The sequence below is a fragment of the Brachycentrus maculatus genome, unplaced genomic scaffold, assembly GCF_059751285.1.
Source record: "Brachycentrus maculatus isolate JH-2025_06_01 unplaced genomic scaffold, ASM5975128v1 h1tg000653l, whole genome shotgun sequence".
Taxonomy (NCBI): domain Eukaryota; kingdom Metazoa; phylum Arthropoda; class Insecta; order Trichoptera; family Brachycentridae; genus Brachycentrus; species Brachycentrus maculatus.
In genome coordinates this window covers 392,216-536,394 of record NW_028281389.1, presented here as the reverse complement: position 1 = coordinate 536,394, position 144,179 = coordinate 392,216, and the positions used below count along the sequence as shown (strand labels likewise).

General features: G+C 35.0%; 9 protein-coding genes, 2 long non-coding RNA genes and 1 other non-coding gene across 18 annotated transcripts; 8 read left to right on the top strand and 4 right to left on the bottom strand.

Annotated features, from left to right (window-relative positions):
* The first annotated feature begins 3,399 nt into the window (after positions 1-3,399).
* On the top strand, positions 3,400-17,402 carry TORIP (Torsin interacting protein). 2 transcript variants are annotated; one of them, XM_088274272.1, is made up of 8 exons: positions 3,400-4,459; positions 4,544-4,659; positions 9,005-9,082; positions 11,547-11,618; positions 14,213-14,263; positions 15,281-15,675; positions 16,013-16,279; positions 16,926-17,402. In XM_088274272.1, exons 1-8 carry the CDS (start codon positions 4,442-4,444, stop codon positions 17,060-17,062), a joined length of 1,134 nt encoding a protein of 377 aa, XP_088130398.1. In that variant the 5' UTR covers positions 3,400-4,441; the 3' UTR covers positions 17,063-17,402. The 2 variants fall into 2 exon arrangements, with proteins under 2 accessions (XP_088130398.1, XP_088130399.1); XM_088274273.1 differs by lacking the exon at positions 14,213-14,263 and having other exon boundaries at positions 4,307-4,459; positions 16,926-17,197.
* Positions 17,403-25,436: 8,034 nt separating this feature from the next.
* On the bottom strand, positions 25,437-36,537 carry trc (Serine/threonine-protein kinase tricornered). 4 transcript variants are annotated; one of them, XR_015838891.1, is made up of 3 exons: positions 36,140-36,537; positions 32,761-34,628; positions 25,437-26,025 (listed from the first exon to the last, which is right to left on the bottom strand). XR_015838891.1 is itself a non-coding variant. In XM_088274302.1 (2 exons), the coding sequence occupies exon 2, from the start codon at positions 34,541-34,543 to the stop codon at positions 33,164-33,166; it is 1,380 nt and encodes a 459-aa protein (XP_088130428.1). In that variant the 5' UTR covers positions 34,544-34,628; positions 36,140-36,537; the 3' UTR covers positions 30,516-33,163. The 4 variants fall into 4 exon arrangements, 2 of the variants coding, with proteins under 2 accessions (XP_088130428.1, XP_088130427.1); XR_015838890.1 differs by having other exon boundaries at positions 32,761-34,592; XM_088274302.1 differs by lacking the exon at positions 25,437-26,025 and having other exon boundaries at positions 30,516-34,628.
* A 2,415-nt stretch (positions 36,538-38,952) lies between these two features.
* On the bottom strand, positions 38,953-46,095 carry LOC148300807 (box C/D snoRNA protein 1). Its single transcript, XM_088274303.1, has 6 exons — positions 45,877-46,095; positions 45,491-45,767; positions 43,899-44,062; positions 42,253-42,377; positions 40,846-40,998; positions 38,953-40,005 (listed from the first exon to the last, which is right to left on the bottom strand). The coding sequence occupies exons 1-6, from the start codon at positions 45,927-45,929 to the stop codon at positions 39,713-39,715; spliced, it is 1,065 nt and encodes a 354-aa protein (XP_088130429.1). The 5' UTR covers positions 45,930-46,095; the 3' UTR covers positions 38,953-39,712.
* Positions 46,096-46,839: 744 nt separating this feature from the next.
* Positions 46,840-51,841, top strand: LOC148300806 (putative ribosome production factor 1). Its single transcript, XM_088274239.1, has 6 exons — positions 46,840-46,955; positions 47,064-47,415; positions 48,141-48,304; positions 49,678-49,882; positions 50,891-51,036; positions 51,607-51,841. The coding sequence occupies exons 1-6, from the start codon at positions 46,936-46,938 to the stop codon at positions 51,782-51,784; spliced, it is 1,065 nt and encodes a 354-aa protein (XP_088130365.1). The 5' UTR covers positions 46,840-46,935; the 3' UTR covers positions 51,785-51,841.
* A 2,279-nt stretch (positions 51,842-54,120) lies between these two features.
* Positions 54,121-54,193, top strand: TRNAV-AAC (transfer RNA valine (anticodon AAC)). Its single transcript has one exon. It is a non-coding gene; the product is annotated as a tRNA-Val (tRNA).
* Positions 54,194-69,134: 14,941 nt separating this feature from the next.
* Positions 69,135-94,709, top strand: Sclp (leucine rich repeat containing protein 20 sclp). 2 transcript variants are annotated; one of them, XM_088274274.1, is made up of 4 exons: positions 69,135-69,708; positions 90,966-91,109; positions 91,693-91,860; positions 92,577-94,709. In XM_088274274.1, the coding sequence occupies exons 1-4, from the start codon at positions 69,546-69,548 to the stop codon at positions 92,738-92,740; spliced, it is 639 nt and encodes a 212-aa protein (XP_088130400.1). In that variant the 5' UTR covers positions 69,135-69,545; the 3' UTR covers positions 92,741-94,709. The 2 variants fall into 2 exon arrangements, with proteins under 2 accessions (XP_088130400.1, XP_088130401.1); XM_088274275.1 differs by lacking the exon at positions 69,135-69,708 and adding an exon at positions 89,505-89,568 and having other exon boundaries at positions 92,577-92,881.
* A 4,082-nt stretch (positions 94,710-98,791) lies between these two features.
* On the bottom strand, positions 98,792-99,154 carry LOC148300803 (uncharacterized). Its single transcript, XM_088274268.1, has one exon. It carries the CDS (start codon positions 99,152-99,154, stop codon positions 98,792-98,794), a length of 363 nt encoding a protein of 120 aa, XP_088130394.1.
* A 545-nt stretch (positions 99,155-99,699) lies between these two features.
* On the top strand, positions 99,700-110,041 carry LOC148300802 (putative RNA-binding protein CG14230). 2 transcript variants are annotated; one of them, XM_088274264.1, is made up of 10 exons: positions 99,700-99,761; positions 99,883-100,123; positions 101,053-101,177; positions 102,156-102,503; positions 103,344-103,508; positions 104,265-104,519; positions 106,180-106,421; positions 107,401-107,684; positions 108,862-109,113; positions 109,815-110,041. In XM_088274264.1, exons 2-10 carry the CDS (start codon positions 99,931-99,933, stop codon positions 109,982-109,984), a joined length of 2,034 nt encoding a protein of 677 aa, XP_088130390.1. In that variant the 5' UTR covers positions 99,700-99,761; positions 99,883-99,930; the 3' UTR covers positions 109,985-110,041. The 2 variants fall into 2 exon arrangements, with proteins under 2 accessions (XP_088130390.1, XP_088130391.1); XM_088274265.1 differs by having other exon boundaries at positions 99,867-100,123.
* Positions 110,042-110,476: 435 nt separating this feature from the next.
* On the top strand, positions 110,477-111,935 carry LOC148300801 (uncharacterized). Its single transcript, XR_015838884.1, has 3 exons — positions 110,477-110,926; positions 111,056-111,291; positions 111,614-111,935. It is a non-coding gene; the product is annotated as an uncharacterized LOC148300801 (long non-coding RNA).
* A 6,719-nt stretch (positions 111,936-118,654) lies between these two features.
* LOC148300800 (uncharacterized) lies at positions 118,655-119,954 on the bottom strand. Its single transcript, XR_015838889.1, has 3 exons — positions 119,650-119,954; positions 119,285-119,520; positions 118,655-118,962 (listed from the first exon to the last, which is right to left on the bottom strand). It is a non-coding gene; the product is annotated as an uncharacterized LOC148300800 (long non-coding RNA).
* Positions 119,955-120,185: 231 nt separating this feature from the next.
* Positions 120,186-126,169, top strand: LOC148300799 (uncharacterized). Its single transcript, XM_088274267.1, has 4 exons — positions 120,186-120,480; positions 121,757-121,969; positions 124,969-125,152; positions 125,936-126,169. The coding sequence occupies exons 1-4, from the start codon at positions 120,317-120,319 to the stop codon at positions 126,167-126,169; spliced, it is 795 nt and encodes a 264-aa protein (XP_088130393.1). The 5' UTR covers positions 120,186-120,316.
* Positions 126,170-128,194: 2,025 nt separating this feature from the next.
* On the top strand, positions 128,195-134,934 carry LOC148300798 (uncharacterized). The gene is made up of 6 exons (XM_088274293.1): positions 128,195-128,335; positions 129,071-129,229; positions 130,864-131,041; positions 131,727-131,917; positions 133,191-133,356; positions 134,776-134,934. Exons 1-6 carry the CDS (start codon positions 128,199-128,201, stop codon positions 134,902-134,904), a joined length of 960 nt encoding a protein of 319 aa, XP_088130419.1. The 5' UTR covers positions 128,195-128,198; the 3' UTR covers positions 134,905-134,934.
* The last annotated feature ends 9,245 nt before the right edge of the window (positions 134,935-144,179 follow it).

Genomic DNA, 144,179 nt, shown 5'->3' with positions numbered 1-144,179 from the left:
TCAGAGACTGTTCTACACTGCGTATATCCGCAGCCATCTCGACTATGCGTCAGTCATTCTGGAACCCTGTTCGAAAAAAAATCTTCAGAGACTTGACCGGATACAGTCACAGAGCCTGAGATTGATTGTCAGAGCGATGAAGTCCTCTCCAATTAACGCCTTGCAAGTGGAGGCCTCTGATCCCCCCCTCGGAATGAGAAGACAGTACTTGGCAGATAAATTTCTCTTAAAATGTTCAATTAAAAAAGATAATCTCCTCTTAAAAAAAATAGAAAATCTCTCCTAATATGTGAATCTCTCCTCTTTTTGGAGAAACAAAAACCCTCCATCATTAGTTAACAGTTTTAAAATCTACACTACCTTTAAAAATAATATAAACACTAAAGACCTTTTTCCCCTTTATCGCTATCCTTTCAGTGCCCATATATTTTCCCCAAGTGTTTTACCCTCGTTCGTAGTTCAGAGCCACCTCCAACCCAATAGAAATTTCCACCAAATCCGGGCTTCCAAGTGGACAGGTTGGAAAATCATCTTCACTGATGAATCTCGGTCGGACTCGTCGGCCCACACGGAAGCGGCCTTTTATTGCAAATACAATAAATTTCAAAAATTGTTTAAGCTTCACCGGGAAGCATCGATATTTACTGCAGAAAATATCGCTATTAGAGAGGCTGTAAAATATGCATTAAATTCTCAAGAGAACAAGTTCCTAATTCTGTCGGATTCTCTGAGTGTCCTACAGAAATTGAAGTCTCCTCCTTTCCTATACCCCGAAGATGAATGCTGCATCGAGACTCGATTCCTCTTACTACGGGCGGCCTTGTTTAATAAAAAAATTACTATTGCCTGGATTCCGAGCCACTGCGGCATAGAGGGAAATGAGAAGGTGGATACCCTGGCAAAGGAGGCCGTCCTTAACGGGGGCCCAGAATATGTGAATGAGCTCAGCATCGATGACCTCCTCGTTATTGTAAAGAAAAGACTTTTTCACTCATGGCAGGAATATTGGGATACCTCTGCCCAAATAAAGAGTAAAAATTTGTATCATATATGTCCTTTAGTAACGGAGAAACCCTGGTTCTCCCGGATAACTCTAAACAAGTTCGAGACAACATCTTTATGCAGAATGCGACTAAGCCACTGCTGTTGCAGTGCTCACTTGTTTAGAATACATGTCCGGGATACTGCCATGTGTGAATGCCATCTTGAAGAGGAGGATCTAGATCACATGTTCTTTGGGTGCCTGTTGAATGACGGCTACACGAGCTTCCTTTCAGACCTCTCCAGCATAAACGTTCCATTTCCCACCAACATCTTAACCTTACTAACCTCCCCTAACAAACTTGTTTATAAAATAATTTGTAAATATCTTAAAATTAATTGTATAAATTTGTAAAGGTGTATGATAACTAGTAAGTTTTAGTTTTAGTAAAAATAACTCACTAAACAAACTAACAATACTAATAAAACTAACCCCACTAACAGGAATACTAACACTTATAAGTCAAATGTAAAAAGTGTAAATAAAGAATAACTCGACACTGGCTATAACACCCAAGATGGGTGAAAAGCCATCAAAAAGAAGAAGAAGAAACTTAGATTCACTGAAATGTAAAAACTCATGCCTTTAGCGAGATAGTGTTTTTGCCTAGAATTTTCACTCATGAATTGCATGAAATTATAGTAATTTTAAATATAAAGAATAAATCCACTCATGAGTAGGCACAGGCTATGAAATTATGAATCTAATCTTGTCCACTTTTTAAAACATCGCCCCGATGAAGACGAATTTTTAAAAGGGAATCAAATTGACTACTACTATATATTACCATCACGCTGTTTCTCCGCAGGAGAAGTCTTTTTCGGCCATCCTCATTCTGTTCTTCCGCTCACATTCGCCACATATATTTTTTTTGTCATTCTCTTGCCATCCATTCGCTCCACTTGTCCATACCACCTCAAAGACCTGTTCTTAATCTCAATCAAATCATGGATCAAATTGAGTAAGCGGAAAATCCAAAATTCCAAGGAAATTTCCTTTTTTTAGGACTTCTTTCCAATAGTTTTGTTCCATTTTTAATTTAATTTTAACTTGGTAAATAGGAACCACTATTTCTTAAAATCTATGTGACATGTGGTTTGATGCATCATTTTTGAACAATGAAAATGTATTTGAAAATGATTTGAAAAAATATCCATGGGCCAAACTCATAGAGAAAGAAACTTATAGGGGATAACTCGAAAAATATTTGATGTTTTTAAATAAAAATTACGGATAGGTACTGAATTCTAATTTTCATTTTACAACACCTGTTAAGAAATATAACCCAATAAAGGCGAAACTCTGCAAAAACACAGGGGACAATGCAAATACTTTTGCCTGACATCTATGTGCAGTAGGAATTACTATCGTCACAGCCATCTTTGTTTAAGGGTGGTGACTGACCGGAGCATTTCGTCGTAACGTAACATCGCAAAACGAGCATCAACAAGCATCCGAAACTATGGATGGAGCGCTCGGCTCGCTGTACTGACTATACGAATGCTCGCATGGCTCCGGTCAGTCACCACCCTAACACGTTCTGTGCGTCAAACACGGTTCCCGTGTCAATACAAATATTATAGCCACGCGTTGAACACGGCAGTCGTGTTGGACAAAGATAAGGATTCGTAGCCAGCTTTGTGTGTTTTGAAAACACAAAGGAATACACTTATTTATTATGTTTAAATATCGAGTAGAATTTGAACAAAGTTATGCCGTGCTGGGGGTAACGAGTTTGATTCTTAGGGGGGGTCAAAATTTTTTTTTTTTCATATTTAACAATATAAATATTATTACACAATGATCACATTACCTTCATTTAATTAACGATCAAAGTAACACTGGTTCGATACGACGCCGTGCCCTATGCACCATTGGGTGCGGATAAGGGTAAGAAGCAGAAGATGTTCTTATTACTCTAACCTGGAATTAGTTTCCGTATAAAAAAATATAAATATAATCCCTTTTTTCCAAAATTTTCTTCGATTATTTTTCGAGATCCATTAAGGTACGGACTGACCGGAGCATTTCGTCGTAACGTAATGTCCGAAACTATGGATGGAGCGCTCGGCTCGCCGTACTGACTATACGAATGCTCGCATCGTAATACGTTACGTTACGACGAAATGTGGAGGCCAGTCCCTACCATTATCTAATCTATCGATATTTAGAATCTATAGATGTTATTTTTTTAGTAAAGATCTTCTTTCATAATCGCGAACTTTGCGTGACAGCTCCAGATGCAATAAATGTTTTTTGTGGCGGAACGAGACCCGAGATCTAGTTATTTTAACGACCCAGTTCAGTCTTGGAATCCGGATATACCGTTATAAAAACCAAATCGCTGTATATTTTTTATTCCCCAAAAAAATTTGCGCTGACCACACGTCCGATCTGCGATCGACCCAGTCGACCGCTGAATGAAATTTAATTATAGACTGTGTTTTTATATACAGATAGTTGACTCCTCCAAAAAATCTTAATACAAAAAGTATGCACATCCGTAAGCTAATTCCTCTCATTTGTAATGTTACAAAGGAAGGACACTCTAAAAGATACTTAAAATTAAGTTATAGAATTAAGTTGGACCCCATTTGGGTTATTATGCCGTGTGTCGACAGTATGTCTTTTTGAAGTTGGCCAAAACATCGGAAAGAAGTATGATCGCTTTATGGCATTAATAAGCCAGAAATATAACGTAAAAAAATGACAGGGGTCGTGGTATAATTAGTTGGAATTTCAACTACAAAACTGACGTCTCGAGTTCAATTTCAATCGATTGGAAAATAAATGGAAAGATTTTTTATTTTTGGTCGGTTCATCTTCTAGGTGTTGGGATGTATATTAAATTTTCGACTTTTCCATCTTTTCTCCCTGCAGATAGTAATTTAAAATAGAGAATTATTCATTTCATGCTTAAAAGCTAACGAACTAATTTAAATAAAATTAACGATCCGGCTCGTTCGTTCACCCTGGTGACCGGGTTTAGTGAGTTAGTCCCGTATTATATGTTGTTTGCCGCAAGTTTGATCGCAACACTTTTGACATTTGTATAATAAATCTGCGCTTTTGACTACATAAATTACTAATCTGTGCATCTGTGGTGTATCTAATATATAATTTTTGCTGTGGTTCGTATTGAGGTTACGAGTATCAATAAAAGTATATCAATTATTAGTTTGTAGAGCAATTTGTTGATAGTTCAAAGCAGTAGTCTGATAGGAGGTATGTAATTTTTGTGCGGAAAGTTGGAATTGAAACGTGTATTGAAATAATCTATCAATCTTTTATCAAGTTAGATTAAGGATCTGTCTGAGTAACTCAGTGTTGTGATAAAATTTAATATAACGTTGTGTTTATATTAAAATTCAATGTTATACTACCAAGTTTGGTCGCGTAATGAATAAGACAGAAGTGGTTCGTACAAAATTTACTTATCATTTGTGATATCATAATTAATTATGAAAAATTGGTTTTGTCTTATCGCAAATATATTTTTAGGATACTAATTTTCCGAGAATTAAAGCAAGACGGAGTATCCATAGTGCTTCCAGTTTTTCGGACATAGAACGAACAGTTGATATGGGGAGTAAAAAGAAGAACTCACTAGAAAACAAGTAAGAAAAAGTTAATTTTTCTTTTGATTATTCCAGATATTTTTAATGCGATGAAATCTCGGGTTACAACTGTGGCTCTACCGCGATTGGGTTGGACAAATATGTAATAGTGTATATAATGCAAATATGTAATAATAAACTCAAAAAGTGCCATTTTTTAAATAATATTTCCTAAAATAAATGTTGAGACAGTTGTTTAAAAATTTACGTGATTAAACAAAGGTACAAATGCAGTTTTTTTATTGTTGTTCTTTTTTGCAATTAGCATCTTTCAAGTAGAGATAACTATTTTTATTATCTAGGTAAGAACCAATGTTTATAAATAGCGAAACTACCCAGAAAAAAGTTAAATAACACATCGCTCACTCCTTTCAAGAACGTCATAAATAAAAAATCGTCAATTTTCAGTTGTGCATGTCTTCGGAATGCCCAGAAAATGTACTATATCCCAGCAAAAGAGCCATATTTTAAACTTAATATTTACCTGTACAGGGCAGAAAGTGTTGTTTTTGCATTTTGAAGAAAAGGTATTGTTTAATTATTTTTTTAAATATACTAAATATTTTTCAAATGGAGAAAAAACCTTCAGGTTTTACCTAAAAAGATCTATTGCAAAGTTAAAAGTTCAGTAGTGGCTTGATATTTATTTTTAATACATTGTATTATATTTTTAAAGTTAAAAAACGTTCTCGTGAAAAGTCAAGTATTTTGATTTATGACGTTCTTGAAAGGAGTGAGCGACATGGGCTACATAAATATCTCATAGCTACATATAAAATTAAGACACATTTTTTGTGTAAGTACACTCAAGTCCGCGTTTGTCATGACAAACTCTCATTAGAGAGGTCTCGGGTTCCAATCCCAATACAATTATTTAGTTATCTTTAAATACCATGATAACATATGAAATCCTCTTGTTACTGTCAATTCTTTTGTTTACTATTTTGATACATATACATTTTTAGATACTGTCATTGTAAATTACCAATTGTCTCTTGAAATTAATCTTTTCCTTATCGTATGAAGAAAAATTTTTTTATATGAAAGTAATTAAGAATTTATCAGTAAGGATTATCAATGTAGATATATTTACTTGATAAACTACGATGAATTGTGCCATGCAATCAAACATACAGTGGAACCTCTTAAAACGAGCATAATTCGTTCCAGTATCTTACTCATTAAGGGAAACACTCATTAAATGAAGAATACTTAATTATATATATATATATATATATATATATATATATATATATATATATATATATATATATATATATATATATATATATATATATATATATATATATATATATATATATTTTTTTTTTTTATTTTTTTTTTATTTATTTTTTTTTTTCCTCTTTTCTTTTTTCTGCAGAGTGTATTTGTGTAACTATATTATATGTATTATCTTGCATTTACAAAATTTTGGTTAGTCCAAATCCTTGTTCACAAATCTGAGTTTTTTTCCAGAGTGGTCTCAAAATGTTACATGCGTATAAAGGGAGCACTTAACCAGCCTATAACAGGTCATAAGCCCTGCAAATATTCTTCTTCCTTATCTATGTTGAGATGTCAAAATACAACTACATCAGTACATTGTTTGCGGGAAACGTGTAGAAGCGTCTTTTACATACTGTTGGTAGCGAATGGGAGGCGCTTATAAGCGTTCTATTTGCTTACTTTAGGTAGAGGGCGAGAGACACTAAAAAACATTGTAACTAACTAACTAACTAAACTAACTAACTATCACGCCGCTTCCCCGCAGGGCAGAGAGAATAGAGCGCCACAGCACTCTGTCCTTGCAAACATTCTTCGCCTCTTCCACGTTCATGCATCTCCTCATACATACCCGCCGATTGTTACGACTCCTAACCTGACCACTTTCAAGTATTTGGCATACCTGATCGTGCCATGTTTTTCTCGGTCTTCTCCTAACCTGACCACTTTCAAGTATTTGGCATACCTGATCGTGCCATGTTTTTCTCGGTCTTCCTCTGCTTCTTTTCCCACTAACATTCGCCTCATAAATCCGTTTTATCGTTCTTTCATCACTCATTCGTTCCACATGTCCAAACTATCTCAACACACCTTTCTTAATACATATTTATAAAAACATTGTACAGATCAAAATTGGGTTTGCGGTTACTTGTGATTAGTATGGGACCCTAATTTGTGTATTAATAAGGGTCGAGGTTGATGGAAAAATCACCCGATAAAAATGTGTTAGTAAAATTCAAAATACGTTTCCATTTAAGTCTTATACGTAATTCTTTTAATAAGTATTAATTCCTTATCAAGTGTTTTATCTTTAAATAAATATTGATAACAAAAAAACTCAATAATTATCGTATGCAATGTTGAAATATCGCTCACTCCTTTCAAGAACGTCATAAATCAAAAATTGTCAATTTTCAGTTATGCATGTTTTCGGAATGCCCAAAAAATGTACTATATCCCCAGCAAAAGAGGCATATTTTAAACTTAATATTTACCCGCTACAGGGCAGAAAGTGTTGTTTTTGCATTTTGAAGAAAAGGTATTGTTTAATTATTTTTTTAAAATAAACTAATTATTTTTCAAATGGAGAAAAAACATTCAGGTTTAACCTAAAACGATCTGTAGCACAGTAATAAGTTCAATAAGTGGCTTGATATTTATTTTTAATAAATTGTATTATATTTTTATGCTTTAAAAACGTTCTCCTGAAAAATCACGTTTTTTGATTTATGACGTTCTTGAAAGGAGTGAGCGATATGTAAAGTAATTTATTTGATCGTAATGTGTAATCACAAGTTTGATCTCAGTTTTGTCATTTTAAAGTGAAGGTTAGATATGTATATTTGTTTTGTATATCACAACAATGCGATCCCCCAGACGAATGTGTGGCAAAACGATGTTTGATAGATGTTCGAATGATGAAATAGGGAAAGAATGCAAGGCTGAGATAAGCATTATCAATAAAATTAAGAAATGTGTGTTGAGATGGTTTGCACACGTGGAACATATGAGTGAGGAAAGAACGGTTAAACAAATCAATGAGGCGAATGTAGTTGGAAAAAGAAGCAGAAGAAGACCGAGGAAAACTTGGCACAATCAGGTATGTCAAATACTTGAAAGCGGCCGGGTCAGGAGTCGTAATAATCGTCGGGTATGTATGAGGAGATGCATGAATGTAGAAGAGGCGAAGAATGTTTGCAAAGACAGAGTGGTGTGGCGTTCGATTCTCTCTGCCTACCCCTGCGGAGAAGCGGCGTGATGGTTAGTTAGTTAGTTATATCACACATTCGATAACATGATAAAAGTACAAACATACAAGTCAGCTTTCCTGGGCCTTGGTCCAGGAAATACAAATGCAAATAAATAAAAAAATACAAAACAAGTACAAAACTTGTAGGTCTTGTTTTTTTGGGTTTTTCTTGGGTTAAGACTTGGTTTTTGAAAACACATTCATATTGTGAAAATGACTCTAACCCTTTGACTACCAAAATCTGATATATCCGCTTTCGGTACCTAGCGAGAAATACCGTCAAATCTGACGTCACGATTTATAAAAGTATCATATAAATTTTGGACAGTATGTTAGGGATTCCTTCAGGGTCGTGCATTTTTATTATTATTCATATTATATTATTTTTTGACATCTCATCAAAGATGAAGAAGAATATGGAAGTCTCGGCATTTACGGGGCTTACGACCGTCATAGGCTGGTTTAAGTGATCACTTTACACACGTGTAACATTCACCAATTCTACCCATTATTGACAACCACACTACTCAAATTCTTGGAATTTCTATATATATGAATCAATTTAGAAACCTTGTTCATGAATCACTAGAACTTCACTAGAGACATCTATTGGTGAGATGTAAAGAAGCTTTTTATTAAGCAGAAACTCTTATATTAGTATGTGAGATCCGAATCCTGGATTATAATCCTTAATCAATAATGGGTAGAATTGGTGAATGTTACACGTGTGTAAAGTGATCACTTAAAGCAGCCTATGACGGTCGTAAGCCCCGTAAATGCCCAGACTTCCATATTCTTCTTCATCTTTGATGAAATGTCAAAAAATAATATGAAAATAACTCCTGTAATTGGAGACAATCCAGATTTTGTGAACAAGTATTTGGACACACTCAAAATGTTGTATATATTCATATTATGTTTTTTTTTAAACATTGTAATTTAGAATTATTGATCATTTACTTTTGTATTATTTATGTTTAAACTGTGGTTTTTCTGGCATAGTAACCCCAAAAGTTCCAGTGACCAAAGGGCTAATTTCTTCTCCGTCTTACACCTCATTACAATTAACTACATTAATTTTTTTTCTTACAGATCTAGCAGAAGGAAAAGTAAATCAAAATCGCCTGAGCTGAAAATTATTACAAAGCACGGTGATGTATTTGATCACAGGTATTATTTACATTTATTTATTTTTATTTCATAATATACATAATTACAAAACAGCCCTGGCCATATCGCTCACTCCTTTCAACAACGTCATATGTCAAAAATTGTAAATTTTCAGTTGTGCATGTTTTCGGAATGCCCAGAAAATGTACTATATCCCAGCAAAAACAGCTTATTTTTAATTGAATATTTACCCGCTACAGGGCAGAAAGTGTTGTTTTTGCATTTTGAATAAAAGGTCTTGTTTAATTATTTTTTTTAATAAACTAAATATTTTTCAAATGGAGAAAAAATCTTCAGGTTTTACTTAAAAAGATCTGTTGCACAGTAAAAAAATCAATAAGTGGCTTGATATTTATTTTTAATACACTTTATTATATTCGTAAACTTTAAAAACAATCTCCTGTAAAATCAATTTTTTTTTATATATGACGTTGTTGAAAGGAGTGAACGATATGTATAACGCACCCCCTACAGAATTGGTTTACGTCTTTAAATACTGCGATTCTTGGAATTCTTTCAATCTTTTCAAATTGTAACATTTTGAGTGTGTCCAAATACTTGTTCACAAAATCTAGATTATCTCCAATTACAGGAGTTATTTTCATATTATTTTTTGACATCTCATCAAAGATGAAGAAGAATATGGAAGTCTGGGCATTTATTTATTTAGGTTTTTAAATTGGTTCATATATATAGAACTTCCAAGAATTTGAGTAGTGTGGTTGTCAATAATGGGTAGAATTGGTGAATGTAAAGTGTAAAGTGATCACTTAAACCACCCTTTGACGGTCGTCAGCCCCGTAAATGCCCAGACTTCCATATTCTTCTTCATCTTTGATGAGATGTCAAAAAATAATATTTTCAAATTGTACTGTATTTCCCGACCCCGACCTATGACAATTAGGGGCGTGGTTTATTTAAAACACTCTGTTTACTAATTTGAATAGTTAGTTTTACATTATGTATTAATTTTAAATCAAACACAGATTTTTTGAGTCTACTAAGTTGTATTTTATTAACAAAAAACGTATAAAAAATTATATTGTGACAATTGTTTCGCCTTGTTAGGATATTCGTTTGATAATGCCCTAACAAGGCGAAACAATTGTCACAATATAATTTTTTATGTGTTTTTTGTTAGTAAAATACAACTTAGTAGACTCAAAAAATCTGTGTTTGATTTAAAATTAAAACATAAATTAAAATGGAGTTCTACAAATTAAACGCCAAGTCAATAAATAGTTAGTTTTACATTTGAAACGTTACTCTCCAGTTATTTTAATCAGTAAATAAATGCGATTTTTTTTAATACTTTTCATTGAAGCCTTCATTATTTAATATTAAAATGCCAAGAGTGAAACTGAGCGGTCTCAAATAATTTTATTGAATTCAGAAGGGCTAACCCAGGTTCAAATAGCTAAAAGAATTATATGCTCCCGGTGTGCAGTCCAAACAATAATTAAATATTTTTAGAATCTGGTTCTTATTAAAACCGCCCAAAAACTGGCTGAAAAAGGATCACTTCATGTCGCAAAGACCGAATTTTGGTTAATACATCATTAAAAAATCGTCTTCGTACGTCTTCAAAGCTATCTGCTGAACTGGAAAGTGAATTCAACAAAAAAAATCGACAGGGGCACCTTAAACGTCTTCGGAAATCTGTATTACGAGATTGTTGTATGTTACCTAATTTTAAACAAAATCAGGTTACATACAACAATTTTCTTATTCTTCACTTCATCAAACCCTCATCCGCACCCGACGGTGCATAGGGCACTGCATCATATTAACGCAGTGTTATCTTAATCGTTAACACATGAAGGAAAGTTGATCAGCCCTCTGCTTCAGGTACCAGTCCAGGGTAATATTGAATAAATATTAGGATAATAAATATTTTAAAAATCGCTTTTATTTATTTGATCCCTGGGAATCAAACCCGGACCTCCAGTAGGGTAGCCGAGCGTGTTGACCATGACACTACTGAAGGGAACAATAATTTTATGTAATAATAAATGTGTTCTTCAGACTTTGTGCGTTTTTTAAATGTTTTTCTTCAAAATCCTGTTTGGATTTTCCAGGATTTTGGATTTCTGGGGTTCCTCCGTAGTTGTTTGACTGTCGTATGTTGAAATTTGCTGAATATTTCCGCTGTGGGAGTCATATTATAATAAAATTTTGTCCGCCTCGTAGTGTAATGGTCAGCACGCTCGGCTACCGTTCTGGAGGTCCCGGGTTCGATTCCCAAGGGGGGTAAAATAAATATAAGTGATTTTTTCACTGTAATATTTATTCAATACTACCATGGACTGGTACCTGAAGCGGAGGGCTGATCACCTTTCCTTCATGTGTAAACGATCAAGATAACACTGCGTTAATATGACACAGTGCCCTATGCACCATTGGGGTGCGGATAAGGGTTTTATTATTATTTATACTCTTTTCTTAACTTTGATTTTTCTTACAGAACTATAAGGACCAAATCAAAATCGCCCGTCCCGAATGTTACTACAAAAAGCGGTGATGTGGTTGATTTCAGGTATTATTTACATTTATTTACATATTGTAATTTTTAATGCTCATTCTACTTTTTTATTACCTATCTTTTCTCTCTACTGAACATTAATTTATCAATGAAATATAAAAAAAACACAGCATGGTGCAAAATAAAACTTCATAAAAATATACTTTTATTAAAAAAAAAATCTTTCAACTCCTCATCATTCCATGGTACATGCGTTAATTTATACAGTAATATCTCGCTTAATGCCTCGCTTAGCAAAGGAGTATGGGAATATATGAACAGCCACACTTATAACTAAAACCCGGTGATATTTATTTATAAAATGGCACTTGCACTATCATCTGTGGTTGTATTTAAACACAAAAACCACACATCAGATTATTTTTCCATTTTACCCACAACATTTTGCTTAAAACAAAGTTTGTTTGACGTCATCGTAATGACTCTGTCAAAGAAAACCCATGAAGTAAAATATAGATTATTTTGATATAAATCATGTTGGCCATTTGGCATTTGCCAACATTTTTAAAACTCTGGCCCCGCTTATTCCCTCCCTACAGATATCCATCTCATCCTGGCGAGCAGGAACCCAATTATCTACAAACTTTTAGTTATTTTTTAAAAATTGAACGGAATAAATTTATAACTAACTAACTAACCATCACGCCGCCTCTGCGCAGGGGTAGGCAGAGAGAATAGAGCGCCACAGCACTCTGTCCTTGCAAACATTCTTCGCCTCTTCCACGTTCATGCATCTCCTCATACATACCCGCCGATTGTTACGACTCCTAACCTGACCACTTTCAAGTATTTGGCATACCTGATCGTGCCATGTTTTTCTCGGTCTTCCTCTGCTTCTTTCCCCACTAACATTCGCCTCATAAATTTGTTTTACCGTTCTTTCCTCACTCATTCGTTCTACATGTCCAAACCATCTCAACACACCTTTCTCAATTTTATCGATAATGCTTATTTTAAATTCTTAATTTTATCGATAATTAATTTATAGTTTAATAATAAGTCTATCATATTTTATAATTAAGTACTATTATTTAATTAACTTGACATTGGCAAAAACAATTTTTTTTATATGCAACGCCATTTAGTATTTTTAAATAAAAATCACGTTGACTAGAGAATTATCCTTATCTTGGGCAGCTCTAAACAGCGCCTTGACGGTCCAATCTCGTATATTCCGGAGCCAGGAGATCTGCCTTCTGCCCACACCTCGTGGACCCTCTATTAGGTGCAATAGCTCGGACTTGTCTCCTTTTAGCACATGCCTCAGATAGGATAGACCTTAACCTTTTAACTGCGTCAACTTTGTTCCTGAGAGACGCCCGTACGCGGCGGTATTTAGCCGTTTTTAAAATGATTACTTTTATCATGTATTTAGTTAAGAAACGATTTATTTTCCTAAACAAAAACGTTCAATGGGATTCATTGTGCCTTTTTGGTACTCTATAATACACTTGTGTCACATTATTCTTGAAATATATCGTAATATAAACAAATAAGATCGTAACATAAATAAATCAAAGCACGCATCGTGTGTCACTCTTACCCACTGGCGATGCGTAGCGTCGAGAGTGAGACAGATATGGGGCATGATTATGGCGCGGACTAATTACCGACCGCAAGAAAAATCAGGGATCTGTTATTTTATTTATCCTTACGATGTTACAAATTATTAGTCAGATATTTCAACAGATGTCATAAGGCCAAGGATTGACGTATTATTTTATCCAAAGTTCCACACCATGAAAAAATCCCTCCAAGTTGAACTGAGGTTCGAAACTTGGACCTAAGTGAAAACACAAACGGTTATGTCAGCCGCGTGTGGGGAATGTTTTGTAAAAACACAAACGGTTATGCGAGCCGCGTGGATAGAGTTAATATCAGTCACGAACTGTCTCCCTGCTCATGCTCTTTGGAGCACATTTGCGTTGCTGACCATATCAAACCATTGAATGCGTAGCATTCTGACTATGTAACTGATTTTAATTACAACATTTTGAGTGTGTCCAAATACTTGTTCACAAAATCTGGATTATCTCCATTTATCCAAGTATTTGGACACACTCAAAATGTTGTAAATAAATTATCTGGTCAAATTATAAGCTTAATAATAAAAATGAAAATGGTATTTTCTGGCGTTTCTCATGTGTGTGATTATAATCCAGCATTCGGACCTCACATACTAATATAAGAGTTTCTGCTTAGTAAAAAGCTTCTTTACATCGCACCAATAGATGTCTCTATTGAAGTTCTAGTGAATCTAGAACAAGGTTTCTAAATTGGCTCATATATATAGAACTTCCAAGAATTTAAATAGTGTGGTTGTCAATAATGGGTAGAATTGGTGAATGTTACACATGTGTAAAGTGATCACTTAAACCAGCATATGACGGTCGTCAGCCCCGTAAATGCCCAAACTTCCATTTTCTTCTTCATCTTTGATGAGATGTCAAAAATAATAAGCTTTTAATTACACACTTATTAATATTTGCAGTGACAATGTAGTGTCACTTTCGCAAAAATATGTCACCAAATATCCATAGATATAATTCTTACATTTTTAAACAGGTATAGATTTTTTTCCCTTTCAGAAATGAAAATTTACACAATTCAGAACCAGACTCATTGGAAACTAACAACAGGTATTTAATAAAATAAAATAAGGGTACCTACTTTTTATCTTGAATATGGAGGGTGAGAATATTTTTTTCAACGGCAACATTATGATGCAATGTTTTTTATTGATTTGACATTAACTTTGTGGAATAGCATGATGATTTAAATATAAAAATAAAACACATCTGTAGTTCTCAAAACTGACCATGTTTATATTCATAAACTCAAAAAGTGGTCTTGTCCTCAAAAAGTGTTTTATTTTTATATTTAAAGTAAAACGCACAACAGTATGCACTTTTACATAAAAAAATAATAATAATAGCTTATAGTTGGACACCCAAAACATACCATTTTTATAAAACACATGGTGTGATTCCTCAAATTTTCTTTATCCTGGATCCATGGATTCAAATTAAATTTCTCACAGTATTCGCAAATGAGAACTCATTTTGATAAAACAATTGCTAATTTATGAACGTTGTTCAAGTGTGTATCTTTCCACGATTAAATGGCATAATCTATTTAACACAAATTACATAAGAAACTTAAAAAAACAGTAAACAGTATTATTTTATTAGATTAAAACCAATATTTTTAGCTTTTCCACTTTATTTTTATTTGATCAGCGACCGGGTTTCGTCGTTACCGACATCAGACTGGTGATGACACAGATGACCAGTCTGATGATGTCGGTATCGACGAAACCCGGTCGTTGGTCAAATAAAAATAAAGTGGAAAAGCTAAAAATAATAAATAAATAAAACCCTTATCCGCACCCCAATGGTGCATAGGGCACTGCGTCATAAAAACGCAGTGTTATCTTGATGGTTTACACATGAAGGAAAGGTGATCAGCCCTCCGCTTCAAGTACCAGTCCAGGGTAATATTGAATAAATATTACAGTGAAAAAATCACTCATATTTATTCTTACCCCCCCTGGGAATCGAACCCGAGTCCTCCAAAACGGTAGCCGAGCGTGCTGACCATTGCACTACGGAGGCGGACATTTTAATTATACTTGATGTTATTTATTTTATTTATAGTAAAAATCATGTCAAGAAGAAAGAAAATGAAAATAAGCAAGAAAACTACACTACAGTGGTTGTAGATCGATTGTCAAGCCATGGCAATGGGGTCAGGGGTCAACTGAAATTGTTAGGAGTGGTGATGATCTTCTTTGCGGTGGGGTACAAGGCCATCACGGGCCAACCTTCTCTGGCCGACTTCAAGGCGTACAACATAACCCTGAGTATCAAGGAGATGGCCGACAAGTATTCTGGGCAGCCGGAGTCCAATTGGATCAGGTTTGAGAGGGGACTCCTGGACGTGACCACGTTTTCAAAGCCCACCGTATTTACTCTAATTCACGCGGGAAATAATGAACTTTCTTCAAGGATCGCCGAAGACATGGCAATAATCGCGACCAGATACCTAGAAAGTAAGTTTTTTTATTTTATTTTTTTGTAATATATTGTGAAATGTATTTTTTTTTTAATAAAGCTTATAATTTTTTAAAAATTCAAATCAGTGAAGCGCCCTTGAGGTGGTATTTTACGAAAATGGCGCAATATAAGTTATCACAGATTATTATAGTGTAAAAGCCGTCGTGATTGGCAGTAAAAACACTTAACCTGTCCGAGAGTATGGCCGTACATGTACGGACGCACCAAACTTTCCACAAAGGAGTATGGCCGTACATGTACGCCCAATACAAAACATGATTGATATCAAAACACGTTTAAAATATGATTTATTATTATTATAATGTTTTTCAGATGATTCTGGCTATGAACCGTTGATATTGGATTCCAAAACTTTAAGTACTCTGACAGACCACGGACAAATCTTGATCAAATATAGAAAAAAGTTAGAAGATAGTCACTCTATGGTGATCAATAATCTAGAAAGCGTTCCGGGAATGATCGCTCAAGGATTGCGATATTTGTGCGACGAATACAACCCGGTGGTCTCAGATGCGGCCATATTTCTGACCGTCAACTTGAAGAACTGCGGTGACGATAACTTGGAAACATTCTACGATGGTAATATTTATGTTTTAACCTAACCGGCTCAAACAGGGGGATCGAAATCCCCTATAAATGAATTTTAATTCATATATTCTAACCCTTATCCACACCCCAATGGTGCATAGGGCACTGCATCATATAAACGCAGTGTTATCTCGATCGTTAAATACACGAAGGAAAAGTGATCACCCTTGCGCTTCAGATACCATTTGACCTGATTATGGAGTGATTATTCCAAAACCGGTAGTCATGAAATAGTATTTTTAAGTGGTATTACACAAAGTGGACGATGAATGATAAGGAATGTTATATTACCATCAACAAACCCCTCTTCTGCACCGGATAAATGCATAGGGCACTGCATCATATAAGCGCTGTGTTATCTTGATCGTTAACACATGAAGGAAGGGTGATCAGCCCTCTGCTTCAGGTACCAGTCCAGGGTCATATTAAAGAAATGTTAAAAACAAGAAAAATTGTGGAAAATCACTAATATTTATTTTAACCCTCTTGGGAATCGAACCCGGGACCTCCAGCATGGTAGCCTAGCGCGCTAACCACTACACTATGGAGGCGGACAAAAATATAATACTCAAGTAGTAAAAAACAAGTGTATTAATTTACAATCTTTCAAATTACTAATGCAGTGTATTTATTCTAGGCTCGGATTTATCGACCATCAAATTGGCTGAAAAATGTCTCACGAAAAAATGGAGTAAGGACCTTCACAGCAATGTACTACAGCCGCTGCTAGCCCGGGTGCTGGGAGTAGTGCTAAAGATAGTTCCTGAAAAATAATTGTTTTATTCCCTTTATTAGCCTCTCCCTTACGGTGCTACAAACTCCGCGTGCAACGGTGATATCGCTCACTCCTTTCAACAACGTCATAAATCAAAAATCGACAATTTTCAGTTGTGCATATTTTCCGAATGCCCAGAAAATGTACTATATCCCAGCAAAAGCGGCATATTTTTAAATTAATATTTACCCGCTACAGGGCAGAAAATGTTGTTTTTGCATTTTGAAGAAAAGGTGTTGTTTAATTATTTTTTAAAATAAACAAAATATTTTTCAAATGGAAAAAAAAACCTTCAGGTTTCACCTAAAAGTATCTATTGCACAATAAAAAGTTTAATAAGAGGCTTGATATTTATTTTTAATACATTGTGTTATATTTTTAAACTTTAAAAACGTTCTCCTGAGAGATCAAGTTTTTTTATTTATGACGTTCTTGAAAGGAGTGAGCGATATGTATTTTGTACACCATATGAAAATATGATTTAATAATTTTATTAAAAATTAAACGCTTGAATAATCCACTTAATTGAGTTTTATTTTATTTACGACTAGTTTCGAAAACAACAATTGTTTTCATCTTCTGGTACAAATTAAAACTTAAATTTAAAATTTAAACTAAATGAAACTAGTTTTAATTTGTACCAGAAGAAACTAGTCGTAAATAAAATAAAACTCAATTAAGTGGATTATTCAAGTGTTTAATTTTTAATAAAATAATCATGTCATTCCACAAAGTTAATGCCGAATCAATAAATAATATGATTTAATAACGCGAAAAATGTGAATATTCCTGAATGTCGCTTTTATTGACCATAATTGAAGTTGAAGTGTAACAATTTTGTAATGTTAGCTCTGGTAAGTATCTGAAAATGAGAAAAAAATTCATCGCAAGTAGCCGCAACAGCTAGTGTAGCGACACGACCGCTGCGTATGACGATCCGCGCTCTACTAAACTTGCTACGACATGCGTGTACACGCAGAGCACGGCACGTCTATTTCCGTCACTGCAAATGAATAACTTTATAATGCTTTATGTAATACGTAATTATATTACGGAGGAATACAAACATAAATTCTGGGCACGTATCTATTATATTTTATATTGATGTTCTCATTTTTAAATTTGAGTTGTAAGTAAATACATATCAACGGGAGGGAAAGGTTTGCAGGCGATATTTTCATTAACCCTGACCTTAATTAGTATAATGACGAATGTGTGGCAAAACAATGTATGATAGATGTTCGAGTGATGGAATGAGGAAAGAATGCAAGGCTAAGATAAGCATTATCGATTAAATATTTTGTATATTAAAAGCATTGTTAACTTTGTGGTATCTCTTTCAAAATTTTATTTTTGTACAAATGTCTGACCGTATCTTGACAGTATAATTTTAATGACCTGATGATGGAATGATTATTCCAAAACCAGTAGTCACAAATTTGTGTTTTTAATTTTTATTTTTTAATTCGGTATCACACAAAGTGAATAATGAATGATAAGGAGATTGTTATTATCAATAAAATTAATAAAGGTGTGTTGAGATGGTTCGGACATTTGGAACGAATGAGTGAGGAAAGCACGAAAAAAACAAATTTATGAAGGGAATTAAGTTGGAAAAAGGAGCAAAGGGAGACTGAGAAAAACTTGGTAAATCAGATATGTCAAATACTTTAAAGTTTTCAGGTTAGGTGTTGAAATAATCGGCGGGTATGTATGAAAGTTTGCAAAGACAGAGAGTGGTGTGACGTTCTATTCTCTCTGCCTATTCTTACGGGGAAGCGGCGTGATTGCTACTTAGTTAGTTCTAATTAGGGTCGCATACTAATCACAAATAACCGTAAACCCAATCTCCATCTGTACAATGGGGGTCTCGCGCTCTACCAAAAGTAAGCAAGTAGATTGCTTTAAGCGTCTCCCGCTCTCTACTAACAGTATGCTAAAATGCTTTTAAGCATTTCCTGCAAACAATGTGTTATAATGTTCCTGCCAACCATCTTTATACTATCTTACTTTAGCCAGAAAAATTAATACATACATTGTTTACGGCTTGCACATGTTTGTGCGTTTCAGAAACCTTGTGTTGCAGTGGTGTGCACATTTTTGTGCATTTCCTAACGGAACTAAAATTCAACTTCATATACAAAAAAACACATTGCTTACTCCTTTCCAGAACGTCATAAATCAAAAATCGTAAATTTTTAGTTGTGCGTTTTTTCGGAATGCCCAGAAAATTTACTACATCCCAGCAAAAGAGGCATATTTTTAACTTAATATTTACCCGCTACAGGGCAGAAAATGTTGTTTTTTCATTTGGAAGAAAAGGTATTGTTTTTTGATTTATGACTTCTTATGACTTCTTAAAAGGAGTGACCGACATCTTAAATGTCTAATTTCTTGCCATGTTTGTGTTGGTATGCAGCGGATAGGTATTGCTATATTACAAAAATATCATCGATTCTCTTCTGTAATCATACGCGCGATCTATATCGCCCGCTTAAAATTACATATCTTTTAAAAAACTTCACCGTAACCAATACGCTTTTGCCAATCATCTTGAAACTGCGTTAGTTTAGCTGGAAAAATTAAAGCCCAGTATTCGATAAATCGCAACTTAATTTTCTTGAAACATTTGACGTAATTGGATTTTTTTCTTAAAACAATGTTTTTGTATTGAAAAAATTATTTTTTCTTTCCACGTTTTTGGAGGTCTGCCTGGGGGTCTGCGTCCTTCAGGGTTACCTTGAAGGACGATACGTGGAAGTCTGTCTTCTGACATTCTGTTTACATACTCATTCCAGTATCGCCTTCGTTGTCGTCCCCATCTGACGATATCCTCCGTCTTACACATACTCCGGATAGCAACCTAATTTTCTTTAAACCCAGGTAACATTTGATGTGATTGTTTTTATATTACGAACCTAGTTTTAGACAATTATATTTTAATTATAAAATGAAAAAATCCCAAAATTATCGCTTCAAATATAAACTATATGACAAAATATAATACTTGAACTTTGATGTGTTACTTGAGCCCAGTACAAAAAACATATTTAGATCTGTATTTGTTTTACAATAATGAACGTATTGTGACAATAAGTGTCACCTGTCAGGGAAATCATGTCGATACGTTCATTATTGTAGACCAAATACAGATTTTTTTTGTACTGGGCTCAAGTAACACATCAAAGTTCAAGTAGCCCCGTTCTACGGTACTTGACTGATTTGAATTATAGAATATTTAATATGTTATAGAACAGTTAAGCCTTCTAAAGACATTTGACTATTTTTCTACTTTTATATTTAAGTACTTAATGCTGGGGTAGGTACTTTAATGTTTTATAAGATATTAAAATAAAAAATTTAGGGTAGATAGTTGCAAAATTAGAATTTTCTAGTAAATTAATTATATTTGATTGGATTCGAGAAATCGGCACAGAGTTCACAAAAATACAGATAAAGCACAACATAAAAAGGTAAAATATTTTTTTATTAAAAAATAGGTGTAATTCTTTAAATATTAGTTTTTTTTTTTGGCAAAACATTAAAAATTTAGTGAGACATAATGATAAATTTGTAAAAATTATATAACACCATTTTCGTGAAATACTACCTCAAGGGTGCTTCAGCTAAAAATATCAACCATTTTGTAAAAATAATTAAATGTTGTTCAAAATCACATTCCTGGAAAAACTAATGGCAGAAAAACGTCTCCTAGTTAAATGACACAATAACACAATCAAATCATTTACAGAACCACAAGATCATCTAAGAAGAAACAAATCAAACACATAACACAGTTGGTAAAAGGAACTCTAAATATTTAACTTATGTGTGTGTGCGTGCGTGTGTGTGTAAAATATTATTTTAAAAGTTTATATAAATCAACACTCGGGTGCTATAAAAAATCTGCATGGCAGTGCCAGTAAATAATAGCGGGATATAGACTTGCCTTCACTACTCTATAACCTGCTTCCATTATCCATAAAGTCATTAATAATCAAACTATGCATGAAAGAGCCTTCAATAAGTGGATAATGGAGATTCAATTAACTATGAAGTATTATATGTAATGTATGGGCTACGAAAAGATTTTGCAGTATCCGATACTTAAATTAAATATATTTTGGTCACTTCTTGGTAAAGACTATTTGTTATATCAGAAATTTAATGTTATGTAAAATTGGTACGTCCGCCCCCATAGTGTAATGGTCAGCATACTGGGCTACCGTACTGGAGGTCCCGGGTTCGATTCCCAGGGTGGGTCAAATAAATATAAGTGATGTTTTCACTCTAATATTTATTCAATATTACCCGGGACTGGTACCTGAAGCGGAGGGCTGATCACCTTTCCTTCATGTGTTAACAATCAAGGTAACACTGCGTTCATATGATGCAGTGCCCTATACACCATCGGGTGCGGATAAGGGTTTAAAAAAAATTGACATTGATTATAAATTTAGATTTGTTGTCACATTCTACGTTTGTGTTGTCCGTTATCAGTATTGTGGCATTTTTATGTATGTATTAAAACCTTGAGAGTCTACGTAAACTGTTGATATGTCTAGATAGAATTTTGTTGTTTGAGATGTAAAAGCAAAAATGCCAATATGCAATACTATATAATATAATATCAATATATATATATATAATATCAATTAAAACTTATATGTCACACACGGATAAAATTAAAAACATCTTCTATGGTTAGTAGTAAACTGACTAGAATTGTCTATGATGTTCTAAAGTTTACACCATAGACACATAGAAGGCGCTACAAGATGCTTCTATGCAACTTGATTTTAGCTTAGTTTATTGAATAAGTAAGTAAAAGCATAAATATTTTGAAATATTCAAGCAAAAGATAAAAATTACTTTTATTTGCTGCAAAATACTAGTTATCGCTGATGGCAGTTTTGCTTTATATACCTCATTTATAATAATATCTCATTACTGTAATTTTAAGATTAATTTTGTCATTATTAATTTGTAATTTTTTTATTAAATAAATACACCAAATAAAAATATTTTTAAAAATTCCTCTTTTTGTTTATTTTTTTTGTTTACTATATATATTTTTTAAATGTATCTCTATCAAGGGTATGTGTGTGGTGACCATTTCAAGAAAGAATATGCTGTATTTCGCTTGAGAGATGGAAATAAAGTAAATATTTAAAACTCAACAGGCCTCATAGTTGGGTAGACGCTCGACTGTGAAACTGGCGTCACGGGTTCGATTCCCGCTAATTGCAAAATGAATTCAAGAAAGATTTATTTTCAATTGGTCTGGGTGTTTGTGATGTATTTGTCACATTTACCTTCCCTATCCTATCTGCAAATTTATGAGGCGAATGTAAGTGGAAAAAGGAGCAGAGGAAGACCGAGAAAAAGATGGCACGATCAGGCATGCCAAGTACTTCAAAGTAGTCAGGTTAGGAGTCGTAACAATCGGCGGGTATGTATGAGGAGATGCATGAACGTGGAAGAGGCGAAGAATGTTTGCAAAAACAGAGTGGTGTGGCGTTCTATTCTCTCTGCCTACCCCTGCGGTAAGCGGCGTTAATTAGTTAGTTAGTTTATCCTTTTATTATTTTCTTTTATTATACGCGTTATTCTTTTAAATAAAAAATAAATAGTTATAAAAACACAGCGGTGTTAATGCTACCTCAATATTTATAACCACAAACAAACATTTTGTCATCCTTTGATAAGCCATTTTGGGCTTTATAAACGGTGTAATTTTATTTGTTCGCCTCCGTAGTGTAATGGTCAGCACGCTCGACTTCCAAACTGAAGGTCCTGGGATGAATTCCCAGGGGAGGTCAAATAAATATAAGTGGTTTTTTCACTCTAATATGTATTCAATATTACCCTGGATCCCAACACAGATAGTAAAATCTTTTTTAGTTCCATAACACCTTGTACATACATAATACAAGTGTAATACAAATGTACACAATAAGCAAGGTAAATAATAAATGCAATTCCCATCTAAGAAAAAATATTCCCTGGAGTGGTACCCAAAGTGGAGGGCTGATAACCTTTCCTTCGTGTGTTAACGATCAAGATAACACTGCGTTCGTATGACGCAGTGTCCTATGCACCATTGGGTTTGAAGGAAGGAATTTTAATAATTATTAGATTAAAATCAATATTTTTAGCTTTTCCACTTTATTTTTATTTGACCAGCGACCGGGTTTCGTCGTTACCGACATCATCAGACTGGTGATGATGTCGGTAACGTCTGATGATGTCGGTAACGACGAAACCCGGTCGCTGGTCAAATAAAAATAAAGTGGAAAAGCTAAAAATATTGATTTTAATATAATAATATATTAAAAATGCAATTCCATCACGAAGTGTCAGTGGATAATATAAATCTATTAAGAAGGAATTTTATTTAACAAAGTTGTTGCAACATGGATGCATTTTCAAAAATCGCATCTTTAGAGATGCGATTATTGAAAAGATATAGCTATAACACGTAAAATGCACGCTCAGGAAAGGTCATTTTTGTACAAGGCTCGGATTCGATTCTAATAGCAGTATCCGTCTGACTGCTAGAGCTGTATCAATGAAATTTAATATGCAGGTCAATGCTCAATAAACAACTGGGCTGATAACAGAAATAGGCATAACTTGTCCATACAAAAATCTCAAGGGATACAAAGTATTCACAGCACATGTTATGGGCGGAACGCCCCTGGTATCTATTTATTTCAACAATATTAATATTATTTTCTCTGTCTCTATGGTGTAATGGTCAGCGTGTTTAGATACCGCGCTGGAGGTCTCGGGTTCGATTCCCAAGGGGGGGTCAAATAAATATAAGTGATTTTACACTCCAATATATATTTTATATTTCCGTGGACAGGTCCCTGAAGAGCAAGAGTGATCACCTTGTCTCCATGTAAGAAACAATGTCAATACAATGCAGTGCCCTATGCACCATTGGGTATGGATAAGGGTTAGAGAAGAAGAATATTATTATATCGGATACTGGATTATTAACCCTACGGATGAGATGTAAAATTTAAAGGTGTCTCAACTTATATGAAACATACATCTTTCTTTTCTTTTTTTGTGAAATAAGATGTTTAATAATGGGTAGATTGGTGTACGTTACACAAGTGTATAAAGTGATCCCTCATTCTTAGCTTAGCCAGCCAAATGCCAGGTCGTAAGCCCTGGGATAATCAGAATTCCATTTTCTTTCATGAAAAAACAGACGAATGATACATGTTTCATATCAAGTGGGGACACCTTTACCCCTTCCCTTATGGTGCTAAATATTTCCGCGTGCACCGGTGATGTATTTTGTACACCATATGAAAATGTGATTTAAAAACGGGAAAAATGGAAATATTATTGGGCATAGTTAAAATTGAAATGTATCAATTTTGTCATTACAAAATTGATATGAATGCGTGCTTGTGTGCCGTACTTTACGTACATGCGCACGCAGTTTCATACAATCTCGTTTTATTGCACAAGTCGTCGTTCAGGGTGGTCAGGTATTAACCAGAGCTAAAATGTTAGCTCTGGTTAATACCTAAAAAAAGAGAAAAAAAATACATCGCAATTGCCGCAACACGACCACCCTGAACGACAACTTGTGCGCAGCTAAAACGAGATCGTCTGAAACAGTATGAAACCGCGTGCGCATGTACGTAAAGTACGGCACACACGCATGCATATTCTGAGAAATTTTGTGTATTGGTGATTTTATACCTGATTTTTTTCACAAATTATTCATTTCTGTCGCTGCAAATGAATAACTTTATATTATGATACTTTCATGTAAAACGTAATTATACTAAGGAGGAATATAAAAATTGTGAGCCCGTATCTATTATATTTTATATTAATATTCTCATTTTAAAAGTCGAGTTGTAGTAAATACATCGCTCACTCCTTTCAAGAACGTCATAAATCCAAAAACTTGATTTTTCAGGAGAACGTTTTTAAAGTTTAAAAAAATAATACAATTTATTCAAAATAAATATCAAGCCACTTATTGAACTTTTTACTGTGCATCAGATCTTTTTAGGTTGAATCTGAAGGTTTTTTTCTCCATTTGAAAAATAACTAGTTTATTTAAAATAAAATTAAACAAAACATTTTCTTCAAAATGCAAAAACAACACTTTATGCACTGTAGCGGGTAAATATTAAGTTAAAAATATGCCTCTATTGCTGGGATATAGTACACTTTCTGGGCATTCCGAAAACATGCACAACTGAAAATTTGACAATTTTTGATTTATGACGTTCTTGAAATGAGTGAGCGACATATCACCGGGAGGGGAAGGTTAAAAATGTAATATTTTATATAAAGGGATATCAAATAAAATAAAATAGAGTAAAACAAGGTGCCTCAGGCTGAATTTCAAGTTTATTTAAAATCAATTTACAACAACATATTGTGGGGGCGTGCTTTTTATCAATAACACTTATCTTCCAATTATAAAACTAAAGATGTTTACGCACATATACTTTTCCAGCTATCTAAATTATGATTAAATCAACAGAACGTGTCATATTTCATCTCTTTACCGACTTATTTTTTATTACCTATAATAAATAGATTCATTTTAACAATAATAATTACACAAGCTTAAAATAACTAATATTACGGCAAAATAATCAGCTATCTAAAATGCACGAATGAGATTTCAAAGGGGTAGTGTAGCGGGTGTTTATTAAACATAAGAATGAACGATTTATAATGGTTTTCTGGCCAAGATCCAATTACTTAGAAGCAGATAAAGCCAACAGCGGGGAGTACAGTCATGAACGATTCGTTTGATGACAACAATATTAACAAGGTGACTGCCACGGCAATTTTAAGAATTCTGGTCTAAAAAGCCAATGTCATTTTAATCATATTATATAATTAAAAACTCTTATTAAAGTGCATAATTATATTTTCTGTTCATTTATTAATAAATGCGCAGCACGCTCGGCTAACGTTCTGAAGGTCCCGGGTTCAATTCCCAGGGGGGGTCAAATAAATATAAGTGATTTTTTCACTGTAATATTTATTCAATATTAGCCTGGACTGGTACCTGAAGCGGAGGGCTGATCACCTTTCTTTCATGAGTAAACGACCAAGATAACACTGCGTTTATATGAAGCAGTGCCCTATGCACCATTGGGGTGCGGATAAGGGTTTTATTATTATTAATAAATTTTCTGTCCATGTAAGCCAGCATTCATTTTTTTTTCTTCCCATGCGTTATCTTACCATATTAGCACTGATATACTGGGAATTTCATCGTAGCTGCAGGAATATGGCAAGTAAATACAGTACGAGATAACTCGTAGTCGGCGTCCTAGCAAATAACGCGATTTACGAGTTATCTTGTAGTTGGCAGTCAACGTGTTAAAAGATATGCAATACCACAGGAAGTATGGGCGTGCCTTATCGTCTAAACAAAATTAGTCCCAAAAGAGTACGGGTGGCACGTAGTATCGCGTATATGATTCATTTAAAAATAGTCTTGTAGTGATATCTCTCCGCCTACGTACTGTGTTTGGCCACCGTGCTGGAGGTCCCTATCAAGATAACACTACGTCAATATAATATAGTTCACTATGCACCATTGGGTGTGGATAAGGATGAGCAGAAGAAAAAATGATATGTGTAGACTTTTTCGCATAGTTTTTAAAAAGTATTTGAACAATTAATTGTAATATAAACTTCACAATTTAAATTTAATAAAATATCTATTTGTTTCAGCGGAATCGATAACATGAGATTATTAAACCCACTATCAGTATTATCAGCTGCGTTTGCGGTTACATTTTTATGCAAAATACTAGTTAATTTTTCCTTTAATTTAATTATCAAAAATAAATTAAATGTTTGCAAAAGAACATACTAAAAAAACCGGCTGGCTTCATGGTGAATGGACAGAAATTAAATTAAATTATTTTGAGAAATAAAAAGACTTTGTGTTTTGATCCACTCACATTTTTACTAACCAACTAGTTTCGGCAACAACCTGCTGCCCTCTTCAGGGTTTAATTTATGACTAGTCATAAATTAAACCCTGAAGAGGGCAAAAAAAAGTGGGCAGGTTTCTGCCCACTTTTTATTAACCAACTAGTTTTAGTTGGTTAATAAAAATGTGAGTGGATCAAAACACAAAGTCTTTTTATTTCTCAAAATAATTTATCAATATGATCCACAAAGTTAATGCTTTCAATATTCAAAACAGAAATTAAATTGTTATATTTTATTTGAAAAGTGGATGAACATTGAATATTTTTTTTTTTAAAAACCTAATGTTTTTAACACTTTTTATAAAAATAACCCTAGCATTAAGTGGTTAAAAGAAATCCCAATAATTCATCAAACGAATCGCATACAGATACACCCGCCGCTTTTAGGAAATTGGACCTTTCACATTACTAGATAATGCACCCTGCAATGCGCTCAAAACTTCGGCAAGACATGCATACGACATACGGCATAACTAAGAAAATACTGCCAATAAAAAGACTGATTTACACAGATCAAATTACTTGTTAAATGTGGGATGGATCCAAATATCTGGCATTAAAAGTTTATCTAAAATTTTCACATGTTTCAATTTGTTAAAAATTTCAAGTTTACATTAACAAATATTTGTGATTCAATTTCGAAACATAATGCTTGAATCACTAGAATTTCACTAGAGACATCTATTGGTGAGAGATGAAAGAAGCTTTTTATTGAGCAGAAATGCCCAGACTTCTTCATCTTTGATGAGATATCAAAAAATAATTAGAAAAATAACTCCTATAATTGGAGATAATCCAGATTTGTGAACAAGTATCTGGACACTCAAAATGTTGTAAATAAATTATCTGATCAAATTATAAGCTAAAATAATAAAATTAAAAAGATATTTTGTAGCGTTTCTCATGTATGTGATTATGATCCAGGAATTGGACCTCACATACAAATGAAATAGTTTCTGCTCAATAAAAAGGTTCTTTCATCTCACCAATTTTTGTCTCAATATTTAAATTAACAAAATAAATTAAATATGGTAGACATTGCAATATATACAGAAAGAAAAACTTACAAATTAGTTGAGAAGGACTATTTTCCTTTTTGATCTTCCGATAATCTATTTTTTTTACATTGTTCAGACTACCAGTGAAAGAGAAGTTCAGTAGAATGACTTCTCACCTTACGGGGTTAATAGAATCCAATTTACTTTAATTGGAAAAGTGTTTTATTTTTTTATCTAAAGATACGTTTTTTGCAGAAAAAATACATATTTAAATTTCACATTCCGATTCAAACCAATCAATCGATCTTGGAAAATATATTTTATTTTTCACAAATTTTGTTTTAAAAAAATAAGATGAATTTTGTGTCACAAATCAATGGCTTCTTATTGCAGAAATGTATTGAATATAAAATCACCAATAATTCTTTATATAATAATAATAAAAATAGGCAACTTATAAAGTGTACTCGACGCATTTTAATACAATTTAAATTACAAAACAATAATAAAAAGCGTAACAGAATGAGGACAGCCAAGAAAGACTTGCCACAATCAATTCCAGCCTAAAATCTGGTCACGTCAAAAGTCTACACAATGGAGGGCATGTATGACTAGACGTACGGATGTAGAGGAAGCTAGGAGGGACAGACAAGTGTGACGTTCTATCTTCTGCCTACCCCTGCAGGGAGCTGGCATGATGGCAGTAGTAGTAATAATATGTAACTAAATTTTGAAAGCAGACATAAAGGTTAGTTATTTTTCCTGTGCTCAATTTTCAACAGAAATAAAAAAAATAACAAACTTTATATAAAACCGGACTTTATATAAATAACAATTAACACATTAAGAACAGGAAAATTATTTCTACCCGTTGATTCGATTGATGCTTAAGGACGGGAAGGGTATTTTTACCTTCTGCGCCGGCCTCATTTCAAAGTCAGAAAAGAAGGAATTATTTAATGTTTTTATATTTATATTTTGTACCAATCTCTTTGTTAAGGTCTTAACTATATGTACACAATTATCAAATCCCGTTCCAGCGCCCTACAGACTTAAAAGAAACCCGTCCTTAGTGTGTTAAGCTAACACTGGATCTAACCGATGCACCAAAATACACCAAAAGTAGTGATAAGAAGAATTATTCAATAAAAAATGATATTTTTTAAATTCGCTTGGAGAGAAAGGTTGATCACCTTGCGTTTGTGTATGTAAGTTTGTAGGCATGTGAGATTATATATATATATATATATATATATATATATATATAATATTTGTATCATATTGGTATCCCTGTCAAAACACCCCCTCTCATAGCATATAAGACAAGTTGATCACAATTTAGCTTTCCTGAGACTTTAGCTCTTCTGCTTGTGATAATATTAAATTGAAGTCTCACCACACACAGTATGACAAGTATTGGGAAAAAGATAAATTTGGTTTTGTCTATGGTAAGCATCCTAAGCAAATACTCAAAAATCTGACATAAAGTGAAATTTGCTCCGTATATGAGATTTTCCATCACTTTTCACAGCCTGTTTATATTCACTTCGCTCTCAACCCTGCACCGCCATTTAATTCAATAAAATCTCTACTATTACATGAAAAAAAATACATTTTTTTGTTGGTAATACTAACTTTTATCATTCTCAAGGCATTGCTTTAAAATGATACCATAGAAAACGCATTATGAAAAGATTGGTTCCTTATATTATATGTAGGGTGATCAGCCTTGCGTTCCAGATTCATATAGAAGCGGAATAGTTTGATGGGATTACACTTGAAGCGTATGAATGTATCCACTAGAAGAAATCACTTACGCACAAAGTAGTAGATACATGGTCTAATATGTAAGGCCTGAAACATACTGTCTATCCTTTGAGCCTTAAGGGCAACTGTCCACTACCCGGAATTTGACCGTCCGGCAGTCCGGTTTTGAAAAATGGAAGCGATTACGACAGTTTAGCGTGCTTGAATTTACGCGCAACGTGTTCACGCATCGATCCCAAAAAAGATGGACAAAAGCACAAGCCAATCATCGTTTTAAAACACTAACTGAAGTGCCGGACGGTAAAATTCTGTGTAATTTCGTGTACATAGTGGACAAACACCCTGACTGGTCACATCATATCATCCCTACTTTTGTTCCATTTATCTCACCCCCTCAACTCCTTACCATATCCTACTCCCTTGTCTTCCTTATTTAGATCAATTTTACAGTCAAACAGATACAGAACATTGTAATTACTTGAACATTCATACCGCTACTCATAATTGTTTTTGTTTTTACTTACCAACAAGAACTATCTACCCCCTAATTTCAAACAGACGTATAAGGTACAAACCTTGACCTGTATCAATTAATCTGTTTTTGATTAGTTGAAGATATTGCAATAAGCCCGCCAATGCGCATTTATTCTGTACAAAAGTTTATTAAATAAATAAAATTATAGTTGGTTTAATATAATTCGTAATTATTGGTGATTATATATATTAAATTATACATTTTTCTAAAAAGTATTTGATTTTACAGTTGACATGCATAAATTATTAATGTCTAACCTGCAAAACATTGACGAGTGACACAAAGGATGGTTTAAAATTCTTAAAATGTTTTTTACAAAACTATTCCTAATATGCATTTTGATCTTTATACAAATGGATGATTTAAAAAAATAATTACAACAACAAGGACAAGCGTTCCTTATTACACTTCACAAACTTATCTGTAGAATGATTTTTATCAGAGTTAAAAGAAAGTCATTAAATATTGGAATTTTTTACATGATCAAAATCAGTTTTGTGCCAAAAATGCGACAGATTCTTCAGATAAATTTGCCAAAGAGTAAAGTACATGTTTATTGTCTGTTGTCTGTTTAAAAGACAAACGATGGCTGTTAAAATTTTAAATACTCGTTGAACATAGATTATTTAAGAAATGTCAGTTTGGAACAGATCATCAATTCTAAATGGAACGCGCCCTCGAGTAGTGTGGAAATGCAGTGCCTTATATATCAAACGCAAGTCGCGACCTAGACTTGACAACATCACATCAGCCGCCATCCGTAAACCAAAGAGGTGAAGATCATTTGGATTTAAGTGGGTTCAAAAAATGAGTTAGGTATCATTAGTCTTAAAACCACGAGTGAATGACAAATGAACAAAACTATATTTTTAAGAAAAAACACCATTGTTAGCTGAACATCTATGGCAGCCTTTTTAAATTTTGTAAAGACTTGAGAAGTTTTCACAATTTATTAGTTAAGTTTAAGCTTTATAATTTTGATCAACGGCACAATTTGAAGACAAACACAAGATTCAACAAAAAAAAAACAAAAAAATGCGGTGTTGCCATATTCACGGTTGCTTTAGTGGCGGATCATGTGCAGGGTTGCCAAATCTATTTTCACAGCACTGTATTTGAGGCGCTGAAAATTCCACAATTCACAAAAAGGTTCAATACTTTTTAAATGTTAAGTTACGATGCCTATATTATCAACTGTCTATATTATCAACCATTAAGGCCACTATGTATCTATGAATATACAAATTTATTATCGTTCGAATGACAAGCTAGGTGATTATAAAGTGAGCAGGTTTCAATTAGAAAAAAACTTCTATCAGTGGGTAAAATACAATTAGGACTTCAAACCATTTTCTTGAGTAAAATCCGTAAGTCAAAATGCTTACTGATATCTCAACAGAGACAGAGAAGTTACAAAAATGAGAATATGGAACTCGGGGCACTCACAGACCTTACAGTTTGAATAGTCACATAGTACACTGTGTAACTTCCACCGTTCTATCAGTGACTGACAACCACATTATTTAAATTTTGAAAGTTGTACACGGTAAACCCCTCTATAACGTACACTCGTATAAGGTTTTCCCCTATAACATTTGTAGCACTTTATTCCTATAGTGGTAGTCACCCGTATAACGCAGTAGGTCCGTATACTTGGTCAAGTCATTCCCGTTGTAAGTAAAGTGTAAAAATATGATTTAAAATCATTAGTCCCCTAATTAATGACAAATAAATTAACTGTTCTCTTACCCCTGTCCGCTCCCGAATGGTGCAAAGGGCATCATCGTTAACAGAATCGTAAGTATATGAAAGCAGGATGATTCTGAACTCTAGATTCATGGATATGTAGGAGCGGAATATATATTTATTAGGATATAGATGACGTAAGTTAAGAAGCTCGGGGTGAAAGGCATTACTGCTATATGAAGGAGGAAAAATAGATATTATAGAAGAAAAGGAGAATAGCGGGAGTTGTATACCCGTTCTTGTACTATCTTGTACTAACTTGTGTAAGATCACACTCCTAATATGGTTGAATATTGAGGAAAAAGTTAGCCCAATTTTATTCATGGCTAAAACGCCACAAGTCAATTAGAATAAAAACAAAACCCAATGCATTGGGAAAAATAAGCAATGCGATCCGTATAAATAACTAATTTTTCGGCCAAGTATCGCTTCGTGCATTTTCCCTTCACATCTTCAATTCACACATATTTAAACTGTCGAATTATAAAATTCACTGTTTACAGAAATGGGCAAAATAATCAAAGACTTAAATTTTCAAGTCTATGGACCATTTGGTAAACGATAAAAGTGACAAAAAAAGACATGGGTATTCTAGTTTCAAGCTACAAGGAGCTTTCATATTGCTTACATATTGCTTGAGATATTACTCATTTTTTAATACTTATTAATAATTTTTTAGACAAAAAGTTTTTTTTTAAACTGTCGTTTTGCACTCTCATCGTTTATCAAATTTACAATAGTTTTCAATTTAAAATAGCCCAAATGAAATAGCCTCATTAGTCGTCAGATCCATGTAACCGTTTACAGCTTAAATACAAAAATATTATACAATTATTGTGCTCGGATACCACCATCAGTGTTTTCATCGATTCAACTTCCGTTCAAGCGGTATTGTGTACGAGATCAAAAACAGATTCGCTAAGCGGAGCATGAAGAAGTCGTAGGAAGTATGGCAGACACAAAACTCTAAAAACGTGAATGGGTAATTAAACATTACGCGGCATCCGCACACGGCATCGGTAGAAAGACGTACATTATATCACAAGAGGTTTACTTCTTAGTGGGCGTACCGCGTTGCGTGAGGCCCTCGAAGCGCTTGAACGTGTAGTTGATGAAGACCCAGTCTTTGTAGGTGACCTCTTCATCTTGGGGCGTCGGAGCGGCCGGGATCTCCAGCTTGACGTCCGGGAAGTCGTCGAAGTTGGACGTGTCGTCGATGCTCTTGACCTGGACGGGAATGGCGGCGGGGCGCTCGCGGACGTGGCCCCAGTCTACTCCGCGGAAGAATGGGGTCGAGCGCACCTCCGTGAGGCCGCGGGCCGCTCCCAGCCGCCGCTCCGGCTCGCAGCAGAACCGGAGTACCGTGTCCCGAGCTTCTTCCGATATCGGCACCTCGGGGGGGAAGCTCAGCGTGTCGCGCCACGACATCACCTTGCGGTACGTCTCCTGCGGATTTTCGGAGCAGAACGGAGGGTACCCAATGAGCATCTCGTACATTATGACACCCAAACTCCACCAGTCGGCCTGCGGGCCGTACCCCGTTTGCAGGAAAACTTCGGGAGCGATATAATCGGGCGTGCCGACCGTACTGTAAGCCAGAGCGCGTCGGTTCTTCTTCCACGACTCCGCCCGCCTCTTGGAGTCCATCGGCCCCCCGCTCGTCACGATGAAGTCCGAGGGATTAGCGCGGGAGAGGTCCCGATAGAAATCGGTCCGGTGGCTCTTCTTCAACCCGGTGCAGAGTCCGAAGTCGCTCAGCTTGATGTGTCCGCGCGCGTCGAGCAGCAGGTTGTCCGGTTTGATGTCGCGGTGGATGAATCCCAGTTTGTGGATGCTGTCGATGGCGAGGGCAGTCTCGGCGACATAGAACTGCGCGCACTCTTCACTGAGCGTGTCTTTCTTCATGAGGAGTGTCATCATGTCTCCGCCGGGGAGGAACTCCATGACGAGATAGAGGTTCATAGGGTCTTGGAAGCTGTAGTACATCTTAACGACCCACTGGTGGTCTGCTTCGACGAGCATGTCTCTCTCGGCCCTGACGTGAGCGACTTGTTCCTTCTCGAGCATGTCGGCTTTGCGGAGGATTTTCATGGCGTATACATGACCGGTGTCCTTCTTTTGCACGAGGCGGACTTCCCCGAAGGCGCCGCGCCCGATGACCTTGAGCGGCTCGAAGTCCTCTACTCCGAGGCGGGACCTCTTGAGGCGGAGGAACTCGGTCTCCTTCTGAGCGTGCGCCTGCAGCTTCTCGGCCTTCTGGGCCTCGCTGAGCCCCTCGTCCTTGAGCGACTCTTCGAGCCGGGCGAGGCGCTGCTTGCGCTCCACGTGCTGCGCGATGAGGTTGCTGTAGTAGTTCTCCAGGGTGACCTTGGCCTTGGTGACCTTGTCCAGGGTGTGGCCGCTGAAGTGCATGGGCGTGTCGGTGGCCATGGCGGCGGGAGACTGGCGCCCCTCACAGACTGGCGCTCATCACTCCTACCTGCAACCGAGCCGGGCAAATCATTATACTTACTACCTTTCAAAAATATTTTAAATAAGATTAATCACAATATCAGAATGAAGTGTTCTTGATAATTTTTTCAGTAGCTTATATTGTTTTTGATATATATTTTAAAATTTCATTAAATTTAATGGTTTACTTTTAACTTATTTCAAATAAGATCACAATATCAGAATGATAAGTGTTCTTGATATTTTTTTCAGTAATATTTATTTCCTATATGTTCTTTTTATTTTATTATTTTTTTATTTTTTTTTAAAGGAATAACCCACAAAGCCTCTATTAGAGGCTTGTCTGCAGGTAGGATAGTAAGGATAGGGAAGGTAAATGTGAAAAATACATCACAAATACCCAAACCAATTGAAATGAATTTAATTTGATGGTTTACTTTTCATGAAGCGGTTATCACACTCTTTTTTTTTGTTGATCTACATATTTGAGGTCTTTATAGTCTCAAACGTTTTTCATATTTAACTTTTTAAATTTCTTCATGTAAACACTCTATGGGAATGTATGTTAAATGGAAAAATACATTTTTCTTTTTTGTTAAAATGCATTACTCATAGTATTATTTATTAGTCATAAATGACTCATTGGAAAATTATAAATATAATTTGATAAAAAAAAAATACTTAGTGTGTATTTGGAAATACATTTATCTATATCAACAGAGACATTGAGAGGGAAATGTAAAAAGTCTGGGCAAAATTAAATTCATACATAGGAAAGTATGAAACATCACTGTCATATGGAATATATACACAACTTTCCAAACTTAAATAAAATTGTCAATCATGGGTAGAATAATAAATGTTACAGTATATAAAGTGATTACTTAAACCAGCCAATGACAGGTCGTACGCTAGACATGTAGACATTCATGTTTTCATAGTCTCACTTCAATAACTTCCTTTGTCTCTGTTAAAAATCTTTAAAAAATACTTTGTAGGGTCAAATTCAGTAGTTGCAATGAATGAAAACTCTAATTATTTGTAAAAAAAATATTTTTGTATTATTTTGTTATTTATTTAATATTGTTAATTTTCGAGCCATGGGTATTTTTTAAATACCATTTTTTTACTATTTTAAATATTTTTATCAACTGTCTAATTTTATCATCAATGTTTGTTTACATAAAATCGTGTAGGATGAAAAAAAAATACATTTAAAAATATATTTTGTTGTTTTAATCAGGAATGGAACCCAGGATTTTAAGAAAGGCTAAACGTACTGATCAATTTCACACAAAGTCGATATCTTTTTGTTCGTACTGGAGAAAGGGACTAAGTTCGTTCTATTTAAAACACCTTGAGGCGATCGCAATATGTGACCAATATAAAATCGACGATATACACAAGCAGTATACTGTACAAATATGTCGATAACGTAAAGACTATAGGTAAACATTACATCACAGTTATTTGTGATTGTCCAAGTTAAATATAAACAGTCGTGAAAATTAGTAGACAATAAGACTCCAGCAAACAAAAAATGGTATGGGAAAGTATTTATAGGTGAATGAATACCTTGATATCTAAGTCCTTTCGACACACTTTATGGCAGACCCTTTCTCGCGCGATCGAGGCTATCCAGAGGCACAACCCATAATGTTCACTCTGGAGAATTTTCCAAAAACGTAACACGTAAAACCGCAGGAATCGAATGACACAATTTGATATAAAAACACGTTATACAAAGGTATCGAGTTTTGACAATACAAGTGTCAAAACGACTCTATTTATAACTATTTTATTATTGCACTTTTCGGAAGATCCGGACCGACAGTCATGGTGATAGAGCTCGGCGATGACGGATCCTCTAGCTAATTTGGACAAATATCTAGTCCAAAAAAACGTAAATGAAGGAAAATACCGTAATAATCACACAGAGACCTCTCATCACGCACACAAAGACAAATTGAAATAATGCTGCCAGTAGAAAAATTATTTGTGTTATTTTATTTTATTCAAGTAGGTAGATACCGTTCCAAATGTCATTCATACAAGTACGCACTAAATACGGAAATATAAAAATAAAACTGTTGCAGATTTATTTGATGATACCGTTTTTATTATTATTCAAGTGGTTTTTTCACTTTATTTCTTGTCGAAGTTTTGATATTACCACTAAAGGTGCGGTAACCATCACCATATAATGAATACATTTGTCATTTTCAATATATCTTTAAATTTATTAAGGATAATTTCAAATCACTGAAATTTAATGATGGAAGCTCCCGTTATTCAATGACCTTCATAAAACAATGCTTCCCTACGGAGCAAATATGACAATCTGTCATTATTTTTACAATGCATAATCATTTCCTATTCTACATATCCATGTTTTAATAAAATTTACAAGATTATATCATTCAAGTAAATCATAGAAAACATTTTTTTCTCTCCTTATTTTATAAATTATTTTCAATAAAATATGTACCATAGAGCCATAACAAAATTAAAAAATACTTTTAATCCATATTTATCAGGTTTTTAGGACATGCATACTTTGAAAATAGTATACTTACTATTTCCAGAATTCCTTGAAAATACTTTGAAATTAGGTTTTACTTTCTGATGGCTTTTTTTTTATTTTAATTTTTTCGCATTTCATATCCACATGGGAAAAAGAGAGAAGTTATAGAAACTCTAAAGAAAAGGAAGCAGAATATGTATTTTTGGCAATTTTATAAGGGAAGATAAAATATTATTAAAGAAAACACTTGTTTTTTACCACTTGAGTTTTATTATGGACTACATGTTTCAGAAGTTAAACTTCCAAAAGTTTAACTTCTGAAACATGTAGTCCATAATAAAACTCAAGTGGTAAAAAACAAGTGTTTTCTTTAATAATTGTAACATGTCTTACCACAAAGTTAATGCCGAAACAATAAATAAAATAAAAGATAAAATATGTAATAATAATACTATACAAGAGAAAGTTGAAGGTTGATGCAGCATAGGAAGATGTATATCCTGGCTCAAGAACTTGAGAGAGTGGTTTCACTGTAGAATTTGTAGACAAAATAAAAAGTAGCATGACTCCCAACCTTCATACTGGGTGGACAGCGAGAATAACCTCCATTATTATTATGATATGCCCTCGTCTGTGCAGCTTTTATACATCCATTCCCCTTTCTTGGGCCAGTTCTTAAACCTCTTGTTACAACATGATGTATTCAATTTTTGGGTAAGTGAAATAAAACATAATTTAAAATAAACTCTTTATTTTTTTAAACAAACAGTATTTTAGAGGAGACTGTTAAAATAAATAAAGATGTTTTATAAATCATAAGGATTTTTTCTAAGATTATGAAAAGGAATCATTCTTTAGAATTTAGGCAGTCTCCCACTGAAACATGGTAAAATACTCCAATCAATTGAAGGATAAACAACTAAATTAGAATATATATATATATATATATATATATATATATATATATATATATATATATATATATATATATATATATATATATATATATATATATATATATATATATATATATATATACATACATACATATATATATATATATATATATATATATACATACATACATATATATATATATATATATATATATATATATATATATATATATATATATATATATATATATATATACATACATACATACATACATATATATATATATATATATATATATATATATATATATATATATATATATATATATATATATATATGTCCGCCTCCGTAGTGTAATGGTCAGCACGCTCGGCTACCATTCTGGAGGTCCCAGGTTCGATTCCCAAGGGGGGTAAAATAAATATAAGTGATTTTTTTCACTGTCATATTTATTCAATATTACCCTGGACTGGTACCTGAAGCGGAGGGCTGATCACCTTTCCTTCATGTGTAAACGATCAAGATAACACTGTGTTTATATGACGCAGTGCCCTATGCACCATTGGGGTGCGGATAAGGGTTTAAAAAAAAAAAAAAAATATATATATATATATATATATATATATATATATATATATATATATATATATATATATATATATATATAACACAATCACAAGGTAGAATGGTGAATGTTATAAAGTGAATAAAGTATGTTTATAAAATGATTACTTAAACCAGCCTGAGACAGGTTGAAAGCTCTTAAAATACACACACTACCATATTCTCCTTCATATATGTTGAGATTTCAATGTAGATAAAATATATTATTTAAATGTTAAATTTATTTTGATTTACGGAGCCATTTATATCAAGATAATGGTCCGAGATGATGATGATGACTCATGATGTATTTATTTAATAGAATGTATGTATATATCGTATTTTACGTAATATAAGATGCACGTTTTTCTTCAAAAAATTGTCTCCAAAATTCAAGTATGTTTTACACAAAATTAATATAAAAATATTCAGTGATTGATTTAAATCCCTGCTAGTCTTAAAATGACTATATACTCAATGCCGAGGGAGACCTATATATATTATAGTGACGGAAATCGTACAATAAAAAATGTAGCCCACCACACATGCATTTTTAGTACACAAAAACACACTATAATTGTGTAATGCGATGTTTTCAGAGGCAAACATCCCTGGTAGCTCTGGTAAGTATCTGAAAACGAGAAATAAAAACATCGCATGTAGCTGCAACAGCTAGTGTAGCGACACGACTGCCGCATATGACGATCCGCGCACTACTCAACTCGCTATCACATGCGCGTATATGCAAAGCACGCCACGCACGCACACACTGAGAAACGTTTGTGTATTGATGGTTTTATCCCCGATTTTTTCACAAATTATTTATTTCTGTCGCTGCAAATGAATAACTTTATATTAAACTTTATATAATACATAATTATATTACAGAGGAATACAAAAATTCTGAGCCCATATCTATTATTTTTAAAAAGATATCCTCATTGTTAACGTAGAGTTGTAGTAAATACATAGATAATACTAGATACAAGAAGTAAGTAAGTATGTAAAATACGTGTAAAATACTGTGCAAGTTTTGGGAAAAGACCCTAATATTCCAAAATAATACAATAAAATAACAATGGAATAGTTTTTTTAAAACCAAAAGAATATGTCCTTCTCCCCATTCACTGATCCTCATCGCTGACTTCATCGGAAGAGTATCCCGTGACGAAGAGCAAGTTCCTCGGCTTCTGCTTCATCTCCTTGTCCAGCTCCTCCTGGGCGCGGTGCCTGTGCTCGCGGGCGGCGCGCTGCGAGGCCAGCTCCCGCGGCGGGCGATGCACTGGATCCGGCATCGGCAGCCCCGCCACTGAGGAGTCGCGCTTGCCAGACGCCAAGGGTAGAGAGACATCCGCAGCCTTAGTGTTGCCAGCGGATTGATTGCAGATCATGTCTTCTTTGGTATCCATTTCGTCATCTAGGAAGAAAATAAAGTAAATAAAACCTAAATATAACAGACTAATTGGGAGGAGGGGGTGTCCGTTAAAGCCGAAAGTCCTTCATATAAAAATTGGTTTAAAATAATTCAAAAAACCTTTTTTTTGAAAATATGAACACTTTATGGGCGTTTGTGCACTACACTAGGAATTTACGGTCCGGAAACTATAGTTAGCGTGATAAAACGATGATTGGCTTGTGCTTTTGTCCATCTTTCTTCGGATCGGTGCTCTTGATTGGTGCATGAACACGTGGCGCGTAAATTCGATCATGCTAAACTGTCGTAGTCGCTTTTACTTTTCAAAACTGGACTGCCGGACGGTGAAATTCCGTGTAGAGCACAAGCGCTCTATTTAACTATAAAAAACCAAATAAAATTGTATTTATTGTCTTCGGACACTCATTGTGAAGTGATGTTGCTATTTGATATGGACGCGCTTGCTTTCGGTAATCCCACTTTGAAAAATAGAATCATGTTTCGATTGCATTATTGAAGTTTTGAGACGTAATTTGTAATTATCATAACCGCTAAAAATTGTTGACATGCGGCGACGCTTAAATTCTGCATGTATAATATTAACAGGACGTTTTTAATCTTTTTTAATTGACTGAATTTTTTTCCATTATATCCGAAGTTTGTTAAATAGAGGTCCGTTTACTGTCCGGCTTTACTGCTTTGTTTTTTTTTTAATATTCCAAATGAATATTGTGAATAAAATGATGCGTATTTCGTGACGCGCCACTATAGTACTTGAATGGGTTGAATTATAATTCAGCAACTTTTCTAATTCACAATCCCCATACATTTGATGCCTCTCACCAGAATTGATGATCTCCAGGCCGTAGGAGTGATCCTTGAGTAGGGCATGCACGGTGGGGTGCTCCACCACGCACTTGCCCACCAGGTTCTGGGCGATGCTGAGCTCCACGTCCAGCTCGTACATCTTGCCGGAGCACCCTTTCATTCTCTCCGCTGAAATTCAAACGCATCAAATCACATCAAAGACCAAGTTGATAATGCTTAGTACCGGAGTCTAGGATAACATGTAGTTGGTGATAAAAAATAATTTCAAAAGCAGACAATTCGCTCACTCCTTTCAACGTCATTTAACAAAAAAACTTGATTTTTCAGGAGATTGTTTTTGAAGTTTAAGAATATAATAAAATGCATTAAAAATAAATATCAAGCCACTCATTGAACTATTTACTGTTCAATATATCTTTTTAGGTAAAACCTGAAGGTTTTTTCTCCATTTGAAAAATATTTAGTGTATTTAAAAAAATAATTAAACAATACCTTTTCTTCAAAATGCAAAAACTACACTTTCTGCCCTGCAGCGGGTAAATATTAAGTTTAAAATGTGCCGCTTTTGCTGGGATATAGTACATTTTCTGGGCATTCTGAAAACATGCACAGCTGAAAATTGACGAATTTTGATATATGACGTTGAAAGGAGCGAGCGAAATGTGTAATTGGAAAATTAAAAAAAGATAATGGTTTGAATTCTCTGCCGAAATGTCTGCCTCCATGGTGTAATTAGCGTTTTTAGCTACCGTGCAGGAGGTTCGGGACTCGATGGGGAATGAAAATAATTATTAGTGATTTTACAATATTTATTTCATATTACCCCAGACTGGTCCCTGAAGGCCAGGTGATCACAAAGTAACAATCAAGACAAAATTGCGTAAATACGATGCAGTGGCCTGTGCACCATCGGGTGCAGATAAGAAGACTAGTGATGTAGACAAATAGTAAAATAAATACATTCTGCTAAATGAATACCGGGATCGAGTAATTCAAAAAGCTTGCATAAATGATTTTTCAGATTTTTCCATGTTGGCACAAATGTACTCTATATTAACAATAAGTTTGAACGCAATTTATGTATTTAGTTTGCTGACATAAAAAAAAAATTGATGTTACTCGAGTATGTGTGTCAATTTTCACTATGAAGAAAAAAATTGAGCAAAGAATTGATAATTTAAAAAGCCTTTAATTTTGTGTTGCAAACAAAATTTTGTATTGAGACTATATTTTCAACATAGCAGAAAGCCTATGGTGACTCTATTATACTGCGAACAATAGCATTTGAGTGGTACAAAGTGTTTAAAAAGGGTCATGAAGCGGTTAAAGACTCATAAAAAATGACACATTACCAACTAGATACATATTATGCAAGATCAGATGATCAAGTCTCAATTTGAGTACTGGGAGAACAAAGCAAACCTTTGAGGAAGAGTCTAATGTTGGGCACCCCCGCAGCGCGGTAGCAGTCCAGTCGGGGGTCCCCCTGATCCAGGCGCTGCTGCAGCAGCTGCCCGAGGCGAGTGTCCTCCGGAACGGGGGGCCCGCTGAAGGGAATAAGACCTAGTTGACACTTTGGGCGGGAAAGTTCGGTCGATTGATCCTTAACTGCGTGAAGGGTATGTTTACCCTCTGCTCCAGCCTCATTTCAAAGGCAGAAAAGAAGGAATTATCCAATGTTTACAAATGAATATTATATACCCGTCCGCCTCCGTAGTGTAATGGTCAGCACCGATTATGCCGACTTTTGACACCACCAGATTTTAGGTTCTGATTGATTTGACCATGGCAAGTCTTTTTCGGCTTAAAGAAATCTTAAAGAAATCCTATTAATCTTAATTAACCCTGGTTCAGCCTCAAGTTTCTTTTTATATCTTCATTTATAATCTGTCATACAATGATTTTCCACACATTCGTCTGAGGGAGCGCATTTTGACAGCGTTAAATGTGTTAACTCTTGTCATAAACTGGCACATTGGTGTATTCGGGTAGAAGCTGACTGCTAAGTCTGTCTCGCAGGGTCAATTCCCCTAATTGTAAACATTCCCATTGTGGAAATGAAATTTGCATTTGTCCGCCTGTGTAGTGTGATGGTTAGTCCGTTTAGCTATCGTGCTGGAGGCCCCGGTTAAAAATAGATATTTTATTCTTAGCCTCGACTCGAGAAATAATAAAATATCTATTTTTAATTTAAGTTTTACTTATTATTTTTTGATATCTCATCAAAGATGAAGAAGAATATGGAAGTCTGGGCATTAACGGGGCTTACGACCGTCATAGGCTGGTTTAAGTGATCACTTTACACACGTGTAATATTCACCAATTCTACCCATTATTGACAACCACACTACTCAAATTCTTGGAAGTTCTATATATATGAACCAATTTAGAAACCTTGTTCATGAATCACTAGAACTTCACTAGAGACATCTATTGGTGAGATGTAAAGATGGATTCGGATCTCACATACTAATATAAGAGTTTCTGCTTAATAAAAAGCTTCTTTACATCTCACCAATAGATGTCTCTAGTGAAGTTCTAGTGATTCATGAACAAGGTTTCTAAATTGGTTCATATATATAGAACTTCCAAGAATTTGAGTAGTGTGGTTGTCAATAATGGGTAGAATTGGTGAATGTTACACGTGTGTAAAGTGATCACTTAAACCAGCCTATGACGGTCGTAAGCCCCGTAAATGCCCAGACTTCCATATTCTTCTTCATCTTTGATGAGATATCAAAAAATAATATGAAAATAACTCCTGAAATCGGAGATAATCCACATTTTGTGAACAAGCATTTGGACACACTCAAAATGTTGTAATTTTTACTTAGTAAATACCACTATTTTTTTAAATATATTTTGACACGTATTTTGATGCATTCCGCATCATTTTCAAACACCCAAATGATGCGGAATAGACCGAAATATGTGTTACAATAGATTTTAAGAAATAGTGGTATTTACCAAGTAAAACTTACATTAAAAATGGATAGATTTTACTACAAAGGGACTGCCAAATCAATTAATGAGATAATAGATCCAACTAAGGGAAGGGAAACACTCACGCATCGGGAACACGATAGTCGCCAAAAAGCCAGTCCACTTTCCACAGAATCTTCTGTCCCTTTCCCACACGAGTTGTGTTGTTCTTTCTGCATACAAAGTGTTCCGGCAGAAAGAGAAGGACAGTGCCACGCTCACGCGCCAGGCGTTTCAGCCTGTTTAGGTACTAAAAAATTAAAAATTAATGTTTTGAGTGTATCTAACCCTTACTGACAAATCTAGTATCAATGATATAGGTATCAATGGTAATAATTATAAATTTGGATAATTTATATAGCGCCATTTCTGTAAAATACTACCTCAAGGGAGCTTATGGGTATTTTTTTTTCTCATTAAAAAAAATATATTAATAATAAACTTAGAAAAAACAGGTTACATTTCTGTTTTGATGATTTTTTTATATTTTTTTTTATTATTTTAAATTATTTTGTAACATAAATCAGAATACAACAAAACTTTGAGGTAAACTTACATAGTATTTGAGTAACAAGCTACCCCTTTTATAGGACATTAACAAAACAAACTATTTTGCAGACGTAATTTAATACAATAAAATCATTAGGTAAATCAATGCATAAACTTAAATAATTCATTCAAATCCTTATCCGCATCCGATGGCGCATAGCCCACTGCATCATATAAACGCAGTGTTATCGTGATCATTAACACACGGTGAATGGTGATCAGCCAACCGCTTCAGGTTCCAGTCCAGGGTAATATTGAATAAATATTAAAGTGAAAAATCACCTATATTTATTTGATCCCTCCTAGGAATCGAACCCGGGACCTCAACTACGTTAGCCCATTACACCATGGTAGCGGACAAATGAGTTTATTTACTGAATTTAATTACTCCCGCTAAAGTACTCATTTTTCATAGCTTCCAAATATTTAAAATTTCATTAGGATATGTATTTAATAATAATAATTGGGTTAATTTTTTTTAATAGAATTGTTTTAATTTAGATTTTTGTCGAATTTACGGATAATCAATGTAATTCTCATCTTTCATCTTTACATTTATAAACTCAAAAGTATTCTTAATCTTACCACTCTGTAGGCCAGACATACTCTACTCCTATTTGCTAGATGACGAAGAATATGGGAGTCTGGGTATTATTTATATGGCTTATGACACTTTAACTCTTACCACTCTGTAGGCCAGACATTCTGTCCCGTATGATTCTAGTAGGCAGCTCCGTGGGCCGCAATGTCTGGCCCGGCACAGGTATAACTTTAATCATTGATTTCTCTATCACCCAAGTATGTATATTCTACCAAAAAATATTTCAGATAAATACAGTTAATCTTAATTAACATGGTCATACAAATTGCCAGACAGTGTCCCTAAATTAGGGAACCAAATATTTATTTTAATGGTAGAAAAACGTCGCATTTTTTGATCAGAGTAGCTGACCAGTTATGAGAAAAAATGGTCAGAGTGGAAAGGGTTAAAATAAATTACGCCGCAGTGCTCATCGGGCCAACGCTCAAGAAAACAAACACTGCGATATGATACAGTGCCCTATGCACCATCGGGTGCGGATAAGGGTTTGAAGATTTAAAGAAATGAAGTCGTATGAAGGTCACTTACATGAGGAAGCGGTTTATCAATTTGCGTATATCGTTTGGCCACATTCCTCTGCTTTCCGTAGACAAATCTTGAACACTCTTCCAAAAAAACGAAATCGCTGTAAAAATCGGAACTCGTGAAGTCCTTGACGCTGACAAACTTAGTTCTGTCGCGTATCCCATCGCATTCGAGTTCCTTTTTGTGGATATTCAAACAGTCCAAACAACACGTTTTCACCTCGCATTTAGGACACGTATATATGGCATCTTCCTTGTTGCAGACCTCGCAAGACTTTAATCTGCAATAACGAGAGAAACATACGGTCAATTTGGCTCCCAACAAGTGTCCAGCGAATTAAAATTCAATAACTACAGCATTCTCAGAAGTTGGGAACTGTGCAGTCTTACCTCGATTGTAAAACTTCAGCGCATTCGTCAGATGAAACAACTGTTTGCTCCATTATCAGACAATACGCTACTCGAATGGATGTTATTTATATAAAATGATAAAATTTATCCTTTCAAAAACATTTTCAAATTATTGTTTTCTAGCGAAACTTGACACAAACGCGAGGCAAAACAAAACTTTTTCTATTTTTCCCTAGCGGAACCGGAACGAAGTAGAATGACAGAAAAACAAAAAAAATGTTACCAGTTGCACAAAAAGTGGCAAAAAAAATATTTACTACTTATTTCGTTATTCATGAGACAAAAAAAAATTACTGCCTCCGTAATAGCTCATTTTGCTACCGTGCATGGGATCTAGGGTTCGATTTTGTTTTCACTTCCATAGACAGCTAACAATGTTTTAATCTGACAATTTCAGTTAACAAAATTAACTCTAATCTGGAGCAAACTGTTGTACGGAAGCGAAACGTGGACAATCAGACAGGCAGAACGGGAGCGGTTAGAGGCGTATGAGACGTGATGCTACAGGTGTATATTGGGGATTCATTGGTCAAAACATGAAGGGAATAACCAGGCATTAAATAGGGCTGGGGGAGTCTAGATGCTTATTGAATAAAATAACATAACGGCTAACCAAATAATATAAGACACCCCGGCCTGCTTCTTATAATTGCAGAAGGCATGTGCGAAGGCACAAACTATAGAAGACGACCCCACTTTGTTTACGTAAACCAAATCATCTCCGACATGCGTTGTAAGAGAATACACCGAGTTGAAAAGACGAGTGGAGGATAGTGACGGGTAAAGACTGGCCATGAAAGAAGCAAATCAATCATCGCACAGATACATAAAACACAACGGTGGGCACTTTTCTTGATATAAGTTCCTACTTACAAAACAGCACAAGATAAAATGTCCGTATAGACATTAAAAATACACCATGGACGAATAATCTCATTTGACATTTTTGACAAGAAATACTCGTGTCTTTGACGTATTATCGCAATTTGTTGTCATTATTATTTATATTTAATAAAAAGAACGCATTAATTGAACAAAATGCCACCTCTACGCAGCGGGTAAGCTAATATTCAATCCATTTTATTTATTTATCTGAAATGTTATCGCCAATAATTTGTTTAAAAATATGTTTCAATGTTTATAACCTCACTTATTATTCGTCACAGTATGGTCGTCGAAGACGTTGACGAGGGCGAAGAGAATTTGGAAGAAGTTCTTGATGCGAAGGAAGACACTCTCGTCAAGATGGAAGACAGTGATCTGGAAATGGATCCCGAAGAAGAGCCGTATGTGGAGCCGAGGATGCCGACCGACACGAATTTCAATCACATCAAGAATAAACACGTCAGGAGCGCCAAGGGCATGAAGCTCATGAAGGAGAAACGGAAGGAAAAGAAGCAGGCTAGGATGCAGAGGAGGAAAGAAGGGATAGAACCGGCCAAACCTCACACTATTGAAAGTTTGAGGGAAAAAGACGAGACGACCATAGACAACATCGAGGCTGATGAACACGAAGAGGTTAGATTTTAAATTGGAATAATTTCCATAATTTTTTTTATTTTTAAAAAGAGAAATATTTGTGTTTTTATTATTTACACTAATAATTCAATTTCTCACTATTTCAGTGAGCCTAAGCGGCTCATCATTAGAAATAGGTATCAAATGTGGTAGAGTGGGTTCGAACCGAGAAACTCTGACTCAAGAGTTCGCGACACTAACCACGGGACCACAACCCGACACTAGATAATCTCTCCACCCCCGTGGAGTAGTAGTTTTGTAGTAGTACATTCGGCTTCCATCCTAGAAATCTCAGGTTCGATCCCCAGGGGAGTCAAAATAAATTGTGTGTTACACTGGGTATCGCATCTGTTTGATTGGCTGTTAAATTAAACACCGATTATATGAGGGAATTGTCCGTCGCCTCCGTAGTGTAATGGTCAACACGCTCGGCTACCATTCTGGAGGTCCCGGGTTCGATTCCCGGGGGGGGGGTCAAATAAATATAAGTGATTTTTTCACTTGAATTTATTCAATTATTACCCTGGACTGGCACCTGAAGCGGAGGACTGATCACCTTTCCTTCATGCGGTAATGACCAAGATAACATTTCGTTTATGTGATGCAGTGCTCTATGCACCGTCTGGTGCGGATGAGGGTTTGAAGAAGAAGAATATGAAGGGAAGGTGATTAGCCCTCCGCTCCAAATTCTTTTATCTAGAAGTAAAATATATTTATGTTCACAGGCAAAGAAAGACATGGAAGTGGATGAAATGGCTTCATATTACGAGAATTCATATGCACCCAAAGTGCTCATCACATTCTCAGATAACCCACTGAGGAAGACCAGAATATTTGGCAAAGAACTCACCAGAATAATTCCAAATTCGGAATACAGGTTCCGAAGACGGTAAGCCTTCATTTTTTATAATTTTCTTTTCACATTAGTTCTCAGCACTATCTATGGTTGAGTTTTTAATTAGAAAAAATCATCCTAAAAACGTCTTTATCTGTATAATTAAAATGTAACTTTGTTTTAAAATCACCATAAATATTTTATTATAACTTAATTATAATGTCTACCAGTTTCCAAGCTAACCGCTTCTTTATCCAGTCTTGAAAAAGAAGCGGTTAGCTTCGAAACTGGTTGACATTATAATTAAGTTATAATAAAATATTTATAGTGATTTTAAAACAAAGTTACATCTTAATTATAAAATGGAAAATCACAAAGTTGGTGCTTCAAATATAAATTATATTCTTTATCTGTGTTGAGATATAAATAATGTCTAGATAACAATCCCTCTTTGGCTTTAAATTCCATTATTTGTGTTGTCCGCCTCCGTGGTGTAATGGTCAGCGTGTTTAGCTACCGTTCTGGAGGTCCCAGGTTCGATTCCCAGGTGGGGGGGTGAAAATAAATATTAGCGGTTTTACACTGAAATATTTTTATTTAATATACATTGGTTCCTGAAACGCAAGAGTGATCACCTTGCCTTCATGTAATATGTAATGATCTAGATAACACTGCGTCAATTTGATGCAGTGCCCTATGCACCATTGGGTTCGGATAAGGGTTATAATATCTATATTGGCAGTATTTGTACATAATGCAAACTATGCCATGTTCTCTCCGATTCCGCGGCTTCACATGTTAGCCAATGCTTTTGAAAGTATAGATTTATTCAATATATTGTTATCCACCTTGAAGTCTGTACTTTCTCAGCATTTCTTCTCCATGTTTTAATGGATAAATTTAAACGTTGTGTTTCACTCTCTCTCGCTGCTCGCTGATAGTGTGTGAAGGAGACGTGTACTTACCAGTGCTTACTATTTGTTATTTTATTATTATTTTATGTTACAAGACTTTTTGTTTCTCTATTAGTGTATTCATTAGTGTATTTTTATATTAGATACTGTATATATCGTAGTCGTACAGGAGAAAGTGACCAACTACCAAAACGTAAAATGCTCAGGAGGGCCATTTAAGTCACTTTTGCTTGGCAACAAAATAAACACCAATGCAGTTAGTCATTTTTAACGAAGCAATATATTATACTTCCAAGTTTAAAATCATTTGGGATTTTGTTCAGGGCAATATTAAGCTAGTAAGATATCAAATAGTCAATGATCACGTTTTTGTAAAAGAATGCACTTGGTCACTTTCTCCTGTATGACTACGATATGTATTATGTTAAAGGCATTAGCCGTTTAATAAATAAATAAGTAAAGTAATTTGTGCACACTCAGAATATTACTAATGTATCTGTATTATATCTACAGATCTGCTGTAAAAAAGATAGTGAAGGCAGCGGTGGAGAAAGATTACACGGATGTCATTATTGTAAACGAGAATCAAAAGCAGCCGAACGGGTTCTTGTTGATTCACTTACCGAACGGGCCCACAGCGCACTTCAAACTCACCAATTGCAAAATCACCAAGGAAATGAAGAAAAACTACAGAGAAATATCAACCCACAGACCTGAGGTATTTGCAGTAGTAAAAAGTAAAAAATATTTAAAAAAATAGATCTGTCCACCTCCGTAGTGTAGTATCTTCAAAATTGCAGATTTTTCTTATTTCAGAGTTTCTAGCTCCGTGGCGAAGTGTTAGGCCTGCAATGGGTCGTAAAGTCTTCATTTCGGATGTCTCAAGATGGCTTTTTGTTTTCGCGGTGTCGGCTCTTGTTTCCGTGCCGTATGTCAAGATAAATATTTATATATTTTTTTTTCTGTCTGCCTCCTTAGTGTAATGGTCAGCACACTCGGCTACCGTTCTGGAGGTCCCGGGTTCGATTCCCAGGGGGGTGAAATAAATATTAGTGATTTTTTCACTCTGATATTTATTCAATATTACCCTGGACTGGCATCTGAAGCGGAGGGCTGATCACCTTTCCTTCGTGTGTTTACGATCAAGATAATACTGCGTTTATATGATGCAGTGCCCTTTGCACCATTGGGGTGCGGATAAGGGTTAGAGAAAAAATAGTTTGTAAAATCAACCTGGCGTAGTTGGGCGGTCGCTCAACTGAAACGGGCGAAGCGGGGCGTCGAATCCCGCCAATTGTAAAATGAATTCAAGAAAGATATATTTTCAATTGGTCTGGGTGTTTGTGGTGTATTTTTCACATTTACCTTCCTTATCCTTACTATCCTACCTGCAGACAAGCATCTTAAATAGACGCACTGCGGGTTATTCCTTTAAGAAAAGAAAAAAAAATCCTGCCGTGGAGTATGTAACATATGGTAATAATTTTTAAAAATCAATTATAACCTTAACTGTGTCATTCAGATAACAATACTTTTTTACTTAAACCACTTATCTCCAAGCAGTTTTGTATTTGCAATTTAGGATGAATAAAAGCATAGAAAGATTAATATAATAGCCAATTTCATCAAAATTCTTAATTTGTTTTTGATTTGGAAAAAACTTCAAGAACCCTTCACATTTCACATTATATCAATGTTTTCAATTTTAATTTTGTGAATTTCTCAGGTGATTCTAAATAACTTCACGACTCGTCTCGGCCACACAGTTGGACGAATGCTGGGCGCCCTATTCCACTATGAGCCGGAATTCAAAGGACGACGTGTGGTCACCTTTCACAATCAGAGGGACTACATCTTCTTTAGACATCATAGGTACACAAACTTTATTATTTTTTTTAATGTAAACTTTTCTTTGATTATCAAACTTCTGGTACCATAAAACAGGGCTACTTGAACTTTGATGTGTTACTTCAGCCCAGTACAATTTTTTTAATTTAGATCTGTATTTGGTCTACAATAATGAACGTATTGACATGATTCATTGTTTCCCTGACAGGTGACACTTATTTTCACGATACATTCATTCTTGTAGACCAAATACAGAATTTAAATCTCTTTTTTGTACTGGGCTCAAGTAACACATCAAAGTTCAAGTAGCCCCGTTCTACGGTACCTATAAGTACTAAAGGTTCATTTAGAGTTAAGTTAATTTATGTAATAATACACACAAATTTTTATTTTAAACTCCCGAAGGCCATAAATATGAACTTAAATTTTAAAGAATTATCACATATTGTAACCAAAAGAAAAGTTACTCACTTAAAGGAGTTCTCAACACATAGCAGTTCCAACTAAGATACAAAAAAAATATCAAAATAATTATCACAATTGATTTGAAATGTGGTGATCGCGCTAATGATGATTCTTTTATACCCGATGCAGGTATGAATTCACAAAAGATGCGAAAAAGGCGAAACTTCGTGAGTTGGGTCCGCGCTTCACTCTGAAGCTGATCTCGGTGCAGCAGGGGACATTCGACTCTAAGTACGGAGATTACGAGTGGCTGATTCAAGGAAGAAGACATCTCATGGAAACCAGCAGAAGAAAGTTCTTCCTTTAACATGCTTAATTGTAACTAAAGTATTAATAAAAAAAATTGCGATTATTATTATTTGTACCTGCTTGAGTTTTATTTGTTAATCCTTACGATTCGTATGTGGAGTGTGGCTCGATATTGTATTTATTACGGCAACCCTGATGTAATTTATGAGGTGACTGTGGTTGGTAATACAAGCAGAAGACCGAGGAAAACTTGGCATGATCAAGTATTTCAAATACTTGAAAGTGGTCAGGAGACACATTAATCAAGTATGTATGAGAAGGTTCATTAATGTGGAATTGGATTATTTATAAAGGCAGATTGGTGTGGGGTTCTATTCTCTCTGCCTACTCCCGTGAGGAAGCAACGTGATAGTTAGTAAATTAGTTCAAACCCTCATTTGCACCCAATGGTGAATAGGGCACTACATCATATAAACGCAGTGCTATCTTGATCCAGTTAACACATGAAGGAAAGGAGATCAACCCTCTGCTTCAGGAAATGGTAGGCTGCAGGGGGCTCGCACGAGCCCCTTGTTAATTTTGACTTGGGCCAGTGAGCTCCTTATTAAATTAAGAGAAATCAATATACTCTGATTAAATCAGTACATAAATAATTCACATCTATGTTTTGTCATTTGATATGCATATTAAGAGTTTTTATTATTTTTAATTATCATGTATTTTGGACAGTTAAAACAAAATGATACACCTGTCCCCTCCCTTTCACCCGCGAGCCCCTTGTGTAAAAATTGGCAGCCCACCCCGCTTCAGGTACTAGTCCAGGGTAATATTGAATAAATATAAGAGTGAAAAGATCACTTAAATATTTATTTTCCTGGAAATCGAACCTGGGACCTCCAGTATGATAGTTGAGTGTACTGACCTACAGAGGCGGACAGAATAAGTTAGTTAGTTCGACTCTAATGTCAAGTTTGACCATGCATTACGTAGCGTAATTTATAGAACAATTCATTTCATTTGCTCGCATCCGCTCCCTATGCGGAACATATAGTTAGTGTCCACAAACTGCCTCCAGGCTTTTCTGTTCGCTCTCTGCTCCCTTCCATCCTCCCAAGTTAGGTTCACATCTTGAAGTTCAGATGAGAACCAGTGTTGCCATATATACAGATTTATCTGTATTGATACAGATTTTAGGCTGCCATTACAGATGACAGATTTTACTCTTAGGTAGTAATTTTAGTACAGAATTTTGGAATTGGACATAGTATATGATAAAACAGAAGAATGAAAATATGAATAGATTCGAGCATGATTAAAATTGGTAATAAGTACTGAAACGCTGGAAGGATTATTACTATCAATACATCTACAATGATCCATGCTAAAAACTAAAAATAGAAAAGGATTTGATTTCTAAAATTAGTAAAAATGTGTATAAAAATACATTTTATATTTTGGTTTATTGATTCAATACAGATTTCTAGACTGTTTGATTCAGATTTTTTGGTTTAGCATATGGCAATACTGATGAGAACTGCCAACGGATTTGCAGTACTTGACATCCTGGGCAGCAGAAACCTTGACGCCTTGTTAAAGAGGCAAGCTTGATGACGGCTCTCGGGAGACATGCTGACTACTATGTATAATAATCTAAATAAATATAAATTATGAACACTCTACGATGTTCCAATGCTAAATTAATGTAAGACATTGTTTTTTTTTTTATCTATTTTGTAGATCTATTAAGCAATAAATAATAAAAGGAGTACAAATGGTTTAAAGTAGGTATCCATGTAATTTTGATTTAGGCCATTTTTCTTTGATCCCTATTTACACCCAAATAGTGCGTAAGGCACCATGTTGGATTGACACACTGTTACTTAATCGATTTAATTTTTTGGTATACGAGTCGATAGGATGAAGGAATTGATTTAATTGGGTAAATGAAGTAGTTCAGGGTAAAGGACATTCCTGCTAAATGGGAAAGGAGATATTATGTAGAAACAGTAGAAAACATATATTGGCGGTGGTGGCACTCAGGATTGCATCCCCGTATCGATATTAGCTTGTCTGAGTTGTACACTGCTAATATGTACAGGCTCCTACCGAAAGTTTTAAAAATACATTTAATAAATTCTATTGTACTGCCATCTATCGTCAAAAGTAAAAATAAACTTGCAGAAATCTTCTTTACCATTTTAAAGATGGCGCTCTTGGTCCACATGTATGATTTAAAACCTAATTACATACAACTCAAAAAGAAAGTGAATTCATTTGAATCATCAAATGGAAACAATTCTTTAAATTATTGATAAGTCCTCTTTTATAACAAGTTATCGATTTAATTGCTGATTTATGCGTTGAAATACGATATTTTTCTCGATGCTCACACCGGTTTCCGTGGTGTAGTGGTTATCACATCCGCCTAACACGCGGAAGGCCCCCGGTTCGATCCCGGGCGGAAACATTGTATATTTTTTATCCCAATAATTAATTTTTAAAACAATTTTTCAAAAACTTTGTTTTAATTTTGATTTTATTTTCAATAACGATTCTTTAACATACTTAGTGTAATCACGAATCCACGGTCGACCATGGTAAAAAATTCAAACGGATCATATATTCCTACCGCGAACGTTCGCTCATCAATGTTAAACGTATTATTTTTCGACATCTCAAAGAATATGGAAGTCTGGGCATTTACGTGGCTGACGACCGTCATAGGCTGGTTTAAGTGATCACTTTACACACGTGTAACGTTCACCAATTCTACCCACTATTGACAACCACACTACTCAAATTCTTGGAAGTTCTATATATATGAACCAATATAGAAACCTTGTTCTTGAATCACTAGAACTTCACTAGAGACATCTATTGGTGAGATGTAAAGAGGCTTTTTATTAAGCAGAAACTCTTATATTAAATGCCCAGACTTCCATATTCTTCTTCATCTTTGATGAGATATCAAAAAATAATATGAAAATAACTCCTGTATTTGGAGATAATACAGATTTTTTGAACAAGTATTTGGACACACTTAAAATGTTGCAATGTTAAACGTCATCAGCTATGAAGTCAATACAATAATTGAAAATAAAACTGTTAAAACAATTATACATTTTAATTGCAAGAAATACGAACAATTCATGACGTCATTATTTATCTGACCGCAAAATGTCAGCATTTGAAAGCTTGAGAACTCTGTTACTGCGAAGCGTACGTACCGTGTTGATAGATATAAGAAATACCAACACAATCTCGTGTAATGGATTATTCTCATAATGTTTTATTATTGGCTAATAAATTAATATGAAAAATCACAAGACTATCGATAACATTCTTATTTAAATCATTAGAGAAGTAAGGGAGATATGAAGGTTTAAGATATGAAAGGTATTTTAATAAAACGAAAAACGGACACCGCTATACGTCATCAAATTTTACGTCGTCGGGTGCATAATGGGGCGCATCCCTTTATGTATTTTCTTTATAGAGCTGTAATAGTAGTAGTGTGGATTCGTTTCTATGACGTCATTCGTTACCAACTGACGAAAACAACGTTTTCGCAAAGGCGAATTTTGCAAAAGAAAATCTTCTTCTTCTTCTTCTTATTATAGGCCTTGCGGCCTGTTTTTAAGAGGGATTAGCCTCCTGCGACGTCGATTCCCAGCTATCGGCCCATCTCTTTGGTGGTCTGCCCGGGAGTCGTCTACCATGGGGTTGGCCGTACAGTGCGATGTGGGGGAGTCTGGATGGTTCCATTCTCCTCACATGCGCATACCATTGTCTTCTTCGTTGCCTTCCCCACCTAACGACATCTTCGATCTCGCATATTTCCCTGATCTTGGCATTTCTGATTCTATCTCGAAGACTCTTGCCTGTTATGCTTCTCAGAGTCTTCATTTCTGACACTCTAAGCGCGTTTTTTGTGGCAGCGGTGTCTGCTCTACTTTCGATTCCATACGTCATGATGGGTCGGAAGTTTTGTATATCTTGATCTTGCTGCCGATCTTCATCTCAGGGTTTTTCCATATAGCAAAAGAAAATGATGAATGAAAATATTGATTATATCGGCTGCTATAAACATAAAACGAGTCTTACACAATCCTTTATAGGTTGAGTATGTTAAATTTGATATTCCTCCCGAGTGATAATACCCTATTGTAACATATTAAAGCTAGTCTGTTCACAGTTACATACTTTACCTCTAGTTTTTTTTAAACTATTTATTTGGCAGTATAAATCATTTAAAAAAATTAAAAACTAGAGGTAAACATTTTGAGGTAAACATTTTAGAGGTAAACTGAACATTTTTTAAAATTATTTATTTGACAGTATAAATAATTTTTAAAAAATGGAGGTAAAATAACTGTGAACATGCTGTAGGTCTTACTTCGTGCTACTCGTATAATGACATCAAACGTGTCGCGAGATTTCATGTATCAAACCCAAACGATCGTGTTTGGTTTCGGGCAATACCATTACTAGGGTAATACCTCAACAGCGTTAAGCGGGGTCCCTCTGTAGTCTGCACCTGAGTTACATTTAGCACATTTCCAAGTAAAACTCCACCGGGGATTATGAGGTCGTTATTCCGCAGAATTCTAACGCTATAAAAATATATTTGGACACCACATCTTTAAGATTTGAGACGATTTTCAAAGCTCTTGTAGAGTTCACACTGCGCACGGGCATTGCTGTTTGCTGTACTTGGCCATAATCCAAGATGTTTCTGGAAATAGGTTCCTTATGCGACCGGGCCGGGCTCAATAACCCTTCTAATAACCTTTAATTTATCTTTGTTTGGTCTTCAGCACTTGCGCGCGTCAGTAGGCGCGACTTTATCCTTTGTTTTGGGTGGAAAAAATGCTTTCACAACATATTTAAGTGTATATTATTAGATTAAAACCAATATTTTTAGCTTTTCCACTTTATTTTTATTTGACCAGCGACCGAGTTTCGTCGTTACCGACATTATCAGACTGGTGGGAGGCTATACAAATTGTTATGTCATATATAAAACAAGGCAGGAGGTGATTATGAACCTTTTCTCAACAAAATTATATCAAATCATGGTTATCAACTCCTGCCTTGTTTTATATAAAGCATAACAATTTGTATAGCCTCCCACCAGTCTGATGATGTCGGTAACGACGAAACCCGGTCGCTGGTCAAATAAAAATAAAGTGGAAAAGCTAAAAATATTGGTTTTAATCTAATGATATATTAAAATGCAATTCCATCACGAAGTGTCAGTGGATAGTATAAATCTATTAAAAAATATTTAAGTGTGTTCAAATCATTGTTCACAAATCTAGTTTTCCCCACATAGGCTTTATTTATACATTTTGACATCTCAACATGTCGCTCACTGCTTTCAACAACGTCATATATCAAAAAACTTGATTTTTCAGGAGATCGTTTTAGAGTTTAAAAATATATTACAATGTATTAAAAATAAATACCAAGCCACTTATTGATCTTTTTACTGTGCAACAGATCTTTTTAGGTAAAACCTGAATGTTTTTTCAGGTACCAACCTGAAGCGGAGGGCTGACCACCTTTCCTTCAATGTGTTAACGATCAAGATAACACTGCGTTTACATGATTGCGTGTATGAGCGTTTTAAGCGGAGGGCTGACCACCTTTCCTTCATGTGTTAACGATCAAGATAACACTGCGTTTACATGATGCAGTGCCCTATGCACCGTTGGGGTGCGGATAAAGGTTTAAACAAAATAGTTTAGAATCAATATCTTCCAACTAAACGAAATAAATTACTCATCATGAAATAGATTGCCCATCATGATGGTGCACTGAGCATCGCATCAATAAGACTCGAAGTTAACTCGATCGTTGATGACCAGTCCTACAGGATTAAATAAAGGTAAGGTGACCAGTCCTACAGATTTTTGATCTAATCGAATCAAATTCATGGAATAAAGCTAACGATGAGGGGAAAGAAATGGCGTTCTATTCTCTTCGCCTATCCCTGCGGAAAAGCAGCGCGATGGTTAGTTGCAAGACACGTGTTTTTTTCTAGAAAATTTCTCAAACATTGTTTATTATTTTCTTTGTACATCAGTAGCTAATAATTCAAAGAATAAATAAGTAAAGTAAGTTGATTATTATTTTAGAGGGAAAAACGCCGAGCGTTTTCCGGAAAGAGTCTTTATGCCTTACCAAAATACACCGACAGTTCATTCCAATCGAGGCCAAATGTATCGCAGATCGAAAATAAAACTACCACAAGTGAAAATCTTATGATTTTATTTGTAAGTTACAATCATCTTTTTCTGAAGTGAAGCGTAGGTAGGCAAAGTGCGGCTCCGGAGCAGCATGTATGGGCGTTTGTCCACTACACGGGATTTCACCGTCCGGCAGTCCGGTTTTGAAAAATGAAAGCGACTACGACAGTTTAGCGTGATCGAATTTACAACATCCAAATACTTGTTCACAAATCTGGATTATCTCCAATTATATGAGTTATTATCATATTATTTTTGACATCACATCAAAGATGTCAAAAATAATATGAAAATATCACCTCATCTCACCAATAGATGTCTCTAGTGAAGTTCTAGTGATTCAAGAACAATGTTTCGAAATTGGTTCATGTAATATAGAACTTCCAAGAATTTGAGTAGTGTGGTTGTCCGTAATGGGTAGAATTGGTGAATGTTACACGTGTGTAAAGCGATTAAACCAGCCTATGACGGTCGTCAGCCCCGTAAATGCCCAGACTTCAATTTATTCTTCATCTTTGATGATGATGTCAAAAATAATTTGATCGAGTTTACGCGCAACGTGTTCACGCACCGATCAAGAGCACCGATCCGAAGAAATATGGACAAAAGCACAAGTCAATCCAAGCCAATCGTCGTTTTAAAACGCCAACTGACGTGCCGGACGGTAAAATTCCGGTTAATTCCGTGTAGTGGACAAACGCCCTTTGACCTTTTAAGTGCGGCTCCGGCACAAATATCCGCGGGAAAGCTCTTTGACTCCATTTATTATTATTTTTTAGATGGGAATTGCATTTATTATATACCTTACTCATTATGTATATATAATAAAATAATAATAAAACCCTTATCCGCACCCCAATGGTGCATAGGGCACTGTGTCATATTAACGCAGTGTTATCTTAATCGTTTACACATGAAGGAAAGGTGATCAGCCCTCCGCTTCAGGTACCAGTCCATGGTAATATTGAATAAATATTACAGTGAAAAAATCACTTATATTTATTTTACCCCCCTTGGGAATCGAACCCGGGACCTCCAGAACGGTAGCCGAGCGTGCTGACCATTACACTACGAAGGCGGACAAAAGATCATCAATTGGATTTTTGTTGCTTCTAACTGAAAAAAGATGTTTTATTTATTTACAGATTAAAAACTAACTTACTAACTAACCATCACGCAGCTTCACCGCAAGGGTAGGCAGAGAGAATAGAACGCCACACCACTCTGTCTTTGCAAACATTCTTCGCCTCTTCCACGTTCATGCATCTCCTCATACATACCCGCCGCTTTACAGATTAAAATAAATAAAAAAGACTACGTATTCACGCAAAGGATCTTTTTCAAGCATGGACCTTATTGATACCAAACTGAGAATTCGTCTTATTGATGAGAACTTCCAGGTTCGTGGTAAAAATAACGACACGACATACAAACCTGACTTGATCAAACTTTCAAAAGAGATCTTTCTTTCTTCTTCTGGATAAAGGTCTCATCCGTATACTTCCATTTTTTTAGTCTGTTGCTGCTTGCAGCCAATTTCTACCCTCCACAGCGGCTATGTCGTCGGACCATCATTTTTGAGGTCATTTTTCTCTCAAGGTCTCTATCTCACAATTTTATGAATAAAAATGACTGACAAATCTGTAATTGAAAAAATATATGGGTGTAAATCTTCAAAAAGTCCTAAAATTTCCGCGTAAAATCTTGCTAGAAACATTTAATGGGATCTGCGACCATAGATAAATCGTAAAAGCCGGTAGGTACTGTCAAAGGCAAACCGACACTAGGGCATTCTTCTAGTCAATGTGCGATCTCAAAATCCAGAGTTTCGCGGAAACAGACGCGGCGGCAGCTCGCGTACATTATCCCGCAAATCGACTCGCTTTTCACGCACACACTCCGACATTTTGGCATGACTTCAAGGTGGAAAATTTGCGTCTTACTTCGGTCAAATTCCCGAAATAGACCGCCTTTCTTCGGATCGCCCGAGCGCTGGACGCTGAACGCTGAACGCGCACAAAGACTCGAGGTGGAGGGAAAATTTATGGCGCGTTATTTTAAAAATTCGCGTGATTCCAAATGACATACGGTAGAATCTTTAATAACCAGGTAATAAATAATAATAGAGTACTTACGTGATATGTTATTGGGTGATGGTAGTTATAAAAATAAAGAATATTTTTTAAAAATAAATAACGCGATACATTAAAACGCGATATAATAAAATGGATATATTTCAACAATAACATATATATTTTTAAATATTCCACGTAAATTCAAATCTTTGTATTAAAATTTGCCCTTATGAATTCATAAGTGCAAATGTTTGTAAGACATATTTATTTATTTACAGTTTATTAATTGTTAAAAAATCTATTAACTGAATAAATAAATATACCTTGAAAACAATTCATTAGGGCAAATTTGAGTACAAAGATTTGAATTTACCATAAATATTCAAAAAAATATATTTGTTGAAATAAATAAAGTCGAATAATTTTTATAAAAATATATATCCCAATCACTGTTCACAAATAATAATAAAAAAAAACACTCCAATACAAGCTGTGCCTATTTCAAAGAAGTTTATTAAGATGGGGATATGTAAATCTTAGTACAGTACTTATTTATTAAAGAATACATAAGACTTCCTATTCCTAACTAATTCCTAACTATAAAGCAAAAATAATTACAGTATTTCAGGCTAATGCATAATTCCTTGTTTTATATATGTTCATCTTTGTTAAGATAAGTACTTTTCGAATTAATAATATAGGTACTTAAAAAGGGAAGACATATTATTTTGCTATAAAGTATACAACATGTAATATATTATGTACAAATCGTCTACGGCCGTTAATAAAGGAAAAAAAAACGACAAAAAACAGTTTTTTTAATTATTAATGTAAGCTGTAACCCAAGGGACTCTTAAAACTCGTCTAAAAAAATAGAATCCATTTTCCAAATGCTGTAAAGAGTCAGTTACACGTAGTTCCTGAGGGATAGGCAGGTTTATTTACATATGTAGCATCAACATTACATTTCACACGTCTTTTTTCATAGCTTCCATAATCATAATTCATTTTTAAAAATGAGAGCTGATTCCTATTCTATAAACGCTGTCCTCCATTTTATCGTAGGCATTGCCAACCAGGAAATGGTCGCGGTTTGTGTTTATTTTTGAATATTTTTGATAATAAAATTTGTGCAGGAATAATTATTTAGTTTAACCATGTAATTAAGTACTGCGAGAGACCTATTTTAATGGATAAATGGGGAAATACATATTTGCTGACTGGCAACTAATTCAAATCTCCACGGATCTTCCGCAAAAGACATCTAGAGGAAGACCAAAGAATTCACGGATGCTGCAGAAAGGAAACATGATACGAAGGCATGGCCTAGGTGATGTTGTCCATGACAGAAGGACCTACAACCTGAGGACGAGGAGAGCTGACCTCAAATGTCGACAAAGACGATAAGCTGGGATAGAATAATTTAAATCTCTAAAATAATAAAGACAATTAAGTTGCTATTTATCGTGTGTTGGGTCTTAAACGTAGTCAGCTAGACTCGCAACTGGCACGGATTGGTACGTCCGCCTCGAGCAGCGCAAACCGTACACTCTCCATCAGCACACATAATGCAACGCGTGTAATGATGTACTGGATGTGTGCCCATAACACATTCATATCAGCTTCCTAGTTGCGTCATCACCCAGCTTACTGCTAACCCATTCATTAGTTCCTTCATTTAAGATATATTATACGTAGTGGAACCTAGAGTTACACAAGTGTCACTAGTTTCTGATATATTCTTCATTAGATCATTTAACATTGACATCGTGGTGTCTCCTTCGTTTCGTACAATTTGTCTTTGACTTGAGACTTGATCTTTCCCTTTTCCCCTTTTCATCCCTCTCGTCCCTCTTCCACAAATTTACAAATGTGAAATATTAATTGGTACACTACAAGTACTTGTTTTGTAATACATACGAGTATGTGTATAACTTGATGTAACAGATATCGCTCACTCCTTTCAACAACGTCATATTTCAAAAGACTTGATTTTTCAGGAGATCGCTTTTAAAGTTTAAAAATTTAATACAATGTATTGAAAATAAATATCAAGCCACTTATTGAACTTTTTACTGTGCAACACATCTTCTTAGGTAAAACCTGAAGGTTTTTTCTCCATTTGAAACATATTTAGTATATTTAAAAAAATCAAACAATACATTTTCTTCAAAATGCAAAAGCAATACTTTCTGCCCTGTAGCTGGTAAATATTAAGTTTAAAATATGCTCTTTTGCAGGGATATAAATAATACATTTTTTGGGTATTCCGAAAACATGCATAACTGAAAATTGACGATTTTTTATTTATGACGTTCTTGAAAGGAGTGAGCGATATGTTCATCCTTGTTTAGATAAGTACTTTTCGAACTAATAATATTTAAAAAAAAAACAAACTGTTTTATCTTAAAGTATACAACATGTAATATATTATGTACAAATTGTCTTTTATATTATATTATTATCTAAAATATTATGTACAAAAAAAAAAATCAAACAATACCTTTTTTTCAAAATGCAAAAGCAATACTTTCTGCCCTGTAGCTGGTAAATGTTAAGTTTAAAATATGCCACTTTTGCTGGGATATAGTTCATTTTCTGGGCATTCCGAGAACATGTACAACAGAAAATTGTCGATTTTTGATATATGACGTTGTTGAAAGGAGTGAGCGATATATTATATGTAGTGGAGTTAAGAAGGTGTCACTGGTCTCTGGTCTACTCTTCATTAAATCATTTAACATTGTCAGTGGACATTGATATTGTGGTATTTTCCTCATTTCGTACAATTTATCATTGACTTGGGATTTGATCTTTTCCCTTTCCTCTTTTCCTCCCTCCCGTCCCTCTTCCAGGTATTTTCACAATTGCAATTGGAATATTAAATATCACCCTGGTCTGTTACAAGAAGTGTAACAATGGTCTCCTGGCCTTCATGCGATTAGCGTTAATACGATGCAGAGCTCTTTGCACCATTTTTGGTGCAGATAAGGGTAAAAAGAAGAATTAGGAAGAAGATTAAGAAACATTGAAATAAAATCGTTTGTACCATGTATCAGATGTAAAAAATAAACTGGCTACATAATGTCAAAAAATATATTCGGTTTTTACTGTCTCCCTTTAAAAAAATGGTTTTCTGACATATCGCTCACTCCTTTCAAGAACGTCATAAATCAAAAAACTTGATTTTTCAGGAGAACGATTTTAAAGTTTAAAAATATAATACAATGTTTTCAAAATAAATATCAAGCCACTTATTGAACTTTTTAGTGTGCAACAGATCTTTTTAGGTAAAACCTGAAGGTTTTTTCTCAATTTGAAAAATATTTGGTATATTTAAAAAAATATTTGAACAATACCTTTTCTTCAAAATGCTAAAAAAACACTTTCTGCCCTGTAGCGGGTAAATATTATGTTTAAAATATGCCTTTTTGCTGGGATATAGTATGTTTATTATAGTATATTTATGACGTTCTTGAAAGGATTGAGCGATATGTGTTTTTTTTACCCGAAGTATGTGTGTTTTCATTTTTATTCTACGTTTTACTTGGTAAATACCACTTTTTTTTTCATCAAATCTATTGTGACATGTGTTTTGATGCATTCCGCATCAAACACGGTATGTGAAGCTGTCTAAATTCTCGATTGACGTCCCTTCGGACGTTGAAGGATGCAAGACGAAAGAAAGGGAGTAGAAGCTGTTTCTTAAAAACTTAAATTAAAGGGTTAAACTTAAATTTAAAATGGATATATATTACACAAAGTGACTGCCGAATCAATAAATAAAATATTTAATTTTTCACAAAGTCTTTAGCACCTTTTAAAATAGGCCTATCATTATATCTAGTACCTATCCAGTACCTACCGACGAATTTATATCTTGGTACAATGTGATTCTATATTTGAAAATTTATGTCGTGGAATTTCGCGGGATATATTTTCGGCGCCAAAAAAATTGAGGTTAGAGATTCTTTCTGTCTGTTAATGCTTCTAACTCGTGTTATTTGTTGTAGAATTCATTCTCCTTTGTTGAGTTTGCATCGCCGAATAATGGTACAATGGAAAACAGCCTTGGAACGACCTTGGCGCTTACAAAGAGAAAATTTATATCCGATTTTGAATATTATTAAGTGATGTTCCATTTGGAATAGACAATCCTTTCAATAAAATCACATGTGAGGAAAAAATAAAATTGCTTATGGTAAAGTTTGTTGTCTTAATTTTTATTTTTTTAATTTTCTTAAGATTTGGCACAATTTATTGCGAATACCTGATCTTTTAAAATATGTTCGGTTCGGGTTCTGTTAAAATCTAGTAAAAATAAGGGATACATATTTTTTTCACGACTTACGACCCGTCATGGCCTGTTTTTTTTAATTACCTAACGTCCAAGTGACTCTGAAATCTAGCTACAGCTTATGCAACACCGCTTATCATGACCCTACTCAGGCTTCAACTTTATAAGTTTCATAGCCTATGCCTACTCGTGAGTGGATTTACTCTTTATGTTTAAAGTTACTGTAATTCAATGTAGTTCACGAGTGAAGATTCATTCATCATGGCCTGGATTAAGTAATCTCTTTATATACGTGTAACATTCACCATTCTACCTATAATTGACAACCACACTACATAATTTTTTGGAACTCATATATTATATCATACAAATCACACGTCATTTCATGTGTGAGTTTCACTTAAGCTTTTAAAATATATTAAAAATATTAACTTGATCTTTGATTCATACAGATGAAGGCAAGGTGGTCAATCTTGCGCTTCAGGTACCACGGCTGTCCAAACTCAAAACACAGTAAGGAACATATTTTTTTATAGTACCTTTTTTTGCATTTTTGGACTAAGTAGATTCTACAAAAAATGCAAAAAAAACGTACTACAAAAAATGTCCCTTACTGTGTTTTAAGTTTACAGTCCGGGGTATTAAATCTATTTTACCACACTTGCCACTAAACCACGAAGACAGTTATCTTTCGACCATATCGATGCCGAATTCTTCCCGAGAACGGACAAGAAACAGACACCCTCGTCTCGACAAGTCCAGTCAGGAGCAGAATCGCAGTAACAGGAGCGCGCGGGGGCGAGGAGGTCAGTGTAACAACGCATGCCACATGCACACTCACTGCTTCCCGGAATGGCGGCCAAAATAGCGGCATTGTCATGAGAATTTCAATTAAGTTCGCTCACTGTGTCACAAGTCAGGTGCAGCGATTGGCTTTTTATTTATTTATTTTTATAGAATTACATGCTAATGTCTGACGAGGGTTTCGTAACACATTTTCCGGAAAATTTCAACGTAGGTAGGTACTTTTATGATTTGAATATTAAAAGCATTAACTTTGTGGATCATATTGATATATTATTTCGAGAAATAAAAATATTTTGTGTTCTGATCTACTCACATTTTTATTAACCAACTAGTTTCGGCAACAACCTGTTGCCCCTCTTCAGGGTTTAATTTATGACTAAGTCATAAATTAAACCCTGAAGAGGGCAACAGGTTGTTGCCGAAACTAGTTGGTTAATAAAAATGTGAGTGGATCAGAACACAAAGTATTTTTATTTCTCGAAATTATATTACATACTAATGTCTGACGAGGGTTTCGTGTCACATTTTCCGGAAAATTTCTATGTAGGTAGGTACTTTTATTTTTTTATTTTATTTATTTGGTTTAACAACCGCAACATATGTAAAACAAAACATTAAAATGTATCTATTTAACAAGCCAATTATAGTTAACCACAGAAACACACAGATTAGTACAAAAAAATAGTGTGGATATATTTTTTTAATTACCTAGCGTCCAAGTGACTCTGAAATCTAGCTACGGCTTATGCCATTCCGCCTATAATGACCCTACTCAGGGTTCAACTTTTTAAGTTTCATAGTCTATGCCTACTCGGAAGTGGATTTATTTTAATGTTTAAAGTTACTATAATTTTTTGTAGTTCATGAGTGAAAATTCTAGGCAAAAAAGTGTAGATCTTGCAAATCAACACGTATTTATGAGAGAAAATTTGCATGAGTGAAGTGTGTAAGAGGATGTGTGTGTGTGTGTGTGTGTGTGTGTGTGTGTGTGTGTGTGCGTGCGCGCGTGTGTGTGTGTGTGTGTGTGTGTGTGTGTGTGTGTGTGTGTGTGATGTTGATTCCAATAGGGACATACATACAATGCAGAGAAGCATAGTTTTTAAAAATCCTGAGAGATCTGAATTCGACTTTTCAGCACAGATTTTCCGCAATTGAAAATGTCAACTTGGCTTAACATGAGTCTTAATTCCATCATGACCCAGAGATTCTAAGTAACGTTTATAAAACTTCTTCTTACATAGATGCGCATAGGGTACTGCATCGTGTAGACGCAATGTTTTAGACGCAACGTTTCAGCAATATTATTATTATTATTATTATTACTATGTTAGTATTCGGCTCAACACAGGCCATGCCTAAAGAGCCGTAATACGTATATTAAATGTATATATGAAATGAATATGTATATTGAATGTATCTATGTATTATGAAAATAAATAAATAAAATAAAAATGTCGACAAAAAGAGAGAAAGAGACCAAAACAAAAATATAAGATTTAACTTTTGTATAAACATTTCTTGATGGAACTGCAATTTAATTTTTATTATTAAGGAGAAAATGTATCTATCATACATCGTTTTGCCACACATTCGTCTGAGTGATCGCATTTCGACTGCATTCAGATTAAAGTTTCACGATAGCAAAATCACACGAGGAAGTGATGAGATTTGTGATCGAAAATCTCTCCCTCCTCGTTTTATCCGACGAAAGATCCATCGTTCGATAGATTCGGTGTAAGTGATCGGATCGCTTAAGTGATTCGGATCGTTTAATGTGGATCTTTTAAATGCCAGATCCAGAGTGTAGACGCACACAAGACGTGTTTTAAAACGACACATGACAGCATTTGGATTGTCGCCATATTTTAACTTCTAAAATGGTCGTGCACTCATTTTTAAAATTGAAACAGACGAATTATTACCGTCCGAATGAAATAAAATGAATTAAAAAAAAACAGAGCATTTAAAATGTCGCTGGAACCACGTTTTTGAAAGTCCTCTTTGTCCCCATTTTTAGAAAAAAATATTGAACACGATAAAGAAAATATTTCAAAATTATAATTTAATATATCGAAGGGAAAAATTGATGCAAGAATATAAATTATACAATATTATGAATCTGGATATAAGAAAATCCGAGGCACTGGGACATTTTTCTCTTATAAAGAGGTCTGTTTTTTATTAGGGTAGGCAGCAGAGGTAGGAAATAAGGTAAGCTAGGTACTACTTAGTGAGGTAGAGCAGGTACTGGTTGCGTTTTTATATGTCACGCGGTAAGTTAGTTCACATATTTTTTTTTTTAATTGAGCCCGATCACACGACCAGCCCTGAGCGCGGCTGAACGTATTCTGATTTGAGCGCTTGAGACAAGTTTGAGATCTAAGCCTTAAGACACATATCGTAGTCATACAGGAGAAAGTGACCAAGTGCATTTTTTACAAAAACGTGATCTTCGACTATTTGATATCTTACTAGCTTAATATTGCCCTGAAAAAATACCAAAGGATATTAAACTTGGAAGTATAATATATTGACTTGTTAAATGTTTAACTGCATTGATGTTTATTTTCTTGCCGAGTAAAAGTGACTTAAATGCCCCTCCTGAACATTTGAACGTTTTGTTAGTTGGTCACTCTCCTGTACGACTACGAAATACATATTATTGGCAGTATTTAGTTTTAGTGTTACAAGTTTGATCTTACAAAAATTCCACTCAAGATATAAAACTAAATCCTCACCTCCCTATTCTACGGTATTTTATTTCGAATATTTTTTCTGCCTGCAAATCATTTGTCTGTGTGTATGTGGCATTGGAAAAACGCTGATGAAAAATACCACTCATTTTGATGATACTTATCGGCAGTGCAAAAAACGTGATTGTAATAATTAAAGGTGATTTTTGAAAACTTGCTACTTACTTCAAATGGAGGATACAGCGCATGTTTACGTATCGTACCGAGGGCGATTTCAGTTTTTTAAATAATCAAATTAATACCTAGTGAGAACCTATTCAGTTTCATACATAGATTTAGAGAACGATTAGTTTTTTTTATTTTTAAATGAGTACGTATGGGCAGTGAAAAAAACATGATTCTAATAATTCAAAGGCAATTTTTGAACTTAGTGTGCAGGTTTATATGACGATTTTTATTTTTATTTCATTAAAATCAATGCTTCTAATACATTTTTTAAAATTATAATCGGAGCGTTGTTGCGGTATAATCTCTTAAAGTCTCTTTAGGAGCTTAGAATAAGCTCGTTATGTATTATACAACATAGAATACGAACTTTTTGAAACGCAATAAATGTAAAAAAATATCTACTGTAATATTTTAAAATTATAAGCAGAGCGTTGTTGCGGTATAATCTCTTAAAGTCTCCTTAAGAGCTTAGAATAAGCTCTTTATGTATTATACAACATAGAATACTATCTTTTTGAAACGCAATAAATGTAAAAAATATCGTAGTCTACTGTAATATTTTAAAATTATAAGCAGAGCGTTGTTACTGTATAATCTCTTAAAGTCTCCTTAAGAGCTTAGAATAAGCTCGTTATGTATTATACAACATAGAATACTAACTTTTTGAAACGCAATAAATGTAAAAAAATATCGTAGTCTACTGTTATATTTCGTAAGACACTAAAGAAATAAATTCGGTGTAAGTAAATGATAAAATAATGATACATTTCATGTTTCAGTTAATATCATATTACTCGATATAAAACAATTCTTCAGTCTTTATTTCTGAGAGCGGAATTAAAACGCAGACGCACATTTCGCGCGCAAACAGAAAAGCAAAACAAAGCCACGTGCCAAGCTAAAAATACCCGTAGATGTTATTATTGCCGTCTCTCTCTCGCCGGGCTGAGAATCTTTGTCCCGCGAAACGAAATGTATGAACCTCAAGTGCGCGCGCATCGCTCCTTCTCCTTCTTCTGGCGAGCGTATAAGACAGCCCGCATGGCGCAGTTTTCCTACATTTGACGTTTGACAGCTGTTCGAAAAACAGGCGCGGGCTTGCGGGAAACGCGACGGTGAAAGTGGGCACTGCATTGTGTTAAAAACAGAATAAAATATCGAAAAAAAGTCTCTTCCGTGAAAACAGTGCGTGACTGATTGGAGCTGTAAACAATAACTGTGCATTAGTGCGTTTGTGTTATTAAAAAGTATATTTGAATGCCGCTATTTTCTGCATTCACTTGTGCGTGACACCCGAGAAAGCGACAAATCGAACACTTTGAAAAAAGCTGCGTTTTAAAAGTGATGACTTTGTGATTTACGGAACAATTGCAATTTTTCAGAGACAATCGTTTTACGAAAGAACTGTCAAACGTCCCCGGTGATTTCTTGTTTATTTTTCGCGGTCGAAAGGGAACAAAGGAGCAAGATGAAGCCCCCGACGCAATTTGGAAACGACATTACCAGCCAAGCCAACAATACGGAAGTGGACCCTCGCATGGGCGCCATGATGATCTGCACCAGACTGGCGGGAAGGGCGATCATCAGGGTCGTAGGCAGGTGTGAGGACGCCCAAGAAAATAATAACTTGGGTAAGTACCTTCTAGTACCTACGCAGCTATTTTAGCTATTGTTTTTACCACGAGTAGTTTCGGAAGCTATGCTTCCATCTTCAGGTCTAAATATAAACAGGTAGTTTTAATAAAATAAACTAAAGTGGTAAAAAACAAGTGTTTTTCTTTTACAATTTACTAAATTACTAAATGATATAAAAATTATTTTCTACGTGTAATTAATTATTTTTCAAACACCGTATCACAATATATTTTAAGAAATAGTAGTATTTACTAAGTAAAACTTTAAATAAAAATCTAAAATTTATACCTTTGTATTAATATTGTCCAAGACTAGTTTTTGAAACATAAGATAAAAAAATATAATATACGAACAAGATACGCCAGAGATTTTATATTTTTGACATTTTCTGTGTGTTCCTCAAGAAAATAAGGATTTTTTGTAAGACAAATGTTTTAATAAATAGTAAAAAAATGATGGGAAAGTGTTAATTTACATTTTTCTAAAATATTTTACATATTTTTGTGTTTTTTTTTATTGTTGTTTTTGTTTGAGTTTTTCTTATCGTATGTCCCGAATTTGTATTTTATGAGAGTTTATACAATCATCTCTAAAAACAGGTCAATGTTTTCATTTAAAAAGATAAGATAAAAACATAAACAAAGGATTATAAATTCATAAAAGTGTGATTCAGGTGATCGCCTGATTTCGATACATATTTAAAATCTGATATTCGATCTTATCCTTTATTTTCCTCATTGACAGCGGGTACTATTGACGTTTTACTACGCAGCCCATTTCACGCTTAAGGCTGAACTCAAAATTTTAAGGCAAACATCCAAATTCAGAAAGCGACCGGCCGCGCAAGATTATTTTAATAATACATATATCGTAGTCATACAGGAGAAAGTGACCAAGTGCATTTTTTTACAAAAACGTGATCATTGACTATTTGATATTCTTCTAGCTTAATATTGCCCTGAAAAAAATCCCAAAGGATTTTAAACTTGGAAGCATAATATATTGACTTGTTAAAAATGACTAACTAAATTGATTTTTTTTACATCTCACCAATAGATGTCTCTAGTGAAGTTCTAGTGATTCAAGAACAAGGTTTCTAAATTGGTTCATATATATATATATATATATATATATATATATATATATATATATATATATATATATATATATATATATGTGTATATATATATATATATATATATATATATATATATATATATATATATATATATATATATATATATATATATATAGAACTTCCAAGAATTTTAGTAGTGTGGTTATCAATAATGGGTAGAATTGGTGAATGTTACACGTGTGTAAAGTGATCACTTAAACCAGCCTATGACGGTCGTCAGCCCCGTAAATGAACAGACTTCCATATTCTTCATCATCTTTGATGAGATATTAAAAAATAATACGAAAATAACTCCTGTAATTGGAGATAATTCAGATTTTGTGAACAAGTATTTGGACACACTCAAAATGTTGTAACTAAATTGATGTTTATTTTCTTGCCAAGCAAAAGTGACTTAAATGGCCCTCCTGAATATTTTACTTTTTGTTAGTTGGTCACTTTCTTCTGTACGACTACGATATATTAGAATTTGTTTTTTTTTTTAAACATTGTTTATATGTTGAAAAATGTTTTTATAATTTTTATAACTCCTTACCTTTCAATGACGGTTTTTTAAAAAAAAAAACAAATATTTATTTCGAAGAAAAACATATTTTTTCAACACGAAAACGGTGTTTTGAACAAAAAAAATAATTAGGTTAAATGTTACCTGAATTTAAAGATAATTAAGTAGGGGTTTATCGTTTATTGGGCCTTAACGAAAATTTCAATGACAATAAGTAGAAATTTGGAATAAGTCTATATTTATTGCATTTTCTCTATGCTTTCGTTTGTTTGTACGTCACTTCTATAGTTAGGTTTTATAAACAGGGCAAATCTATATTTATTCAACCTTTTTCGATTCATGTCTATCCACAAATTAAACTATCAAATTAATTTAATATAATCTGAAAATATGACATAAAACATTGCGAAAAATATGACTAAAAGACAGACGAGTGATAAAACAAACAATTTTTGATTATTTTTTGTTATTTTTTAAAATCAATCAACAATTATTTCTACAAAATAGACCGATTACCGTCGTTATCTCTGACTAAGAGTCGTATAAGGAAGGATATTCAAATTGTTTTACAAATGTTTTATTTAATATTGAAAATATTACAGATAATTTACGGCTATATAATAATTTAAGCCACTTTCCTTTTATGGATGAATAACAGTAACGTCAATAATATTTACCAAGTCAGCACCAGCATTATCAGGGTTGCCAACAGACAAATCATAATGAAATTGTAATGAAAAAACACAAAATTATCATTATCGCATCCTCACTTCGACTGATGTCAATAGACGTTTTTACTTTTACATTTTTTTACCAAAATGTTAGTAATGTTAGTATATAACCACTCACCGAGATTTCTGTCTGCCGGTTTCAATACGTGCCCATCTCTTCGTCAGGACAATCACTACACCAGCATGCAAACAGCACTACACGTCACTACCATAGCACTTTTCACGATTAATAATAATTTAATAATAATAAATCCCTTACCGCACCCCAATGGTGCATAGGGCACTGCTTCATATAAACGCAGTGTTATCTCGATCGATTACACATGAAGGAAAGGTGATCAGCCCTCCACTTCAGGTACCAGTCCAGTGTAATATTGAATAAATATTAGAGTGAAAAAATCACTTATATTTATTAAAAATAATAATTTAGTAATGTTTTTTTTACGAAATATTGCAGTTTTTTGCACACATAATTTTTTATTGGTAATCTCACTAAACTTTATGTAGGTGGTTGCGTTCGCTTTTGATTTTTCGGTACTTGCGACATGAAATAGGATGGTTTGTAATTTTTACTTTCCCATCGATTCTGTTGAGTTAGTTTTTCAAAATATCCATACTTTCCACAGCTTATCATGTAAAATAACTTGATAGTATTTTTTTTTATGAGAAATATTTGTGTTATTATTATTTACAAAAGTATTTTTGTAGTATTTTGCAGTATATTTGTAGTATTTTTGAAGTATTTCAATTTCATACTATTTCTGTGAGCCTAAGCTGCTCATTATTAAAAATAGGCATCAAATTGTGGTAGAGTAGGTTCGAACCGAGAAACTCTGACTCAAGAGTCCGCGACACTAACCACGGGACCACAACCCGACACAATTTCCATTTCATGGTACATAGAGATTTCAGACGAAAATTTTATGGATATGTTGTTCGTGTGGCTACTTGTTTTCGATTTCGCAAAATATTACATATATTTAATTGGATAATTATTCACAAATTTGAATGGAAATTAATATATGTAGGTACTTTTTGTTTTACATTCAATTAATGATATTATGTCATAATTTTTAACATGCATTTCGACCTAGATATTTAATAGACGCTAACAGCTGGAATTTTTACGCGAAACGGCGTAAATTTATTGGGTTTTATTGCACATTCCATTTTTTAAAGAATTGTTATTAAAACATGAATTAATAACACATACTACGAAACAAAGATGTTTAAGACGAATGGAAATGGACAAATACACAAAATTTAATTTCTGTGTTAAAATATTATTTAGATAAAATTAAAAATTTAAAAAGTTCAGTCGTTATGTATGGGTACGGTGAAAAATTCGCGTATCTAATTAATCCTAGATTTTTAACTATCCTACAAAACATTTGTAAAAAATACGACATAGAAATAAAATGGGAATAAAAAAGACAATCAAAACCTTTTATTTTATAAGTAATACATAGTAATATTCTTTGAGTTTAAGAGGTTATAAACAATTAAAGGTACATTAGGAAGGTAGGTACTGTGAAGCAGATAGCGCAGGAACGAAGCGAACATTTTTTTTCAAGGATTTGCCATTTTTCCGTCGTAATTTTTACGATGGTTTAATATTCTAGGGTTAAAAAAATGATGGTAGGTAAAATTCGGTAAAAAATACAACAGAGTATTCATTTAAGTATTCATTCAGTACTTAAATAAATATATAAAATAAAGAGCATTTAAAAAACTGATTTAACTTTTTTTCTTTAATTTTTCCCTAAAATATTCGGTAATCTGAACGATTCCCTAATCCGAACGACCCACTGCACGATTTACGTTCGGATGACAGAGTTAGCACTATAATTGTATTTAATCTATGGTTATTGCAACCCTAATGGCAATGTCTGCAATCTCTCGGCGTTCAGTTACGTAAAAGGTACTTCAAGGCGACACGTTTGGCATTAGGTCTTTTCCTGATTGGAGATCAGCTTATTATTTTGCCGACAAACTTGAAAATGTACGTAACAGACATGGCGATCAGTTCTGCGTTTCAGGGACTACTCCAAAGTGTTATCAATTGAATTTGAAAGCGAAATATCACTGATTTTCTAACTCCCTAATAGAGCTAATTGTTTTACCTAAATTGGAGTCAGCAACGATTGTACATTGGGACCTTTAAAATAAACAATTTATTAAACATGTTTATATTTATTTTTTCATTTTTCATGAAACACATTATAACAAATTAGAATTTACAATTATCAGCCTGGACTTTCCCGTGTCGAGGGCACATTTTACAATATATACTTATAAAATTAAATGAAAAGTAAATTGTTTTTGACATGCAATCAAATGGCCACATGGCCGAATTATGCGATCTAGTAGAAATTTATCCACCTCAATTATCGATTTATGAATAGCTGTTTGATGCTTAGTTTTGTTATTTAATGACTTTATGGATAGTGGAAGCAGGTTGTAAAACTTTATTTCATATTAATTGAACTTTTTACTGTGCAACAGATCTTTTTAGGTAAAAGCTGAAGTTTTTCTCCATTTGAAAAATATTTAGTACATTTAAAAAAACAATTAAACAATACCTTTTCTTCAAAGTGCAAAAACCACACTTTCTGCTCTGTAGCGGGTAAATATTAAGTTCAAAATATGCCGCTTTTGGTGGGATATAGTACATTTTCTGGGCATTCCGAAAACATGCACGACTGGAAATTGACGATTTCTGATATATGACGTTGTTAAAAGGAGTGAGTGATATGTTGAATTTGGATCTTGTTATGCTATGTACGTTTCCATAATGTTTATTGTGATTTATGTGTTTGCTGGGACTGGGAGGTGCTTTTTTTGTGAAATGTGAGAGTAACTCTTAAATGGATAAGTATCGATTGTTTTGGCGTATAGTTTTTTTACTGTCATAACTTGTAATTTGTTGAATATTTCCTCTGTGAAAGTCCGTCTCGAAATCAGTATTATTTTCACTATTAATTTAACCGGGATATTTTTCCCACTCTTCCAGGCTTCGTTATCTGAAATAAATACAATGTTCGCCTCTGTAGCGTAATGGGTTGCACATTTGGCTTCCGTGCATGACTTCCCTGCTCGTTTTTCAACCGGGTCAACCTTAAAATTAATTCTCACGACTTATTTCTCCGCCGTGTTTTTTCCTGAATAATCACGTCTTCAGTAATGAGTTTATTCTACATATTTTAACCTTTTCATAGCCGCAAATAAATTACGCGGCAGTGCTCAACAGGCCAAGTATTTTTTTGAAAAAAAAAAGTTGTCTAAAGATTTTTTTTTGTTGTTTTTATTGAATTATAATTTACTTACCAAATATTATATCCCGCATCGATTGTTAGAGTTTTATTCTTGAAGTTAAACCAGTTTCAAATTTTCAGGGTTGTCACACTAAGTCGCACACGCAAGTTTTTACTAAATTTAATATTAACACACAACTATTATTTCTCAATGGAATATTTTAAAATAATAAGAAAAACACAAAAAAAATTGAGCAAAATAAAAACCCCTGGCGTTCAAAACAATCGATTAAAATAATCAATATTTCAAGTGGTTTGAGTGGTAGCCCTAATGACATCTGTCAACTGTCAGCTGAAAGTGATACCGATAAATCACTTAAAAGTATTTAAAAACTTTATAAAATATTTTGTGACAACTTCAACTGATGGCAATGTATGTTCCGTTTTTGACAGATTGTCAATATGAGTTAAAACTGCGGAGTAATACGTCATCAAAAGTACTGACGAGATATCTCGTCTCTGGCCATACGGGCACTCCGCCATTTGCCGAGATATCTCGTCTCTGGCAACCATCGGGTTAAGGCGTAGGCGCTCTGAATTGAGCCAAATACGCTCCAAAAGTGTGACGTACAAAATGTCTGGTAAAAACGCATTTACATTTTTCTTTCTAAATATGAATCAACACGAGCAGGAAATGGCGTCTTCATTGAATTCGAAAGAAAATTTATTTATGAATGTTTTTCAATTAATATATCGGTATTATAATAGTATACAATTAACTAATTAACCGTCACGCCGCTTCACCGCAGATGTAGGTAGAAAAATAGAACGCCACACCACTCTGTCTTTGCTAAGATTCTTCGCTTCTTCCACATTCATGCACCTCCTCGTACATAGCCGCCGATTATTCTGACTTCTGACCAGACCACATTCGAGTGTTTGAAATTCTTGATCATAATAAGTTTTCTTCGGTGTTTCTCTATTTCCGACTACATTCGCCTTATAAATTTGTTACTGCTAAAAGCAAAATAAGGAAATGGGTACATAATCAAGAGTTGATATTATAAAAATTGTACATCAGTTTTTTTCTTCTTTTTTGTGTGTTTATAGTGTTAAAATACAGATAAAAGTTATTTTAAAAAAAGTATGTAAAAAGGACTCCTCCGACAAGACACTTCGCTTGGTGGATCTCCACAATTAAAAAAACATATCCGAGTATATTTACAAATTTGTTTACAATATACGTATATTATATGTACGTATATATTTTTTAAGAAATAAATTAAAATGTGGAAGTTAAAAAATATATTAGGAGTATGTTGAATTAGACATTCCTCCCGAATGTAAATTAGTGAAAAACCACGTTGAAAAACCTCTGAATAAAAAAACACACGTGTCACGTTGAAGTAAAAATACGGAAATAAAGTAGTTAAGTAACGATATGACAAAGCCAGACCATATCTGATTCCATATGTATATATGTACATTGAGCTAGAGACTGTAGAGCAGTGTTCCGCAAACTTTTTCTGTTCAAGGTACACCTGCCAAATCAAGAATTTTTAGAGGTACACCAAAGAACAACGTACAAAGAAAGAGGTACAAAGTTTATTTAAAATTGATTTATTACTAATATTAATATAATCTGTAAACATATAAAACATACATTTTATGTGATTTTTTTAAATGCGAATTCTGAGCCTACTTAACTGAGCAGAGTTGATAAAAATGTGAGCAATCGTCGATAAGGCTACTGTCACCTCTACGTTGATCGTCCTCGGGCGTTCTTTTTTTATTATTTAATATTAGTCAAGAGTCGAAAATCCCAATTCGCACGCTATTCGCGCAACAAAGCGCCTCGCTAGTATAGCTTTCAGCTATTTCTAGGTGTGTTATTTTCACAAAACTAGACTTTTTTCCGCGGCACACCAACTAATGACCACGGTACACTAGTGTGCCGCGGCACACAGATTGCGGAACACTGCTGTAGTGTGTAGATTACTCTTATGGTACAGGCATATTTTATACCATATTTGGAAACATACAAAGACCTTGTTCTCGGCTAAGGCCGACCAGTTAGAACTCACATAATAATGTAGTTTCAACGTTACAATATAGTTTTTTAAATAGCTTATTAACTATAGGTTTATTTGTATTCCTCTAGCGTCCAAAGGATTTAATACCTATTTTATTTTTCCGCGCGTAGAGACGTTCGGTTCACGCATTGTTTGAATTAATTTATCGACAGATTTTTAAATATTTCGCCGCAATAATCGATTATGAAAATACAGTTATTTGTTGGCATCTTTTGGGGATGTGAGGATGTCAGAAGCGAGCTTAGAATTATCTAGCAAAAAGCAAATGTTCTATGGAAGGAAAAATTAATTTTGGCAATATAATGAGTACGGGAAGGTGCATACTGCTAGACATTACTGTTATTATCGTATATAGTCGACCTGTGGTCCCGTGGTTAGTGTTGCGGACTCTTGAGTCAGAGTTTTTGGGTTCGAACCCATTTTACCACATTTTGATACCTATTTTTTAATAATGTGCCGCCCAGGCTCACAGAAAAGTATGATATTGAAGTATATTTGTAAAATAATAAAAACACAAATATTTTATTTTAAGATTATCATTTTCCCTACCTGGTATTCATTCTACATTTTTTACCGTATCACAGTAATGTCCTTTACCCTGAGCTCCTTCACTCACTTCTTGTTACCTGTATTCTACAAAATATCTTACATTCCTAAATCCAAAAATCTGGATTGTGTATACTCCATCTGGGTGTGGATAACGATCAATTAGAATGTCAAATCTATATTCCAAAAAACAAATACGGTTAACCCGTTCTGGATAACGTTAAAACGGAGTATACCATAAATCTCAGTAAAGTTAAAAACAATGTGTATTTTACAAAATGGCTGATAGTTTTTTTGGATAAAAACCCTTTATCTAACATCGCTATTTTAAATATTTAATAATATGATTAGTTTTTGAAAATCGCATTGTTTTGTTTGTTTTTTCCTTCGCATTTGTTGTTTTCGAATAATGATAAGCTATCCTAGATACATCGCTCACTCTTTTCAACAACGTCATATATCAAAAATCGTCAATTTTCAGTTGTGCATGTTTTCGGAATACCCAGAAAATGTACTGTATCCCAGCTAAAGCGGCATATTTTTAACTTAATATTTACCCGCTACAGGGCAGAAAGTGTTGTTTTTTGCATTTTGAATAAAAGGTATTGTACAATTATTTTTTTAAATATACTAAATATTTTTCAAATGGAGAAAAAACCTTCAGGTTTTACCTAAAAAGATCTGTTGCACAGTAAAAAGTTCAATAAGTGGCTTGATATTTATTTTTAATACATTTCATTATATTCCTAAACTTTAAAAATGATCTCCTGAAAAATCAAGTCTCTTAATATATGACGTTGTTGAAAGGAGTGAGCGACATGTGATAATAATCTAAATTGATTTTAGTCATACAAATAATTGTAATCGTACAACGGATAATTATATTTTATTAAATCGTATTTATTATCGTTTTCAAGATTAAATTTATAAAATATCTTTAAAAATAGGAATACATCCTCATCTTTAGATAAATATTCGTTAGATAAAGTTTCGTCCGTTAACATCTAATAACATATTTTTTCTTTTAACCTTTATCCGCACCCAATGGTGCATAGGGCACTGCATACTAGCGACGCAGTGTTAACTTGATCGTTAATTGCATGAAGGCAGGGTGATCACAGCCCTCCGCTTCAGGTACCAGTCCAGGGTAATATTGAATAAATATTAGAGTGAAAAAATCACTTATATTTATATTTATATTTATTATTTGACCCCCCCTGGGAACAGAACCCGGGACTTCCAGTACGATAACCGAGGGTGTTGACCATTACACTACGGAGGCGGACACACTAATGACATAGGTACCTACTCAAAATATCAATCTCAAAAGAAGAACAATTAAAATCGGTTAGTCCGCGGTCGATCGATCGAACTTCGTTAAAAATATATTTAGTTCGAACATCCCTAGTACCTACCTAAGTTCCTTAACAACACATTTATTTTAAGTACCATAGACGCCAGAGATTATTTTCGCGCCGAATAATTAGCGTTTTCCGGAAGTGTTTACTTATTTTCAAGATCGCTGAAAAACAACACGTGTTTCTTGTTGATTTTTAATACTGAATAGTAAAAAATAGGTCTTAAAGTCTGCACGAGCGAAAAAGCAGCGCGTAGTTAGTTAAAAAGCATTTAATTGTGAGAAAAATATAATAAAGTTAAAAATATTTCCAGTGCTTGCCAAAGTCGTCATTTTGTATGGAAATTTAGCGCGCATTTCTTGGATTTTCTTACCATCTGCGTATGATTTGGCATACCTGCTCAAAATAAGTTATTCATAGTCCAGAATAGGGTCTTTTGCTTTCTTTTTGCTTTATTTATGTATATAAATCCTTTTTTTATACTTTCATTTGGCAGTCACCCAGTGAAAGGATGTTTCTGCCAGTCTTATTTTTTTACATACAAACAAGAGAAAAGTAAAAAATATTTAAAAATAAGAATTAATAAAAATCTTCTTAATTTAAATTGATTTATTTATTATTTACTTATTTATTTATTGAATGGCTAAAGCCTTTAACATAATACATATTTACGGTATCTTATATACAAAATACACTAATGAATACACTAAAAGATAAACAAAAAGTATTAAACATAAAATAATAATACAACATTTTGAGTGTGTCAATACTTGTTCACAAAATCTGGATTATCTCCAATTACAGGAGTTATTTTCATATTATTTTTTGACATCTCATCAAAGATGAAGAAGAATATGGAAGTCTGGGCATTTACGGGGCTTACAACCGTCATAGGCTGGTTTAAGTGATCACTTTACATACGTGTAACATTCACCAATTCTACCCATTATTGACAACCACACTACTCAAATTCTTGGAAGTTCTATATATATATGAACCAATTTAGAAACCTTGTTCATGAATGGAAGTTCTATATATATGAGATTTTGTGAACAAGTATTTGGACACACTCAAAATGTTGTAAATAAATTATCTGGTCAAATTATAAGCTTAATAATAAAAATGAAAATGGTATTTTCTGGCGTTTCTCATGTGTGTGATTATAATCCAGGATTCGGATCTCACATACTAATATAAGAGTTTCTGCTTAGTAAAAAGCTTCCTTACATCTCACCAATAGATGTCTCTAGTGAAGTTCTAGTGATTCAAGAACAAGGTTTCTAAATTGGTTCATAAATAAAGAACTTCCAAGAATTTGAGTAGTGTGGTTGTCAATAATGGGTAGAATTGGTGAATGTTACACGTGTGTAAAGTGATCACTTAAACCAGCCTATGACGGTCGTCAGCCCCGTAAATGCCCAGACTTCCATATTCTTCTTCATCTTTGATGAGATGTCAAAAAATAATATAAAATAATAATAAAATAACAAATAGTTAGCACTGGTAAATACACGTCTCCTTCACACACTATCAGCGAGAGAGAATGAAACACAACGTTTAAATTTATCCATTATAATAAGGTGAAGAAATGCTGAGAAAGTACAGACTTCAAGGTGGATAACAATATATTAAATAAATCTATATTATCAAATAGTATAGATTTATTAATAATAAGTGCGTTACATCACCATATTGCGAATGTGGACAAGATATACGACTACTACTACTGCTACTATCGCACTGTTTCTCCGCAGGGGTAGGCAGAGGTGATGGAACACCACACTCTTCTGTCCTGACATACACTCTTAGCTTCCTTGACATCCATACGTCTAGTCATACATGCCTTCCGATAACGCAGACTTTTGACACCACTAGATTTTAGGTTCTCAATGATCTAGGGGATACGAACCATACCATTATTCCAATGCCCTCCTACAACAGTGTAGGAGAACTTCCCAAACAGCTTAGTCACAGTGTAGTGGTTATTGCATTTGGCTACGACGCTGAAGATCCCGGGTTCAATTCCCAGAGGATTCAAAATAAGTCAAAGTGTTTTTTCACTCTAATATTTATTTAATATTACCCTTGACTGGTACCCTAAGCACAGGACTGATCACCATGCCTTCATATAATCAACCATCAATTTGATGCTGTGCCCTATGCACCATCGAGTGTGGATAAAGTTAAGACGAATGAAACTCTCTAGTACCTATAGCTATAAAATATGTTACGAAAAATAATACTGTCAGCAAAAAAAATTTCAGAGGTTAGCAAATCATACCAAATTTTCCAACCTAACCTGGAATCAACACGAGTCCAAACTTACCTACAATGAAAAACGTGCAATTGAACATTGCATCAATTCGATACAGTGCCTTATAGTATTTTACAAAAATATATTGCCTATACCCAAATTAACCAGCTGCCTGACATATCGCTCACTCCTTTCAAGAACGTCATAAATCAAAAATCGTCAATTTTCAGTTGTACATGTTTTCAGAATGCCCTGAAAATGTACTATATCCCAGCAAAAGAGGCATATTTTTAACATAATATTTACCCGCTACAGTTTGAAGAAAAGGTATTGTTTATTTTTTTTTAAATATACTAAATATTTTTCAAATGGAGAAAAAACCTTCAGGTTTTACCTAAAAATATCTGTTGCACGGTAAAAAGTTCAATAAGTGGCTTGATAGTTATTCCTAATACATCGTATTATATTTTTAAACTTTAAAAACGTTCTCTTGAAAAATCAAGTTTTTTGATTTATGACGTTCTTGAAAGGAGTGAGCGACATATGAAATAGAACCCATTTGGGGATCCTAAATAAATGATCTGAAAAATTACTTCATGGAAAGATATACATGTATATGTAGTGATTAGTCATATTTTCTTATTTTGTTTTTACCTTATGTTTTTTTTATATTTTCTCATTTGTTATATTTTCTCATTTTTTTTATTTTTCTCATTTGTTTATTTTAAATATCCTTCTTACCTTATGTTTTTCTCATTTATTTATTTTAAATATGCTTCTTATGCCTATTTATTATACCTGTTTATTGTTTTTATATTTTGCCATGTATTAGTTTTGGTTTTTAAACAAAATCTTTTTTGTAACTTTCTTATTTGTGTTCCAGTCTTGTTAACCTTAATCCCATGCCCCAAAATGAGAAATAGAAATTACCCATCGGGAATATTATATATATATGACTTATGTATGTAATATGTTTTGAAAAATAAATAAATAAACTTTGATTGAAAAGAAGTGATATTGAGTTGCTTCAGTATTACGTAATCGACGCTTCAACTTCCCTTTGAAATCAATGCATTCGTCGAATACGTGCATTTGTCGTTTTTTATGATTTTGCATGAAGCAAATGACAAAGAAAGTCGAGTGTGATATAGATAACGAGCGAAGTGGCCTTTTTGTGTGAGACAATAAGTAATTGGCATTAATTATTTAGATCAGTTGAATTGCAAAGCGGAGAATGAAAGAGGAGGTACAACTTTCCCCGTTTTTTTCACAACGCTAATGATGATACAATAATCAAGTTTGCGGAACTGACTCCGCGATGTGTGGACCAGTTTATCAAATGCGTTTTGCATATCTACGCCGTTTTATCTATGGTACAAAATAAAATTTGAATAATATAATGGAATGTAGAGTGTAATTTTTTGACATCTCATCAAAGATGAAGAAGAATAAGGAAGTCTGGGCATTTACGGGGCTGACGACCGTCATAGGCTGGTTTAAGTGACTATACACACGTGTAACTTTCACCAATTCTACCCATCATTGGCAATCACACTACTCAAATTCTTTCATATTCTTCTTCATCTTTGATGAGATGTCAAAAAATAATATGAAAACTACTCCTATAATTGGAGATAATTCAGATTTGTGAACAAGTATTTCGACACACTCAAAATGTTGTGAATGTAGAGTGATTTCTGTAATTGTTTGTTCAGTTAGTTACGAAGTGTGCTTTTTTCCTTTCTTTAACTATGCTAGTAGTATTATTAAAGCTACTAAATGGTGCACAAAGCATCGCAACGATCAATGCGGTGTCATCTTGATCTCTAAGAAGACCTGTGGCCCAAACAGAACCAGGTTATAAAAATTTATCTTCTTCATCTTCAAACCCTTATCTCCTTATCACCGAACGGTGCGTAGGTCACTACATCATATAAATGCAGTGTTATCTTGATCGTTAAATACACGAAGGAAAAGTAATTAATATTAAATAAATATTAGAATGAAAAAATCACGCATATTTATTTCACGCAGATGTCCCGGTTGCGATTCCCCTGGGAATCGCAACCGGGACATCCAGCACGATAGCCGAGCGTGCTGACCATTACACTACGGAGGCGGATTTGACCCTTTTAGTGACTTAATAACTTTAACTTTGTAGGTTTTATAGCCTATTCATTAAGTCTTTGTTTTGATAATTCTTACTTATTCCCTATAAGTTTACGACTACAGCATTAGACGTGACTAACCAGCCGACGACAAGCGGAAACAGCCGAAGTGCAATTCGTAACGATCGAAAACGAACAGCAATCAAACCAGCGATCTGTATCTTAACAGAGCCTCTAGTACTTATGCAATTTACGAAATCAGGTACGCGATTGAAAATCTGGGCCACGTGGAGTTATCCAATATACTTTGGCATTACTTCTCGCAATTACGTAGCGTTATTACATTAATCATTACTATTACTATTACCCGTATTATGCGTCCTCGTAAGAGTAAACTCGGCCATTGTGTGTTCATTTGCGGTCATACTTGGTTAGAAAATATAAAAATGGAGGTAAAACTATTTTCGGTAACACCACGTCTATGGAATGGAACATAAATTCAAATCAAAATCAAAACATAAAAGGGCTATTCAATGTATGCAACCAACTATTGTCCTTTTTAAAGGTTCTTACCTAGAGATAGATAAATAAATAAAATTAAAACATATTTCATATTTTATAAGGCATACACAATATTATCTAACACTAGCCAGAAGGAGTATGGGTATGCAAACCTAAGTGCCTTAGCCATTGCTGCTTTTCTCAATTTTCCATACAAATTCTTCCTCCATTTCTTCTCCCATAAAGCAGCAAAATACTTCCCCTATGCTCCTTCACTTACGTCATCTATATCCCAAAAAATATGTTAAGCTCCTATAACCAAGAATCTGGAGCCCAGGCTCACCTTAAAATAACGATCAAGATAAGACTGCTTTAATGCGATGCGGTGCCCTATGCACCATTTTGGTGCTGATGTGGGTTAAAAAAATATTGTCTTTCCTGTAGGAAACGATTTTATTTTATTCAGTAATATGCATTTTTAAATAAATCTAATAAAAATGTATCGATTTTACCAATCTAATTTAAAAAATCGAGTTATGAAATAGCCAACATTTATTATGCTCCCAATACTGAGCTATGTAACACGCTTCTTGTATAATACACTGTGTGAAACAGAATATGTTTTAAAGAAATCGATTGTCGAATGTCAAAATTAAATTTTGAAATTTTAATATTTATCGCAAAAAATAAAACGGAAAATAAATAGCATCTCTGCAAAAGAAAAAAAAACAAAAATAAATCGAAAAAATTACTTTAAAAAAACGAACAAATGATTGAAATAGAAAAAATATTTATCGAAAAAAAACGGAAAATAAATAGAATCTACGCCAAAGAAAAAACAAAAATAAATTACTTTTAAAAAACGAACTAACGAATAAAATAAATAAAATATATAAGTATCGAAAAAAAAAATAAACGGAAAATAAATCGAATCTCCGTGAGAGAAAAATCGGAAATAAAAATAAAAAAAGATATTTTCAAAAAAGGAACAGACGAGTATTTATTTTAGAGATGTGACTGATGAGTAACTATTACTTTTTCGGTTACCCGATAGTATGATATTCGTTACATTTTCTTAGTTTATATTTCTTTAAAGTTTAAGTTTTTGAAGACAATTTTTCAAATTCATAAGAAGATAGAAATGCATGCGTGAGTAGCTTAGTGATCGATTCCAGAAGTCGAATTGAGTATCGACATCTTTTATAGAATACGTTATTTAATTCGATCACCCATTTCCAGCACGTATGTTACATCGATATAAAATCGACCATTTACGCCATATTAAACATATTTTTGTATTTATTATGGGTTATTTTTAAACGGGAGAAATATCGGGTTGCTAAGGTTCCTTCATATATTTTTTTTTTACGAAATATTAAAAATATCAATAATGCAATTTATAATTTTTATGTGTAAAAGTGACTTATTGAAATAAATCATTTTCGTATGTTGGCAATACATTTTTTTTTTAATTACCTAACGTCCAAGTGACTCTGAAATCTAGCTACAGCTTATGCAACGCCGCTTATCATGACCCTACTCAGGCTTCAACTTTTTAAGTTTTATAGCCTATGCCTACTCGTGAGTGGATTTGCTCTTTATGTTTAAAGTTACTATAATTTCATGTAATTCATGAGTGGAAAATTCTAGGCAAAAATACTCGCTTGTTGGCAATACATGTCATAACGCTGATGCATCATTTCGGAAAGTTGGTAGCAATTCTGTTAAAACGATTGCTTACATGTTCCCGCAGGCGTCATTTTCCAGCTTCCAATACGAAATATATTAACTGGGTACGTAAACTCTACAGTAGCAGTACCTAACGAGATATCGAGTGTTCAGATTTTGATTGTTGCAATTGAAACAACTAATAACGTCGCTAATTGTTTTGTTTAAACAATTAAAATATAGATTGTTTGATTTAAATTGAAAATAACATATGTCTCGAAATGATTTTCTTAAGTCCTCTGTATTTTTTAATCTGTACCCATCTCTAAAAACTTTCCAGTAGCGTCCAAGCATATCCAGAAAGGGGAGATATCGCTCACTCTTTTCAAGAACGTCATATTTAAAACTTCGTCGATTTTCAGTTGTGCATGTTTTCAGAATGCCCAGAAAATGTACTATATCCCAGCAAAAGCTGCATATTTTTAACTTAATATTTACCCGCTACAGGGCAGAAAGTGTTGTTTTTGCATTTTGATGAAAAGGTATTTTTAAAATGAACTTAATATTTTTCAAATGGAGAAAAAACATTCAGGTTTTGCCTGGAAAGATCTGTTCCACAGTTAAAAGTTCAATGAGTGGCTAAAAGTTCAATAAATATATTTTTTTAATACATTGTATTATATTTTTAAACTTTACAAACGATCTCCTGAAAAATCAAGTTTTTTTTTATTAGTAACGTTGTTGAAAGGAGTGAGCGATATGGTATATAGTAAGATGGAAACGAAATTTAGATCGCTGACATTACGAGCATTAGCGGTTTTGTTTATCTTACACGATAATGCGAGTATTGACTAATATTCTTTGCGTTAATGATTCATTAGTTAAAATTTTGAGAAAATCCGATAAGAGTCCATTTATAAATATCCCCAAGTTCATTCATACTTCAAACCAGAGATAAAAAAATGTAAGCACGACACGTGTAAAATAGTGCTGTGCCTACTATCATCATGAACACCTGTAGAAACAAAAGTAGGTACTCATTGATAGGGCAGTGCCCGGAATATCCGTTATTGATATTTTTAATGACTTAATTTAATTGGTGGACAATTAAATAAATTAATATTATAATTACCCATTATTTATTTATTTCTTCATAATAATATTCTATTTTCTCTTCCTACTCCTACGGGGAAGAGGGTGATGGCTAGTTAGTTAGTTTTTTATAAAAAAATATTTATATTCCGTATTTCTTGACTGAATTCAATAGGATTAAAATGAATGGTCCTACGCTTTTTCTATCAATTTATTTTCTAATACAAAAAGTGAAAATAACCCGCGTGGCGTTCTATTTTCTCTTCCTACCCCTACGGGGAAGAGGGTGATGGCTAGTTAGTTAGTTTTTTTTATACACATTTATATTCCGTATTTCTTTACTGAATTCAATAAGATAAATATGAATTGTCTTATTTTTTTCTATTAATTTATTTTCTAATACAAAAAGTGAAAATAACCCACATTCGTTACCTAATAATACCATTCTTAATGTAAATAAAATCATATTATCCGATATATAATAATATTGTATCATATCTCGACATTGATTGATTTAACAAAACCTGATGCGTGCAAATTTTATAATATCCACGATTTATTTTAATTGCATGGATGTGCTACAAAAAAAACTAAAACGGAGTCATTCGTTTAATTTACATCATCACTTGACTTGCTTTGTAAAAATGATAATTACATCCGCACTCCGGTGAAAGGAAGCATTTTCTCAATTACTACATACAATATTTACGCAAGCCCGGGCGGATATTTCAATGGATAAGTTAATCGTTAAGTAAAAATCATTCAGATTAGCGAAATTCGGAAGCAAATGCGCCTTTCATTTTTATAACAGATATAATTGTAATAGAAAATAAATATATTATAACATTCGAATAGGTTATGGCTTAGAGAAATTGGCATACAACTATCACCGTGCCGAATGGTGCCATGGAACTAACGAAAATCACACCACGCTGTTGTATTTCACCTCACTGCGCGATGAATATGTCAGATATCATAAAATATGACATGATGAAAGTTTAAAGAAAATATTGACCATTGGATGCAATTTTCAAAACAAAGTTTATGATATATTTTTGTTGCGTTCATTGCATACAACGGAATACACTCGTAAAAATGATAAAACATGATACTTGACTTTTAAAATACGCAAAATTCTCTAATTTCTCATTGAAAAATACTGTTTTCTCGTTTCATAGTTACATTTAAGGTAACAATAATTTTTATTGTCCTCATTTTAATATGATTTAATTAATGTAGATCGAATAGTTTATATTATATTTTCCTTTATAGTTGTTGTTTTTTGTTTGTTTGCTTCCATCTTTATCTCCTCTTACATCTTTTATTTATTATTATTTTGATGTATTTTGTTAATTAGATCTAAAATCACTCGTAAACGAGTGGAGGCTTAGTATATAAATAAAATAAAATAAAATTAGTACGGTTCGCGATTTCAACAGATTCCCGAAAGTTGCATACAAATAGCGGATGCAATGGTATGCAAAATAATCGTAAAATGACACTCTGTAAATCGCAATAAAAGATACGAAAATAATGTCGGCTTACCAGCAATTATGATGAAAAGTTAATGAACTACACAAACAAAGCACTGAACGATTGCACTTTCTGCCAATATCGTCACAAAATATCCTCGAAGTTTAAAGATATGATAATTGTCATATTTAAGCTATCACTTTATCGAAATTACTGGTAATTATTATCCGTCTTTGTTAGCGCGTTTCGCTACTGTACCGGAAGTACCCATGAGAGTCAAATTTGAGTCAAAATAAATATCAGTGATTTTTCACCGGTACCGAAACGCCGGACTGATCCCTGTGAAATTATCGTCGTGAAATTAACGATCAAGAAAACACTGTATCCATACGACGCAGTGCCCTAAGCCCCATTTGGTGCAGATAAGGATTATAACATTTACCGGTGATTCGGTAATGTAATTTAACTTTAACCGGTAAACCGGTTTTCTAAACCCAATCACGCACGCCCTAGTTTTAATGTCATGACTTATTTTAAGTATTATTAATCCCACTCATGTAATCGTGTGGCTAATGGTGTTTATATTATTTTGTCATCCATCAATTGAACAATTAAATTTATTTTAGAAATTATTACGCGGTAATTGTTTAAATTAGTGTAATAAATTCGCAAGTACGAAAACACGCACTCTCGGTTTTCATACTTCCTTTCTTTTCCGGGTATGCTTGTTGTGACTTTTCACTGATTTTTCTATGGAGTCTAATTTAGATGTTTCCCAACTTTGATTGGTTCCCAACTTTGATTCCAAACACATATATTTCTTGGACTATATTAAACATTAATATCCCTATCTTTGTTCCTCTAATGAAGTTTAATGAGGTAGAAAGAGGTAAAAATGCCATATGTCAGCACCTGTTGAAGGGAGAACTTTTGTTACATTAAAAAGAGATAGAGCGTATTTTGTAGTGCTCCATCTTACTTGCGTGTTTCAACACAATCAGAAAAAGTTTATAAATATCGCGATTCGTATGTTCTGCCTTTGCGATCTATGTAATGGAGATTCTGTGGAAAATGGCGTCAGCTGTCACGAAAGTTATTTTACGCTGTGAAGACGCGACGGAAAATCAACATTTAGGTACTCAATTATTTTCTTTTCTTTATTATTTAGCCTTTTTATTATTCCCTTAACATAACCAAATGATCGCGTATCTGTTATTATCGTGAATTACGCAACTTTAAGTAATAGTTTTAAAAATAGGTTTCCGAATATTTCTTAAAATTTTTATTTAAAAATTAAAAGTAATTTTTTTAAATTCTGTATTTTCTGCAGCTTTCACTTTCACTTCACGTACACAATGATAACCTTAAATAAACCTTAATTAAATCGGAAGACTAAGAATGTATGTCGTGACTCGTGACATATGTGGCGTTCTATTCATTCTTCCTACCATTGCGAAGTAGACAATACATGATAGATTGAAGTGAATATATCTATGTTCCGTTACTTTGAACAGTGAATATATTTCACAAAAAAATCGAATTTAACAATGTTTTATTGAAAGTCGTAATGTTTTTTTTTTTATGGCATCCAAGTTTCCTGATGTTTGTTCCTGCGATCGAAACAACTAATATCGTCGCGAGTTGTTTGTTTTTTGCCAAAAATACTGATTTTTTAAATTTAAATTGATAATAATATTGTATCTCAAAATGATTTTCTTAAAATTTGGTTTGATTTGAACAACGTTTTGAGTCAATTAAAACATTAACACACACAAATACTGGATTGGAGTGCCGGGTTCAGGAGTCGAAATAATTGGCGGGTATGTATGAGAAGATGCATGAATGTGGAAGAGGCAAACAATGTTGTCAAAGACACAGTGGTTTGGCGTTCTATTCTCTCTGCATACCCATGCGGCGAAGCGGCATGATGGTTAGTTAGTTTTAGTTAGTTAAATTCTAACCCTTATCCACACCCAATGGTGCATAGGGCACTGCATCATATAAACGCAGTATTATCTTGATTGTTAACACATGAAGGAAAGGTCATCAGCCCTCCGCTTCAGGTACCAGTCCAGGGTGGAAAAATATTGAATAAATATTGGAGTGAAAAAATCACTTCAATTTATTTGACCCCCCCTGGGAATCGAACCTGTGACCTCTAGCACGGTAGCTAAACACGCTAATCATTCCACCACGGAGGCGGACAAAGTTAGTTAAAGACCTCGCTTTGCGTCGTCTCACTTTGCGTTTTTTCGAAGTTGCGTCGTTGCTGAATTAAGACTCATTTTCGCTTTGATATTTATATGATTTCCAATGGAGAATAGCAATTCAATTTGCGTCGCTATAGTTTGGAACGTATCAACGACGCAAAGTGAGGTCTTAGTGTACTGGATTTAATCTTAAGGATTCACATTACAATATATATACTGTATCTTCTTCTTACCCTTATCGGCCTTATATTACCTAATGGGGTAAAAGGCACCACATCATATACAAACACTGTTATTAATAGATTAATTAATGTTGTTTCAGATCTCTCCGAGTGTCAGCTGATGCAGGTGCCAGACGCCGTGTACCATCTCCTCCGCCACACGGCGCTGCAGACTTGCGATCTCAGCGGCAACGTCATCACCAAGATTCCACCCAAGTTTGCAGATAAATTCAGTCTTATCACAGGTACGCAAAAAAATATATCGTAAAAATGTACACTCTTAGCGAATCAAACGGAATCGAAAGAATAAATCATTATGAGGTCCTCAAACATGGACAAGCAATTGATGTTCAACTTTATTGTGGACTATTCGACCGTTTATCGGTCAAAAAACAATTCTTTTGCGAATCGAAAAAAAAAGTATATTTGCCACATGACAAGGCTTGCTCGCATACAGCAAAATAAAAATTAACAGTCTCAAATGGATTATCTTTAGACATTCATCATATTCTCTGGACCTTGCTCCTTCGGACTACCACTTTTTTTGTTCAATGTAACATTTCTAAGAAGGAAAAAATTACATAAACAATGATGATGTGAAAAAGGAGTGAATAATTCGTGTGAAAGTCCAAGATTTTTTTCGACAAATGCTTTGAAATGTTACTAAGAAGTTGGAAGAAGGTCACAGAGAATAAAGGAAAATATATATGGTCATAAAACTTATTAAACTGGTATATATTTTCCTCATTGAACAAATCTTGGTAAATCATTGAACATAATTCATTCATTATTTGTGTGTGTGTGATTAATTTGTGTCGACCTTTGCAGATCTCAACTTGTCTCACAACCAGATGTCTCGCCTTCCCGACGAGATGGTGGGACTGCGAGCGCTGCAGCGACTGGACATCTCCCACAACTCTTTCATCGCCCTGCCGCGCTCCGTCACACACGCGCCCAGCCTGATCACCCTCAACGCCAGCCACAACCACATCATAGGTAAATAAAACTCAATTTAAATTTCATAGATTTATTTGAGAAAAAATAATAATAATGAAAACTTCGGGTCTATAGTGTATTGGTTACCGCATTTGGCTGATGTGCTGTTGGTCTTGGGTTCGATTCCCAGGGGAGTCAAAATAAATATAAGTGATTTTTAATCCTTACATTTATTTCATGTTACCCTGGGCTGGTACTGGAAGCGTAAGACTGTGATATCCCTCCCTTTGTATAATTAAAAATCAACTTAACATTGCGTCAATTTGATACTGTGCCATGCACCATTGGGTGCGGATAAGGGTAAGAAGAATAAAACTCTCTAGCATAGTTATAAAATATGTTGCAAAAAATAATAACTTAACACTATTTGTAAGAAATATTTAGAGGCTAGTAAATCACATCAAATTTTCCGACCTAACTTGGAATTAACACATTTTTGTTGGGCGATTTTTCATAAGCCCCGACCCTTTACATTCGCATACAAATCAAAAGTTACCAACATTATTCCGATCTGTACAATGTTTTTTAGCATCTCGCGCTCTATCAAAAGTCAGCAAATAGTATGCTTATAAGCGTCTCCCACTCTCTACCAACTGTATGTAAAAGACGCTTTTAAGCGTTTCCTGCAAACAATGTGTTAATATGAGTCCATCCTTTCCTTAAAAAATATACCTATAAAAATGTGCACAATCTTACTTGACCTTAATTATTTCCAGATGTGGATGTTGAGATGGTCAGCAGCGCCCCCTCTCTCCGAAGGCTCGACCTCACAAACAACCCCCTGGGCCCCAACTGCCACTCCCGACTGAAGGCCCTCCCCCGGCCCTCTGTGACTGTGAGCGACCGGGAGGTTGAGGACTGGGAAGATCTGACTATCTGAGAATCCTAAATTATAATGTAATTTAAATCAATTTCTCCAAACGGAGCTGTGCGCTCGCTACGACCCTTTCACTGCGGATTTAAGAGGAACTGCGAAAGAATTGATAAATCTTATATGCAGACTGAACAGTTTTAATGCTGATAATTTTTATATTTATCGAGATTGTGTCTAATTTATAAATTTAATGGAACCCTATATAAAACTATTTAGGAACTTAATTACAGATTAGGTTTCGCAGACTGGCGACAATTTATTCTAATGGATAATGAGGCATTTTCCTCATGGACATAGTGCAACATCTACTTATTGCCTTTTATCTATGGACTTATATTATATAATCTTCCTTAACTTCTATACAAAATTAAAGTTTTTTATGATTGCAATTACCTATATTACCATTGTCAAAATGAAAGATGCCAGTGATTAGGAGTTCTGATCACATTACAAAAATAATTTATTCGTACCGAGAACATTTTAAAAACAGGCATTTGAAAATATGAAACACCTCTTTATTGCATAAGTCTTCCATTCTTTTGAAAATGTCATCAGAATGTAAAATAATGACACAAAAGTATTATATAATATTCTTTTTACCCTTGTCCGCATTCAATGATGCATAAGACACTGTACCACATCGAAGCAGTGTTATCTTTGTTGTTATTTATCTGAAGGAAAGATGGTCAGTCTCGCTAATCTGTTTTTTCTTTATTAATTTGCTGTCAAAATATATTTTTTACGTAATACCCACAAGATTTCAACTCTTTACCCTACGCATTAGATCAGTAATTTGAAAATTGCTCCACAATTTGGTGCTAATACATTTTTTGCAGATAAATCAAGTAAAATTAATCTCAATTTTTCTTAATTCTTGGTGAAGGGTGACTTTATACACGCGTAACTCAATGCAGTATTTTTTATACTCATATTTAGGATTTTAGGTGTTAGAAAATTGCCTTTATGCGAGTGATTCTAAAGGCATAAGTCAACCGATGTTGTTCATTGGCTAATACGTTAATGTCAAATATGGTTGTAACGGATATTAGATATCCGGAAATTATACTCATAAGTCACATGTTATCACATTAGGCGTAAGTGTTACTAACCAAAGTATTTTTATAATTAAAAATCAATTAAGAAATTTTCATTTCTGTATTGAATCCTTGTGATTTATACTATTAATAATATAAGTTTTTGTTACTACAATATCGCTGTGTGAATTTAATACCGACATAAGAAATCTATGAACATGTTTGAGATATGCAAAACGCAGTTGAATTAAATGAACCATTATTGAAATGCAATTATAGTACTTATTGTAAATATGGAATGCATTATCCAAAATCATATACCATAGATTTAATTGAAAATCTAATCTACGGTATTTCAATTTCTATGGTTTCCTTTTGATCTCAAAATGGCGTTCATTCTTTGTTTGTATTATATAAATATTTGATAAAGTTTTAATATATACTTTACTATTTTTTATTATTATTGTACATAGCTTATTTTGTATATCATTCATGATAAAGCACTTATAAACCATAAATTTACAAAAAATGGACATATTGCAATCAAAATATTTAACAGGCACCGCTGGGTGGCGTTCTGGTCTGTCAGTGTTGCCAGTCGCATATGCTCTCAAACAACAGGTCTTAAATATTACATCTCATCTATAAAATGTCATATCAAAATGCAAAGTAATATATTTTTTTTAACTACACTTTTAGGGTGAGAGAATAAATATTTAAAATCAAAATAAACCCTTGGAAATTATAATAGGTACCTTTTATTGGCATCATTACAATTAGTTTTGCTTAGGTAGAAAACTTATATTCAGCTATTGGCCACCTCTAGCATTTGATTCAAATTATCGCAAAACAAATTAAGCATTTCTGCTTGAATTTTTGCCGTGTATTTCTCCATAACAATTTGTATGTGTCTGTACTTACTAAAAAAAAATCAAACAGGACTAAGAAATATCAAGAAATACGAAAATGGTAATTGGTCATTATGACTCACAGTTCATAAATTCAACAGACATGCATTTTTTATTGTCCCCTTTGTATTGCATCGTATGGGATATGAGTTGTTGCTTTATCGTGAGCGTTGTATGAATTATACACTGTTTTTTGCTAAATTTGCTCTCTTTGGGCATTTTGAACTTAAATATTATAGTCAAAACATGTACCTATCTCGCTTTTACCTTTTACGTATGTAATCAATCGTGTTATCATAATATTGTATGTGTACATATTCTCTATGCAGAGAGAGATGGCAGACTGCCAATAGGTTTACGAGAATATATGTTTAAATGCATGTATGTACGCAAAAACTGGCCAAACTAATAAGAAATTTATAATATTGGACTTTTGGAGATTGAAATTTTCTGCTCAATATTTTATCACTGCAGTATAAAACATTGTCTTAAAATATCTGTCATCATCTCAAAATGACTGAAATTTATGGAAAAAAATCACAAATATTTTTTACGTAGGTCATATGGAATCATGTTGGTATTGTAATTTTATGTACTTTTTTATATTTCCGATTTATCTGAAGGGGCATTGTTTTAACTGACCCTCGAAATTAAAACAACAAATTTGATTATGGCAACAAAAAAATATGGTCCCTGTAAGTACTTACAATTATATTGTAACAAGAGACAAAGTTTGTTAAAAGGGCTATTTACGAATATGTAACATTTTCAATCTTGCTCTTTTTAAGTATTTACTATTAGTCAAACAAACATTTTTACAAAATCCATTTCTCATCCCCTGTGAAGTCCCCGGCCTTATTTATAACCTTTTTTATATCTCGTATGTATTATGTGCAATAAAAATTGCTTTTATGATTATTTTAAGTCTAGTTTAGTAGAGCCTAAAAACAAATGTATTTACTCTGAGTAGAATGGTGCTATTTATTAAATGGTGTTTGTTCTTAATATAAAGAACAGATTTTACCTGAAGAAATATAAACAGGTTTTTAATAGATTCTAGTATTTTAAAAAATCTTATATATTTTATATGCATATTTTTTTAGATATGAATTTTTCAAATTTACCTTTACATGCTTACCTTTTCAAAAGTGTAAATTTTGATGGATCATTATTAAAACCAAAGACATTTGAATCCATTTTGGACCATTTGAAATGTTGTTTAGTCATGTTACAATCACACAAAAGTGTTTAATCACATCTATTGTTATTGCAAGGCAATTTTTGAATTTGATCAAGTTATGACATCGCAATTTACTTGTATCCACGCCATTTGAAATGTAGACAGTTGAATTATTTATATCTTTAGATGTTTCAATGAGATAAGTGCATCTATATTTATGTATGTAAATATTTATAATAGGTTAAATTAGCAGAATTGTTTTCTTTCTTATGGATCAGTTGAACTTCTTTTTTAATATAAATTATACATGCTTTCCACATTTATTTGACTGTAGGAGAATTACACCATACAAGCAACAATTGTCAGGGTGTTATAACCAGTTTTTTTTCTCTTTTCAAGGCCACAAAATTTTAGTTTTACTGTATTTTTTTTTACTGTTTTCAGAAATATTTTTAGCAGTATTTTTGTTGTTGTGAAATTTCTAACCAAATGGATTATGTATGTATGGTATGCATTAAGGCATTCTACTTTTTTCTATGTCATTTAATCACCTTAACTCCGCTTCTAGACATTCTCTGAGGTGATTCTAAGTGAAAATATTATATAAACTGTATTGTGATTATACTGGGGAAATGACTAAGTCAAACAATTTTTTTAATGAGTTACAACTATTGTTTTTTCTTCTGAATTGTAAATATATGTCTGGAAAAGTTTAAATTAAAAACCAGAATGTTTTAGCTATATTACAACCGAATTTAAGAAACAAATTCACAACTTCTCTCCAAATGTCAAATTATGTAAATTGATTTGGGTCACTTTTCAAGTATGTCACAATATGTAAAATATTAACTATGTTTGTGTTAAAAATGTGTTATTAAACTTTATATAAAATGTACTTATGACTATAAAGATATTTTTATTAATAAACTTTTGATACATTTAACATTGAGCCTCATTTTCATTATATGTTCCACTAGTATATAAAAAGATCAATCACGCCAGCCGATGATATGTCTTACGCCCTGAAAATACCCAAAGACTTCCATATTCCTTTCCCAAAAAATTGCTTCTTCTCTTGGAGACATCTATGTGATATCATTTCCTTGGGAGATATTGTTAACAAGAATTATTATTTTGGATTTATTTAATGTTTTTTGTTGGTACTAACTTTGAGCCACATTTTACATTTTCAAATTAATAAAACACAAATATCGTTTTATTTGGTACCACATTATTCCTACCAGTTTCGACGAAGACCTCTCTTCTTCAGACCTACTTGTACCAAAAATAAAAGTGGTGAAAAGTAAAGTTTGTGATTTATTAATTTTATAAGGATTCATTTGGAGATTGCTTCCTTATTAGGATGCAACAAAAGAAAACAAAATGGATGAGAATAATAATTTATTACAATACTTTTTTGTGGTTTACGGCACAACGAATACGTACAGTCATCCCACTAACAGTCGAGTTGACATTGCATTGTTTCAATGTGGTGTCCTATCCACCATCTACGGAGAGCGGTCAAAGAAAATGATAAGTAGTTCTTCAACCATCAGTGTTGCCAAATTATAGAAAATTAGACAAAAAAATCAAGAAACTTAAGCAGTCCACAGATGTCACTACAAGCCATTTTTTGGTAGTAAATTGAACGGCCCATGAAAAATTGTTTGAAATTTTTGATAAAATAATTTAAATACTATCAGTATAACAAAATAAAGGAATTTTTTATGGCAATGCTGTGTATTTGAATATTCAAATTTAAATAAATTACATTCTTTTAAAGGATGATTCATTAAGGCCTTAGTCATAATAGTAGAATTCGGAAAGCGTCCAGCTGCACTGAGAGCCGGTCGTAACTTTATGCCCATTTTTTTTTTAGAATAAATATTGGATTATTTTTATTTTTTAGAATTAAAATGGAATTTTTTAAACAATTTTTTTTTACCTTTTAATAAATCTTTTCTTTTCAAAACTATATTTTTATTTAGAAAAAAAAAAAAATTTTCAATACAAAAACAGTGTTTCAAGAAGAAAAAAAAACAATGATGTCAAATTTAATCTGACCTAAATTGAGATTTAAAGTAAATTGAGTTCCTTATGTTTATAGACATACTGATGATTGACACTAACTATTTGAGACCGTTTTTAGGAAATTAACCCCTGAAAAAAAAAGAAAAAAAAAACCCCTGAAACTAGACAAAAATATCGAAATCTTTTAGTACACAACTACGATTTACACACAACGAAGGTTTGATAGTCCCAAGAATTAACAATAAATATGGGAGAACACTGCAATATATCGTTCCGAACATTTTTAATTTGTTGCCGACGGAGGTTAGAGGGCAAAATAAAATAAAGGAATGGGTGAATGATCAAGAGTTAATTTTATGAAAATTGTAAAATGTTTATATTCTTAATTTTTCTCTCTTTTTCGTGTATAAAATCGTGGTAAAAATCGTTAAAAACAATGAAAAATGTATTCAAAAAGAACTCCACCGACAAGATACACAAAGTGGCTTGGTGGATCTGTGCAAAAAAAATGTATTAAATATGTTTATAATTGTGATTTACATAAATGCATACAATTTATGTTAAAACACACTATCTGCTGGCGGATTCGCGCTCATAATAGAGATAAACATCTCTGAAAAGAAGTGATAACATTTAACCATACTGTATACATCGATATGAGATCAAAAGATGCCGCAGAAGTCATGCGTAAAAATAACCTACACGCAATTTACGATGATTCGAGTGAAAAGGTAAAATTACCCTTCCCGCCCAACACCACCAGTCGAGTGAAACGGTAAAATTACCCTTCCCGCAGAAAGTGTGTAAATAAAAAAAAAAAAAAAAAAAAAAAAAAAAAAAAAAAAAAAAAAAAAGAGAAACGACTACCAGTATGAGCCTAACCTATGTGATAGTGATGTGGTAATTATGCTTTTCTCTCTCCGTACATCATGACGTACAGGTCGTTACTCGTTCTAAAACAATTCTCGAGCATTATAGATTTTTTCCCATTGACTCTGTAGAGACAGCCTGCCCACGGGAGAATTTCCAATTTCGACTCGATGACAGCCACAGTCCCCGGCTTGAATGCGTAGTTCTTGTAGGTACCGGGTATAGCACCGGAATAAACTGCGATGAAGTCCTCCGGGCCTTTATACACCCTGAACACGTACCGTTTGGCCGCCAAAAATAGCGCCAGGCCAATAAGGCTAATCAGCCCGACGAGGTACGAAACCTCCTTAAATTCGGACACGTAGACAAATTCAGACACCTTTATCTCTTCATCCATCTTGATGTCTGTAAATAAATAAGTGCACGCCGCAAATCCGGCAATTCCCACGGATAAAACAACTGTGCCAACAGCAAACAGGACATATCTACTCATGGGCGAATTGTAAACCAGTTTGTAATTGGTCGGTATTTTATCCAGGGTAAGCAAACGCAATTCTTTCTTCTGGTATTCCATAATATTTTTCGTAGAATATTTTTTAATGTTTCGTAATGCGGTAAATGCGTTAACCGGCTTGTTTCTGGTGTGGTTCAATATCAGTTCTATTTTCACCGGCGTCCTCAGATTGATCAAATTTCGCCTGCAGCCACAAAGAAATTGATTCAGCAACATTTTAGTTATTTATTTTTAATATAATATTTATATTGCGAGATAACAAGGAGCGAAATGTCAAATGTCAAACAGTTGTCAGACTTTTAGGTTATAAAATTTTAATCTATGTTGCCACATACTGACTACAATGGTACCTACTTTCTTTTCAACTACTTATGGCCACTTTATTTGAAATTATTTGCCACAAATATATTTAAAAAAAATCAATTGTCAATTTCACGTCAAATTTAGTTTGTGTGCACGTGAATAGTGTTTTGATGATTTTTAAAATAAAGTAATTATTTTGAATCTTAATAATTATAAAACATACATATTACTTTGGCGTTTATACAGTAATTTCTTTCAATTCAGTGCATTTGCAGTTTCTTTATTAAAATAGTTTTATTTTATTTTAGGTTATATTGTGAACAGTGATGAGAAGTTGATTTGTTATTATCATCGAGATGCCTGAACCAACGAGACTCTTTGTTGGGAACTTGCCATTCGGCATCAGCGAAAAAGACTTGACTGAGGAGTTCTCATTCTACGGGTCTGTGAAAAATGTAGAGTTGAAACAGAAAAAGGTGGCCGCTGGCGAAGAAAATAGCCTATTTGCCTTCGTAACGCTGGAGTCGGACGTTTTGAGTATCAACAAATGTAAGATTTTAATTTAATTATTAATTAACTAACTAACCTTCACGAGAATACAGGCAGAGAGGATAGAACGCTTCACTAATCTGCCTTTGCAAACAATCTTCGTCTCTTCTACATTCCTGCATCTCCTCATATATACCCACCGATTATTCTGACTCCTGTTTGTTGATTTTGTATACATCTAATAGAATTCTCTCATTATCCATTCGCTCAACATGTCCATACCACCTTATAGCAGTGTTGCCATATGCCAAACCAAAAAATCTGAATCAAACAGTCTAAAAATCTGTATAGAATCAATAACCCAAAATCTGTAAAAAAATAATTTTAGAACCAATAAATTATGATAGTTTATTGAAAAACTTACGTAATTGCGTAGTGTTCCATGACAAGACAAAATAGTACCCTACCCAATAATAAATAACGCACCCCAATATAAAACAGATTCTCACCTACTTATTATCAAATGTTAATCATGCTCCAATCTATACATATTTTCATTCTTCTGTTTTATCATATGCTATGTCCAATTTCAAAAATCTGTATAAAACTAAAAGTACTACCTAAGAGTAAAATCTGTCATCTGTAACGGCTGCCTAAAATCTGTATTAATACAGATAAATCTGTATATATGGCAACACTGCCTTAAAAAACTCTACTTAATCTTTTCAATTATCCCTATAACAGCCTTACATTCCTTTCTAATATCTTCATTATTAATTCTATCATTCAATGATTTTTCAAACATTCGTCTGAGGCAGCGCGTTTCGCAACGGCATTCACTATGCTTTCATACTATTTATTATTTTTATGATTTTAAATAAATAAATAAACAGTTTGTAATTCTACTGATTTTTTAATGGCAGCGGTTGTTTTCGTACTGGGTGAATGTGATCTAAATGTTTTTTATTGATTTCAATTTCTTTTTACAGGTGTTAATGAGTTCAAAGAACAAAAATGGAAAGGATGTTTCTTGAATGTTTCTGTCGCTAGGGAAAGCTTTATGGAGAAACTGAAAAGAGAGAGGGAAGAAGAGGAAAAGAGAAAACAGAACCAGGTTAGTAGTAAATTTTGCTGCCTACTCTAACAAGTCCAGTTTCAATCTTTCAAATCAATATCACTTTATCTCTAAAATCCAGTTTTGTTAGCCCTCAATTTACTTTATGGAGAAATGTCTATGTCTATGTCAATGCCACGGTACCAAGGAGTAGTTGGGAAGATGCTTGACTGCGAAATTGGCATCGCAGGTTTGATTCCCGTGATTGCAAACTAAGTTACTATTATAACCATGTATTACTACTACTACTACTACTACTACCATCACGCCGTTTCTCTGCAGGGGTAGGCAGAGAGGATGGAACGCCACATTCTTCTGTCCTGACATACATTCCTCGCCTCCTTCACATCCATACATCTAGTCATACGTGCCCTCTGATTACGCAGACTTTTGACACCGTCAGATTTTAGGTTCTGATTGATCTGATCGTGCCAAGTCTTTTTCGGTCGTTCTCATTCTGTTTTCCCTCTCACATTGGCCACATATATTTTCAGTCATTCTCTCGTTATCCATTCGCTCCACATGTCCATACCACCGCAAAGAACTCTTCCACACACCGTGTATTAGTTTTGGTTATTAAAAAAAATCTTTTTTGTAACTTTATTATTTGTGTTCCAGTATTGTTAACCTTCATTCCATGTCCCAAAATGAGAAATAGAAATTACTCGTCGGGAATATTATATATATGACTTATGAATGTAATATGTTTTGAAAAAAATTAAAATATATATATAAAGTTAAAAAAATATTTATTCAAATTTAACTTTTGAATTTTCCTTACCGTAATTAATTGAATTCATCTAATTTTCAGTTAAGAATATTTCTACCGTTATAGCTACTTATAATTGTAAAAAGAATCACATCTGTCATTGAAAGGTTATCTGAAAAATAGTGTCTTATTGTTTGGCTTCTTCATCTACCTACCCCGGTTTTCTAAACATTTTTTATCCAATTTCATAATGATATTTTCTATTTCAGGGCCTACCTCCCAGCCATTTACAAAATGGCAAAAAACAGGAGATTTCTGTCGATATTCCTTTCAAACCCAGTTTCAAAATTTTTCCCAAACCGGAACCAGTCAATGGAAATAACACAAATGGTGATGATCCTTATGTTGACCATCGTAAAGCCAAAGGAAGGGAATACAAGGAAAGAATGTACAAGGAATCTGAATACGAGGAACCGGAATATAATGAGCAACAACACAATGAACCTATTATGATGAAATCGTTTGAAAAGGAATCTGATGTACATGTAGAAACTCCAACAGAAAAAGTTAAATTGAAACGCAATAAAGTTATACAGCAAGCACAACCCATCAAAAGAGTAAGTGATTTTTAATTTTTTTTTATTTTAAAAATATTTTAAGTTTGTCCAAATTTTTGTTTACAAATTCTGGGTTGGTCTCCGCTTGGGAGTTATTTATATCAAGATTTTAATTATATCTAAACATAGAAAAAGAAGAATATGTAAATCTGGGCATTACAGGGCTTACAATCTCATAGAGGTCAACGCCGAAACCAGTAGACAAATGATTATTATTTCATTAATTGATTCGGCAGTCACTTTGTGGTAAAATGTATCCATTTTAAATTAATGTTTTACTTAGTGAATACCACTATTTTTTAAAATCTACTGTGACACGTGTTTAGATGCATTCCGCATCATTTGTTTGAACGGTGTTTGAATAGAATGCGCGCACGGGACACGTGTCACAGTGGATTTAAAAAAATAGTGGTATTTACTAAGTAAAACATTAATTAAAATGATTACATTTATACTAACAACATTTTGTTAATTATATAATTAAATGTAACTTTGTTTTAAAATCACTATAAATCACTATAAAATCATTATAAAATCATTATAAAATGGAAAATCACAAAGTAAGTGCTTCAAATATAAATTATATTTTGTTTATTTTAATCAACACTTTGTTTATTTCAAATTTCATTTATTTTTCTTTACGCATTGTGTTGGGTCCTGCCATTAACCTTCTGCTTTTCCTTGTGATAAAATATGGTATATGTCATGTCATATTTCTCTCCCCTCATCGAGTGCCTAAAATAATCTCTACTATTTCTTTTTTTTTACACAGTCGATACTTTCTCTACTTTTTACCAATGAATAGTAATGTTTCTTCAATTTAGTGTTTATTTATTTTAGAAAATCAAAATTGAATCCGTTGTGAAATTGCCTGCGGCAGAAACTGCCAAACAGGTTGTCAAAACATTGACTGCTGCTGATGAGAAGAGATTGAAGTCAATGCAAAACATGAGAACTGCATACAATGAAAAGAAATCACTCATCAAAATTGCACTGTCCAGTGTAGTAAGTATTTGTTATGAAATATTCATATTTTTTACATCACATGAGCGAACTAACCTTGTTATAGGGGAAATTTGAATAATTAGCAATGACTGAATAGTTTAGGTACCTTACTTTCCCTAAGTTCTTAATCATAATTAATTAAGTACTATTTGTCTTTATGACTGGCAACTTTTTTGCAGTTTGATTGTGACTGAATTCATGTTATTATGACAAAGTTCATATTTTTTACATCACACAAGCGAACTTACCTAGTCATACGGGAAATTTAAATAATTAGCAATGACTGAATAGTTTCAGTAACTTACTTTCCCAAAGTTCTTAATCATAATTAATTAAGAACTATTTGTCTTTATTACTGGCAACTTTTTTGCAGTTTGATTGTGACTGAATTCATGTTATAATGACAAGGTTATAAGGTCTTGTAACCATTCACTTACATGAGTTCTCTCTGTTTTTGCCTGAAACCATTATTGCGAATGCTTTCCCCTTATAATATCGATATGTCCATGTGAATTATCCATGATTTTATGTGTAATGTATATCTGCATGAATTCGGATGGGCAATGAATTGATCTAATTGGTCAAATTTTGCAATAAAAGTTTAGTTATATTTATGGGAAAAAACATTTTTTTCCCCATTTTTGGCTGCCCGGTTTGGGCTTGACTTCAGACACTATCTAGCAATGCAAGTTTAAAAAAAGGTCATATCACCATTCCAGAGACAATTATTAAAATAACTTAATCGATTTATTTTAGGATAAAAAAGCAAATAAGATAATTTTTGACGATGACGGTGATGCCATCCCTAATAAAGAACCGGTCAAAGAAACCACTTCAAATGCGAAGAATAAGCGTCGCCATCATGAAGAGGAACCGCGCGTGACGAATGGCCACTCGAGTGTTGCCAAGAAGTCGAAGAAGTCGCTTTTTGACGAGAATGAATCCGGGGATGAAGAGGACAATATCAACTTTGATATCAAAGAACAGTTCCAGGGAGAATCTGGTCAAAAGGTATTTAGTGCAACATTTATAGAACCACAAGATCAAAAATGCAGAGACCCGTAAAACATATACCACAAAGCGAACGATGAATGACAAGAAGAGTTTTATACATATTACATACCATACCAGAAAGTTTTTTTTAATTTTTCAAATTTAATTATTTATTTGGCAGTCACCCAGTTTAAAAATAATACTTGATACTAGCAGTCACTCATGTTTCTGCCAGTATCAAGTATTATTTTTATTTTTCATTTTCATTCAAACCCTTATCCACACCCCAATGGTGCATAGGGCACTGTATCATATAAACGCAGTGTTATCTTGATCATTAACATGAAGGAAAGGTGATCAGCCCTCCGCTTCAGATACCAGTCCAGGGTAGTATTGAATAAATATTTACAAACAAAACAATAATAGAAAGTAATAATAATAACAACTAAAACAAAATTTCATTGTTTGAATGTGTTTAGCTTTATCATTTTAGAAATTATGCCCGAAATTCTAGAATAAGGTTCAAAAAGAAGGGTGGATACTTGGGTGGGGAGTTGGATTCCTGCCTGTGTTAAGCTATTTAGAAAGTTCTCCAGAAACTTAACAATGCTTTTAATATACAAACAAAAAAAAACATTGTTTTGTTTGTATTTTAGAATTTAAATTTTCAACTGACATTTCTTAGTGGAATAACATTTTTTATGATGATAACACAACCAAATAGCTTTTCACACTTGTGTATAAAAGTAGAAGAAGCTATTTAATGTTTTTCAAATAAGTTTTATATGTAAGAATTGTTTTTGTTTTCTTTAAAGTCACCACCGTAGGGATATTGTAGCGGATTGATACGTTAGGTCACTATTTATAGCGTGTTGCTATTGTTTGAATTTTGGCGCCATGTTGGCGTGTTTTGGGCGTACCATAATCGGTCAACGTTCATCCTCAACATTTTTAGAATCAGTTTACAACTTTGAAAAGGTTGAGGATCATTATTATTAAAACCATATCCGCTCCCTAGGTGGAGCATATGGAGTCCACAAACTGTCTCCAGGCTTTTCTGTCGGCTGCCAGCTCCTTTGCATTCTCCCAAGTCAGATCCGCGTCCCGAAGTTCTGACGAGAACTGCCGACGAATTGTCAGCAGTGGTCGTCCTGGGCAGCGCGAACCTGATGACTTGTAAAAGAGGCAAGCTTGATGGCGGCTCTCGGGAGGCCTGCGCAGTACATGGCCATGCCAACTGAATCGCCTTTTCCTGACGACAGTTGTGACCAAGATTTGCTGCGTCCTACGCCTTATCTCTTCACTCCTCACAAAGTCAAACCACCGCACGCCTAAAATAATAATTAATTACTTATTACTTACTTATAACCCTTATCCGCACCTAATGGTACATAAGGCACTGCATCAAATTGACGCAGTGTTATCTTGATCTTTACTTACATGAAGGCAAGGTGATCACTCTTGCGCTTCAGGAACCAGTCCAGGGTAATATTAAATAAATATTACAGTGTTAAATCACTAATATTTATTTTCACCCCCCCCTGGGAATCGAAACCGGGACCTCCAGCATGGTAGCTAAACACGCTGACCATTACACCACGGAGGCGGACAAAATGGAATGGAATCATTAATTATCGCATTAAATTGAGGAAAGTAAATTAACCCCAATATTTTTCAGCTCATGCAGCTACAGTCTCGGTTCCAATCGGACAAGAGGTTCGCGATGGACGAGCGGTTCATGGATGACCCTGGCGACAGCGGAGCGGCGGGGGGGGCGGAGGCCGGCGGGGACATGGTGGACAGCATGGAGGACGACGAGAGGCTGCGGCAGATGGAGATATTGCAGGGCATCCTCGGGACGACCGTCAGGACTTCCAGCAGATTTCCCGTCGCAAAGGACAGCGAACCCAACAAAAAACCGTAAGCGAAATATTTATATATATATATCTTCTTCTTTTTTTAGGACTAAGTCCTGTCATTCTCCGGTCCTCTCCTGGGAGGTGGAAAACCAGCTATCTATCCATCCATTGTTTAGGTGGTCTTCCTGGGGGTCTGCTACCTCTGACGCTGCTGTCCGCTGCTATCCTCACCACTCGATCCGAACTCGCTCTTCCCACATGATTTCTCCAGAAACCTCTTCTTTTTCTTCCCCACGGCTCAACATCTTCAACATTGTAGATTTTTCTTATTTCAGAGTTTCTTGCTCTGTCGCGAAGTGTTAGGCCTGCAATGGGTCGTAAAGTCTTCATTTCGGATGTCCTAAGAAGGCTTTTTGTTCTCGCGGTGTCGGCTCTTGTTTCCGTGCCGTATGTCAAGATAAATATGTAATATATTTTTCTGTCTGCATCCGTAGTGTAATGGTCAGAACGCTCCGCTACCGTTCTGGAGGTCCCGGGTTCGATTCCCAGGGGGGGTCAAATAAATATAAGTGATTTTCTAATATTCAATATTTCCACCCTGGACTGGCACCTGAAGCGGAGGGCTGATCACTTTTCCTTCATGTGTTAAGGATCAAGAAAACACTGCGTTTATATGATGCAGTGCCCTATGCACCATTGGGTGCGGATTAGGGTTAGAAAAAATAGACATTTAAAAAAAAATTATTGTGAGGTCAAGGGATCTTACATCCCTTATGTCACTGCGACATTATTAGGTCTATTGTGACCTCCCTCTGTGTCATAGCTCATAGTATTTTATTGATAAAAACACATAAAAATAAAACTTGATACAATTATTCCACCTTATTATGGCATTTTCAAACTAATGTCTTTGAAACGATTTTCACAAATTTTATTTTTATGTGTTTATAGCAATAAAATACATTTTAGTAGACTCTAAAAATCAGCGATTGATTTTTAAATTTAATAAATTAATTTTAGTTTCTCGTTCTTTCCCGAAGGTTGCCAGTTAAAACGATGTTGCGATACGACCCGACCCGCCCCGATCATGAGAAGTTCATGAGCAAGCCTGTGAGCACCGACGGGCCGACCAAGAAGTCCAAGAAGGAGAGGAAGAAGGAGAGGCTGCTGGCGCAGAGTGTGGCGGAGGAGAAGGCCGAAGAGAACGCCGCGCCGGAAGTGTCTCAGGAACGATACTACAAGGTGACGGAGTCGCTGAAACAGAGCATGGAAGAGCAGAAGCCGTTCAGTTTATTGAGTTTGTTTGGGAATCGGGATCCGGAAGGTAAATATTACGATTTTTTTAAATATTATTCCATGTATCATTCCCCTTCATCTGCAGTTGGCCATCCACAGCGACAAGGGGCTCAGCAAACTGCTCTTCGGCATTTCTCCGTGATTTTGAAGAATGTCATATCAATTAATTTTTGTCTTCTGAACATTTTTCGGTGAGCAAGTGTGTGTGTGATTGACGGAATGCCGGAGCAGGATATTCAAAAGAAATGCTTACTTACAGTTTGTTTATTGAATAAATTCTTACACTTTGATTACGATTTGATATTAACTTATTATAATTTATCTAATTGGTTTTTGAACTTTGAATGAAATATGAAGCTAAAATATACGTTCTTTAACAATCAAGCGATGGCAGGCGATTCTCGCCCCCGCGCTCCGGTTGGGTGCTTTTGTTGAATCCGCTCAGTGTTGTCAACCTGACAGTAGCAGTATAATTCAGTGTTGTCAACCTGACAACACCAAATGGCGTGGCCAGACGGCTACAATTTAATGACTTTGATATTATTCTATGGCAATGTAACTTATTTTATTGTTAAGTACTTTAGAAAATTTTATAAGTTGATAAAATCTAGAACCTAAATCTAGTTCTAGAATCTCATAATACAATATTCCAGGGATTTCTAATGCCAGATTGCCAATATTTAAATGAAACATCATGTAAAAATTTTAATGAACCAAGGGTTACTGTATCATTATTTTTATATATCTGTATCTCATAATATAAATTGTTCATTAAATAAATGAAATGCTTGTCATCGGGAATTGAAAGTAGTCAAATAAAACACCCATTCATAATGTTGCAAAATATATTATTTATATGTAATAATATATAATGCGCGTGTGGCGTGTACAGAGAATTAATTAGGGTAGGCAGTAGGTAATAAGCTAAGCTGGTACAACTTAGTTAGGATAGGCACTACTTTTCTGTCTATATGGAAGGCATGCCTCTGCGTATCCACAGATTATATAATATTTGACGTTAAAGTTTCAAGTACATATTGATGGAGTAGAGTAGATGTAGAGTAGGGCTCATTAAAAAGATAAAAAATCTTTGACACATTCCTCAGTCCCATTGTAAAAGTGTTGTTTGACACACTAAAAGACTTCAAAGCGAGTCATATATTTTAGGTCTCATTATTGGACAACATGTTTTTCATTTGTTTTAGAAAATGAATCATCGAAGGCCGAAACTGAATACTCTACGCAGGCCATCAAGAAATCAAATGACAGATTCCCCAACCCGTTGAACGGAGCAAATCCCTTTAAGTATGACAGTGAATCTGATGATGAAGAAGGTGGTAAGAAGCTACCAGAACAACAGGTTAAAGAAGAGGAGTCACCATATGGAACGGCACAATCGAAACCTCTCTTTGTTACCGAGAATTTCTTCTTTAGCAATACGGACCCTAGATTCCAAGGTAAATAAAAGTATGTAAAATGACAAGCGTGTTCCGGGTAAGAAGTTTAACATTTCCATTCCTGTGGATTGCAATTTTTTTCACTAATTACATTTTCTTCTCCGTCTTATTCCTCATTACTGAGTGGAACTGTGACTAGTCGAATGGATGCAATTACTCTTCTCCAGTTATTGGTGCCTGCGCTGATTGTAGCGCTCCAACCACCGAGGTGCCTGCTGCTGCCTTTATTAGATCGGTCCATCGTGTGGGGATCTTCCTTTCCCTCTCTTCCCCTCCAGGCTACCGATCACAACCAGTCTTTCCAGGCTATCCTCGTTGCCACGCGTAACGTGTCCTAAGAACTGGAGAATCCGTCGGGTACAGACATTGGCCTGAGTCAAGCCATTCAAGGTTTAATTCCTGGCGAATGGACTCATGGGTGTCTAGCTGTCCATGGAATTCGGAGCATGCGCCTCTGATACTACATTTTGAAAATGTAAATTTTTCTCCTTTCTGCTGCTTTTTTTTACTGAGTAATAAATGGCATTTCTTTGCTGTTTGATTTTAGTGTGTTGAGGATAGGATACAGAGGACGGCGATTATTGTAATATCTTTTTTTTGTATAGAATTTTGATACAAGGTCAAATTTTGAGAGAATTTAGGATGTGTTATTTGAAAAATCCCTAATTATTTTTAATATCTATTATTATTCCACTTTTCAGAAGGACTGGACTTCTTTTTGAATTCCAAACCTCGCTCTGAGAAGTCAAGAGAGGAACTTAACAATTTGGTGAAGCGCAGAATTAAAAATCAGATGAGAAATGAGCGATCCTTCTTCAAAAAAGTACTGCAAAGACATCCTGCCAAAACAACCAAATTTAAGAGGAGATGAAACCAGTTACTGTTATTTTTATGGATTAAATATGATATAAAAAGTGTTGTAAACCTATATATTTCTTTAATTTACCTACCTTTCACTATTTTTTTTCCTTTTAATTTAACTACAGCTAAGCACCTTAACCCGATTTGAATCCAATTTCGGTCTAACGGTCCAATTTCGAATCTCATTCACATAGATTTTTTCCTCGTAGGTCCCATGTCGAATGTCATTCGACTTTCTTTTCATTAGTATTATGAAGTTCAAATGTAAGTTCACATTTTTTCACTCGTATCTACGATTAAAACAGTATGTGGAGCAGAAAGCAAACGAAGTTTTGCCCATTTATATCCCTGAATTGAAGCGAATTTTAGTCCAGTTTTGTAAATAATTAAAAAAAAACCATACTAATAGGAATGCTCAAACACTGGTGGGTGTAGAAATATAAACATGTATTTTTACAAAGAAAATTTTCCGATGAAAATAAGAATGAATTTCAGTAAATGTAATGCTGGTCACTCACGACGAGGAAAATAGTAGATTTTGTTACATTTTCTCTGGTTTTGTAACGTTCAAGTACGAAATTTGGAAAGACGAAAGATTTCACTGCCAACCTGGCGATATGACGCGAAATCATTAGTATATAATGTTTGTATATAAGCTTCGTTCGAGTCTGGCCGGGCGGCCGTTATGAATTCATTGCACAAACTAATTTATATAATTCATTGTAAACAATAAATGACAAGCCGGGTGATCTCGTGTTGAAAATAACCATTATATATTGGAAATGTGAGTACTTCATTATTGGTAAGGCGTTTCCTCTCATTCCGCCGTTTGCCAAACAGCTGTCAAACAAATTACGCAAGAAATTTGTCTCGACTGCTGCTCAAATAAGCGCTAATTAGAAGAAATATGTATTCTATAACCTCCGGAATGACCCCATCAACAGCATTGCAGGTAATCAACTGTTTTTGTTGTTGTTTTTCATGCCTGAAAAACTGTGCAATCTTCTTTGTGTGAAATGTCATTTTGACAGTCCGTTGACAGCGAGTCTGTTTTTATTATTGTTTTTATGTTATATTTTAGGTAAAGTACGGACAACCGGCATAGTTACAAGCACATTTATTGTCATATAATGTTATTTATTGCACTATATGCATATAAAATAAGATTCAACAAACACAAAAGATGTCATTCAAAAAATAGCTACAGCACGTGGCGTATAGATTTTGAAATGGTTTTCCAGTTTTACTTATACAGTTACAAATGTCAATTTACTAGTGGGTGCAATGCTTGGCCATGTTTTGTTCACAAAGAAATAGGTATGGATGATAATTAATAAATAATATTGGATATATGATGTAAGAAGACCAGCCCGACGAAGCTTGCAATAGCAAAACCGGACTGGACTCTTTTGCTGACAAATTTCCAGCCCCCATCTGTGCTCCACGAGTAGTTTTATGATGAGGTTGGAACTCTTCATATCAACCCCTCCGAGAAGCCTGCCACTGTATACCTTATAAGACCATCTTAGTGTATACCGGTGTCTGATATCCTCACATCGGAGATCGCTCAGTGGGTCGTAATGCTCGCAATTATTTTTCAAACATAAAAACTAATTCTGTAACTTTGTTACCTTTTCAGACTCTTGCAACTATTGGCAAATGACTTGTCGCGGCAGAAGGGTTCCATTTCCCCCATTGTGTTGGCGCTTTGGACAGTTTCATTTCCTAGCGCTGGATCAGAATATATAAACTACAGAGGACGATTCGGCATTGTTTTATTTGGATGTGTAGCCAGTAATTACTGTTTTAGTGTTTGCAGATATGTATAGGCAGATAGATGATATAACCATGAAACGTGTGTTATTGCACAATTTTCTTGGGAGTTATTCATCGTGACTAATATATGTATACTCTCCCCCCTGAAAATAAACATATTATGCTCTTAAATATGTTTTTATTTTGTTCATTAATGACCGAGATCCTTGAAAAATATCATCCTATCCCGCTCTCTGTGATCTTACAACATTGGCCTTAATTTTTTACAGAAATGCAATCTAAAGTAACTAACTGACCATCACGCCGCTTCCGCAGGGATAGGCAGAGAGAATAGAACACCACACCACGCTACTCTTGTCTTTGTACACATTCTTCTTTACGCATCTCCTCACACATCCTCCTCCCAACCCTTATCCGCACCCCAAAGGTGCATAGGGCACTGCATTATATAGAAGCAGTGTTATCTTGATCGTTAAATACACGAAGGAAAGGTGATCAGCCTTTCGCTTCAGGTACCAGTCCAGGGTCATATTAAATATATATTTGACTGAAAAATCAATAATATTTATTGCGACCCTCTTGGGAATCAAACCCGGGACCTCCAGCATGGTAGCCTAGAGCGCTAACCGCTACAATATGGAGGCGGACCTCATACATACCCGCCGATTATTCGGATTCCTGAATTGACCACTTTCAATTATTTTAAATACTTGATCATGCCAAGTTTTGCCCGGTCATCCTCTGCTCATGTTCCCAACAAGATTCGCCTCATAAATTTCTTTTACAGTCCTTTCTTCGCTGGTTCGTTTAGATCTTTTATAACTAACTAACTAACCATCACGCCGCTTCAGGCAGGGAGAATAGAACGCCACACCACTCTGTCTTTGCAAACATTCTTCGCCTCTTCCACGTTCATGCATCTCCTCATACATACCCGCCGATTACTACGACTCCTAACCTGACCACTTTCAAGTATTTAGCATACCTGATCGTGCCATGTTTTTCTTGGTCTTTCTCGGCATAAATTTGTTTTACCGTTCTTTCCTCACTCATTCGTTCCACGTGTCCAAACCATCTCAACGCACCTTTCTTAATTTTATTGATAATGGTTATCTCCGCTTTGCATTCCTTCCTTATTTCACTATTCGAACATCTATCATACATCGTTTTGTCGCACATTCTTCTGAGAGATTGCATTTCGACTGCACTCAGTCTACTTTCATCCTTCTTTTGCCAACTCCATGTTTTACTTCCATACATTAGAGTTGGAACCAGGACTCCGTTGTGCACTGCCAGTTTAGCTTCCGCTGATAGGCTTTTATTTGCCATAACTGATATTATTAGAGGGTATTTCTTTTTCATCGAGAATTTTAATGACTTCCTTTAATCTGACTCTATCGAATGCTTTAGTAAGACCTACAAAGCAGAGGTAAGCTGTCTTATTGAACTCTATTGCTTTTTTAACTAATTTGTCTAACAACAAATGTGTTGAACTTATTTACGTCCGAGTTCACTCGGTTTCTCAGCGTCACATATTTAGCATATTCTTCTGGTGACGGTGAGCTTCTGTATTTCAGATGGCTTTTCTTCGGCGAGTTCCTTGACTTCATCAGTAAACCATTTTATCAATAATGATTATCTCAGCCTTGCATTCTTTCCTTCTTTCACCATTCGAACATCTATCATACATCTTTTTGCCTCACATACAAATAAAACTAACTAACTAACTAACCATCACGCCGCTTCCCCGCAGGGGTAGGCAGAGAGAATCGAACGCCACACCACTCTGTCTTTGCAAACATTCTTTGCCTCTTCTACATTCATGCATCTCCTCATACATACCCGACGATTATTACGACTCTTGACCCGGCCGCTTTCAAGTATTTGACATACCTGATTGTGCCAAGTTTTCCTCGGTCGTCCTCTGCTTCTTTTTCCAACTACATTCGCTCCATAAATTTGTTTAACCGTTCTTTCTTCACTCATACGCTCCACATGTCCAAACCATCTCAACACACCTTTCTTAATTAATCATGTAATAAATAATATATATAAATAATAAATAATGTATGTAAAAATAAAAATAATAGATCAACCTGGCTGATCGGTGATAATATGCGTGAATAGCCTATAAATAAAAAAAAGACATTCATAATAACAGCAATGGGGGCGCGAGATAGAGACAGGCATGAATATAGAAAGAGGTAGAAAGACATTCGCCGGAGCTAGCGGTTGAGTTCGGCTTCGTCCATAGAACCAAAGATCAATTAACGAACATCTATTTACTTATATTTCTTCTTTTTTATGGCTATTCACCCTTCTAGCCAATGCGAGTTATTTTTTATTTATATATTATTATTTTACACTTTTTACAATTTAAAAAAGATAAATGTTTGAGTTTTTATTATTTACAAAAAAAAACTTCAATTTCATACTATTTCTGTGAGCCTGAGCGGCTCATTATTAGAAAGTGGTATGAAATTGTGGTAAAGTGGTTCGAACCGAAAAACTTTGATTAAAAAATCCGAGACACTAGCCACGGGACCACAACCCGATACGATTTGAATTGAAATCGTTTGTTTTCCTGTAATTGGGGTTAGCTTCATTATTAAGTTGGTTTGTTTAGTTGCTTAACAGCGTAGTAGTTTAACAGCGAATGCTGCGTTAGAATAGATGATGTGTGCAGTGAACCATTTGAGGTCTCTACTGGGGTGAAGCAAGGCTGTGTACTAGCCCCATTTCTCTTCATCATCATGTTTGACTTCATCCTACGAATGTCAATTCCACCGGATCGAGGAATTGCAGTGAGTCCTGCTCAGAAATTATGCGATTTAGAATATGCGGACGATGCAGTTCTAATAGATACATCGATCGGAGCCCTGCAAGATATAATTGACTCCCTCCAAATAAACTCCGCTCGGTTAGGCCTAAGAGTGAACGCCAAAAAGACCAATGTCATGTGCAACTCAGCCTGTCCGGACCGAGATCAACATCTTACTTGTGAGGGACGAGCGCTCGTTCGAGTCGACACCTTCAGATACCTTGGAACACTCATGGTGGAGGATGGTAGTGTCCAGAAGGAACTGAATGTACGGCTCGGAATGGCAGGAGCTATATTCAATAAAATGCGCAATGTCTGGGACTCACTGCTTTATTCGACAAAAACCAAGTGTCGTCTCTTTAACGCCTGCATCCTAACAGTGTTGCTGTACGGATGTGAGTCGTGGCACCTCACCAAAGCTCAAAGCAAGAAACTAGCAAGTTTTGAAAATAGATGCCTGAGGCGAATACTGGGTATAAAGTGGTATGACTTCGTCAGGAATGACGATGTGAGGAGAAGAACTCAACAGCCCCTCATACTGGAAGTCCTGAAGAGAAGAAGGTGGACATGGTTGGGACATGTCCTTAGAATGCCACCTGAGGGCATCAACCCCTCATGTCTCTTCTTCCAACCCCGAGGATTCCGGCGCCCCGGAAGGCCGCTGACGACCATTCACCGACTATACTCAGCGGAACTTCGAGACGCCGGACTGACCTGGGAGGAAGCCAAGGAGATGGCGCGTGACAGAGTGACTTGGAGACGACTCGTGTTGGCCATATGCTCCACCTAGGGAGCGAACATGGAAAAAGAAGAAGTTTAGTTAGTTATTTTATATATTTCATACACATTTACAAATGATTTTCAATTAATTTTGTTTGTTAGGGGAGGTCGATGAGATTGAGATGTTAGTGGAAAATGGAATTGGATTGAGAAGACAATACTTGACATGTAAATTTATCTTAAAATTTTCGACTAAAAAATATAATATTCTGATTTAAAAAAATGATAGTCAATAATTCCGAGGGGGCGTCAGAGGCCTGCACTTGCAGGGCATTAATTGGAGACCTAGATCTTATTTCATTGGGTGCCCGTTTAATGACGGCTTCCTTTCAGACCTCTCCAGCATTAGCATTCCGTTTTCCACTAACCTCTCAACCTTATTAACCTCCCAAACTTGTTTGTAATAATTTTTATTTCTGCTAATAATTTGGATGCAACTGGCTATCCAGAAGCTTTCAGATTCATTGTCGTTGCATGACCTAGTTGTGAAAGTAGAGTGGAGTTCCCTAGATTTTCAATTCTGCGGCGATTGCATCGTGAACGATGCAATCGCCGCAGTTCAAAGTTCTGAAGAACTATCTTCAAAAGCTGTTCCGCACGATCGCGCTTTTGTTGTTTTCGAGTCATCTTGCCCCTATGTGCGGCGCGGCGAATTGCCGGCTTTGTGAGTCAGTGACAAATTGACATTCTGATTCTGGAGAAGGGTGATTGATGCAGGGGACAGAAGACGATTGAAAGCACGCGTGGAGAAGAATCATTAAAGATATCATGAAATACATTTAAAAAATAAAAAATATAAATTATACATTTGTGGGTTACAATAGTACATGTAGGAAGGCTCAATATATAAATACATACAGATAAACTTCACAAAAAACATAATAAGATAATAAAAAAAAACAAATAATTCAAATCGTATCGGGTTGTGGTCCCGTGGCTAGTGTCTCGGATTTTTTAATCAAAGTTTTTCGGTTCGAACCACTTTACCACAATTTCATACCACTTTCTAATAATGAGCCGCTCAGGCTCACAGAAATAGTATGAAATTGAAGTTTTTTTTTTGTAAATAATAAAAACTCAAACATTTATCTTTTTTAAATTGTAAAAAGTGTAAAATAATAATATATAAATAAAAAATAACTCGCATTGGCTAGAAGGGTGAATAGCCATAAAAAAGAAGAAATATAAGTAAATAGATGTTCGTTAATTGATCTTTGGTTCTGTGGACGAAGCCGAACTCAACCGCTAGCTCCGGCGAATGTCTTTCTACCTCTTTCTATATTCATGCCTGTCTCTATCTCGCGCCCCCATTGCTGTTATTATGAATGTCTTTTTTTTATTTATAGGCTATTCACGCATATTATCACCGATCAGCCAGGTTGATCTATTATTTTTATTTTTACATACATTATTTATTATTTATATATATTATTTATTACATGATTAATTAAGAAAGGTGTGTTGAGATGGTTTGGACATGTGGAGCGTATGAGTGAAGAAAGAACGGTTAAACAAATTTATGGAGCGAATGTAGTTGGAAAAAGAAGCAGAGGACGACCGAGGAAAACTTGGCACAATCAGGTATGTCAAATACTTGAAAGCGGCCGGGTCAAGAGTCGTAATAATCGTCGGGTATGTATGAGGAGATGCATGAATGTAGAAGAGGCAAAGAATGTTTGCAAAGACAGAGTGGTGTGGCGTTCGATTCTCTCTGCCTACCCCTGCGGGGAAGCGGCGTGATGGTTAGTTAGTTAGTTAGTTTTATTTGTATGTGAGGCAAAAAGATGTATGATAGATGTTCGAATGGTGAAAGAAGGAAAGAATGCAAGGCTGAGATAATCATTATTGATAAAATGGTTTACTGATGAAGTCAAGGAACTCGCCGAAGAAAAGCCATCTGAAATACAGAAGCTCACCGTCACCAGAAGAATATGCTAAATATGTGACGCTGAGAAACCGAGTGAACTCGGACGTAAATAAGTTCAACACATTTGTTGTTAGACAAATTAGTTAAAAAAGCAATAGAGTTCAATAAGACAGCTTACCTCTGCTTTGTAGGTCTTACTAAAGCATTCGATAGAGTCAGATTAAAGGAAGTCATTAAAATTCTCGATGAAAAAGAAATACCCTCTAATAATATCAGTTATGGCAAATAAAAGCCTATCAGCGGAAGCTAAACTGGCAGTGCACAACGGAGTCCTGGTTCCAACTCTAATGTATGGAAGTAAAACATGGAGTTGGCAAAAGAAGGATGAAAGTAGACTGAGTGCAGTCGAAATGCAATCTCTCAGAAGAATGTGCGACAAAACGATGTATGATAGATGTTCGAATAGTGAAATAAGGAAGGAATGCAAAGCGGAGATAACCATTATCAATAAAATTAAGAAAGGTGCGTTGAGATGGTTTGGACACGTGGAACGAATGAGTGAGGAAAGAACGGTAAAACAAATTTATGCCGAGAAAGACCAAGAAAAACATGGCACGATCAGGTATGCTAAATACTTGAAAGTGGTCAGGTTAGGAGTCGTAGTAATCGGCGGGTATGTATGAGGAGATGCATGAACGTGGAAGAGGCGAAGAATGTTTGCAAAGACAGAGTGGTGTGGCGTTCTATTCTCCCTGCCTGAAGCGGCGTGATGGTTAGTTAGTTAGTTATAAAAGATCTAAACGAACCAGCGAAGAAAGGACTGTAAAAGAAATTTATGAGGCGAATCTTGTTGGGAACATGAGCAGAGGATGACCGGGCAAAACTTGGCATGATCAAGTATTTAAAATAATTGAAAGTGGTCAATTCAGGAATCCGAATAATCGGCGGGTATGTATGAGGTCCGCCTCCATATTGTAGCGGTTAGCGCTCTAGGCTACCATGCTGGAGGTCCCGGGTTTGATTCCCAAGAGGGTCGCAATAAATATTATTGATTTTTCAGTCAAATATATATTTAATATGACCCTGGACTGGTACCTGAAGCGAAAGGCTGATCACCTTTCCTTCGTGTATTTAACGATCAAGATAACACTGCTTCTATATAATGCAGTGCCCTATGCACCTTTGGGGTGCGGATAAGGGTTGGGAGGAGGATGTGTGAGGGGATGCGTAAAGAAGAATGTGTACAAAGACAAGAGTAGCGTGGTGTGGTGTTCTATTCTCTCTGCCTATCCCTGCGGAAGCGGCGTGATGGTCAGTTAGTTACTTTAGATTGCATTTCTGTAAAAAATTAAGGCCAATGTTGTAAGATCACAGAGAGCGGGATAGGATGATATTTTTCAAGGATCTCGGTCATTAATGAACAAAATAAAAACATATTTAAGAGCATAATATGTTTATTTTCAGGGGGGAGAGTATACATATATTAGTCACGATGAATAACTCCCAAGAAAATTGTGCAATAACACACGTTTCATGGTTATATCATCTATCTGCCTATACATATCTGCAAACACTAAAACAGTAATTACTGGCTACACATCCAAATAAAACAATGCCGAATCGTCCTCTGTAGTTTATATATTCTGATCCAGCGCTAGGAAATGAAACTGTCCAAAGCGCCAACACAATGGGGGAAATGGAACCCTTCTGCCGCGACAAGTCATTTGCCAATAGTTGCAAGAGTCTGAAAAGGTAACAAAGTTACAGAATTAGTTTTTATGTTTGAAAAATAATTGCGAGCATTACGACCCACTGAGCGATCTCCGATGTGAGGATATCAGACACCGGTATACACTAAGATGGTCTTATAAGGTATACAGTGGCAGGCTTCTCGGAGGGGTTGATATGAAGAGTTCCAACCTCATCATAAAACTACTCGTGGAGCACAGATGGGGGCTGGAAATTTGTCAGCAAAAGAGTCCAGTCCGGTTTTGCTATTGCAAGCTTCGTCGGGCTGGTCTTCTTACATCATATATCCAATATTATTTATTAATTATCATCCATACCTATTTCTTTGTGAACAAAACATGGCCAAGCATTGCACCCACTAGTAAATTGACATTTGTAACTGTATAAGTAAAACTGGAAAACCATTTCAAAATCTATACGCCACGTGCTGTAGCTATTTTTTGAATGACATCTTTTGTGTTTGTTGAATCTTATTTTATATGCATATAGTGCAATAAATAACATTATATGACAATAAATGTGCTTGTAACTATGCCGGTTGTCCGTACTTTACCTAAAATATAACATAAAAACAATAATAAAAACAGACTCGCTGTCAACGGACTGTCAAAATGACATTTCACACAAAGAAGATTGCACAGTTTTTCAGGCATGAAAAACAACAACAAAAACAGTTGATTACCTGCAATGCTGTTGATGGGGTCATTCCGGAGGTTATAGAATACATATTTCTTCTAATTAGCGCTTATTTGAGCAGCAGTCGAGACAAATTTCTTGCGTAATTTGTTTGACAGCTGTTTGGCAAACGGCGGAATGAGAGGAAACGCCTTACCAATAATGAAGTACTCACATTTCCAATATATAATGGTTATTTTCAACACGAGATCACCCGGCTTGTCATTTATTGTTTACAATGAATTATATAAATTAGTTTGTGCAATGAATTCATAACGGCCGCCCGGCCAGACTCGAACGAAGCTTATATACAAACATTATATACTAATGATTTCGCGTCATATCGCCAGGTTGGCAGTGAAATCTTTCGTCTTTCCAAATTTCGTACTTGAACGTTACAAAACCAGAGAAAATGTAACAAAATCTACTATTTTCCTCGTCGTGAGTGACCAGCATAAGATTTTAGACTAAATGTATAACATCTCTCCCCGTTTATTTGAAATTTTTATTTTTTTTTTTAAATGGTAACATCATAACTGGTTTAAATTTTGAAATCTGACGTTTATTGTCCGGTGTCGTTTTTCGTTAATATTTACTAATATTTGTGTTTAAGTAAAGAAATATGCGGGGAAAAATATAAAGAGTAAAAAACAAGTTTTACATAGTTATTAGTAATGGGGGTCGACGAAGAAGCTTTCTTGGAAAAGTTGCAAACTTTAAATATTGACACCGGAGACGTTTCTTTTGCTTGGCTATTGGAAGAGGACAACGAAATATTGAATTGGTTTTATAAAAATGTGAATTCCAACAACTGCTTAACAGCGGAGGACAAATCCAAGTAAGTATAAAGTGCAGTTTCACCAAGAAATGCCAACACATAACTTAAATCTAATAAAATAAAAATTACGTTTGTATTTTAGAATTAAAGTTTTAACTGACATTTCTTAGTGCAACAGCATTTTATATCTTCTTTCTTCATCTTCTTGCTCAATGCTGAGCGTCGTGGTCTTCTGGAATGTCAGGCACTTGGTGCACAAGTCCTCTCCATTCTTCCCGGTCCTGGGCCAACTTGATGGCAGCGTTTAGCGAGGATCCGGTTAATTCCTTTATTTGGTCTGTCCATCTTGTTGGAGACCGTCCTCTTGCCCGCTTGCCTTCAACTGTACCTGTTACTACCAGTTTTTCAAGACTCTTCTCGTTCTTTCTGGCGATATGCCCAAAGTAGGACAGAATCCTTTTCCTGCAAGTCGTGGAGAGTCTTTCTGTTACTGACAGTTTGCGGAGAATGGAGACGTTTGTGCGTCTTGCGGTCCAAGGAATGCGCAGCATCCTCCTCCAGCACCACATTTCAAACACATCCAGCATATGTCTTTCCTTTTTCCTCAGTGTCCATGTTTCCACTCCATACAGCGCAATGGAGAATACAAGAGATTTCACTAGACGGGTTTTCGTTCTCCTCAGTATGGACCGATTTTTCCATATCTTCGCCAGACTAGACATTGCTGATTTTGCCATTCCAATTCTTCTCCGGATTTCTGCTTCACAGCCTCCGTCTTTAGAAATGAGTGCACCTAAATAGATAAAGTCGTCGACTTCTTCATAATCCCTTAAAGAATTGTTCCTTATCAGGGTGCCGAATCGGTCGATGACAAGAACCTTAATAATGATAATAAAACAACTAAATATCTTTCCACACTTCTGTGTAAAAGTAGAAGAAGCTATTGAATTTTTCACAAATAAGTGCTGGGTTGTGGTCCCGTGGTTAGTGTCGCGGACTCAGAGTTTCTCGGTTCAAACCCACTCTAGCACAATTTGATACCTATTTCTAATAGTGAGTCGCTTAGGCTCATAGAAATGGTACGAAATTAAAGTATTTTTTGTAAATAATGAAAATGCAAATTTTAAAACACTTAAAAAAAATATATATTTAAAAATTTTATATTTGAGAATTGTTTTTGTTTCTTTTAAGTTACCACCAGAGGGATATCGATAGGTACCATAATCTGACGTTCATCCTTAACATTTTTAGAATCAGTTTTCAACTTTAAAAAGGTTGAGGATCGTACAAACGCTCCCTGCTCTATTCAGTGCTTCAATTTTTGTCATTATTTCAGGTTTTCTAAACTAGAAGAATTGGGAGAGGTTTTGTATGAAGAGGAGTTGAAATGGGAGCTGGAAGACATCTCCAGGAAGTATCCGGAGATCGCTGTACCCACCGAGGCGCACGGGCTGAGAGATGCGCAGGAGAAGGTGGAAGACTTGCAGGAATGGATCACTCTGATTCAATCGCAAGAACAAGCCAAGAGTAAAATCATAGCCAACAATGAGTAAGTGATTCAATTTCCTCAATTTTCTACTCCATTTACAACATTTTGAGTGTGTCCAAATACTTGTTCACAAAATCTGGATTATCTCCAATTACAGGAGTTATTTTCATATTATTTTTTGACATCTCATCAAAGATGAATAATTTTTCATCAAAGATTACGTTTTCTGGCGTTTCTCATGTGTGTGTTTATAATCCAGGATTCGGACCTCACATATTAATATAAGAGTTTCTGCTTAGTAAAAAGCTTCTTTACATCTCACCAATAGATGTTTCTAGTGAAGTTCTAGTGATTCAAGAACAAGGTAAACTAAATTGGTTCATATATATAGAACTTCCAAGAATTTGAGTAGTGTGGTTGTCAATAATGGGTATATTGGTGAATGTTACATGAATGGTGAATGTTAAAGTGATCACTTAAACCAGCCTATGATGGTCGTCAGCCCCGTAAATGCCCAGACTTCCATATTCTTCTTCATCTTTGATGAGATGTCAAAAAATAATATGAAAATAACTCCTGTAATTGGAGATAATCCAGATTTTGTGAACAAGTATTTGGACACACTCAAAATGTTGTAAATGGGTAAGTGATTCAAATCCCTCTATTTTCTAGTCCATTATGCCTACACCCATGGAAAGCGGCATGATGCTTGTTAGTTAGTTAGTTGTTAACACATTGGCTACGGGGTGCACATATTTCGCTCACTCCTTTCAAGAACGTCATAAATCAAAAATTGTCAATTTTCAGTTGTGCATGTTTTCGGAATGCCCAGAAAATGTACTATATCCCAGCGAAAGCGGCATATTTTTAACTTAATATTTACCTGCTACAGGGCAGAAAGTATTATTTTAGCATTTTGAAGGAAAGGTATTGTTTAATTATTTTTTTAAATAAACTAAATATTTTTCAAATGGAGAAAAAACCTTCAGGTTTTACCTGAAAAAATCTGTTGCACAGTTAAAAGTTCAATAAGTGGCTTGATATTTATTTTCAATACATTGTATTACATTTTTAAACTTTAAAAACGTTCTCCTGTAAAATCAAGTTTTTTTGATTTATGACGTTCTTGAAAGGAGTGAGCGATTTGTGTGTGTCAGAAACCTTGTGTTGTGGCAGGGTGCACATTTTTGTGCATTTCAGTACCTTCAACTTCATACACAAAAAACACTAATACTAATCCCTTTCACTGCCTAGACTGGGGTACTTCTAGATAATTTGGTGGGGGATTTACAATTTATTTAGATTGGCAGTGGCAGAGATATTGAAAGCTTTTAAATGTGAATTCACGGTAAAATCGGGATACAATTTTGTTTTAGTTTCACATGCTTTTGTGTCAGATGCCTAAATGCTTCTGTATCAGATCTGGGAATGCGGTGGGACAGCTTTCATGCATAAAAAAAAACATGTCTTAGACTTCTAATTTCTTTCGTCATATTTGCTTTGCGGATAGGTGTAATTATAGTACAAACATGATTATCCATTCTTCACTAGTTCAAAAACGGGTTAAAAAAGTCTTCAAGGAAGTACTATATAAATTTATTTAAAAAAAAAACGAAAGATGGTATTTTTTTCTCCTTTGTCCAGAATATAAAAAAAACACAACTGATACCTGTAATGCAATAAAGTCGAGTGGGGGAGCCATATAATATGGCATTGTTTATTTACAGCCGTTGCAATTTGAGTGTTTGTTAAAATGTGAGGTTATTTTATTTTATTTTAATACCGTTTGGAATTTTTGGCAAACTTTTGATTGATATTTGTATTTTTAAAATGTTCAAAAATATGTTCTACAGATCTAGTGATTTTATTGTAAAATTTATAATGATTGTTGTTCATACAGTTTGAATCATTTATAGCAAAAGGTTTTAATATACATTCTAAAAATAGTGTAATCACATTATTTTTTACACTTTTTTATAATATTATGTTGATGTAAACAATTTTTGTTTTATCGATCCGAGCCCTATAGTTTACTACCATACTTTCGCTTGTATAATTGTGATCAAATCACGCCCGCTGCAAGTCACATTTTCTTAAAGAAATTACCCGTAGCCAATGTGTTGATTATAATGTACATATGTTTTGTATATTAACCTTTTAAACGCGTTAACTTTGTTCCTAAGAGACGCTCGTGCGTGGCTGTATTTCGCCGTTTTTTAAATTATTACTTTTATCATGTATTTAGTTATGAAACGATTTATTTTCCTAAACAAAAACGTTCAATTGGATTCATTGTGCCTTTTTGGTACTCTATAATACACGTGTGTCACATTATTCTTGAAATATATCGTAATATAAACAAATTAGATCGTAACATAAATAAATCAAAGCACGCATCGTGTGTCACTCTTACCCACTGGCGATGCGTAGCGTCGAGAGTGAGACAGATATAGGGCATGATTATGGCGCGGACTAATTACCGACCGCAAGAAAAATCAGGGATCTGTTGTTTTATTTATCCTTGTGATATTACAAATTATTAGTCAGATATTTCAACAGATGTCATAAGGCCGAGGATTGACGTATTATTTTATCCAAAGTTCCACACCATGAAAAAATCCCTCCAAGTTGAACTGAGGTTCGAAACTTGGAGCAAAGTGAAAACACAAACGCTTATGTCAGCCGCGTATGGGGCATGTCTTGTAAAAACACAAACGGTTATGCGAGCCGCGTGGATCCGGTTAAAGCATTAACTTTGTGGATCATATTGATATATGTATTATTTTGAGAAATAAAAAGATTTTGTTTTTTGATCCACTCACATTTTTATTAACAACCAACTAGTTTTGGCAACAACCTGTTGCCCTCTTCATGGTTTAATTTATCAGGGTTTTATAAATTAAACCCTGAAAAGACAGGTTATCGCTGAAACTAGTTGGTTGTTAATAAAAATGTGAGTGGATCAAAAAACAAAGTCTTTTTATTTCTCAAAATAATATAATGCACATATTTTAAAATTAGAATACACCATGTCTTACGAATGAAATTTTATATTTCAGATTGATAAACCGGGATTTATCCAAAAAAGAATTTGAGCTAAACGAAAAGCTAGCTATAGAAAATAGCATATTGTCCAAAGTAACAGAGGAGTTGGAAGAACTGGTTCTCAAGGCGAGAGATGAAAAGCTACAGTGTTACGGCCTTATAGAGGATGTGTTGAAAATGTGCGCGGCATCTAAAAATGTAAGTGCTGCTATCATATTGTTATAATGCAAAAGCCCATGGCGATATCATTGCTGCGAAGCTACTCAGGTTTCTATCCCAAATACCTATTTAATTCTCATACTGCACTTTAAGCTTTATATGGCGGGATGTCATGTTTATGGCTTAAAATATTTGTAAAATACCTTGATAACCTTTTTTTAAATTTCTTAGTCGTCATAATATTTGTGATAAAAATTCTTCAGCCTCATCGGTGTCATTTTTCCCATGAGAGATCTTTGTTTTGGTATTATTAGTGTATGGATTCATTGATGTGGGTATTCTAAATAATTAGATCTTACCCACCTCTGATCCAAACAATACTTTGTGGTATTATACTTTTTTAAAAATCCATTTTTAGGTTAATTATTTCTAATTTCATTAATTGATTCTGCAGTTACTTTGTGGTTAAATCACAGTAGATTTTAAGAAATACTGGTATTTACTAAGTAAAAAATAAATTAATAATTATTTCTAGTTGTGTAACTCGATTAACATGTGTGTCTTAAGCGCATATAGCGCAGTTTTAAATTTTTCTTGATTTACATGTTCTTCATGTTTTTGGATTAACCGGGAAATCGATTACATGGGTTTTTTTCAACATCCATCCCGGATAATTGGGAGTGTACTTTACAAATAAGTTATGGTAAGGGTATAAAGTAGGATTTTATATCGATTTAAACGCAGTTCCACCAAGAAACGTCAGCACAAAACATAAATCTAATAAAAGCCCATGAAATTGAATGATCATCATTTCTTCCCCAGTCCGAAGAGAGGCTGTTCTTTTCGCAACACCCCCTGGACGAGTACTTTGCCAAGACGGAGATGCTGGTCACCTATCTCAGGTACAATGTGGCCCGCCAGCTGGAGCACTTCTGCGGCGGCGACCAGCAGGCGGGCCGGAGAGGGGAGGACTCTTCTCCGGCCTTCGGCTCCGGCAGGATGAACGAGGATGCCAAACTCGCCGAGATCAAACTCAAAGAGAGTTGTGACAAGTAAGTGGATTGAGGTTCATTTGGATTTTTTTTGAGAAGGTAAAACTCAAATCTAGGCATACGGGCATTTGTGCACTACACGGAATTATACGGAATCTTACCGTCCGGCACGTCAGTTAGCGTTTTAAAATGATGATTGGCTTGAATCGGCTTGTGCTTTTGTCCATCTTTTTTCAGATCGGTGCTCTTGATCTGTGCATGAACACACGCTGCGCGTAAATTCGATCACATTTAACTGTCATAGTCGCTTTCATTTTTCAAAACCGGACTGATGGATGGTAAAATTACGGGTAGTGCACAAACACCCTACACCTATCATCACCATACATCATGTAAAAGTTTTTTACGCTGATGTTTTGGAACTTCTATGTACAGTAGAGTCTCAGTTATCCGACCTTCCGAGTTATACGACCTATCAGGGCAGTGCCTCTTTCCTTTACCCGACTGTCCTCAGTCCTCAGCGCGGGTTGTATTTTGATTTTGTACTTTTTTTTACCCAAGCTTAAGTTTAGTTTGGTAGTTCACTGCATTGTATGTGAGTATGTACCTACTTGTATGTGAGTATGTACCTACTGTAAAACATGTTTTATTACTTTGCCGTAAGTGCATTTCAATATTTTGGTTCATTACATTCATCTATGAATTAATTTTTAAATCAAACACAGATTTTTTGAGTAAATGAAAATGGGAGTTCTACAAATTAAACGCCAAATCAAGAAATAAAATCATTACGTTCAGTTATGTTACATGAACATATTTGAAAAGTTTTCAATGTGCAAATAAAATTAACACATTTTCAATGTTGTTTTTATCATTTACCGTGTTATCTGACCTTTTTGCTTATCCGACCTTGCTGCAGCCGGTTTAGGTCGGATAATCGAGACTCTACCGTACATATTTCAAATGAGATCTTGCTCAGAGCAGCTGTATACTTAGCTTTGGGAATAGGTGTACGCAAAGAATGTTAGGCGTGCGGTGGTTTGGCTTTTTGAGGAATGAAGAGATAAGGCGTAGGACGCAGCAAATCTTGGTCACAACTGTCGTCAAGAAAAGGCGCTTCAGTTGGCTTGGCCATGTACTTTTGTTTTTATACGACTTAGTAGACTCAAATCAGTGTTTTGATTTTAATATTTCAAATGTAATATGGAGTTCTACAAATTAAACCCCAAATCAATAAATGCATTCATTCACAACCGCCATCTGTTTTATATTTCCCTATCAAAACCTGTCCGCCTCCGTAGTGTAATGGTCAGCTTGCTCGGCTACCGTTCTGGAGGTCCCGGGTTCGATTCCCAAGGGGGGTAAAATAAATATTAGTGATTTTTTCACTGTCATATTTATTCAATATTACCCTGGACTGGTACCTGAAGCGGAGGGCTGATCACCTTTCCTTCATGTGTAAACGATCAAGATAACACTGCGTTTATATGACGCAGTGCCCTATGCACCATTGGGGTGCGGATAAGGGTTTTATTATTATCAAAACCTTAAACCCCTTTCAATGTTGTATCATGTATATTTTCTTATTTTCTCAAGTTCTTCTTACTGCCACAAAATACATAGTTAAAAATCGATTAAACAATTAATTCCCATTTGTCATCAATCAAAATTACCCATTAAAAACCGCATTTGTCCACACAATTTTCAATGATTTATCAGCTTTTTATTTGCCCTACAAACCACTCCATGTGTACACAATCTATTTTTCTTTTATATGTGTTGCCAATGTTTAAAATGATTTGAAAAAAGTATTTTAAGAACTTTTATCTTTTCTGAAAAGAATGCGCTACTCAATTTTAAATAAAGAATACAAAAAAGTTTTGATAAAGGGTCCAAGTAGAATGACAAAAATTCTGAATTAAAAAGTAGGTACATACCCATATACGAGTAGTTGTGATCATCTTACCTTCATGTTATTAACAATGAAGCTAACATTTAATTAATCCAATGCAGTGCCCTATGCACCATTGGGTGCGGATGAGAGTCAAAAGAATAAAGTAAAATATATAATTAAATAAGATATTATTTTACTAATGATTTATTTTTTAATTTGTTCTAGGCTGAAGGAAGGTTTGATATTTTACATCAAAATGAAATCCGAATTGAATGGGATTCACGAGCAGCTGAAAATATTAAGGGAATTTGACTTCGACTCGAGCTACGATACACAGTATGGAACTATTTTATTGTAATAAAGAACATTATAAATTAACCTGATCTGATAATAACCCGGTATTAACTATATTATTATAACATTTTGACAAATCAACATGGATGAAGAAGAATATGGAAGTCTGGGTATTTACAGGACTTATGACCTGTCATAGGCTGGTTAAGAGATCTAATGTCACTGTGTGTAACGTGATTTACAGACATTGACATTAGATCGCTTAGCCAGTCTATGACAGGTCGTAAGTCCTGTAAATACCCAGACTTCTATATTTTTCTTCATCTATGGTGAGATGTCAAAAAAAGAATATATTTATTTCTTCTTCTTCTTCTTCATCTTGTTGTAGGCCTTGTGGCCTGTTTTTAAGAGGGATTAGCCTACTGCAATGTCGATTCCCAGCTATCGACCCATCTCTTTGGTGGTCTGCCCGGGAGTCGTCTACCGTGGGGTTGGCCGTACAGTGCGATGTGGAGGAGTCTGGATGGTTCCATTCTCCTCACATGCGCATACCATTGTCTCCTTTGTTGCCTTCCCCACGTAACGACATCTTCCATCTCGCATATTTCCCTGATCCTGGCGTTTCTTATTCTATACCATTGATATATTTATTTCATTGATGTCTGTTCCATGGCTGGGTAAGGGAATTTTTTTAAATATTTGCACGCATGAACACTGGATTAAATCCGGTATTTGTGTGTGCTGAAAACATTGTTTAATGTTGTCTTTTTCCAACAGTTTGGAGAGAGTGAAGATGGGCGGCACGGTCAAGATTCTGGAGTCCGAAGTGGAGACTTTCCAAACCGAGAAGCTCCCGGAAAGTATTCAGCAATTTGTGGACAGGCAGAGCGATCAAGTCATCATGAGCGAAATCCAGCTGAGATACGAGAAAGCCAAGTGAGTAATTACTACCGACTCTGAACCTACAATAGCTAATAATCATTATCAGACAGGAGGAATATCTAATTTGACATACTCAACCTATAAAGGATTGTATTAGACTAATTTTGTATTTATAACAGCCGATATAATCAATATTTTCATTCATCATTTTCTTGTGGAAAATTCGCATTCGTAAATACGTTGTTTTCGAAAGTTGGTAATGAATGATGTCACAGAAACGATAGACTTGTTGTAATATTGGTAACATTGCTAAATTATTGGCGGCTCTATTTGTTGATGTGTATGGTCCACCCTCCCACCCCTCCTTCCCCTTATATTTGTATAACACAAATGGTAGTGTAGTGGCAAACAAACAATCCACACTACTACTATTACAGATCTATAAACCATAGACAACAAACCATATGACGTCATAAAACGTTTGATGACGGAATTTGATGACGTATACGAATTTGCATTTTTCGTTTTATTCAAATATCAAGTTTAAACCTTAATATCTCCCTTAGTTCTCTACAGATTTTAATAAGGATGTTATCGATAGTCTTGTGATTTCTCATATTAATTTATTAGCCAGTAAACATCGTGACAAAAATCTATTATTGACTCATTTTCAATGTACAGCGGAACCTCTTATAACGAGCATAATTGCTTCCAGAATCTTATTCGTTAAGCGAAACATTTTTTGTTTTGACCGGTGCAGAAGTCCCGGCTCACAAGTGAATGTCGTAAAAATGGGACTTGCCCTTTCTCTGTAACTCGTTATGTGAATGTCGCTTGTTAAGGGAGCATGTCTTTCACAGTAATTAAATTACGGAGTAACATAATTACTGTGAAAAACATTCTGAGCCCGTATCTATTATCCTGCACCAAATAATATATCCTTATTATCCTTGGCTCTACCCGACCCAGTTTCTCCAGAGTATGCTTGGCTACAATAGTTTAGAGTCTAGAAGGAATGTGTATTTAATTACGCATTTTTATCGATTGTTGCGCGGTATGATCGATAATCCTGAAATTATCCGGAGCATTGGTCTGTATGTTCCCGATAGTTACCTAAGACAGCGTCGGCATGTTTCACATTCCTATACACAGGACCAACCTGCCGATGGTTATGCCTGTAGGAAGAGCTACCGCTATGTTGAACAATATCACATTGGATATTGATCTGTTCCATGTGTCCGAAGGAGTTTTCCGAAGCGGGATTCTTCTACACCTTTAAGTCTTCTTGCTTACTTTTACTTTTAATATATACGCCTTGAATATTGTTTGTTATGTATGTATATATTATTTTTTTATTGAATAAATTGAAATTGAATATGAGGGGATGATCGAGGGAATAAATGCCAAAGGATGCCCACGCCGCCAATACCTAAGCGACTTATACGAAGACATGGGCTGCTCGACGTATGAGGAGCTGAAGAGGACTTCCGAAAATAGGCGAGAATTGCAAAAGAGATGTCATCTGTTGCTACAGACCAATCCGCAGGATTAGAGACCAGAGAGGGAGAGAGAGATCTGTTATATTTTATATTGATTTCTCATTTTTAAAGTCAAGTTGTAAATACATATCACCGGGAGGGGAAAGTTAAAGTAGGTGTGGTGTATTGATAATGTTATATTTATTCCAGATTTATGTACGAAAAATTCTGTTCAGTGGTGTCGCTGTCACAAGAAGCCGTGAACGAAACCAACGTTGCCCTCATGTGCCTCCGCAGAGATCAGGTCTCTGCGGAGAACTTACTGCAGTTCTCCATCGACGCCATGAACCGCCTTCAGTCGGACATCAGCGCTAACAAGTCCCGACAGGTTGGCATACCTCTCTACGTCCGAAAACCGCATAATTTAATAAAATGTGCAATTAATATAGTTTATAATTTTTCGATATCTCAACAGATATGAAGAATAAAATGAAAGTCTAAGCATACAGGTCTTAGGACCGTTAAAGGCTGGTTTAAGTGATCACTCGATGATGGTCCTAAACCTTGTAAATGCCCAGACTTCCATATTCTTCTTCATCTATGTTGAGTTGTTGACATCTATGTTGTTCGCCTCCGTAGCGTAATGGTTAGCACGCTCGGCTACCGTTCTGGAGGTCCCGGGTTCGATTCCCAGAGGGGAGTCTAATAAATACAAGTGATTTTTTCAGTTGTGTAAGGCCGTCGAGAGGCTGCATAATAAAAATGCATAATAATAATGCTTCTAAATAAAATCTGCAATGCATTAAAAGAATTATCACCATTTCAAGTCAAAAAGAATACAATTTTGCTGTGTGTAATTGTCTGCCTCCGTGGTGTTATGGTTAGCGTATTTAGCCACCGTGCTGGAGGTCCCAGGTATGATTACCAGGGGGGGGGGGTGAAAATAAATATTAGTGATTTTCTGATGATGGAATGAATATTTGAAACCGGTGTCATAAAGTAGTGTTTTTAAGTGGCGAACATAAAGTGAACGATGAACGATAAAGAGGATGTTAAATGATTCCCTTTTTTAGATGGTTACGCGGCCCATCAGCCCGATGAGTTTCGTGCTGAAAAGTCTGTACAGCTATTTCCAAATAAGCGAGCGTCTGCCCGTGGAAGACTTGTGTAAAGCCGTCGAGAGGCTGCATATTGAAATCAGGGACTTGGAACATACTGCTTTCTATGCCAAGTTCTGCAACGCCTCGTCCAACATCAATCAAAGGTTTGTTTGACTCTTGGTGAAAGACATTTCATTTTACGAATGGAAATAGGGGAGGATTAATATTTGGCTGATTTTACAAATAGAGTCGCTGCAGTCACCATTGCGAATGGTAATTTTTATATTTGGCAGTATTTTTTGTTTTTGAATACAAAATGGGATAAAAATTAGTTTTTTCTGTATTTAAAGATAATAAATTAGTGTCGAACCAGGACTTTAGGATTAACATCTCCCTATTTGCACATTCATTTACGGTACAGTGATTAAAGAAGACACTTGTTTTATACCACTTGAGTTTTAATAAAGACTACATGTTTCAGAAGTTAAACTTCCATCATTCAGGTCTGTATAATAACTATCAGTTGGGTCCGTTTATAACTAACGGATGATTTTGCAACTCCAAAATGTAATACTAAACAATTTCAACAAAACTTCAAATATTTGGGAATCAAATACATACTTCAATTAAACTCCATAAAGAAATAGAAAAATTAAATGGTATCAAAATTCTTGAGAAAAATTTAATGCCCATTACATTAAAAACTTCTTTAAAAAATATGTATAAAAGAAAGTAAAATGACTATTATACCATTAATCAAATAAAAATAAGCCTAGAGTATAAGTCCCTCTCCAAGCATAAGAGCTCAGTCTCTTTTTTGGAGAGGCACAGCGAAACTAAAATTATAAGTTTGTCATATCGCTCATTCCTTTCAACCATGTCATATATCAAAAATTGACAATTTTCAGTTGTGCATGTTTTCGGAATGCCCAGAAAATGTACTATATCCCAGAGAAAGCGGCATATTTTAAACTTAATATTTACCCGCTACAGGGCAGAAAGTGTTGTTTTTGCATTTTGAAAAAAAGGTATTGTTTAATTTTTTTTTAAAAATAAATTAGTTATCTTTCAAATGGAGAAAAAACCTTCAAGTTTAACCTAAAAATATTTTTCGCTCAGTAAAAAGTTCAAAAGGCTTAATATTTATTTTTAATACATTTTATTATATTCTTAAACTTTAAAAACTTTCTGAAAAATCAAGTTTTTTTTATTTATGACTTTATTTCATGAAAGGAATGAGCGATATGTATAAATCTATAGAAATTGTATTAAAAAATGTAACTATATTAAATAAAATTAAAAAAAAATAAACAAGAGGAAAATAAATAATAGAAGAAACCCAGATTTGAACAGGGATTTGAACACACTCAAAATATTAGCATCTGATTAGAAAAGGATAAGGAACAAGGAAATTTAATGATGTATTTTTTTTTTCAGCAAATCTTGGGCAATGCCGCTACGCGCCCTCATATGGGACGGGGCCACCAACCAGCCCAGGCTGCGGAACGGGGCTCTGGACAGCGCTCTCTACGAGATGACGAGAGGACACGCGCAGGGAGAAGACAAAATCAAACTCGTCACCAAACACTACATGCAGTTCAAGGTTAGATTTACAAAAGTTGCATATATGCTTTGTGTGATGACTTTTCAACTTTTGGGTGGCTGTCAATGTTGATGTTATCTTGATCGTTAACATATGAAGGAAAGGTGATCAGCCCTCCGCTTCAGGTACAGGTCAAATGATAAACATTTTTTTTGAAGCTGTAATTTTAAATGGAAAATTCAAAGGAGACGATATTCTGTTGCCACGTATCCTAAAGATTCCGAAAGATATGCCATTTGAATTCAAACGTCTGCAGTTTCCAGTGCGAGTCGTATTTGCAATGACCATCAATAAAGCACAAGGGCAGTCGTTACAAGTGTGTGGACTAAATTTGGAAAATCCATGCTTCTCACATGGACAACTGTATGTGGCCTGCTCACGCGTTGGAAAACCTTCTGATTTATATGTGTATGCACCAGATAGTTGAGTTACTTACTTTTGTACGCACCATCAAACTCAATGAGTTTGCTAACGTCTTAATGAGATGAAACGCATCGTATTATATATCATTGTATACACTTGGGTCTCTTTTTATGCGATAGATACGTTCCACGGGGAGTCGCATAAAAAGATTCGCATAAAAAAAGACTTCAACAACATATTAAACTGGGGGATAGGTTTCATTATTTTTAAAAACTGCATAGCTTCAAATCAATATGATAGAATGTACCAATAATCGTATTAAAAAAGTTTATAAAAAAATCATAAAAATACAATATATATAAATAGGTCATGTAAAAAGTATCTGCGGGTTTTTGCCACTACATAGATGATATTAATGCATATATATGTATTGGCAAAGCTCACCTGATTTTGTCAAATGAACATGTGCTTAATAGGGGACATTTTAGTCTACATTTTTGAGGAAATTGTTTTCCAATTCATTGCTTTTGTAAAAAGCTAAATTGATTTGAAAATTAATAAAATATCTGAAGAAATATGCTTTGTGAGGCTTTTTTACTATAAAAAGTTAAAAACGTTGCAAAAATTGCCGAAAATTTTATGAAGTATACAGTGAGAATGCTTTGAGTAAACGATGGACCCAGGAGTTGCTTGCTTTTACAAACTTCAGGTACAGTTAATATCTCATTCTCTAGTTTATCCAGTATATGTCGATAAGTGTTCTTAATATAATATTTTTTTAAAGTGGAAAGGATGCCCTGATCTAGTGGCTAAGTTGGGTGGAAGAAACACTATTTTCACATTAGATTTTTTTATGGGAATTTTCATAAAAAAGACTTGGACTACCTACAAAAATAAGGGATAGGTTCCATTACATTTGAAAATCGCATAAAAAAGATCCGCATAAAAACAGATCCAAGTGTATATTAAAATAAAAGTAGGAATCGATCCAATTAATTTGTTTTATATGGGATACATTGAAAAAAAGTTTTTTTTGAATAATATTTTCCATTGCAGGAGCTATCCGAGAAGGAAGGCGTGCTGTACAACTTGTGGAAGTGGTTCCTGTGCGATCCATCCAAGATTCGGCTCATGAGAGAAGAGTACGACAGTCAGGAACGTCGCCCAACCAAACCTTTCAAATAGGACTCTTGGTAAGTGATTCAACTATTTTTTACTATTGATCATACAGAATTTTAATGATTTTTGAAGTGTATAGAGCAGTGGTTCTTAACCTTTCCCTTCCGGTGCTAAAATAAAACGCGCGTCCCGGTGTTGGGTAGTCACTACACAATAAAAAATTTGCGATTTTAAATAGGAAAAATACGGACAATTATGGCTGATCCCATTAATTAATTATAAATTCGTAAAAAGTTAGTAAAAAATTCGAATAATTTAGATTTATTTGCTGAATACATTAAAAAACCATCTAACAACGCTCACAGAACAAGCATAGGTTCACTCTTAGCATAGGGCTGCTAACCCGCTAGCTAGCCAGAGAACATTGAGCTCCTCACGCTTTCACAGTGCAAGTATGCAAGAGTGAGATGCGAATATAGTGTTGCGGTTCCCGCACACTCTTCACGCGCTGTTTATAAGCGAATTTGTTTCCGGTATTCACAAAATACCTCCGATCTCCCTCTGGTCTCAATCCTGCGGATTGGTCTGTAGCAACAGATGACATCTCTTTCGCCATTCTTGCCTATTTTCGGAAATCCGCTTCAGCTCCTCATACGTCGAGCAGCCCATATCTTCGCATAAGTCGCTTAGGTATTGGCGGCGTGGGCGTCCTCTGGCGTTTATTCCCTCCATCGTCCCCTCTATTATTTTGTACAGGAACCCAAGAGGGTTCTTGACAAGAGTCTTGCACGTGGCCGATCCATTCAACGCGTCTTTTGCAGATAGTCGCGAGTAGGTGCTTCCTTTCCTTGATCAATCGTAGTACCTCGTTGTTGGAGATATGGTCTCTCCAGGATATCCCGAGCATACAGATATACCCGATAAATTCTGATTATTATGTGTTCTGAATTGATTTCTGGAGTCCATCATGAGAGAAGCGTTCATTTTCTTTTCCGTTATCGCGGTTTCTACTGTCTATTCCTGGGTCAGTGTCCTACTCTATGGTCGCTTTGTCCGTTTCCGCTGATTTGGTATCCGGTCATCCATGGATTTGGGTTGTTTATAAAGCGTCATTTTCCCATCGTGTAACGACGTTCGTTGATTTTGTCCGATCAATTCGAAAAAATCGTATTCATTCCTGGGCAGTATATCGTAGATAGTGTTATAAACTTTGAAAACATATTTAGTTCTTTTAACTTACGTCATTAAAACGTCAAGTTCTTGTGTATAACGGATAATTATCGTGTTTATTTTGATTGCGAGACGCCGCCGCCATTTTGAGTGCGCGGTAATTGTTTACAAACACCGTGAGAAGTGTGTGAATCTTATTATTATTAAGTGTCTCGTCTTCTATAAAAACAAAACTAAAGAAGTGCTCGTATTATAAACTTTCGCTTCAATCCAAACGGCATTGTCGCGCATTTACCGAAAAAACTTTTCATTTCGAATATTTTATAAACAAAACGACGCCATCTTGAAACACGTGTTTGTTGTTTACAAACATCGTGCGAGTCAAGATTTTCAAGGGCGACGGATAGTTAATTAAATTTTTATAGAACTTTATGCTTTGTGCCTAATTTCATATAAATTTTCACATCTGTCCGAAAACACCGATCTTTATAGAAAATGAGTGATACAGAAAATGTTTCGCCATTATCGCCGGTAGCTGGGCCTTCTCAGCGCAGTGAATCTCGAAAAAGATCCCGCGATCCATCCGTTTTATCGTCAGATTCAGAGTCTCCTGAACCGCGTCAGCAAAAGCGCCTTAAAGTGTTAATGGACCCACGGATAGACTATCTAGTTCAGCAGATAGGACTTTTGACTGACGCCGTGTTCCAAAGTCAAACCGGGGCTAAGGTCGCGGCGCCAGGCGACACTTCTCCCGTAGACTCGGGATCGCAAGAAGACGACGACGGTTTTCTACAGCAGCCTCCTGGACTAGAGGAACACGAGGATCCTCAGGATATCCAAGAAGAGCTGCAGCTGGATTTCCAGGAACCCAGCACAGTAGTCAAGGAACCTATCCATCCAACAGCAAATCCCATCAGGATTCGAGCCTTAGAAAAGCTGCAACACTTTGGTAGTGAAAACTGGGCAGGCGTGCGATATGCTGATGTCCAGAAGAAATTTCTGGCAGAGCCATCGTTTGTTGAATTGAAAGTCAACGACGAGCTCAGACGCTGCGATGTCAGCTCCCCTGCCCAGGCTTCGCTGGAAAGGTCTTTCGCCGCTCTATCTCATGCCCTCCTCATACAAAAAGAGGAGTTTCAATCAGGGCTCCAAGAACTGGTCAATTGGGCCGCTGATAAGAACACAATTCTTAATAAAAGAAACGTATTCGATAAAGTAAAAGTTTTGTTTGCTCCTGACTCCGCATACCAGAAGGTTTCCGAAGATATTCTTCAGATGGTATGTGGCAGGCGCACAGAGGCGGTACAATTCCGCAGAAAATCCATCCTCGGGGAAGTCAGAGACGAGCATGTCAGAGAGAGACTTTGCAAAATCCCTCCTTGCTCAGAATATCTCTTTGAAAAGGGGAATCTGACGGCCTTCCTCTCTAGGGTAGGTACCTCTGACAAGCTTACGATAAAACCTGCAACAACCCATCCTTTATCAAGACCCCAGGTTCCTACCAGAAAAAAGCCAGATAACCAGTTTTTTCGTGAACAGCGAAGGCCTCTCGCTAACAAAAATAACGGTCCTCCCAGAGGAGAAGCTGGCCCCAGCAAATTTTCCACCAAGAAAAAAGGGGGAGGCAAGTCTACTTCTGGTAGTTCAAAAGGAAAGTTTAGAGGAAGGCACACTCGAAATTGACGCCAGAAGGAATCCATTTCGCGGGGGATGCTTAAAGTTATTCCAGGCAGCATGGGCGACACTGGGAGCACCAGCATTTATGCTAAAAATGATAAGGGGGACACGAATACCATTTGTGTCAAAACCTCCTTTGATAATGCCACACAAGAATACTTTAAATCACTTCAGCACACCCCCTTCTGCCGAGATGGACTCCCAAATAAAGGAACTCACCGAGAGCGGTGTTCTGGAAGCCGCGGATCTCACTCCCAGCTTCTTATCAAAAATGTTCCTAACACCAAAATCGGACGGCTCCTCACGGGTAATCTTCAACTTGAAGTCCCTAAACCTGTTTTTAAACCCTGCTCCATTCAAACTCATAAGCCACTGCAAGGTTCCGGAATTTTTGCAACCAAACGATTGGTTGACAAAGATAGACCTCTCACAAGCATACTACCATCTCCCGATCGCATCAAAGCATCGGAGATTTTTGCGCTTGGTCTACCGAGGAAACTTGCTTCAGATGACAAGTCTGCCCTTTGGCCTTTCATCTGCTCCCAGAATGTTCGCGACCCTTACAAATTGGGTAGCCGAGTTACTGCGTCAGAAAGGTATACGGACAATCGTGTATCTCGACGACTTCCTCCTTGCGAGCCAATCCAAGGAAGATCTAGGCCGACAAACGCGGCTAGCAGTAAACACTCTACAATATCTGGGATGGAATGTAAATTTCCAAAAGTCAGTGCTCTCCCCAACACAAAAGTGCGAATACCTGGGGGTCGTATGGGACATGCGCAACAATCGCAAGTCCCTGTCAGAACGGAAGTGTGCGGCATTCCACCAATCACTTCGAGCAATACTGTCTTCTCGCCGATGGTCACGAAAGCAAGCGGAAAGTCTCCTGGGAAGGTTAAACTTTGCCAACTTCGTGGTGAGAAGAGGACGGCTGCACTGCCGACAATTGCAGATAGCGAGCAAACCGCTGAAGCAACTTCCACCCAGAAGATTAGTTCCAATGACCGAGGAGTGCTTGCAGGAGGTGGAATGGTGGTTAGAGAACTTGAACTCGTCAAGCACCATTCACAAGGAAATGTTCAGTCATTTCCTGACAACAGATGCCTCAGACCTGGCTTGGGGAGCAACTTTAGACGATTTAACCTTATCAGGTCAGTGGACCGTCCAACAGAAAAAGTGGCATTCAAACCGAAAAGAGTTGTTCGCAGTGCTTGCAACCCTTCAACACTCAGCTCACAACCTCTCCGGTTCAGAAGTCTTAGTGCAATCGGACAACAAATCAGTGGTTGCGTATATCTCCAAGGAAGGGGGCACCAGATCCTTAACACTTTTAAATCTGACCCAAGACCTCCTGATCCTTGCAGACAAGTGGGATATCTCGTTGACAGCTCAGTTTCTTCCCGGAAAATACAACGGAGACGCGGATCACCTATCTCGGGGAAAAACACCTCCGGAGTGGCACCTTTTACCGGCAGCAACCCAACCGATTTTCAATCTCTTCGGGCAACCCGATATAGACCTATTTGCTTCCGTAACGGCACACGTGACTTCGACATACGTGTCAAGAGATTGCACGGACTCGTGCGCAATCTTTCAAAACGCTTTCAGTCAATGTTGGGACTTCAATCTGGCCTGGATATTTCCTCCGCCAAATTTAATACCAAGAATCCTAGCACACCTGAACAAGGCGACCGGAACATACCTTCTCGCAGTCCCGAGGTGGCCGAGGGCGTTCTGGCGACCAGACCTAATACGCCGATCATTAGCGCCACCACTCAAAATAGCAAACCTGGAATCGGTACTAATCGACACATCCACCGGCAAACCTCCGCCCAAAATCCAAGAACTGGAAATAGAAGTTTGGAAAATTGGGGGTGGGACGGCGTTTTGAGTAGATGGAATCCTGAGGAAAAGAATTTGCTTTTATCAGGGTGGCGAGCTTCGACGCTAAATACCTACAAGCCAGCTTGGGATAGATGGTGCCGCTGGGCATCAAATAACAATTTCCATCCTAACAAACCGTCTGCAAACCAGGTGGCCAGATACCTGGCGCAGTTGTTTATCGAAGAGAAATTGTCATACAATACTATACTAGTACATAAGTCAGCGATAGCAACGTTCTGTAACCCAACAGCTGAGGAAAGTCTCAGCTCTAATTTTTTGGTAAAACATACCCTTAAAGCAATAGCCATGGCAAAGCCTACTCTTCCAAAATCTCCAATCTGGAATCCACAGATTGTTAAAGATTGGCTCTGTAAAAATAGCCCTAAACTAAACTCCTTATACGAGATATCGTGTAGAGTGGCAACACTATTGCTGCTCTCGTCAGGACGAAGAGTACACGACCTGACGTTACTAAACATCTCGGATGGAAACCTGCAGGATGAAGGCACTTCTATTATATTACATCCGTCTTTTGGATCAAAGACTGACACCCGGTTACACCAGCAATCCAGCTGGAAACTTTTAGAATCACCGGAGCTTAATATAAACCCAGTCTTTTGGACAAGAAAACTAGTAGAATTGTCCAAGGATCGAAGGTCGGAAGTGGATAACCTTAATAACCTATTTATAAGTACGAGGGGCCCCGTAAAAGCGGCTACAAGAACCATAATAGGAGGATGGGTAAAGAGCACGCTGAAAATGGCAGGAGTGGAAGCTACCCCCGGCAGTACACGCTCAGCGGTCGCATCCCTCAATTGGTTAGAAAACTACCCAATTGATAATATCTTAGAGAGAGGAAATTGGAAAAGTGAAAATACCTTCAGGAAATATTACCAAAGAGAGTTGCTTAATCACACCGTCTCAAAAGACTCCTCTCTAGCAAGCCTGTTTCAACCAGTTAACATCAAATAAAGGCATCACCCGGTCACCAGGAGATAACAGACAGATCTCTCATGATGGACTCCAGAAATCAATTCAGAACACATAATATCGGAGTTTTACCTACCATTAAAACTCTTATTATGTTTCTATTGATTTCTGGAGTCCAGGTAAGACCTACCTGGTGCATCATGAGCTTTATGAACAACCCAAATCCATGGATGACCGGATACCAAATCAGCGGAAACGGACAAAGCGACCATAGAGTAGGACACTGACCCAGGAATAGACAGTAGAAACCGCGATAACGGAAAAGAAAATGAACGCTTCTCTCATGATGGACTCCAGAAATCAATAGAAACATAATAAGAGTTTTAATGGTAGGTAAAACTCCGATATTATTAATATTGTTTTTGAAATCAATGCTTAAATATGTTATGGAGGAACACCTAAAAGCTTTGCCTTGTATTTATTATATTTATAGAGATATTATGGTTATTAGAAGCAATGTGTACAAGGTACACAACATCCGCAAGTGAGGGTTAACCTGGGTTCGACGGAACCCCAGGGGTTCCGTGAGTCAATCTCCCGGGTTCGGCGGAGGTCAAAACACACACTTGACTCATTGTACGATATTATGAAAATTTATACGACGTACAATATATTAATTTATCCAATAGATCTAGTATGTTATTTGCAAGGAATATATCAATCTAGCAATAAAAGTAATTCTTCTTCTTCTAACCCTTATCCGCACCTGGTGGTGCATAGGTCATTTCGCAATTGCGACACGTTATGACAATAGATCTAGTAGATTTGTTATAACTTATTTGAAGTCCCATCCCAGTAAAATGTGGAGTACGTGTATTGCTTAGGCGTTTGAGCTCTTGTATTAATTTGTCCGCCTATGTAGTGTAATGGTCAGCACGCTTGGCTACCGTACTGGAGGTCCCGGGTTTGATTCCTAAGGGGGGGTCAAATTAATATAAGTGATTTTTTTCACTTCAATATTTATTTAATATTACCCTGGACTGGTACCTGAAGCGGAGGGCTCACCTTTCCTTCATGTGTTAACGATCAAGATAATAGATTTATATTATCCACTGACACTTCGTGATGGAATTGCATTTTTAATTTATTATTAGATTAAAACCAATATTTTTAGCTTTTCCACTTTTTTATTTGACCAGCGACCGGGTTTCGTCGTTACCGACATCATCAGACTGGATCAAGATAATATTGCATTTGTGTGATATAGTACCCTATGCATCATCTAGTATGGATGAGGGTTTGAACGAATGAATGAACTACGCTGCCTTTTGCGCCATTCTATACACTGCCTATTTTTCTCTTTTTTTGTAGAAAATGATGATATTTGCTAACCGATGAATCAGTGGAGATGTTGCTACATTTAGAAACCTTTCCAATATGACCTACCTATTATTATAACGTTTTAATTTATCAATTTTGAATTACATTATCAATTAATAATATTTTCCCGTGAGATTTAAATTCATTTCAAAATACAACAATCAATTTGACCCTTTCTTATAAATTATTTGACTAACCTTTTTATTTTAATTGTTAATTATTTTTAATATCGATTAAAACAATATTTTTGATTCTGCTGATTTGTTTTATTATTGCTATTTTGCCTTGTGAAGGCGTTGTCAAATTGTGTCGAAAAATCAAATAAACGTTGATAATAGGTTGTTATATTTATCGGTGCCATTATGTATGCAAGCTACCACCATTATGATTCCAGACTTTTGCTGAATAATGTAAATTTTTGTGTATTACATTAATTTAACATATATATTTTTTTAACCTAGTTGATTTTTGTTTCAGAGACTAAATGCGGCCATTGGATTAAGTATTAAGGAATAATAAAATATTATTTTTGATAAAATTTGTAAATATGTATAAACATCATTTAAAAAAAAAACCTGTATTTGTATCTTGCAATTATTCTTTTTTTTTAAAGGAATAACCAGCAAAGCCCCTACTTTAAGAGGCTGATTTAGGTAGTAAGGTAGGTTAGTAAAGATACATAAGGTAATTAAAAAATACATCACTGAATAAATATATCTGTGAATAATTTCTTTTTATGCACGCGACATTTTTAATTTAATTTAATTTTTTTAAAGGAATAACCAGCAAAGCGTCTATTTTAGATTCTTGTCTGCAGGTAGGATAGTAAGGATAGGGAAGTTAAATGTGAAAAATCTTCTCCTTCTTCTTCTTCTTTCCATGTTCGCTCCCTAGTTGGAGCATATGGCCAACACGAGTCGTCTCCAAGTCACTCTGTCACGCGCCATCTCCTTGGCTTCCTCCCAGGTCAGTCCGGCGTCTCGAAGTTCCGCTGAGTATAGTCGGTGAATGGTCGTCAGCAGCCTTCCGGGGCGCCGGAATCCTCGGGGTAAAATACATCACTGAATAAATACATCTGTGAATAATTTCTTTTTATGCACGTGACATTTTTTATTTTATTTCAAATTTTTAAAGGAATAACCCGCAAAGCGTCTATTTTATTGTCTGCAGGTAGGATAGTAAGGATAGGGAAGGTAAATGTGAACAATACATCACAAACACCCAGACGAATTGAAAATAAATCTTTCTCAAATTCATTTTGCACTTGGCAGGAATCGAACCCGCGATGCCAGTTTCGCAGTCGTGCGTCTACCCAACTACGCCACAGTACCTGTCCATTTTCTTTTTTGGTTGAAGGTTGGTGTCCATCAAGTACTAAATATATTCAAATATAAATCATACCAATGTGTTATCAGATTCTCTTCTATTAGATAATAAAAACATAGAAATAAAACAAATAATTAAAGGTATTTTTTTATTTATTTCTTAAATATTTATATTGGAATCAGTATTTACAGAAAGCAACATGATAAAAGTGAATAATTTGCAAAACAATGGAATGTAATGTACATATTTATTGATTACAACATAACTTTAAAACTAAATAATTAATTAGTTCTTCCTTGAGTGCGGCGATATATGATATTAAAAAAATGTATATAAAATTGTATATTTAAAAAATGTGTATAAAATTGTCCGCCTCCGTAGTGTAATGGTCGGCACGCTCGGTTACCGTTCTGGATCTCCCGGGTTCTATTCCCAGAGGGGGTCAAATAAATATAAGTAATAATTACTCAATATTACCCTGGGCTGGTACCTGAAGCGGAGGGCTGATCACCTCTCTTTCGTGTATTAACGATCAAGATAACACTGCGTTTATATAATGCAGTGCCCTATGCACCATCAGGTGCGGATAAGGGTTCAAATGAATAAAATAAGCTAATGCTAATAAATCAATTTGCGGTTGGCGCACAGCTTGTGACACCTTCGATTGACATCAACCTCAATCGACATTGAAATGACTTTTGGCTTAAAGCGTAGCTAATTCATCGTGCTACTGCCATCTGCGGGAATAATCCAGAATAAAAATGCCCTTTCGTACACTTACATGATAAGTTTGGGCTACGTTGATTTTGCCATCAAATAAAATATATACAGTGAAACCTCTATCTATCGTTCCTCGAATAATTGTTTTCCCGGATGTGTCATTTATTTCTTCGACCCCGAATTCGTTTCATACAAAAATATATCGCATAGATCGTTTCTATCCACTGTTTTACCGCATTCATCGTTTGAATTAC

Coding starts and splice junctions, on each gene's coding strand:
- TORIP (XM_088274272.1), top strand. Junction 4,660..9,004: donor AAGAACTCACTAGAAAACAA/GTAAGAAAAAGT, acceptor TTTTTCTTACAG/ATCTAGCAGAAGGAAAAGTA. Junction 9,083..11,546: donor GGTGATGTATTTGATCACAG/GTATTATTTACA, acceptor TTTTTCTTACAG/AACTATAAGGACCAAATCAA.
- trc (XM_088274302.1), bottom strand. CDS start 34,543: ATGGCCACCGACACGCCCATGCACTTCAGCGGCCACACCCTGGACAAG.
- LOC148300807 (XM_088274303.1), bottom strand. CDS start 45,929: ATGGAGCAAACAGTTGTTTCATCTGACGAATGCGCTGAAGTTTTACAA. Junction 44,063..45,490: donor TTGATAAACCGCTTCCTCAT/GTAAGTGACCTT, acceptor TTAATTTTTTAG/TACCTAAACAGGCTGAAACG. Junction 40,999..42,252: donor CATTAGACTCTTCCTCAAAG/GTTTGCTTTGTT, acceptor TTTGAATTTCAG/CGGAGAGAATGAAAGGGTGC.
- LOC148300806 (XM_088274239.1), top strand. CDS start 46,936: ATGCCACCTCTACGCAGCGG. Junction 47,416..48,140: donor AGGCTGATGAACACGAAGAG/GTTAGATTTTAA, acceptor TTATGTTCACAG/GCAAAGAAAGACATGGAAGT. Junction 51,037..51,606: donor ATCTTCTTTAGACATCATAG/GTACACAAACTT, acceptor TACCCGATGCAG/GTATGAATTCACAAAAGATG.
- Sclp (XM_088274274.1), top strand. CDS start 69,546: ATGAAGCCCCCGACGCAATTTGGAAACGACATTACCAGCCAAGCCAAC. Junction 69,709..90,965: donor CCAAGAAAATAATAACTTGG/GTAAGTACCTTC, acceptor ATGTTGTTTCAG/ATCTCTCCGAGTGTCAGCTG. Junction 91,861..92,576: donor CAGCCACAACCACATCATAG/GTAAATAAAACT, acceptor AATTATTTCCAG/ATGTGGATGTTGAGATGGTC.
- LOC148300803 (XM_088274268.1), bottom strand. CDS start 99,154: ATGGATGAAGAGATAAAGGTGTCTGAATTTGTCTACGTGTCCGAATTT.
- LOC148300802 (XM_088274264.1), top strand. CDS start 99,931: ATGCCTGAACCAACGAGACTCTTTGTTGGGAACTTGCCATTCGGCATC. Junction 102,504..103,343: donor AAGCACAACCCATCAAAAGA/GTAAGTGATTTT, acceptor TATTTATTTTAG/AAAATCAAAATTGAATCCGT. Junction 109,114..109,814: donor TACGGACCCTAGATTCCAAG/GTAAATAAAAGT, acceptor TCCACTTTTCAG/AAGGACTGGACTTCTTTTTG.
- LOC148300799 (XM_088274267.1), top strand. CDS start 120,317: ATGGGGGTCGACGAAGAAGCTTTCTTGGAAAAGTTGCAAACTTTAAAT. Junction 121,970..124,968: donor AAAATCATAGCCAACAATGA/GTAAGTGATTCA, acceptor TTTATATTTCAG/ATTGATAAACCGGGATTTAT. Junction 125,153..125,935: donor TGTGCGCGGCATCTAAAAAT/GTAAGTGCTGCT, acceptor TTTCTTCCCCAG/TCCGAAGAGAGGCTGTTCTT.
- LOC148300798 (XM_088274293.1), top strand. CDS start 128,199: ATGATTTATTTTTTAATTTGTTCTAGGCTGAAGGAAGGTTTGATATTT. Junction 131,042..131,726: donor GCGCTAACAAGTCCCGACAG/GTTGGCATACCT, acceptor TCCCTTTTTTAG/ATGGTTACGCGGCCCATCAG. Junction 131,918..133,190: donor TCGTCCAACATCAATCAAAG/GTTTGTTTGACT, acceptor TTTTTTTTTCAG/CAAATCTTGGGCAATGCCGC.